Genomic DNA, 125,002 nt, shown 5'->3' with positions numbered 1-125,002 from the left:
AACCCAAGCAACCGGAAGTTCACTGTCAGGACTTAAGTGTCAAATGATTCGAAAACCCTTTGCATACTCCCAGCTATATAACTAGAGAGGTTATGTATCATTTGATACGGCCAAAAGGTGTCTCATCGAAATAATGGTCTTAGACACTAGATCTCTTTGGACCAAATCATTTTAAAGACATTTGGAGTCGATCTAGTGATGTCCGTCCGTCCGCCTGTCTGTCTATCTGTCTGACGGGGGCACACGATAACTCTCGAAGGAAGTATCCGATTTGGTCAAAACTTCTTACATCATAATATTATTATGAAATTTAGATCGAGTTCGCAGAAGGGCAATATCGGTCCCATTCATCCCCAACAAAATATCATCATTAAAAAAAAAAACAAGTTAAAAAGTATCAGTCGGTATTGCCGCCAGAGATATACCCTCAGCCTATGTTCGATTATCTAAATATATGTTGACTAGTGTTAAGGTTATTGAAACGTTTGACCCTCTATGGAGCAGATCCCGAAGGAATGGGCCAATATTGCCCATTTCCTATCGGACCCAAAATATGATATAAATATTTCGACAAATGTGCCTAGTCTAAATGGAATCGGATGTTAATTTGGCGATTTATGAGCTTCATGGGTACTCAAAATTTCAATATTTTGTGGGGGAGGTACTTGATGGAGTGAACCGATATTGTCCATTTTCACACCTGAACTAGCACTGACGCAAATATTAGGATTTACAAAGTTGGATCAAATTCGGATTATCCTTTCTCTTCCTGTGCAAAAAATATATTTTTTGAAAATTTCGACCTTTTGAGGGGGAGGTACCAGAAGGAGTGGACCGATATTGCCCATATCCGAACTCGATCTAAGTTTGACAAAAAATATTACGTTGTAGCTAATTTGGACCAAATCGGATACTCCCTTCGAGAGTTATCGTGCGCACCAGCCAGCCAGACAGACAGACAGACGTACGGACGGACATCGCTAGATCGTCTCCAAATGTTCTGAAACGAATTTGGTCCAAAGAGACCTAGGGTCTAAAACCGTTATTTCGACTAGGCACGTTTTGGCCCTATCAAATGATATATACCCTCTGTAGCCATATGGCTGAGGGTATAAAAAATACTGCACAAAAAACGAAATGATATTCCGATTTTACTCCAACTTTATAAATCCTAATATTTGCATCAGTGCTAGGTCAGCTGCGAAAATTGACAATATCGGCCCTCTCCATCACGGAACCTCCCCTCACCCAAATGGTTAAAATTTTGAATAAATGTAACTATTCTAATATGTGATATAAGTGACTGATTGTCTTCAAATGTCACACATCACAATATTTTAATTAAACCAAGGTCTGATGTGAAGATGGAATGTACCGGTCTACTCCTTCTGGTACCTCCCTCACAAAGGGTCAAAAATTTTAATATTCACAAAGCTCATAAAACGCGAAATTAACATCCGATTTCATTCAGACTAGGTACATCTCAATATTTCTATCAACACAAGATTTGTTATAATGATGGTATAGATCGGACTATTTCTTCTGGTACCTCCCCACAAAGGGTCAAAGATTTAAATAACTAAAACGATTATAAAATCCGAAATGAGCACCCAATTCTCTTCATATTTCGCACATCCCATTAGTTTAGCTTACACAACAGCTGCTGTAATGATGGGATATAACGGCACACTGCTTCTGGTACCTCTCCCACAAAGTGTCAACATTTTGAAAATCCATGAAGCTCAAAAACGCGACACAAGATCGGACCATTCCTTCTGGTACCTCCCACACAAAGGGTCAAAATTTTGAATAACCAAAACGATTATAAAATCCGTAACAATTTTGAATATCTATCAAAGTCATAAAAAGCGAAACCATCATCCGATTTCATTCAGATTTGGTACATCTCAATGTTTGCATCAACACAAGATCTGTTATAAAGATGGTAGAGATCTGGCCAATTTTTTCTGATACCTCCCCCACATAGGGTTCAAGATTTTGAAAAACAAAACGCTCAAAGAAGGCGAAATAAGCATCCAACTCTCTTCAGATTTCACACATACAAACATATTTACTCACACAAGATCTGTTGTGAAGATGACATATATCTGCGAACCCCTTTCAGGAACCTCACACACAAAGGGTTACCATTTTCAATACTTTTATTTGTCATAACTTGCGAAACAAATAAGCAATTCTTTACAACTTGCTGTACCTAAATATTTCCCTCAACCAGAAACCTGAGATGAATATGGAATATATGATTTCGCATAAAATTGGATATATATGTTCGAATATTTTATTCTGTATTAGACGAAGTATGAAAATGAAACACTTCGGTCGACTAATTTCAAAAATTTTCAAGAGTTAAGTATTTAGGTAGGTTGGAACATAATCGATCCTTTTGGGTTCAAATATCCATATCTCTGGATCCAGCATTTTGAAAAGGTCATAGCGTCAAATATAATTTGACATAAAATGGGAGTCCCCAACCAAAATGGGGCGTTTTTCAACTTTTGGGGAATTTAAAAAAAAAAAAATCCAGGAAGTTTTCATAAAACTTCCGAACCTCATAATGTGACCACTTTTTGGATAGGTATTATCATTAGCTTTCAAATGATAAATATATTGTCTATACCGGTTGAGTTGGTCCATTTCTTTCGAGTCAAATGTGTAGGCATACGGGTCCGTCTCCCAAGAAAAAAAATATACTTTCTCGGAATCATCTGCTTCTGGAAAATTTTGTAAAAAAAAAGCTGTAAGCTCGGCCGGGCCGAACTTTGAATACCCTCCACCATTTAGTACAAATTTGGCAATTTTCAAAAAAATAAAATCCGTTAAAAATTCTGTTAAAATCTTAAAAATACTGAATGTAGCCGTATACGACGACGTCTATACGACGACGTGGACCTGCAAGCTATTACAATATTCAAATGCGAAATTTGAAAAAAAAATCTGTTTAATGTAGCTAAAATCATCAAAATACCGAATATAGGGAGGTAAAATGGGGGTTATAAGACGTGGACCTGCACAAACAATTTTCTGGTATAGGCTGTAGTATTCATCACGAACTTAAAATGCGAAATTTGAAAAAATACCGGTGAATAAATTCGCTAAAATCATCAAAATACCGAATATCTGGAGGTACCATTTGTATGGGGGCTATACGAAGACATGGACCTGCACAGACAATTTTCTGTTTCAGGCTGTAGTATCTATTACGAACTTTAAATACCCATTTTGAAACAATTCCGGTAAATAATGTCGCTAAAATCATCAAAATACCGCATATCGGCAGGTACCATTATATGGAGCCTATACGAAGACGTGGACTTACATGGTCCATTTTCAATATCAAAATTCCTGCAGACATAGTACACATTTGAGTAAAATTTTATCAACCTACTTCATTTCGTTCGGAAGCTAGTGTGATTTCCACAGAGGGACAGAGGGACGGACATTGCTAAATCGACGGAATGACAAACTTAATATACCCTCCATACTATGGTGGAGGGTATACATATTCTAGAGCTTTTACTACACTAGAGTTAAGTAGCTGATTTTTCTGACTAGAATTGGCATCCAGCTTTCCAACACCAGGACCTACATCGTGCTTCTGCAAGAAGATGCGAACACATTGAAACAAACAAAAATTACCGGTAAAGCTGTATGGGGTTCATATCAAATCGTGGACCTATTTCCTTCATATGGTAATCATCCGTACGACCAGAACTCAAAGTGCAAAATTCATTGAGACTGCAATCAGTAAAATATCGAATATAAAAGGGGAACTGCAACGTGCGAACTAAACAAAATAGTAGAGCAAATTGGAAGAGGATTTATATCCTCTCCTCAAGATACTCGAAATCGAAAGTACCGGTATATGGCGAACTATTCGCAGTAGAGAGTGATTACAATGTGCAACAGTGAGAAATTCTAGGTGGAAAGTATTCGATTAGTAGATCGAAATCCCAAATGGATTTTAGGTTCCCAAGACAACGTTTTTTACGGCCCATAATATAGCGAAGGGGCTCAAATATTTTGCTTTGTGCTTCGCAATATTTAAGATAGAGCTATTAAAACTGATAAATTCCTATGGGTTAGAAGAGGCCCACGTTTTGAGGGTCACATTCCCCTGATTTCAGTTATTTCCGGGGTCTTGGCCAATTTTTTTAATTGGTTTACCCATCACTGGCATCTTAGTTTCTGAGGAAGTAGGAAACTTCTTCTTCGAAAATGTTCAACGTAGGTCAATATTTTCGAGTACCGCTCATATATAGGTACCTCCTGAGTTTACCTATTTCGAGGGTCTTGAACATATTTATACCCTACACCACAAGGTGGTCAGGGTATTATGTCTTTGTGCATTTGTTTGTAACAGGCAAAAGGAAACGAGATAGACCCATAGTTTATTTTGATGATCTGCATAGAATCACATTCTGAGTCGATTTTTGCATGTCCGTCCATCCGTCTGTCTGTCCATGTATTCTTGTGAACAAAATGCAGGTCGCATTTATTATCCGATTGAGATGAAATTTTGCAAACAACATTTGTTTGGCCCAAGGACGAACCCTATTAAAATTGGAGACAATCGGTCAATATTTAGATATAGCTCCCATATATATCTTCGTCCGATTTGCTTTTTATTGTGCACCAAACGTGTAATATCAGCCCGACTAGTATGGAATTTTGCACATACAACCAAATTAGGCCTGAAAATAAGTATGCCAAATTTGATTGAAATCGGTACAGATATAGCTATAGCTCCCATATATATTGCTCATCCGATTTGTTATTTTTGTCCTCCGCAGCCGTAATATGCATCTGTTACAACAATATTTGGGAAATATATAGCAATTACGGCTCAGAAATATCTTTGCCAAATTTTATCGAGATCGGTTCGGATTTGGACATAGCTCTCATATATAATTTCGCCCGATTTACCTTGGATTCTGCACCAAACGTCTAATATTTGTCCAAATGGGATGGAATTTGGCACTTACGACCGAATTTAGTCTAGAAGATAGTATGTCAAATTTGGTGATGATTGGTTCAGATATAGCTATAGCTCCCATATATATTGTTCATCCGATTTATTGTATTTGTTACCCACAGCCGTAATATGCAGTCCGTAACAACGATATTCAGGGAAATATTTCAAATACAGCTCAGAAATATCTTTGCCAAATTTTATAGAGATCGGTTCAGATTTGGATATAGCTCCCATATATATCTTTATCCGAGTTCAAATTAATTGTGCACCAAATGGGCAATACAATTCCGAATTTAAAAGATACAAATGCTTCGACATATTTATTCCTTTGAACTTTAAATTATTATTATAATCATAGCGTGTACGATTGAATTCTCCCATAAAAACTTTTAATTGTTATGTGGAGCTCTACTAAATATGCAAAGTGGTGTAGGGTATCATAAAGTCGGCCCCCGCCCGACTTTAAGACTTTCTTTACTGGTTTCAAATCAATTTGGCTGAAAAGAACCATTTTTAAGAAAAATTTTAACATAGGTTTATTTATTGGTATAGCCCAGGTCCACTAATATTAGGCCAGATCTGTGAATCATTGTATTCTAAAAAATATGCTAACTACGGGTCGATAAAACGGACCGGGCCAGCTAGTTTTGAATATTTTCAATTTAATCAAAAATTTGCCCTTACTCTCTCAAAATGTTGTATCCTTGTGGAGAAGTTACCGACAAGGATGGGCCAATAACACATTTAACTTTCAGATCGACATTGGTTGGATTATTTTAAAATTCGAAATGGAACTAAATTCGGTGATGATTCCATAATTTTATCAACTAATTAAAATTTTTATTACCATCCGAATAGTTATGTTCTGGCACATATTTAATATGCCAATATAGTTTTCAGAATAATTAATTAAACAAAAAAACAACAAAAAATAATAATTTCAATAAATATTCAAAACAAAAGACACTATCTCGCATATGATGTACAGAATTTTTCATTAGTGCTGCAGCTCCAATTCCATTGTCCGAATGGCGCCCAAGATAATCATCCAACTATAAATAGTTTCCGACGCATTATGACCGCAATGTATTCTGTTCACAAGTTTCGTTCAGTACACAAAGCAAGCACAAACATGTTCAAAATTGTTAGTGATCACTTTGTTATTGTTTTTTGTATTTTGATACATAATTAATAAAAATTATCTTGCTTTTAGTTCTTCTTATTGTTCGCTGCCTTGATGGCTTTAGTCGCTGCCGTTCCAACACCAGTTGCTAGTCCTGAACCACTGCCAGCACCTCAGGTTTATTATGGCGGCTATCCTGCTGCCTATACTTATGGATATCCTGGTGTATACTATGGTTGAGTTTATTTGGCATTTGGGAAATAACAGCTATCTATGTGTCGTTGAGTGAATAATTAATGAAATAATAAAAAAAAAAAAACAGAAATAAAAAAACATAAAATATAAAATTTTGTTATTTCAAATATTGGTATCCCCTACGCCACACTGCGGTATAGGCTATTGTATCCTTATACAATTTATTTTTGTAAAATATAAAATGAAATAAACTAGACCCATTGTTCTTTTTGGGGATTGGCCGTCTTATATTCATTCTACATATAATTTAATACCATTTGATCTCTATTCCAAAACTACGCTCATATCTCAACACCAGATACCAAGAGAGACCTCGGTAATAAATTTCGAGATACCAGCTCTATCCATTCACTCAATACCAAATTTAGTAACATTTAGTACTTTTCGTATAATTATAGTACACATGCCCAAAACTACCTTCATATGTGTATGCTACACATGAACAGCGACCCTAATATTAAATTTCAGATATCAAGCACTATCTATTCACCCTATACAAAATTTTACCGAATATCGTACTATTTAGTACTTTTCGTGGACTTGTGGCACCCATTTCGAAAACGATCTCTATATCTCAATCCCTTTCAACCACAGATACTAACAGTGACATCCCCTTCAAACTTCATGATTTCAGCCCTTTGACTTCCCCCATTACCAAATTTAGTTCAATTTAGTACTATTCCAACGACTATAGTACACATCCACCTCCGAATCTGAAACACAGACCCCAATATGACAAATATATCAAATTCCATAATTTTAGCCCTTTTCCTTTACACATTGCAGCAAATTAAGTAGAATTTAGTACTTTTCGTACAAATATAGTACATATTTCCACAGCCTCCTTATCTCAATCTCAAATACCAACAGAGAGCTCAATATTAAATTCCGGGATTTCAGCTCTATCCCTTTCACCCAATACCCAATCTTGTACCAGTTAGTACTTTTCGTACAATTATGTTACACGTTTCCAAAACCAACTCGATATTTTAATCCCAGATACCAACAAAGACCTCAATATCAAATTTCGAGATTTTAGCCGTATCCCTTCACCTAATGCCAAATTTAGTACTTTTCAAACAATTACAGTACGCATTTTCAAAATGTCTCAACACCCCTAATACCTCAATATCAAATTTCGGGACTCCAGCTCTATAGATTTACTGAATACCAAATATAGTACCTTTTTCATACAATTAAAGTACACATTTCCGCAATCACTTCCATATGTCTATGCTACACATGAACAGCGATCCTAATGCCAAATTTCAGATTTCAAGCACTATATGTTCACCCAAAGTCAAATTGTACCAACCATAGTACTATTTAGTACTTTTCGTTCACTTGTAGTACACATTTCCAAAACCACCACTTTATTACGAAACTACTACCAACACGGTCCTCAATACAAAATTTCTGCTTCATCCGTTCACACCAAACCTTATTTACTTTCCAAATTTATTATCGTTTACAGTACATACACAGTACAGTTCTTTCAACTTAGTACGCATTTCCAAAACTACCTCCACATATCAAACTTACTTTACAACAAAATTTCGAGTTTTAAGCTTTATCCGTTCACATAATACCAAATGGTACCATTTTAGACGTTTGTAACATTTTACAATATTTCCTAATTTTAAAGTTCGAATTTCCAATAACTCTTTGGTGCATTTATAGTGCACTCCATGAGTGACTCTCATTCCGAGTTTCAGATTTCCAGCTCCATCGGTTCATCACAGTTCTAATTCGTACCAAATTTAGTACACATAAATACGAATTTCCAAAGCTTCCTGCACATCCCAATCCTACACTCTCACAGTAATCTCAATTCCAAATTTTAGGATACCACCCCTGTTGGTTCGGCCAAATACAAAATGTACTTTATTTAATACATTTTAGTACATATAAGTACACATTTCCAAAACAATCTACATTATCCAATTGTACACTCAGACAGTAATCTTATTTCCAATTTTCGGGATACCAGCTCGATTGCTTGGCCCTAATAAAAATTTTACCAAATTTAATACCTTTTAAAACACAACAAATTTTCATAATTTCCCACATCATACAGTCCAATAGAAATTTGAATTGGGATGGTTCCATTTAGTACATATAAGTACGGATTTCCAAAATATTCTATATGCCTTCTTCCTACACTCCTACAGTAATCACATATCCACAGTTTAGGATTCCAGTTTGCCGAGAAACATAAATTGTATTGCAAAACTAACCTCAGTCCTACAACGCAATAGCAATCTTATTTCCAAATTTCAGGATTCCAACCCTCTTGGTTCTCCCAAAATTTAAATTGTACCAAATTTAGTATCATTTCGTACACATAAGTACAAATTTCCCAAACTATCAACATTTCTCAGTTGTAAAATGCAATAGTAATTTTATTTCTAAATTCCAGCTCTATCCGATTACCCAAATCGAAGTTGTACCAAATTTTGTACCATTTAGTTCTTTTCGAGCACATAAGTACACATTTCGAAAACTTCCTCTATATCCCAAGCCTACACTTCGCCAGTAATGTAATTTCAAATTTCTGGATTCCAGCTCCATTCTGTCCTCCAAATTCAAATTGTACTAAATTTAGTACCGTTTAGTACTTTTCGAATACATGACTACACACTTCCAAAAGTACCTTCTTACATCGACTCTACTCCTCAACCTTGATTCCCATTCTAAATTTCAAGTTTTTAGCTGCAATCGTTTTCATGATACGAAATGGTACTAAGTGTAGTACTTTTAAGTACTTTTCCTACACTTATGGTGCGAATTCCCAAAAACCCTTTAGTACATCTATCATGCACTCCATCAGTGACCCTCATTCCAAATTTAAGAGTTCTAGCTCTACTGCTTCCTCAAATGCAAAGGATATCATATAAAGTACCTTTTAATACTTTTCGTACCATTCTAGTATGAATTTCCAAAAACATAGCCTTGCCGGATCTCATCGGACCAAGATTCTAGATTCAAAATTTTACGATTTTAGCTTCAGCCGTTTCGTCTGGGTATTGATGAATCGTTAAGTAAGTCAGTCCTTCAGTCAACCGTGAGGCAGTCAGTTTATTACTTTACTCTTTTGTTTATAAAGATAGATTTGTCTTCTCTGAGAAGGCCTATTGGTCCCCTATGAGAAGACCATAAATTGTCTTCTGTGAAGGAGACCTATTGGTCTTCCATTGTGAAGATCTAGTGCTAAACTTTGAGAAGAACAATTGGCCTTCTATGGAAAATCTTATTGGTATGTTATGAGAAGACCCGTTGGTCTTCCATGGTAAAACCTATTGGTCTTTCTATGACCAAGCAGATTAAATTTCTTAAATCTGACTGACCAAAAAAGAAAAGGCTTGAAGTTTTTTTACAAGCAAACATTATTTTATTTAACTAAATTTAAACGAATTTCTGAAGAGAGAGAGAGCGAGAGAGAGTTTTAGGATTATCCGGTCAGTTTCAATTATCCTTTTCATTCCAAATCCCCTTTAACCATAGTAAGCAGCGGGATAGCCATAGCTGTAGGCAGCTGGATAGCCACCATAATAGAATTGTGGTGCTGGAGCTGGTTCAGGACGAGCCACAGGGGCAGGAGCTGGAACAGCGGTGGCCAAGGCAACCAAGGCGGCAAACAACAAAAAGAACTGCAATAAATTTGTATTCTTCATTAGTTCAAAAATCAAAATCGGATTTATTAAAAATCTCTAATTAACTTACGATTTTGAACATTTTGCGAAGTTTTGAAATGCACTTGTCACTTGCTAAAAGTGGAAATGTGTCTTATCGGTCAAGGTGTGCTAGAATGCTTTATATAGAAATTTCTCACGAAAAGTGAAGTATACGTTCTGATTAATATTGATATTCTACTCATGTGCGATACATTTTTATTTTATAATTGAGAATAATCTAGCTTCACAGTTCTTCAATGAAATATTGATGGGGATTTCTCGAAAGCGGATGAAGAAATAATTTTTGTCTAGTTTGACTACAGTATGGCGTATGCATCGTTTTCATTACGCCTTCACAAGAGAGATATACTATATGTCAAACATCCGTCTTGTCGGTTAATTGAATTAAATGACAAAACCGCAAAAATGTTTGCGGTTACTTAAGGACTTTGTTATCAATATAGGAATATTTTAGAAGGTAATGGAATTACAAAAAACGTGTTATTAAAATCCAAATCATTTTAAGTTTTGTAGACATGGTAACCTTGAGCCTTGAAATGTTAAGGCCGAAAAACCCGAAACACTTTAGGAGTTTTTATTAACAAATCGAGTATCAAATCTACTTAGAATTTTCCACAAGCCAGGTTGGCTATTGAACTGTGAAATAATAAGGAATTTGACAAACATATTTGGACAATATTATCATTTCATGAAAAGGTTTTTATGGAGCAAAATATGTGATACTTTTTCATAGAACATATTAAGCATACAAATTTCTTTTTTTCAGAGACTAATTATGAAATTTGAACTTGAATATTTCTTCCCTCACACTTTGCCCAACAAAATGAAAAATTAAGGGGAATTTTGACCTAAAATGGCAACGAGTAAAATTCTCAGCGAAAATTAACAATTCTATGTTAGGTCACTATTTTCATGCATCAACTCAAAATAAAACCGAATGAACAAGAACATTTTTTTTGACAATATTTTCGATTTTTTATACCCTTCACCCTACATAGTGTGGAGGGTATATTAAGTTCTTCATTCCGTTGGCAATTCATCGAAATAATAATTTTAAACCTAACAAAGTACATATATTCTTTACCTAAGACGATTTAACACTGTCCGTCCGTCAACAGTCACGCTAAAGTCAAAACAAGCAAGTAAAAAAACATTAAGTTCGGCCGGGCCAAACTTTGAATACCCTCCACCTTAGGGCAATGTAAACATTAGAACCAATTATGACCCACAAATACCAATTTTTAGACAAATTCGTGGAAAAATGTAGCAAAAATCATCAAAATACTGAATATTGGGAGGTACCGCTATATAGGGCTATACCAAAGCGTGGACCTATACATGCAATGTTTCGCCAATGGGGCTAGGACCCATTATGACCTAAAATACCAATTTTCAGACAAATCCGTGAAAAAGTGTGGCAAAACTCATCAAAATACCGAATATCGGGAGGTACCGCTACATAGGGCTATACAAAAACGTGGACCTATATATAAAATATTTCGCCAATGGAGCTAGGACTCATTATGACCTACAAATACCAATTTTCGGACCAATCCGTGAAAAAGTGTGGTAACAATCATCAAAATACCGAATATTGAGAGATACCTTTATATGGAAGCTATACCAAAGCTTGGACCTATACATACAATGTTTCGCCACATGAACTGAGACTCATTATGACCTACAACTACCAATTTTCAGACAAATCCGAGAAAAAGTGTGGCAAAAATCATCAAAATACCGAATATCGGGAGGTACGGTTATATGGGGACTATACCTAAACGTGGACCGATATATCTCATTTTCAATACCAACCATCCTAGACACAATACAAATTATTCTGCTAAATTTTGACGCTCTATGTCAAATAATGTGGCCTGTATCGTGATTTCAACAGACAGACGGACAGACAAACGGACATCGTTAAATCGACTTAGAATTTTAAGCTGCGTCGCAGTGGCCGAAAAATGGCACCTGAGCTAAACAAATCGCAATATACCATTCGGCAAATATTGAAAAATGAGCTCGGGGTAAAGCCATTGAACTTCCAAAAAGTGCAAGAACTTACACCCCCACAGAAAGAAATGGACCTAAAAGAACTAAAGAGTTGCTTCGCTTAGCGGAAAGTGGTGAACTACCGAATTTGGTTTTCTCCGATGAGAAAACATTTGTTGTCTAGCAGAGCAGTTTGTAAACAGACCAAATGATCGTGTTTACTTGCCAAAGAGGTCAGTTGAAAATGACCACCTTCGGTTGGCCACCAGAACTCAAGCGCCGGCCGGGCGATGATCGCTCTCCGCTCGTATTAATCGACCGTGGCATCAGAATAAATGCCGAATATTATCGCGAAAATATTCTGTAGGGTGTACTAAAGCCTTGGGCCCGCAAAAATTTTGGCCGCAGACCTTGGACATTCCCACCTAAGAATGGTTACAAAATGAGGTCCCTCGCTTCATTTTCAGCGCACAATGGTCACCAAAATCTCCGGATACCAATCCGCTGGACTATTGTGCCTGGAGTATTTTAGAAAGCAAAAAATACCAAAGTGTCGATCACCTCAAGCAAGCGCTGCGCCGGTAATGAGCCAAAATACCGCAGAGTATTGAGGTTCTACCTTCTCCTCATTGTCTGGTCATTGGTGAAGTAATCGCTATAAAGAATACATAATAATTGCAAATACTTAAACATATTTTACTCTTTGAATAGCGTCACACATGCACTTCAAAATTCTATTCTTTGAATTTATTTTCTTTTAAATGTAGCAAACGCGAGAAGAATGATAATTAATTTTTAATGATTTGGTTAACTTCTGAAGTTTTGCTTAGATCATTACTGACTTCTATATAAAGCCATCATCCAGCACTGAGTCGCCAAAAAACATTTTCACTTTCAATCAGTGACAAGTGCATTTCAAAACTTCGCAAAAATGTTCAAAATCGTAAGTCGAAGATAAATTTCTAAGGGAATCCTATATTAGATACCAACTAATTAAACATTCGAATTCATTGCAGTTCTTCTTGTTGTTCGCCGCCTTGGTTGCCTTGGCCACCGCTGTTCCAGCTCCTGCTCCCGTGGCTCGTCCTGAACCAGCACCCGTACCACAATTCTATTACGGTGGCTACCCTGCTGCCTATGGTGGTTATCCCGCTGCCTACTATGGTTAAAGAAAATTAAAGGTTGGAAACGGACTCCATTGGAAGGATTATCTTGAAAACTCTTTTCTTTCAGAAATTCGTTTAAAATTTAATCAAATAAAAATTTGAATTGCAACGAAATGGTTTTTGTGAATGATAAGAACATTTTAGGGGGAGGTATTAGGAATTGTGCATATTTTATCAAATGGGGGTTGAAAAATTATATTTGCGGTTGATAGGCAACGTTGAGGGAGTTAAACGATCAGAAGGAATATTTCACCATAGATCAAATGAAGTTTCCGACTATCAGAGTAAAGTGTAATTTTTAAGACAATAGAAAAATATTAATAATAATAATAATAATAATAATAATAATAATAATAATAATAATAATAATAATAATAATAATAATAATAATAATAATAATAATAATAATAATAATAATAATAATAAAAATAATAATAATAATAAATTAAAAAACAAGCTAACCAAGTAAAAAAGCTGTATGTTCTGCCGGGAAATTTTCAAGAAAATAAAATCCGTTAAAAATTCTGTTAAAATCTTAAAAATACCGAATGTAGCCGTATATTAGGGACTATACGACGACGTGGGCCTGCATAGGCAACTTTTGTCATAAGCTATTACAATATTCAAACGCGAAACTTGAAAGAAATCTGTTTATAATGTAGTAAAAATCATCAAAATACTGAATATAGGGAGGTACCATGGGGGTTATAAAAAGTGGACCTGCACATACAATTTTCTGTCATAGGCTGTATTATTCATTAAATTTGAAACAAATTCGGTAAATAATGTCGCTTAAGTCATCAAAATATCCAATATCGGGATCTACCGTTATTTGCCTCCTGTCATAGGGTCTATTTCGATTCGCTCTTAATATCGTGTAATTACAACAGACAGACAGACTGACGGACATCGCTAAATCGTTGGGTCTTACATGAGTATTTCGAGGAGTTACAAATGGAATGACCAAGTTAATATACCCTCCATAGTATGGTGGAGGGTAGAAAAAGGCTTACCAAACATTTATTGTGATTAGTTAATAATCATTCGGTTCGGGTTCGGTTTTCCATGATGGCCTCAAAAACTTCTAAACCGCCTAATTTCCAGCCATTGTTGTTATAAGAGGCATTGATTTTATATTCGGCCTGTCCGTTCGGCCGAAATTAAAGTAATTTTCATATTTTTTATCATTATTATATTTATTGTGTGTTGCCATCTCTTGAGGTTTCCTCACTTCGACTTATTGCCACCTAGAAGCCAATTAAAGAAATAGAATTGTTGGCGCCATCTACTGTGCGCTAATGGGATTTTGGTGTGTGACTACACTAAATAAAAACAGTATGACATCTAGTTGTAAATTTGTTATATGTGGGAATATTATAATAAATTTATTGCTATTTAGTACTTTTCGTACAGTTAAAGTACGAAATTTCAAAATAATCTTCATATCGCAACCCCAGATACCTACTGTGACATTAATATCAAATTTTAGGATTTAAGCTCTACTCCTTCACCCAAAACCAAATTTAGTACTATTTAGTACGTTTCATAGAAATATGAGACGCATTTCGCAACCACCGCTAAATCTCCAACACAGATACCATTATTAATCTAAATATATATATCAAAATTTTGTCTCCATTCCTTTACCTAATACCAAATTTAGTACCATTTAGTACTTTTCGTACAATTATAGTACACATTTTCGAGGCCACCTTCATATCTCAAACCCAAATACCAACAGAGACTTCAATATAAAATTTTGGGATTCCGGCTCTATCCCTTCACCCAATACCGTTTTGAGTAACATTTAGTACTTTTCGTACACATATAGGACATATTTCCAAATTACCGTCAAATCTCAAACACAGATACCATCAGTAATCTAAACATCAAATTTCAGGATATTAGCTCTATTCCTTTCCCCAACTCCAAATATAGTACCATTCAGTAGTTTTCATACAATTATGGTACGCATTTCAAGAGCCATCTACATATGTCCAGACTATGCATGAACAGTGACCCTAATGCCATTTTTCTATTTTTAGTACACATTTCAAAACCTCACAAAAGGTGATCCTAATGTAAAGTTTTAGACTTCTAATTCAATTCCTTAGCCAAATACCAAATTTAGTGTCATTTAGAACTTTTTAGTACGTATTTCCAAAACCAACTAAAAATCTCAACCCTACACACTAAGAGTGATACTAATGCTAAATTTAAGATTTGAAAAAGCACCCCTTCACGCAATACCGAATTTGGTATCATTTGGTACCTATCGTACCCTTGCTGAACGTATTTTCAAACCCATTTCTTTATCTTAACCCTACCCACCAGCAGAGACCCCAATACAAAGTTTCAAAATTCCACCTGCATCTGTTTATCATAAACCAAATTTAGTACAGTTGGCACCTTTATATATCAAATTTACTTTCCAACCTTGATTCGAATACCAACTTAAAGTTCGAATTTCTAATAACCTTTTGGTGCAAATATCCTGCGCGGCATCAGTGAGTCTCATTCCAAATTTTAAAATTCTAGCTACAACGGTTCATCACAACTTCAATTTGTAATACATTTAGTATCATTAAGTACACATCAGAACGAATTTCAAAAAATATCCTACATTCCCAAATCCTACACTCCAACAATAATCCCAATTCCAAGTTTTAAGATTCCAGCTCTACCGGTTCACCCAAATCGAAATTGTACCAAATTTAGTACAATTTATAACTTCCCCCATATCCCAATGCTAAACTCCGCCAGTAATGTTGATTTCAAATTTCTGGATTCCAGATTCATCCGTTCTTCCAAATTCAAATGGTTCTAAATTTAGTACCGTTTAGTACTTTTCGTATAAGTGAGTAAACACTTCCTAAACTATCTCCTTACATCGAGTTTGTTTCCCATTTCAAATTTCAAGTTTTTAGCTCTAACCGTTCACATGATACGAAATGGTATCAAATGTAGTACATTTTAGTACTTTTCGTACACTTATAGTACCCTTTGGTATATCTACCAAATACTCAATCAGTGACCCTCATTCCAAATTTAAGAACTCTAGCTCTTTTACTTCCTGAAATACAAAGGTTACCATATTTAGTACTTTTTAATACTTTTCGTACCGTTCTAGTACGAATTTCAAAAAATCCCAGAGTGACCCTCACCCAAATTTTCGACATTCTAGCTTCATCCGTTTATTCCATAAATATTAATTTTAATGAAAACATGTAATAAAGCAGTAAGTTCAGCCCGGCCGAACTTTGAATACCCTCCACCATTTCGAACAAATTTGGAAGTTTTTTTAAACAAAAAAAAAAAAAAAAAACATTTAAAAAAGCTGTAAGTTCAGCCAGGCCGATCTTTGAATGCCCTCCACCATTTGGTAAAATTTTCAAAAAAAAATAAATAAAATAAAATAAAATAAATAAATAAAATCCGTTAAACTTATGTTAAAATCTTAAAACTACCGAATTTAGGCATATATTAGGGTCTATGCGACGACGTGGACCTGAATAGGCAAATTTTTTCATAAGCTATTACAATATTCAAATGTGAAACTTGAAAAAAAATCGGTTTATAATGTAGCTAAAATCATCAAAATACCGAATATAGAGAGGTACCATGGGGATTATAAAACGTGGACCTGCACAGACAATTTTTTGGTATAGGTTGTAGTATCCATTACGAACTTCAAATACAAAACATGAAACAATACCGGTAAATAGTGTCGTTAAAATCATCAAAATACCGAATATCGGGGGTGCCGTTATATTGGGGCTTACGAAGACGTGGACCTTCACAGAAAAGTTTCAGTCATAGGCTGTGTAGTATTCATTACAAATTTCAAATACCAAATTTGAAATAGTTCCGGTAAATAATGTCTCTAACATTATCAGAATACCCAATATCGGGAGGTACCGTTATATGGGGGCTATACGAAGACGTGGACCTTTTCTGTCTTAAGCTGAAGTATCCATTACGAACTTCAACTACCAAATTTTAAACAATTCCGATAAATAATGTCGCTAAAATCATCAAAATACCGAATATCGGGGGGTACAGTTATATGGGGGATATACGAAGACTTGGACCTATATGACCCATTTTCTGTCTTAGGATGTAGTATCTACTCCAAACTTCAAATACGAATTTTGAAAAATTTCTGGTGAATAATGTCGCTTAAATCACCAATATACCGAAAATAGGGAGGTACGATTATATGGGGGCTATACCAAAACGTAAACCTACATGACCTATTTTTAATACCAAAAGTCCTGCATACATAACATACATTTGAATATTTGAGATTGAGATTTTATCAACCTACTGCATTTCTTTCGGAAACTAGAGTGATTTCCAAAGACGGACCGATGGACGGACATCGCTAAACTGACATAGAATTTTATGCTGATCAAGAATGTATATACTTTGTTGGGTCTAAAATGAGGTGTTAGAAACGGAGTGAGAAACTTAATATAACCTCCATACTATGGTGGAGGGTATAAAAAAATAGAAATCTCAGCCAAAAACTTGCAAATCGCCACATTGAGACTGACATGTATGTCCCTTGTAGAGAATCTACACCCACATAATATTAACAATGCCATGTTACCCTTAATCCTTATTAATTTATATTTTCTCAATGTTTGTGCTTGCTTATTTTTCCCTATCGATTTTTCTGTTTATTCCGCAAAATAATCTCCAACCCCCACCCCCCCTCACTCAAATGTATCTTTAAGCTCTTTATGTTTTTCTCTATAATTCACTTACCTCTTATCATTTTATTGTTGCCACTACATTATGTGAAACGGCAAAAATAAAATAAAAGGGAAACTATCGCTTACCTCGAAGATAAGCGTACTCAATGTATATTTTCTATAGACGGGACGAAAGTTTGTAAACTTTTTCTCTCTCAACTTAATAGCGTTTAATCAGGCGTTCAATTACTTTGTGAAATTCCTGCCAAAGTTTTCTTTTCTCTAAACAATTATGGGTAAAATTCTTTGCCATGCCGGCTATAATCAATGGAAGGACAGGCGTTAATAGTTTTCGATAGCAGGAACAAAATAGTTATTGTTTTGCAATTAAAATCGGCCACTTCGTAATTCAGGTGCGTTGCAACAATGGAAGATAAAAGATAATGACGATGAGAGGTATAATGTTGGAAAAAATAAGTAATTGGCAGAATGGAGAGTTTGGCTCTTTGATGGGTTAAGTATTATTATGCGACGTGAAGAAAATTAATGGAAAAGTAGGAAAATATAATATTATAATAATATTTGCGTCAGTGCTACGTCAAGTGCGAAAATGGACAATATCGGTCCACTCCATCAAGTACCTACCCCACAAAGGGTCAATATTTTGAATAATTACAACTTTTATAAAATGTAATGTCAGAGTCCGATTGTCTTTAAATTTCACCCATCCCAATATTTTTATCAACTCAAGGTCTGGTGATAAGATGGAATATATCGGTCCACTGCTTCTGGTACCTCCTCCACAAAAGGTCGACATTTTCAAAAAATATATTTTCTGCACAGAAGTTCGATTTTGCTCGAACTTTCCAAGTCCTTATATTTGCGTCAGTGCTAGGTCAGGCGCGATAAAGAACAATATCGGTACACTACATCAAGTGCCTCCCCCACAAAGGGTCAAAATTTTGAATAATTACAACTCTTATAAAATGTGATATAACAGTCCAATTGTCTTCAAATTTCAAACACCCCAATATTTTTATAACCCAAAGGTCTGGTGTTAAGATGGAATATATCGGTCTACTTTTTCTAGTACCTCCCCCATAAAAGACCGATTATATCCAATTTTATGCGAAATCATTTCCGTATTCACCCCAGATCTTCAGATCTTGCGTTAGCTTAAACGTTTGTATGTTTGGAATTTGTGGAGAGTTGGATGCGTATTTCGCCTTCATTGAGCATTTTTTTCTCCAAAATCTTGAAGCCTTTGTGAGGAAGGTGCCAAAAAGAATGGTCCGATCTATACCATGTTTATAAAAAATCTTGTGTTGATAGAAATATTGAGATGTTCCAAGTCTGAATGGAATCAGATGTTAATTTCGCGTTTTATGAGCTTCATTTATTTTCAAAATGTTGACCCTTTGTGGGGGAGGTATTTAATGCACTGGGCTGATATTGTCAATTTTCGCGGGATCATCTAAAGATTAGGATTTTCAATGTTGGTGCAGTACAAAAATTTTGTTTTGGAAATTTCGATCTTTTATGGGTGTGGTATCAGAAGGAGTGAAGTGCCCATCCCCGAAGTCGATCAAAGTTAGATGAAAATATTACGAGGTACCAAGTTTGGACAAAATCAGACTCTCATAGAGAGTTATCGTGTGCACCAGTCAGACAGACGGATGGGCGGACGGACATCGCTAGATCGACTCCAAATATCCTGAAACGAATTTTATTCAAAGAGACAGAGGGTCTGAAACCGTTATTTCGACTAGATATGTTTTCACCGTATCAAATTATATATACCCTCTCTAGCCACATGGCTGAGGGTATAAAAATGGGATGTGTGAAATATGAAGAGAACCGGATGTTTATTTTGGATTTTATAATCGTTTTGGTTATTTAAAACATTGACTCTTTGTTGGGGAGGTATCAGAAGGAATGGTTTGATCTCTAGCATCTTTGTAACAGATCTTGTGCTGAAAATTATTATAATGAGATGTGCTAAGTCAGAATGTTAATTTCACGTTTTATGAGCTTCATGAATACTCAAAATTTTTACCCTTTGTGGGGAAGGTATCAGAAAGGGTGGACCGGTGTATTCCATCTTCACACCAGACCTTGGGTTAATAAAAATATTTTGGTGTGTGTAAATTTAAGACAATCGGACTCTCATTTTAGAAGAGTTATAATTATTAAAAATGTTGACATTTTGTAGGGGAGGTACTTGATGTATTGGACCGATACTGTCCATGAAGTGAACCGATACTGATCTAGCACTGATGCAAATATTTGGATGTGCAAAGCTGGAGCAAAATAGGATGATCCTTTCTCTTTCTATGGGGTAAGTTATTTTCTATGAAAATGTTGACCTTTTGTGGGGGAGGTACCAAAAGAAGTAGACCGATATTGCCCATCTCCGATGAGGCAAACGCCATAATTTTTACATTTTTTTTTAATTTTATTGAATGAAAGCAAAAAATGTCGGAAATAGCATCAAATATTAGCATCACGCTGCCCAAACGTTGCTCTGCTGTATTTTGGCCCATTCCCGGTGAAGCGCTTGCTTGAGTATTTTTTAGTGCCAACCATGCTTTCCAAAATACTCCAGACACAATAGTTCAACGGATTGATATCCGGAGATTTGTAACCATTCTCGGGTGTCGGGTGCTGAGTGCGATGGTGCTGAGTCCTGTTGTTATGTCCAAGGTCTGAGGCGAAAATGTTTGCGTGGCTTTAATACACCCTTCAGAATATTTTCGCGATAATATTCGGTATTTATTTTGATGCCATGGTCGATTAATACGAGCGGAGAGCGACCATGGGCTGTTATGGCGGCCCACACCATCACCATGGCCGGCGCTTGAGTTCTGGTGGCCAACCGAAGGTACACATTTTCAGCTGACCTCTTTGGCAAGTAAACACGATCGGGGTGTTATGTGTAGGTACTTGATGTAGTGGACCGTTATTGTTCATTTTTTGCACTAGATCTCTTGTTAGTAAAAATATTGAGGTGCGAAAACTTAATGACCAACGGACCCTTATTTCAGATTTTATGAGAGTTATAAAGTTAACCCTTTGGGGGAGAGTTACGTGATGTGTGTTAGAATTTGCAAAATTCACATATTATTGGATGATCCTTCCTTCTTTTGCTAGGAAAATTATTGGATATGAAAATTTTCAAGTTTTGTGGGGGAGGTACCAAAAGGAGTGGACCGATATAGCCCATCTCCGAACTCGATCTAAATTTGAAAAAAAATATAACGATGTACCAAGTTTGGACCAAATCAAATACTCCCTTCGAAAGTTATCTTGCGCCAGCCAGCCAGAAAGACAGATGGACACCCCTAGATCGACTCCAAATGTCCTGAAATGGATTTGGTCCAAAGAGACCTAAGGTCTAAAACCTATATTCCGATTAGGCACATTTTGGCCGTATTAAATATTATACAACCTCTAGAGCTATATTACTGAGGTGATAAAAAATTGTATTCGGGTGATTTCTATGTCCTACTTTGGAAATTATTCCCGCCCTGCCGAACTTAAATGTGACCTTACTATATTGGTTCGCATTGCATTTCAGATGAGTTGTATCCAACAACCAATTTTGATTTTTTATAACTGCAAAGTATGCTACGTTTAAATATTTCAAGGGTATATAATTATGGCTATTTCTGCCGCAGGCTCTTCCTTGCATGGGGATATTTTGAGACATTCATATGATGTTTACATTTGAGGATATTATATCCTTCCTATAATAATCCTTGATAATTATGTCACTAGATGTCACTACATCTTCAGTTATGGCAATTTTTATCTGCTGTGTATAACAGTTAGGCAAAAATCACCAATGAGGTAAAGGAAACAATATGAGGTCCTTTAAACTTCCGTCTGCAACATGTTGTCTGTTATGTTGCAACAGATGTCTCTCAACCTTATGAGAGCAATTATGATGTCTTTTATGCTTAATGTGTCATCGTGGGGTCTCCTATGTTGCCAAACATGAGTCTGTCTCTCTTCCTCTAACTGTGTTTCTTCTCTTTTAAAGAAAAAAAGTGCCATGTTCAAGGAGTTATGTTGCCTATCCTGTTTGTGTTCGTTGTTGTGTCGTCTATTATTATTATCATTTTTGTTGTAAAGCCATAGGACTTGAATGCCAACATTTTCCTTAAGGCATGACTTCATACGCACCACCACGACCGCCAATGTTTTTGGGAAAAAAAGGATATCTGTTTTGTTTGTTTTTGTTTTCCTTCCTACTTTGTTTGTTTTTGTTGTGCTGGCAAGCATTTCATGTTGCCAACATTTCATTCATTCATGTATTGTGCGTGTGATTTCATTCTGCTTTGCAGGCCGCCTCAACTCCACGGGAACATTTTCGGCAACAGCAGCAGCAGCAACAACATTTAAGCTTTAAACGAATTTGTAAAATTGCTCAGTCGAAATTTCACCATCGCAGAGATTCGTACGCAATGTCAAGTATCCTTCGGAAGAACTGCTACGCCTGTTAGCTAGAAGACAGTGGAAGGACACGCATCGGCTATTAGCGAAATAATAATAATTGAGTAGTTACAGAGATTCAATACGATTCGAGTCCCTTTTTCGAATGCTTTTGCTGCATCGTGTCGGAAATATAACTTCGTATAATTTTTAGAGGCTGCAAAATTGGCATCTCTCCTCTAAGAAAAAAAAAACGCAATAAACAAATACAACGAAGAACTGAGACGAGTTGAGTCCTCGTCGAAAAGGACAAGTACCATTTGCCGGTGGTGTTGATAGATTCAGTTGCAATCTAACAACGGAACGGTTTAATACAAAATACGGATTTTGAGACAAACGGAAGAATGCCAAAAATGTTTGGGAATTTTGAAAAAAATGCGTTGAAAATTTAAAAATATTGAAAAAAAATTGAAAAAAATATTGAAAAAATATTTAAAAAAAAATAGAAATTTTGTAAAAAAAAGTAAAAATTTTGGTGATTGAAACCCAAATCCTTACAAAGGAATCATGTTGTGTCCCACTGCCATAAATGTGTGATGACAGCACTCAACTCTAGGCGAGTTGCGAATGGATGTCTGTGCTAGCATGTGTGTGTTTTCCAAATACAATTTTTTTGTTTGGCATGAATATCCTGTGTCTATTCGAAAATAAAATGCCAAACGGGGTATAGGAAGCGGAGGGTGTAATTTTGGCAATTGTGAAATAGTGTATAGTGATGTCATGGTCATAAAAGTTATGTGTGAGTGTTCGGAACAACAACAACAACAAACACAAATCCAAACGAATCCTTCAAAAGCCAATTAAGAAGCAAATAAAAATAAAATTTCCCATAGCAAAAATAATAAAATAAAATAATAAAAATATTTGACATCAACAAACTGATAGCTTAAATCCAACGAGAAAAAAATTCTGAGAATCATTTTCAAAAAAATTAAAAAAAAAAAAAATATTGAAAAAATAATCCCCGAAAAAGCCCCACTGAAAAGATTGTGAAGAGTGTCGGTCATCATATCCCATTTGTTAGGCTTACAAATTTTTGTTACTCGTTTCCATTTTTTTTGCCTTTCACACAATTTCAATATTCATTTGGAAAAAAAAATTGAAAAAAAATTGGAAAAAAAAATAACGAAACAACAACAAATTTACTACATGGTGGCCATATTTGAATGGACCCATTCCGCCTGCTGGTCCATAGTCATCGTCACAGTTTATTAACGTTAAAACATAAAGCCAACAACAAACAGTAATAAAAATTCTGGCCCAGCAACTGTCAATAAACCAAACAACAACAAAAACCAAAATAACAATAACAGAAGTGCCAGCAGCAGCCTCAGCATCAGTCACATCAAGGATTATTGGCAAAGTGTAAAACAAAAAAATCACAAAAACCCCCCTTTAAAAAAGGCTTAACGGCCCACAGCGAACCCATCAACCGAAAAAACTAACAACCACTGCAAAGAAATCACCAACATTCAAGCCAAATAATATTTGTCACCATTATTCGAATTTTTTTCTTTGGCAAAAAAACCAAAGACTTTTTTTGGTTTTGTTACAACATTGTCCATAACAACCAACAGCAGGAGTAGCGGGCCGTAGCAGCAGCATCAACTCATTCAGCGGAATCAGCGTTGCAGACTCTAACCATGGATTTATTAACGTTTTTATTGTATTTCCTCTTTACACAGAATGGTAGGAGAAAAATCCCTCTTCTTTTTTGGAAAAACTTGATACGCATAAAATTATTTTTTAAGTTTTAAATTCAAGAATAACGGTTATAATGCACATGCAAAGGGAAGTTTTTATGGTTAACAGAATAGCAAAAAAAAAAAAAAACAAAAAAAAAAAAAATCAACCAGTAAAAAACTGTAAGTTCGACCGGGCCGAACTTTGAATACCATCCACCAGTTGGTACAAATTTGGCAATTTTCAAAAAATTAAAATCCATTAAAAATTCTGTTAAAATCTTAAAAATACCAAATGTAGCCGTATATTAGGGTCTATACAATGACGTGGACCTGCATACGTAACTTTTGTCATAAGCCTGCAAAGACAATTTTCTGGCATAGGCTGTAATATCCATTACGAACTTCAAATGCGAAATTTGAAACAATTCCGGTAAATAATGTCGCTAAAATCATCAAAATACCGAATATCGGGAGGTACCGTTATATGGGGGCTATAGGAAGACGTGGGCCTGGATACAAAAATGTTTGTCATAGGCTGTAGTACCCGTTACAAACTACAAATACGAAATTTGAAAAGATTCCGGTAAATAATGTCGTTTCAATCGCTAAAAAAATACCGAATATCGGGGGGTACCGTTATATGGGGGCTATACGAAGACGTGGTCCTGCACAGACGTTTTTTCTGTCATAGGCTGTAGTATTCATTTTGAACTTCAAATACTAATTCTACCCTACACCACAAGGTGGTCAGGGTATTATGTATTTGTGCATTTGTTTGTAACAGGCAAAAGGAAAGGAGATAGACCCATAGTTCCGTTTGATGATCTGGATAGAATCGCATTCTGAGTCGATTTATGCATGTCCGTCAGTCCGTCTGTCTGTCCGTCCGTCTGTCCATGTATTTTTGTAAACAAAGTACAGTTCGCATTTATTGCCCGATCCAGATGAAATTTTGCACAAATCATTTGTTTGGCCCAAGGATGATCCCTATTGACATTGGAGATAATTGGTAAAAATTTAGATATAGCTCCCCTATATATCTTCGTCCGATTTGCTTTTTATTGTGCACCAAACGTGTAATATCAGCCCGAATAGTATGGAATTTTGCACATACAACCAAATTAGGCCTGAAAATAAGTACGCCAAATTTGATCGAAATCGGTTCAGATATAGCTATAGCTCCCATATATATTGTTCATCCGATTTGTTATTTTTGTACTCCGCAGCCGTAATATGCACTCTGTAACAACAATATTTGGGGAAATATATCAAATACAGCTCAGAAATTCATTTGCTAAATTTTATCGAGATTGGTTCAGATTTGGATATAGCTCCCATATATAACTTCGTCCGATTTACCTCCTATTGTGCACCAAACGTCTAATATTTGCCCAAATGGGATGGAATTTGGCACATGCGACCGAATTGAGTCTAGAAGCTAGTATGTCAAATTTGGTGAAGATCGGTTCAGATATAGCTATAGCTCCCATATATACTGTTCATCCGATTTGTTATATTTGTTACCCACAGCCGTAATATGCACTCCGTAACAACGATAATCAGGGAAATATATCAAATACAGCTCAGAAATATATTTGCCAAATTTTTTCGAGATCGGTTCAGATTTGGATATAGCTTCCATATATATCTTTATCTGATTTCAAATTAATTTTGCACCAATTGGGCAATACAATTCCGAATTTAAAAGATACAAATGCATCGGCATATTTAGTCCTTTTTTTAATTGTTATGTGAAGCTCTACTAAATTAGCAAAGTGGTGTAGGGTATCATAAAGTTGGCCCCGCCCGACTTTAGGACTTTCTTTACTGGTTTTAAAATAGTTCCGGTAAATAATGTGGGGCTATACGAAGATGTGGACCTACATGGCCCATTTTCAATACCAAAAGTCCTGCAAACATAGTATACATTTGAGAAAATTTTTATCAACTAACTTCATTTCGTTCGGAAGCTAGAGTGATTTCCACAGACGGATAGACGGACGGACATTGTTAAATCGAAAAAGAATTTTATGCTGATCAAGAATATATATACTTTGTGGGGTCTAAAATGCATATTTCGAGGTGTTACGAATGGAATGACAAACTTAATATACCCTCCATACAATGGTGGAGGGTATAGAAATGTGCGACAAAGATAGGGTTATATAGCCCAAGTCATGGTCAAATCTGTAACTTAATTTGAAATTCCAAATTAGATTTTGCCTTCAGCTAGATATACCTCAATTCAAATAATAATATCCAGCTCTGCATTTTCTGTAATTTACATTGGCAAGTATAACTTCATTTAAAAAAAGGTTCCCATCTCTAATTTATATACCCTTAGTCATATGGATATTGAAGGTTTTTATTATTTCATACGGCCAAAACGTGTCTCATCGAAGTAATAGTTTTAGACCCTAGGTCTCTTTGGACCAAATGCGTTTTAGGACATTTGGAATCCATCTAGAGGTGTCCGTCCGTCTGTTTGTCGGGATGGCTGGTGCACACTGTAAGTCTCGAAGAAAGTATCCAATTTGATTCAAACTTGGTACATCATAATATTCTTATCAAACTTAGATCGAGTTCGGAGATGGAGTTGATCGAAGATATCAGCCCATTCCTATTGGAACCTCTCCCACATAATGTCAAAATTTTCATAGAAACTAATTTACTGTATGGAACAAGGAAGGATCATCCATTTTAGTGTAAATTTAGCAAATCCTGATATTTGCATCAGTGCTAGGTCAGGTGCAAAAATGGACGATATCGCCCCAGTACATCAAGTATTCCCCACAAAGGGTTAACATTTGTATTAATTATAACCTTATAAAAAGAGAAATAGTACGATTATTTCAAATAATCCAATATTTTTATTAACCCGAGGTCTGGTGTGAAGATGGGATATATCGGATAACTCTTTCTGGTATCTCCCCCACAAAGGGTCAAAAATCGGAATAACATTGAAACTCATAAAACGCGAAATTAAAATCCGATTGCATTTAGACTTGGCACGTTCCAATATTTCCATCAATGCAAGATCTGTTGTGAAGATGAATCATGTTGGAGCACTCCTTCTAGTACCCACAAAGGGTCAACATTTTAAGTGTCCACGAAGCTCATTAAATGCGCAATAAGCATTCGATTCTATTCGAATTTCCCACATCCCCATATTTTTGATAATACAAGATCTTATGCGAAGATGGAATTTATCGGCTCACTTATTCTGGTACCTCCCCAAAAATGGATTAACATTTTGAATACTTATATCTCTCATAAAACGCGAAACAGACATCCACTTCTTTTCAAATTTCAAATAACTCATGTTCAGGTGCAAAAATTATAGATATTGGCCTAGCCTTCCAGGTACCTTCCCACAGTTATAACTATATATTTTATAAATTGCGAAAGAAGTCAGACATTTTCTTAAATATATTCTAAAAAAATATATTCTAAATATTTCTGTCAGCAAGAGCTCCCGTAACAAAATAATTTATTTGATGTAGATCATACCATCTATCAACATTTGGCTTTAGAGCAGTTAAAATTTGGTTTCAGGGGGAACTGATATATGGGAAGCATATCCAATTCTGAATCGAAGTTCACTAAATTTGACGTAGTCATTTTATTCTGGTATTGGCCATTATTTGCACAATAAACCTGAAATCGGATTAAGGATATATATGGGAGCTATGTCCAAATTTTAGCTGTTCTCAATAAATTTTGGCAAATGTATTTCCGAGATCTATAAGATATGTGGTATCAAAGACCGTTGTTGTGGAGTGCATATCACGAAAGTGAGGGATTTAAACATCAAATCGGAGGAAAAAAATATATATTCAAGCAAAAGCTATATCTGAACTTATTTCCACCAAATTTGATGCACTTGCTTTTACGCTTAATTCGGTTGGGAATGCCACAATAAACCTGAAATCGGATTTAGTATATATATTTCTGGGCTGTATTTGATATCAGGTACCAAAAACCATTGTAGTAGAGTGCATATTACGCAGGGACTTAAACACCAAATAGGATGAAACATATATATGGGAGCTATAGCCATAACTGAACCGATTTTCATTAAATCAGACGTACTTGCTTTTATACTCCATTCCATTTGCCGAAATTCAGTTCATTTGGACTGATATTGGTTATTTGATGCACAATTAACCCGAAATCGGTTAAATATATATGTGGGAGTTATATCTAAATTTGAATCGATTTTCAAAATTTTAGTAGAGTTCGTCTTTGGGCCAAAAAATATTGTTTGGAAAATTTCATCTTAATCGGATAACAAATGCGACCTGTATTTTGTTCACAAAAATACATCGACAGACGGACGGACGGAATGACATGCATAAATCGAATCAAAACGTGATTCTATGAAGATCCTCAAAAGAAACTATGGCTCTATCTCGCTTCCTTCTCCATGTTACAAACAAATGCATAAGGACATAATGCCCTTACCGCTGTGTGGTGTAGGGTATAAATAGAAATTGTGATTTTTTTACAATGCCATACTGAAGAAAAAATTCAAATTGCCTTTTTTATGTCCTCCACCAAAGCATGGAGGACATATTAGGTTTGTCTTTCCGTTTATAATACCTCGAAATATATATTTTAGACCCCCCCCCATATGTTATTGATCAGCATGAAATTCTATGTCGATTTAGTGATGTCCGCCCGTCTATCCTTCTGTTCGTCTGTGGAAATCACTCTAGCTTCCGAACGAAATGAAGTAGGTTGATAAAATTGTACTCATATGTATATTAAGTCTGCAGGACTTTTGGTATTTCAAATGGGCCATGTAGGTCCACGTCTACGTATAGTCCCCATATAACGGTACCTCCCGATATTCAGAATTTTGATGATTTTAGCGACATTATTTACCGGAATTTTTTCAAATTTGGTATTTGAAGTTCATAATAGATACTACAGAACAAAACAGAAAAGGCCCCCACATAACGGTACCTCCCGATATTCGGTATTTTGATGATTTTAGCGACATTATTCACCGGAATTGTTTAAAATTTGGTATTTGAAGTTCGTAATTGATACTACAGCCTAAGACAGAATATTGTCTGTGCCGGTCGACGTCTTCGTATAGACCCCATATAACGGTACCTCCCTATATTCGGTATTTTGATGATTTAAGCTACATTATTCACCGGAATTTTTTACATTACGCATTTAGACTTCGTAATGGAAACTACAGTCTGTGACAGAAAATTGTCTATGCAGGTCCAGGTTTTCGTATAGGCCCCGTATACCAGTACTTCCCTGTATTCGGTATTTTAACGAGTTTAGGTACAATACTCACCAAAATTGTTTGAAATGTCGTATTTGAAGTTCGTAATGGACGCTACAGCCTATGACAGAAAATTGTCTATTCTGGTCCAGGTCTTCGCACAGCTCCAATATAACGGTACCTCCCTATATACGATATTTTGATGATTGTAGCTACATTATTCACCTTTTAATTCAAGTCCCGAATTTGAATTTGGTAATGACTTATGACAAACAATTCCAGTGTGAGTCCACGTCGTATAGACACCAATATAACGGCTATATTCGGTATAGTTTTTAAAATTTTAACAGAATTTTTTAATTTAAAATTCGTTCCAAATGGTGGAGAGTATTTAAAGTTCGGCCCGGCCGAACTTACTGCTTTTTAACTTGTTAATAATGTCATACATACTCCAATTTATTGCCCCTTAATATTCATTAAAATTAATTTGATTTGTTAATTATTAGTTCAAAATGATGAACTCATACGAATTCTGCTATCTTTGCAAAAGGGATATGATTTTTGAGGAAAATGGCTTATCATATTCTCAATACTTTTTAATGTGTTTTCTCTAATCATGGTATTCAAAAAATGCATAAAAAGAAATATTTTCATAAAATTAATACAAATTTTCTTTAATACAACAACGAAACTGCATGCAGACCATAGTTTGTCTGTCAACTACAGACCTTTTTTTCTGATTGCCTTACTTTATGGAGTTCCATAAAACAAAATGCTGTCCCATATAAATTTCATTAATTTGTTTCATTGCCTCTACGAAAAAAATAATAAAATGAAACTTCAATGATTGTCTCTACTCTACTCGACCTATTTTGTTCGATAGATGGATGCTCTCCTATTTTATTGGCATATCATTGACATCGACATCATCATCATCATTAAAATGTCTGAGCTTTTATGTGCCCCATGTTATGACATCATGGTGATTTAATTCCAAAATCAATTAGATGATGGAGAGGGGAGGAGGAAGAGAGGACAGTGGATGTAAAGGAAATACTATTCAGTTTTAAAACAAAGGACAACAGTTTATCATCATTGCGTTGACATGGCATTAAACGCTTTAGCGATTTACGATGATTTTATGCATTGCCTTTTGTTGCGCCTTTCGTTGCGGGCTGGCATTTTTTAAATAGTCTTCGCCGATTGCCCTTTTTCCATGTAGCTCTGTGACAATTAATTTGACTTAGGGCAAATCTATGTGTCTGAGAGGAAAATTTATTCAAATGACCCTATAGTGGGTAATATGATACCAAGAGTTGGCATCGTAGCTAAATTTTGAATTTGTTAAGAAGGATTTCTACGAATGGAGCAGCTCCTTTTAAGGGATTTTCATAGGGGAAGAACCCTAATATATCTTCCGTGAAAAAAAAAAACTTTTTTTTCTGATCTTTTAAATGTTGAAGGTTTCATTCGACCTGGTCTCATCCAACCGAAAATTAGGAAGGAATGTGTGCAACTTTCAACATTACTCCTCAGCAAAACCTAGAAAGTTGTATGAGCCAAAAAACCCATTAAAATGGGTTCAATACCAACAAATAACAAAATAAACAACTAAACCAGTAAAGAAAGTCTTAAAGTCGGTCGAGGCTGACTCTATGATACCCTACACCACTTTGCTAATTTAGTAGAGCTGCGCATAACAATTAAAAGTTTTTATGGGAGAATTCAATCATACACGCTATGATTATAATTATAATTTAAAGTTCAAAGGACTAAATATGCCGAAGCATTTGTATCTTTTAATTGCGGACTTGTATTGCCCATTTGGCGCAAAATTAATTTGAAATCATATAAAGATATATATGGGAGCTATTTCCAAATCTGAACCGATCTCGATAAAATTTGGCAAAGATATTTCTGAGCTGTATTTGATACATTTTCCTGAATATCGTTGTTACGGAGTGCGTATTACGACTGTGGGTAACAAATATAACAAATCGGATGAACAGTATATATGGGAGCTATAGTTATATCTGAACCAATCTTCACCAAATTTGACATACTAGCTTCTAGACTTAATTCCGTCGTAAGTGCCAAATTTCATCCAATTTGGGCAAATATTAGAAGTTTGGTGTACAATAAAAGGTAAATCGGACGAAGTTATATATGGGAGCTATATCCAAATCTGAACCGATCTCGATAAAATTTAGCAAATGTATTTCTGAGATGTATTTGATATATTTCCCCAAATATTGTTGTTACAGAGTGCATATTACGGCTGCGAAGGACTAAAATAACAAATCGGATGAACAATATATATGGGAGCTATAGCTATATCTGAACCGATTTCGATCAAATTTGGCATACTTATTTTCAGGTCCAATCTGATCGTACGTGCAAAATTCCATACTATTCGGGCTGATATTACACGTGTGGTGCACAATAAACCGCAAATCGGACGAAGATATATATGGGAGCTATATCTAAATTTTGACCGATTATCTCCAATTTCAATAGGGTTCGTCCTTGGACCAAAGAAATGATTTGTGCAAAATTTCATCTGGATCGGGCAATAAATGCGACCTGTACTTTGTTAACAAAAATACACGGACAGACGGACGGACAGACAGACGGACATTCATAAATCGACTCAGAATGTGATTCTATGCAGATCATCAATAGAAACTATGAGTCTATCTCGTTTCCTTTTGCCTGTTACCAACAAATGCACAAAGACATAATACCCTGACCACCGTGTGGTGTAGGGTATAACACTGACATTTTATGTGACTCCGTTTTAAATCCTCTTCATTTTTCCCTAATTCTTTACGTCTACTGCCTACATATCTCTACGTCCCTTAGCTTGACTAGTCTCAATGCTCTGTCTTTTACGACACCATAAAACCATTGGCCTTTGCAACACCCTCTCCTTAAGTCTTCACATTTTACGGTTTAGTACAATTTGTAACTTCGCTTTCATATTATGTCTGCCTCCTTTGGCCAGTCCTTTGGTCTGTCACTTTTTCTTTCCATTTGACCGTCTGACCGTCTGTTGGTCTCCACTTCCATTGACATCGTTTGCAGTTGATTATTACTTCCGCCATGTTACTTAAAAAGTGTTCAGTGTTCATTATCATCCGTTTCCGTCACCGTCACTCACAAAAAGCTTATCTCCTATCCGCTTTGTTTTTGGTGTAGATCATGCTCTTAACGTGTTGTTGTTGTTGTTGTTGTAGTTGTCTGCTGCACATTTAACATGCGTTTTGTCATTTAGTTAAAAGTTTTGAATTTGTTGCAGTTGAGGTTGAATGAATGTTGTCGTTGTTGTTGTTGGAGTTAGGAAACATCCATCCGAATGACATTTGAATTAGTAACGACGACTTAAATGGAATAATTGCAACAACTAAAAACTAAAAGAAGAAGTAGAAGCAGAAGCAGAGATGCAGCAGATTGTCAGTCTCGGCCATAAAATGTTTGAAATGGTCTACTGGGTTGCTAACTGTTATCATGAAACAACAAATTCACCCAGTTGCTATATTTGTTGTTTTTGTAATTTCATTAAATGTTGAAGAGTTGTGCTTGCTTTTTGGGGAACTTTCGGAAACACTGGTTAAAAAGTTATAGGGAAAATGGATAAAAAATATTCAGAAACTCATAGAAATTTGAAATTAGAAAACTAAATATTGGAAGTAGTTTTATTAGGAACTTAAAAATAAAATTATACAAGTTAAAAGGCAGTAAGTTCGGCCGGGCCGAACTTTGAATTCCCTCCACCATTTGGAAGGAGCTTGTAAATTTTCAAAAAATAAAATCCTTCAAAAATTCTGTTAAAACTTGAAATAAACAGTGAATAATGTAGCTAAAATCATCAAAATATCGTATAGAGGGGGGTACCGCTATATCGGAGCTGTGCGAATATAACGTAATACGTAATTTGAAACAATTACGTTGAATAATGGCGCTAAAATCATCAAATTACCGAATATCGGGAGGTACCGTTATATGGGGGCCCTACGAAGACGTGGACCTGCACAGACAATTTTCTGTCTTAGGCTGTAGTATCCATTACGAACTTCAAATAACAAATTTGAAACAATCCTGGTGAATAGTCTCGCTAAAATCATAAAAATACCAAATGTCGGGAGGTACCGTTATATGGGGGCTATACCAAAACGTGGACCTACATGGTCCATTTTCAATACCAAAAGTCCGGTAGACATAACATACATTTGAGTAAAATTTTATCAATCTACTTCAATTCGTTCGAAAGCTAGAGTGATTTCCACAGACGGACAGACGGATAGACGGACGGACATCGCTAAGTCGACATAGAATTTTATGCTGATCAAAAATATATATATATATATAGTTTGTGGGGTCTGAAATGTGTATTTCGAGGTGTTACAAATGGAATGACAAACTTAATATACCCTCCATACTATGGTGGAGGGTATAAAAATGGATAGAAAAATATTCTCAAACTCATAGAAAACTCAAATTAGGAGAAATGTTATATTAGAACTTAGCAAGTCAAAAAGCAGATAAGTTCGGCCGGTCCGAACTTTTAATACCCTTCACCATTTTGAAGGATCTTGAATAATTCAAAAAAAAAAAACCTTGAAAAATATGAATTTGACCAGGAAAGCCCGTTATATGGGGGATATGCGAAGGCGTGGACCTACATAAGTTTATAGGCTATAGTATCGATTTCGATCTTCAAATACCCTTGAATAATGTTGCTAATATCATGAAATTTGAAACAATTCCGTTAAATAGACAATTGATTTAGTACTCTTTACGAGCTTCAAACTTTAAATACGAAATTTGAAACAATTCCGGTCAAAAATGTCGCTAAAATCATCAAAATACCAAATATTGGGTGGTACCGTTATTCAGGAATATACGATATCGTGGACCTATACAGACAATTCTCTAACAGGGGATGAAGTACTCAGAAGAAACTTCAAGTTTGGATTCTCAGACAATTACATTGAAAAATTTGGCTACAATAATCAAAATGCCGAATAAAGGGGGATACGGTTGTAATTGGTACGATATCGTGGACCCATATAGACAACTCTCTTCCAGGGAGTAAAGCATTCAAAAGGAACTCCTTGCGAGGATTTTTAGACAATTCCATTAAAAATGTGGCTACAATCACCAAAATACCGAATATCGGGAAGTACCGTTACGCATATACGATATCGTATACCGATATAGCCCATATTCGAACCCATCTTGACCTATACAGACAATTCTCTTACAGGGAGTAAATTGCTCACAAGGAACTCCTTGTGTAGAATTCCAGACAAGTCCATTGAAAAGTGTGCCGAAAATCATCAAAATACCGAATATCGTGGGATACCGTTATATGGGGGCCATACGATATCGTGGACCGATATAGCCCATCTTCGAATTAGACCTGTGCTCAAAAGACTGAGCTGTGCAAAATTTTAGCTTCCTATCCTAATTCGTTTTGACACTAGCGTGTCTTTGTTAGTTCTAAAATTATAATTTCGATGAGTTACAAACGGAATGACGAACTTAATGTACACCACATCGATGACCCTAATGTCAAATTTCATAAATTCAATGGTGGTAGCATACATTTGCTAATTCACATCTTTTTATGCTATACATTTGATACGGCAAAAACGTGCCCCATCGAAATAGCGGTTATAGGCTCTAGGTCTCTTTTGACCAAATCCGTCTAATCGATCTAAGGGTGTTCGTCCGTCTGTCTGTCTAGCTGGTGCACACGATAACTCTCGAAGGATTATTCGCTTTAGTCCAAACTTGGTACATCGTAATATCATTGCCAAACTCGGTGATGGGCATTGCCGGTCCACTCCCTCTATTACTTCCCCCACAAAAAGTCGAAATTTTCAAAAGAAATATTTCACTGCACTGAAAGAGAAAGGATAATCCGATTTTGCTTCAACTTTGCAAATCCTAATATTTCCATTAGAGCTAGGTCAGGGTCGAAAATGGACAATATCGATCCACTCCATCAAGTACCTCCCCCACAAAGGGTAAACATTTTGAATAATTATAACTCCTATAAAATGTGATGTGAGAGTCCGATTGTCTTCAAATTACACATCATCACATGGCATCACAATATTTTTATTAACCCAAGGTCTGGTGTGATGATGCGATATATCAGTTTACTCCTTCTGGTGCCTCCCCCACAAAAGCGTAAACATTTTCAATATCCATGAAGCTCATAAAATTCGAAATTAACATCTGATTCCATTCAGACTTTGCACATCTCAATATTTCTATCAGCATAAGATCTGTTATAAAGATGGTAGAGATCGGACTATTCCTTCTGGTACTTCCCCTACAAAGGGTCAAAGTTTTGAATAACCAAAACGATTATAAAATCCGAAGTGAGCATCTGGTTCTCTTATATTTCACGCATCCCATTATTTCTAGTAACACAAGATCTGCTATGAAGGTGGTGGTAATATATCGATCCACTCCTTCCGTTTGTAACACCTCGAAATACACATTTTAGACCCCACAAAGTATATATATTCTTGATCTGCATAAAATTCTATGTCGATTTATCAATGTCCGTCCGTCTGTCCGTCTATCCGTCTGTCCATCTGTCCGTCTGTGGAAATCACTCTAGCTTCCGAACGAAATGAAGTAGGTTGATAATATTTTACTCAAATGTGTACTATGTCTGCAGGATTTTTGGTATTGAAAATGGGCCATGTAGGTCGACGTCTTCGTATAGCCCCCATATAACGGTGCCTCCCAATATGCGGTATTTTGATGATTCTAGCGGCATTTTTTACCGAAATTGTATCAAAATTAATATTTGAAGTTCGTAATAGATGCTACGTCTAAGACAGAAAATGGGCCATATAGGTCCACGTCTTCGTATAGCCTCCCATATAACGGTACCCCCGATATTCGGTATTTTAATGATTTTAGCGACATTATTTACCGGAATTGTTTCAATTTTGGTATTTGAAGTTCGTAATGGATACTACATCCTAAGGCAGAAAATGAGCCATGTAGGTCCACGTCTTCGTATAGCCCCCATATAACGGTACCCCCCGATATTCGGTATTTTGATGATTTTAGCGACATTAATTAACGGAATTGTTTCAAATTTCGCATTTGAAGTTTGTAATGAATACTACAGCCTATGACAGAAAATTGTCTGTGCAGATTCACGTTTTATAAGCTCCATGGTACCTCCCTATGTTCGTAATTTGATGATTTTAGCCACATTTTCTAATAGAATAGTCTCAAATCCACACAAGGATTTCTTTGTGGGTACTTTACCCCTGTAAGAGAATTGCTTATGTAGGTCCACGATATCGTATATCCCCCATATGACGGTACCCCCCGATATTCGGTATTTCGATGATCTTAGTCGCATTTTTCGACGGAATTGTCTGAAATTCTATACAAGGTGTTCTTTGTGAACACTTTACCCCCTGACAGGGAGTTCTCTATATAGGTCGATGATGTCGTATATCCCCCGATATTCGGTATTTTGATTATTTTAGCCACATTTTTAAACGGAATTGTCTTATATTCTATACAAGGAGTTATTTGTGAGTACTTTATCCGTAGACATAGATTTGTCTATATAGGTCCACAATATCATTTATCCCCCCATATATCGGCACCTTGCGAGATTTTACCAGAATTTTAAATGGATTTTTTTTTACTTTTTGAAAATGTCCTAATTCGTTCCAAGTGGTGGAGGGTGTTCAAAGTTCGGACCGGCCGAACTTACTACTTTTTTACTTGTTAAGATTCTAACAGAAGTTTTAACATTTTTTAATTGTTTTTGAGAATTGCAAAATTCGTTCCAAATGGTGAAGGATATTCAAAGTTCGGGCCGGCTGAACTTACAGCTTTTTTACTTGTTTATTTTAAAACTTTGTATAGTTCTTCCATATGGTGGAGGGTATTCAAAGTTCGATAGATGACTCCTGTAAAATTATTGCCAGATATTATGTTATTATAGCATAGATATTCAGGTGAAGCGATATACAGCACCATTCAGGGCATGATGAGTATACTTTTGGCAAACGTTTCAAAAACCACCTTCCACCCACAAAATTTCAAGTTCTTACCTATACCCTTTGACATTCTACCAAATGGTACCATTTTAGAAGGTGAGTACCAATTTACCTACCTTTTCGTAACCTCAAAATTTCGATTTCTAAAAGCCTTTTGGTACATCTATTCTGCGCTTGATCCGTTACTCATTCCAAATTTTAAAATTCTAGCACATTCCGTTTGTTTAAGACAAGGTATTCAATTTTTAGTACATATTTGCGATTTTCGTAGCCTTTTAGTACGGCTTTCCAAAAGCCCAGTCAGTCACTTATTTCACTTAACTTTTATATACATAGAGATAGATAAAAACATGTAAGGAAAGCTCTAAAGTCGGGCAGGGTCGACTATATGATACCTTACACCACTATGCATATTTAGTACAGCATTTCTGAGCTCTATGCGATATCTGGTACAAAATATGATTATGGTAGAGCGCATATTCCGAAAGTTGGAGATTTTAACACCAAATCGAATGAAACATATATATGTGAGCAAATTTGAAATTCTTGCTCCTATGCTAAATTCGGTTGAAGTGCGAAAATCTATTTGGACTAATATTAGCCATTTGATGCACAAAAAACCTAAAATCGGACAAAGATATATAGGGAAGCTATATCCGATCTTGATAAAATTTGAATCATGTATTGCTAGGCTGAATCTAATTTCTGGTACCAAATATCATTTTTATGGGTTGTATATTGCGAATGTGAGGGACTTAAACACCAAAATCGGATGAAACATATATATGGGAGCTATAGCTATATCTGAAGTGACTTTCACCAATTTTTAAGTATTAACTTCTTGAATGAATTCGATTGGAAGTGCAATATTTCACTCTGTTTGGGCTGAAATTAGCCATTTGGTGCACAAGAAACCCAAAATCGGATGAGGATATATAAGGGAGCTATATCCAAATCTGAACCGATCTTGATAAAATTTGATCTATGAATTGCTAGGCTGTATCTGATATCTGGTGCTAAATATCAGTCTTGTGGAGTGCATATAACGAATGTAAGGGACTTAAACACCAAAATCGGATGAAACATATATATGTGGGAGCTATATCTATATCTGAACCGATTCTCACCAAATTTGAAGCACATGCTTGTAGGCTGAATTCGGTCGTGTGGGTGTGTGTGTGTGCGTTCGAAAGAACATTGCAGTTATTAAACTCAATCTACTAATGCTCAAACTGTTTTTATGACCGTAAAGGAGTTCGAAACGTATGTCCCTTTTTAAAAATGTCTCACAGGATATAGTTTCTTGTATGAGATAAAGTGTGTGTGTGTGCGTGTGTGTATTTGTGTGATTGGATGGTATTTTCAGTTTACTAACCCCAGACTCTTGAAATACTGACAACACCAACAATTTGAGCAGCATGTTTAATCTTTGAATTGTTGCCTTGGCATTAGGTCACCATCACCGAGTGTATCTTGGGAGTTGTTTTTTTCTCTTTCTTCTGCTTTGTCCTCCCAGTCATAATGTATTCATATTAAAATTGAGTTTGAAATTAACTAATACTGTTGCAATACTTGCATAATTCTCTCTAGAGGATATTATGTGCGTGTGTGTGGGTGTGTTTTTCTTGTTTTAGTTTTTCAAAGATTAATGAAGTCTTAACAAAATGAGCTAATAAACTTGAAGTAGGTATAACAAAACGGGGTGATTGACATCATAAGTCATTATAAGAGGATATCTAAAGGATGACAAGTGGATGGGATAACACTTGTGCTAAGAATGGTATTAAAATTGTTGTACGGGAGATACTGGAGAAATGCAATTTAATAATTAAATTAAACAATTTTTATTTAATGAAATATTTAGTTTCAGCATTGGGGAAAAATTGGCGATAAAAGTTCTTGTGTGATATATATGTTCAAAATAGATATTAGGACTATAAATTTTCTCCAATTTTAATGGCTATATAGACAGATGTATACCCTCAGCCAATGTTCGATTATTTAAAAATATTTTGACTTCTATTATGATTATTCAAATGTTAGATTCTCTGCGGAGTAGGTTCCGAGGGAAAGGGCCACTATTTTCCATTTCGTATAAATAAATATGATATAAATATTCCGACGTGGCAGGTTTGGACAATATAGATTACTCCTTCATTTAATATGAGATGTGAGATAAGTTTAAGAAAATTTTAAAATGAGCGTCATCTAATAGAGATAAAACCAGTAAAGAAAGTCTTAAAGTCAGACTGGCCGACTTTATTATACCCTACACCACTTTGCTAATTTAGTACAGCTCCACATAACAATTAAAAGTTTTTATGGGAGAATTCAATCATACACGCTTTGATTATAATTATAATTTAAAGTTCAAAAGACTAAATATGCCGAAGCATTTGTATCTTTTAAATTCGGACTTGTATTGGCCATTTGACATATATGGGAGCTATATCCAAATCTGAACCGATCTTGATAAAATTTGCCAAAGATATATCTAAGCTGTATTTCGTATATTTCCCTGAATATCGTTGTTACGGAGTGCATATTACGGTTGTGGGTAAAAAATATAACAAATCGGATGAACAATATATTTGGGAGCTATGGCTATATCTGAACCGATCTTCACCAACATACTAGCTTCTAGACTCAATTCGGTCGTAAGTGCCAAATTTCATACCATTTGTGAAAATATTAGACGTTTGGTGCACAATAAAAATAAATCGGACGAAGTTATATAAGGGAGATAAATCCAAAATCCGAACCGATCTCGATAAAATTTAGCAAAGGTATTTCTGAGCTGCATTTGATATATTTCACCAAATATTGTTGTTACAAAGTGCATATTACGGCTGCGGAGGACTAAACTAACAAATCGGATGAACAATATATATGGGAGCTGTAGCTATATCTGAACCGATTTCGATCAAATTTGGCATACTTATTTTCAGGCCTAATTTGGTTGTATGTGCAAAATTCCATACTATTCGGGCTGATATTATACGTTTGGTGCACAATAAAAGGCATATCGGACGAAGATATATGTGGGAGCTATAACTAAATTTTTACCGATTATCTCCAATTTCAATAGGGTTCGTCCTTGGGCCAAACAAATGATTTGTGCAAAATTTAATCTGGACGGGTAATAAATGCGAACTGTACTTTGTTCACAAAAATACATGGACAGACGGGCGGACATGCAGAAATCGACTCAGAATGTGATTCTATGCAGATCATCAAAAGGAACTATGGGTCTATCTCGTTTCCTTTTGCCTGTTACAAAAAAATGCACAAAGACATAATACCCTGACCACCTTGTGGTGTAGGGTATAAATATTGGTATGGGCAAAATTACAAGAAAATCGAAAATGTATCTCCAATTTTATGCGTAATCATAAATTCCACATTCATTTCAGGTTTCTGGTTGAGAGAAATATTTAGATGTTGCAACTGGTAAAGAATCGCTGACTTGTTTCGCAAGTTATGACAGATAAAAGTATTGAAATTAGTGACCCTTTTGGATGAGGGACCAAATAGGGGTTCGCAGATGTATCATCTTCCCAACAGATCTTGTGTTAGCAAAATGTTTGTGTGTGTGTGAAATTTGAAGAGAATTGGATGTTCTTGGAGCGTTTTGGTTATTCAAAACTTAGACCTGTTGTGGGGGAGGTAGCACAAGAAATAGTCTGATATCTACCATCATCTGTTGGTGGAAATATTGAGATATACCAAGTTTGAATGGAATCGGATGTTAGTGTCATGGAAATTCTAAATTTTCACCCTTTGTGGGTTAGATACCAGAAGGAGTGGACAGTTCTTGTGTAAGTAGAAATAACGGGATGTGTAAAATATGAAGAGCACCGGATGCTTATTTCGGATTATATAATCGTTTTGGTTATTTAAAACTCTGACGCTTTGTGGGTGAGGTACCAGAAGGAATATTCCGATCTCTATCATGTTTATAACAGATCTTGTTTTGATCGAAATATTGAGATGTTCCAAGTCTGAATGAAATCGGATGTAAATTTCGCATTTTATAAGGTTCATGGATATTCAAAATTTTGTGCTTTTGTGGGGGAAGTACCATTATGAGTGGACCGAAATATTCCATCTTCACGCCAGATCTTGGATTAATGAAAAAATTGTGATGTGTGAAATTTGTAGACATTCGAACTCTTATATGACATTTTATAAGAGTTATAATTATTAACCAGTAAAGAAAGTCCTAAAGTCGGGCGGGCCGATTTTATGATACCCTACACCACTTTATAATTTAGTTGAGCTCCACATACAAATTAAAAGTTTTTATGGGAGAATTCAATCATACACCCTGTGATTATAATTATAATTTAAAATTCAAAGGAATAAATACGCCGAAGCATTTGTATCTTTTAAATTCGGACTTGTATTGCCCATTTGGTGCAAAATTAATTTGAAATCAGATAAAGATATATATAGGAGCTATAACCAAATCTGAACCGATTTCGATAAAATTTAAAACAGCTATTCCTGTGCTTCATCTAATACCTGGTACCAAATATCACGGTTGTGGAGTGAATATTACGAATGTAAGGGACAAAAACACTAAATCGGATGAAACATATATATGGTTGCTATATCTATATCTGAACCGATTTGATATACTAAATTTGATATACTTGCTTCTAGGCTGAATTTGATCCGATGTACTAAAATTCAGTCCATTTGGTGCACAATTAAACCGAAACCGGATGAAGATATATATGGGAGCTATATCCAAATCTGAACCGATTTCGATAAAATTTAAAACAGCTATTCCTGTGCTTCATCTAATACCTGGTACCAAATATCACGGTTGTGGAGTGAATATTACGAATGTAAGGGACTAAAACACTAAATCGGATGAAACATATATATGGTTGCTATATCTATATCTGAACCGATTTGATATACTAAATTTGATATACTTGCTTCTAGGCTGAATTTGATCCGATGTACTAAAATTCAGTCCATTTGGTGCACAATTAAACCGAAACCGGATGAAGATATATATGGGAGCTATATCCAAATCTGAACCGATTTCGATAAAATTACAAACAGCTATTTCTGGGCTGTATCTTATATCTGGTACCAAATATCATTCTTGTGGAGTGCATATTACGAATGTGAGAGGCTTAAACACCAAATCGGATAAAACATATATATGGGAGCTATAGCTGTTTCTGAACCGATTTTCTCCAAATTTGTTGTATTTGCTTTAAGACTAATCTCGGTCACATGTGCCAAAATTTGGGCCATTTGGGCTGATATTGACCATTTGGTGGTCAATTAACCCGAAATCGGATGAAGATATATATGTGAGCTATATCCAAATCTGAACCGATTTCGATAAAATTTAAAACAGCTATTTCTGTGCTCCATCTAATACCTGGTACCAAATATCACGGTTGTGGCGGGCATAGTAGGAATGTGAGGGACTTAAAGATCAAATCGGATGAAAGATATATATGGGAGCTATAGCTATATCTGAACCGATTTTCTCCAAATTTGATATACTTGCTTCTAGGCCGAACTCGGTTGGGTGTGCCAAAATTCTGGTAATTTGGACTGATAGTGGACATTTGGTGCACATTTAACCCGAAATCGGATGAAGATATATATGGGAGCTATATCTAAATTTGATCCGATTCTCACCAATTTCAATAGGGTTCGTCCTTGGGCCAAAAAAATATTGTTTGGAAAATTTCATCTCAATCGGATAATAAATGCGACCTGCATTTTGTTCACAAAAATACATGGACAGACGGACGGACGGACGGACTGACGGGCATAAATCGACTCAGAAAGTGATTTTATGAAGGTTCTCAAAAGTAACTATGGGTCTATCTCGTTTCCTTCTCCATGTTACAAACAAATGCACAAAGACATAATACCCTTACCACTATGTGGTGTAGGGTATAAAAATGTTAACCTACTTACTTACTTAATGGAGTGGACCAATATTGACAATTTTCACAGCTTACCCAGCACTGACAATACTGATATTTGCAGAGTTCGATTTTTTTGAAAATTTTGAAGTTTTTTGGGGCAGGTACCAGAAGGATTGCAACGATGTAGCTCATCTCCGAAATCGATCTAAATTGGACAATAATATTACGATCCACTCAATTTGGACCAACTCCGATACACCCTTTGAGAGCCAGCAAGACGGACGGACGGATACCCTTAGATCGGCTCCAAATGACCTGAAACGGATTTGGTCCAAAGAGACCTAGGGTATAAAACCGTTTTTTTGATGAGGTACATTTTGGCCTATCAAATGATATATACCCTCTCTAGACATATGGCTGAGGGTATAATAACTTGCATTCCGTTAGTAATTGATATTATGTGGAATGGGTAAGCCGGCTTTGTTTCTGCAAATTTGATATGAGAGGTGACGTCAATACCAAGGTTTATATTTATAAAAGGTATCGGCCTCTGTCTATTGATTCATGAGTTACAGCTATTTTAGTGAACTCTGCATTAATTTTGAAATGTGTATTTAGAAAATATTTCAGTGAGTGACTGACTGACTGATTCAACGACAACCAGGCGAAATGGCAGTAGCAAGAATCTGGAAATTTCGCATTTGGGTTAATGTTGGTCTGTAGGGGTGAGATAAGGCTGAATTTTTGGAAATTCGTACTAAAAAAGTACGATAAGCACTAAAATGTACTAAAAATTGAATACTTTGTATTGGACAAGAGGAATAAGCTCGAACTCTGAATTTTGGAATAAGAGTCACTGTTGGAGTACAGAATAGATGTACGGAAGGATTTTTGGAAAGTCGGACTATAAGGTTACGAAAAGCTTTAAAATAGTACTAAACTTCTAAAATGCTACCATTTGGTAATATGTCAATGGATAGAGCTAAAACATGGAAATTTGGTATGAGAATCAAGGTATGAAAGTAAGTTTAATATCTCAAGGTGGTTTTGAAAATGTGTACTAAAAGTGCGTACTGTACTAAATGGTACTAAATTTGAAACAGTTTGGTTTAGTGTGAACAGATGGAGCTGGAATTGTAAAATTTTGTACTGAGGTCCCTGTTAGTGGTAGGTTTGTTATAAAGTGATTATTTTGGAAATGTGTACTACAAGTGTACGAAATGGGTACAATAATTGGTACAATTTTGAATTGAGTGAATACATAGTGTTTGAAATCTGAAGTTTGGTATTGGGATCGCTGTTCATGTGTAGCCTGAATATATGAAGGTGGTTTCGGATATGTGTACTATAATTGTACGAAAGAAACGGAATGGTACTAAATTTGGATATTGGAAATGTGTACTACAAATGTACGAAATGGGTACAATAATTGGTACAATTTTGAATTGGGTGAATACATAGTGTTTGAAATCTGAAGTTTGGTATTGGGATCGCTGTTCATGTGTAGCCTGAATATATGAAGGTGGTTTCGGATATGTGTACTATAATTGTACGAAAGGAACGGAATGGTACTAAATTTGGTATTGGTTGAAGGGATAGTGCTAGAATCCTCAAATTTAATGTGAAAGTCTCTTTTGGTGTCTGTGTTTAAGATATGGAAATTTTTGGTATTGAGTCAAGGGATAGAGCTAAAATCCTGAAATTTGACGAAGATGTCATTGTTGGTATCTAACATTGAGATTTGGGATGCTTTGGAAATGTGTGCTATAATTGTTTAAAAATCACTAAGTGGTACTATATTAGGTATTAGGTGAAGAGATGGAGCTGGAATCCCAAAATTTAATATGGATGACACTGTTGGTATCTGAGTTTGATATATGATATAAATCCAAGAGAGCTTTGGACTATAGAGAGCTTTAGATTACTCCAAGAATCATTGGTTTAATAATATGGCCGTGTCTCTTCATTTTTTAGTATTGTCACTATAAAAGGGTTAACCCCGCCTCAATCATATTTTCTATTTAATTTCGCCAAATTTCGAATTTTGTGTTCTTATTATCTAGACGCGATACTAGAAAGGATTATTTCTTTAAGCGACTCTTATTGGCCCGAACGAACCTTTTTCCGATATCCTCTAAATAACTCTTAACGCAAATTATCAAAAGTTTGGTCCAGCAAATTAAACGCATTTTTCTCTTCTAAATTTTTTTAGCCACCCCGCCAGGCTATAATAATAATTCCGGGAATTTACTTTCAAATTAACAAAACGCTGAAATTAATGAAATTCTTTCATTCAATGCTCTCGCCATGTTTGCGCGAACCCATCTAAATTACATTGTTTTATTAAAATACCAATGAATTATCCCAATTATTTAAAAATCTCCGATGTTTATTTAACAAACGTCGAAAAAAGTCCGACATCGAAAAAGGAATTCCTTCACCAAAAAACGGAAAACAAAACAACAACAAAAGGGAACAATATTACGTTTTTAATTTTAATTTTGTTGTTCTTCCCAAAAAAAATTGGAGAGGAATTTGACTTAATTTGCCTAATTGATATTTTATGTTAAGCTCAGCAGCTTCGACCAAAAGCTATGGCCTAAAGGTTGTGACATTTGACCCATCGCGTTGCCCCTCAGGCGCTGTGTTGGCATTACGTCGCACTGAGCCAAATACAAATGGGAGAAGAGCAAGATAGTTAGAGAGGTCGGCTCAACATGATGAAATCATTATTGAAATAATACCAACAAACAACAGCAACAACAATTCAAATTAGCGAGCATTAAGAGGCTCCACACCTCCACTCGAGGGCATGTGAAATGCTGTAAAGCTCTTGGGTCTCCTGGCGTGTTGTCCCACCGGAAGCGAAATGTTCTTTGTTTTTATTTTTAAATTGGGAATTGAATTAAAATTAAAAAACAGGCAACCAACGACAATAAATGAGCAGAAAAATAAGTTCCGCCAGGAAGGACTGTTGATAACAATTTTTTTGCGTTTACGTGCTAATGTGGGACAAGGGGATTCAACATCCTTGGCCCCAGGAGTTTAGTGTACTGGCATTCAAATGACCAATGTTTGCAAGACATAAAGAGAAAATGCCAGTTTATTAGCCGAGGAATCGCAAGGTATGATGTCACTTGTAATTGTTGTAATGACATTATCATCATTACCAGGAACAGGAATACGCTCAAGGATTTCATTTTAGAAATGCTAAACTGACATAACGATGTTTATTATTCAAAAGAAATGACTTGGGAGGTCAAAAGGGAATTTTGCATTAAACATATTCGCAAGAGGATTACTATGGTTGTTTAATAGAAACATGGGGGGAGGGTAGGAGGAAGGCAGGAGAACCATATTCTTTATTTGATGAGGTAATTATTCACTCAGTCCTATGGCTGCAGAGGGTGTATATCATTTGATATGACCAAAACGTGCCGGTTTAGACCCCAGGTCTCATTGGACCAAATCCGTTTCAGGGCACTTGCAGTCTATCTAGAGATGGCTGACGTGCACGATAACTCTTGAATGGAATATCCGATTTCACAAATCGTAATATTATTATCAAACTTAGATAGAGCTCGGAGATGGACAATATCTGTACACTCCTTCTTGTACCACCTCCACAAAAGATCAAAATTTTCAAAGAAAATATTTTCCTTCTCAGAAAGAGAAATCATCATCCGATTTTGCTCCAGATTTGCAAATTCTAAAATTTTCAACAGTTGTAGATCTGATGCGAAATGGATGGATCGATTGTCTTCAAATTTCGCACATTTTAATATTTTTACCAGCAAAAAATTTGGCGTGCAGGCGCAATACATCGGTGCACTCTTTCTGGTGTCTCCCCCACAAAGGGTCAAAATTTTAGAATAAAAAGTTAAAAAATATTTGTCGGTTTTGCAGACAGGTGCATAGCCTCACATACTCTATGATTATAATTATAATATAAAGTTCAAAAGACTAAATATGCCGAAGCATTTGTATCTTTTAATTTCGGACTTGTATTGCTCATTTGGTGCACAATTAACTTGAAATCGGATAAAGATATATATGGGAGCTACATCCAAATCGGAATCGATTTCAATAAAATTTGGCAAAGATATTTCTGAGCCGTATTTGATATATTTCCCTGAAAATCGTCGTTACGGAGTGCATATTATAGCTGTAACAAATATAACAAATCGACATACTAGCTTCTAGCTTCGGACGTAAGTTCCAAATTCCATCCCATTTGGACAAATTTTAGAGGTTTGGTGCACAATCAAAGGTAAATCGGACGAAGTTATATATGGGAGCTATATCCAAATCTGAACCGAACTCGATAAAATTTAGCAAATGTATTTCTGAGCTGTATTTGATATATTTCCCCAAATGTTGTAGTTACAGAGTGCATATTACGGCTGCGGAGGACTAAATTAACAAATCGGATGAACAATATAAACGGGAGCTATAGCTATATCTGAACCGATTTCGATCAAATATGGAATACTTATTTTCAGGCCTAATTTGGTTGTATGTGCAAAAATTCCATACTATTCGGGCTGATTTTACACGGTGCACAACAAAAGGCAAATCGGACGAAGACATATATGTGAGCAATATCTTAATTTTAACCGATTATCTCCAATTTCAATAGTCAATCGTCCTTGGACCAAACAAATGATTTGTGCAAAATTTCATCTGGATCGGGAAATAAATGCGAACTGTACTTTGTTCACAAAAATACATGGACAGACGGACGGACGGACATGCATAAATCGACTCAGAATTTGGTTCTATGCAGATTATCAAAAAGAACAATGGGTCCATCTCGTTTTCTTTCGTCTGTTACAAACAAATGGACAAATACATAATACCGTGACAACCTTGTGGTGTAGGGTATAAATATTGATATGGGCAAAATTATAAAAAAATCTAACATTTACAGGGTGAGATTAAAAAACTGCAACAAAGTCAAACGCCATCATTTTTCAATTTTTTTTTAAATTTTTTTGAATAAAAGCAAAAAATGTCGGAAATAGCATCAAATTTTAGAATAAGTTTAGATTTGTTCGAATTGGTCACCTTTGGTACGAATTATGGCATTCAAACGGCCAATGAAACCGTCACACGCTGCCCGAATGTTGCTCTGCGGTATTTTGGCCCATTCCCGGCGAGCGCTTGCTTGAGGTGGTACAGGGTTGCCCATATTCGACGGACCCATTTGGCAACGCCATAACTTTTGACAGAGATGTCACATCGTTTAATGACATACCGCGTTTGAAGCGTCAGTCCAAGCAGCTTTTTAGCGTGAACCAATACACGCCACGCGAGCGCTCTGAAATTTACATTCAACAGAAGAAGTCAATTGTGAAAACTCAACGCCTTCTAAGAACACCATTAAGTGTTAATACGAGAAATTTTCGACTGGTAAGACTTTCTAATCCGAAGAGGCCATATAAAAGTCGACCATGGCGATCGGCCGAGAATATCGCTGCCGTACGAGCCAGTGTTGAGAGGTCCCCAAGAACATCCCAAAAACGCCGTTCTCAGCAGTTGGGCATGGCTCAGTCCACTTTACAACGGATTATTCGCATTGATTTGCCTTTGTTCCCGTACAAAATTCAATTGACGCAAAGAATCTTGCCCAAAGGTCCGTCGAATATGGGCAACCCTGTATTTAGTGCCAACCTTGCTTTCCAAAATACTCCAGACACAATAGTCCAACGGATTGGTATCCGGAGATTTTGGTAGCCATTGTGAGCTGGAAATGAAGCGAGGAACCTCAATTTGTAACCGTTCTTGGGTGGCTGTGGCGTGCTGAGTGCAATGGTGCCGAGTCCTATTGGAATGTCCAAGGTCTGCTTAATACACTCTCCGGAATATTTTCGCGATAATATTCGGCATTTATTCTGATGCCATGGTCGATTAATACGAGCGGAGAGCGATCATCGGCTCTTATGGCGGCCCACACCATCACCATGGCCGGCGCTTGAGTTCCTGTGGCCAACCAAAGGTGTACATTGTCGGTTGGCCTTTTTGGCAAGTAAACACGATCATTTTGTTTGTTTTCGAACTGCTCTGCTGGACAACGAATGTTTTCTCATCGGACAGAAATTCGTCAGTTCACCACTTTCGGCCAAGCGAAGCAACTCTTTAGCTCTCTTGAGTATATTTTCTTGCTGTTGCGGTGTAAGTTCTTGCACTTTTTTGAATTTCAATGGCTTTACCCCGAGCTTATTTTTAATATTTGCCATATGGAATATTGCGATATGTTCAATTCACGAGCCATTTTTCGTCCACTGCGACGCAGGTTTCGATCAAGTCGATTCTTTACTTTTCGAACCATTTCTGCTTATGTTGCTGTTTTCTTCCGTCCACTTCATTGACGTCGGGCTACGCTACCAATATCACGATAACGAGCGATGTTACGAGACACAAAAGATCTATTCACATTTAAATGCTGGAGTGCTCTAACTTGTGGTTTTCCAGCCAAATATTAAGAAATCACACAGTCACGCTTGCATTCCATCACAAATAATTTTTTCTGGAAAGTTCTCACCGAAATGCTTTTGTACGCCTGTAAACAATATAATGAGCTGTCACTGGAATAATTTTAACAGTGATCGGACGAGTGGATTAGAAATGACAGCAGTGTGAATTTGGTTTCAGTTATTTCATCTCTCCCTGTAGTTACAACTAAGTTTGTATAGTGTTAGTAATTGATGTTCTCTGAAATGCGTGAATCAATTTTTTTCTGCAAACGTCATATGAAAGGTGAGGTCAATCCGAAGGTTTATATGTGTAAACATATTCATTGATTCATGAGCTATCGCCTTTATAGTGCATTTATTTCGAAACATGAATTTTGAAAGTTATGAAGTTATTGACTGACTAACTGGTAATCCAAAATCGCGGCTAAATGGACATTTGAATATTTTCCCTCTGGTGGAGGGTATTAAAATTTCGATCCAGTCGATCTTAACTGCTTTTTTGCATTTTTGCTTTGCTACGAATCTCTCACAGACCCAGAGACAATTTCAGTTTTCTTCACATCACCAGTTGTCGTCGTTCCTTCTAAATATAAATGCAGCATACAGTTGGGTCACGGGGTTCAAATTCTTTGTGTCACTGCAACTGAGCAACAGCAGTAACAACAAAAATAACTCGCTTGGCATGTGGCACCGCATTTCTAACTGGAATTGGAACTGGAACTGCAATTGCCGAGCAGCAGCATAATTTATGTTACAAAATATTTGCCGAGATTTATGACAGGGATTTTCTTCATTCCTTTTGATGTTATGGCCCAGAAAGGGGGGAGGGTTGGGGATGGGATGGGTTGGTTGGTAGTTGGCTCTGTTGTTTGTTAGTTCTGCTCCTGTAGAGCAGTAGTACTTCACTTCATTTTCCATTTCTTAGAAAAATTGCAACAACGACAACAAACATCAACAAAAGTAGAAGAAGAATGCAAATGTTACTGTGAAGAGTTAGTTGTCCCACAAAGGAATGCTGAAAGTCGTAGAACAACTAAAAGAAGCAGGAGCAGTAGCAGAATATGCGAAACTCACCGACCGACAACTGGCACATAAATTCTTCTATTCCAAATCCCTGCAACGTACATTTTGCACTATGTCATTTTTTTTCTTTTCTTCCATCTTCTATTTATATTCTTGTCCCTTGCCCTATCTCGTCCTCGTCCTCGTCCTTATCGTCGTTGTTGGTGTTGTTTTTGTTTATTTTTATTGTCTTTCCAGTTTATTGTGAATTCAACTTTATTTCTACTCTGAATGTGGTTCAAATGGTTATGGTTTCCTCAAACAGTGGGTTAACAAATTTCTGTGGAAAGCTATGAAAATTGCTTGGGGACGAGGGAGGGTGGTAGGGTAGTGTGCTGAATAAATATATTTGTGCACTTACATGAAATATTTTCAATTTCATGGTTTATTTCAGAATATGTTGCAACATGCTCGGATAGATAAATCAACACATGGCAAGTGGAAGATGTGGCGGAGGAATATTGTAGCTGTCGAACCGGGATTTGTTGGTCATATAAATTCTATGGAAGCTTTTTGAACTTCAACGGATCTGTTTGAAACTGGAAATATTCGATGAGTTCGACTTTATAAAAGGTTGTCACAGCTGGTATTTAAAGATACTACTTTCAGACAGCATTTGAAAAGTCTCCCTTTCAGAAAAGGCTAAAAAAGGTCGACAGATCTTACGCTTGTCTAAAAATTTAAAATTAAATTAAAATTTACTTTAAACTTGTTTGTGTATGAAAGGTCTGCTTTGAAATTAATTGAAGAAAATACTGCTTTTAATCCCATCTCTCCTTCCTTTAAGCTCACCTATGTAAATCCTGTACTAAAGCTCGTCTAAAAAAGACAGCTTTTTAATTTTGTCCTACAAACTTCCTTTAACGTCTTTTATGAAGAACTCCTTTTGAAAATCGTCTATGGGAAAACCTCTCTTGAAGCTTTTTTATGAAAAAACTCATCTTTAGACACTTCTACCGAAAAACTACTCTTGAAGCTCTTATGTGGAAAAAAATGCCTCGAAGCTCTTCTTTGGGAAAACTTCCCTGGAAGCCCTTCTATGCAAAAACTTCCCAGGAAGGTCTTTTATGGAAAATTTTCCCAAGAAGCCATTCTATGGAAAAACTTCCCCCGGAAACTCTTCTAGGAATAAACTCCCCTTGAAAGTCTTTTTTGGAAAAAAAAAACTACCCTTGAAGCCGTTCCATGAAAATACTCTCCTTTAAGTTTTTTAGCTCGTCTAAGAAAAGGCAGCTTTTTTGTCTTTGCTCCTAAAAACTCCCTTTACAGTTCTGCTATGGAAAAAGTTCCCAGAAACCTCTTCTTTAGAAAAATTTCCAGGAAGCCCTTCCACGGAAAAACTTCCCTTGAAGTTCTTTTATGGAAAAATCCCTTTGAAGTACTCCCTATTGAAGATCTTTGGAAACAAATAGCTTTGAAGCTCTTCTAGAGAAAAAAGCTTCCTTTGAACCTCTTTTAGGAAAAAAGCTTCCCTTCAAGCTCTTCTACGGAAAAACTTTCCTTGAAGCTCTTTTAAGGAAAAACTTCCCATGAAACTCTCCTATTGGAAAACTCCCCCTGATGGTCTTCTTTAGAAAAACAAGTTTTAAAGTTCTTCTAGAGAAAAAGTTTCCTGGAATCTCTTATGGAAAAATTCCCTTGAAGCCCTTCCAATGCAAAACTTTCCAGGAAGCTCTTCTATGGAAAGGTGTCTCAGAAAGACCTCCTGTGAATAAACTTCCCTTGAAGCCAATCTATGGAAAAAATTCTTGAAGCCTTCTATGGAAATCTACCGTTGAAGCTCTTCAATGAAGCAACTCCCCCTTGAAGCCCTTCCAATGCAAAACTTTCCAGGAAGCTCTTCTATGGAAAGGTGTCTCAGAAAGACCTCCTGTGAATAAACTTCCCTTGAAGCCAATCTATGGAAAAAATTCTTGAAGCCTTCTATGGAAATCTACCGTTGAAGCTCTTCAATGAAGCAACTCCCCCTGAAGATCTACAACCTTGAAGCCCTTCTATAAAAAAAGCTCGATTTTGAAAAAAAAATCTCTCAAAGCTCTCCTATGGAAAGACAACTCCCTTTGACCTCGTCTCTAAGAAGACTCCCTTTGAGCTCGTCTCTAAGAAGACTCCCTTTGAAGGTCGTCTATGAGAAGACTCCCTTTGAAGCTCGTCTCTAAGAAGACTCCCTTTGAGCTCGTCTCTAAGAAGACTCCCTTTGAAGCTCGTCCATGAGAAGACTCCCTTTGAAGCTCGTCTATGAGAAGACTCCCTTTGAAGCACGTCTATGAGAAGACACCCTTTAAGCTCGTCTATGAAAAGACTCCCTTTAAGCTCGTCCAGGAGAAGAATCCCTTTAAGCTTGTCCAGGAGAAGACTCCCTTTAAGCTCGTACAGGAAAAGACTCCCTTTAAGCTCGTCTATGAGAAGAATTCCTTTAAGCTCGATTATGGGAAGACTCCCTTTAAGCTCGTTTTTGCGAAAACTCTCTCAAAGCTCTATTATTGAAGGACGATTTCCTTTAAGGTCGCGTATGGAAAGACAACTCCCTTTAAGGTCGTCTATTGAAAGACGACTCCGTTTAAGCTCGTCTTTGAGAAGACACAATTTAAGCTCATCTTTGAGAAGACACCATTTAAGTTCGTCTTTAAAAAGACTCCCTTTAAAGCTCGTCTATGAGAAGACTCCTTTTAAAGCTCGTCTATGAGAAGACTCCCTTTAAAGCTCGTCTATGAGAAGACTCCCTTTAAAGCTCGTCTATGAGAAGACTCCCTTTAAAGCTCGTCTATGAGAAGACTCCCTTTAAAGCTCGTCTATGAGAAGGCTCCCTTTAAAGCTCGTCTATGAGAAGACTCCCTTTAAAGCTCGTCTATGAGAAGACTCCCTTTAAAGCTCGTCTATGAGAAGACTCCCTTTAAAGCTCGTCTATGAGAAGACTCCCTTTAAAGCTCGTCTATGAGAAGACTCCCTTTGAAGCTCGTCTATGAGAAGACACCCTTTGAAGCTCATCTATGAGAAGACTCCCTTTGAAGTTCGTCTATGGGAAGACTCCCTTTGAAGCTCGTCTATGAGAAGACTCCCTTTTAACTCGTCTTTGAGAAGATTCCCTTTTAGAAGACTACCTTTAAGCTCGTCTATGAAAACACTACCTTTAAGCTCGTCTATGAGAAGACTCCCGTTAAGCTCCTCTATGAGAAGACTTCCTTTAAGCTATCCATGGGTTCAATCTAAACTCGTCCACCAAAATTCTCGGTGTAAGCTTGTCTATAAGAAAGCTCATTGAATGAAGCACTCTCTTCTCACCAGCCGCTATATGGAGAGCCTTCAATTGTATCTCTTTTATGAAAGGACTATCTTTATAGCACGTCTATTAAAGACACCCTACAGATCCTCTATGGATATTTTCCGATATAAAATGGTGGTACCTTTTCTCGGAAAAGACTCAATTTATTGCGAATCACATTTCTAAGATTTTTTTTCATCTATTCAAAACTGTTGTCAACGACAATTTCACACTCCCTCCCTCCAATTTAAATGCTGACTTTTCGTTTGAAATATCCTCAAATTTGTTTAATTCAAAATTCTCCCGAACATTTCAATTTAAATTTAACTTGAATTTGAAGGCAAAATTACTTGGCCGAATAATTAGGATAAGAGATATTTTGGTTTTGTTTTCATTTCAAATGTTTTTTGTTTCCTGTGGCGCATTGACGAATGGAGAGTAGATTTAGATTCCCCTTCCCCCCTGAACGTTGTCTTGGCAACGGGGTTATATGTTTATGGCTTCCATGGCTTCTTCTCTGGCAGAGATGGGAGTTGGAAATTTACAATTTCATTTGACTTAGCGCTTCTTCATTTTCTCAATTTTATTTAGTTTTCCCCTCCACATCATCCCCCTCGACATCTTCCCCTCCCTAGGCATTAGTCAATTGTTTCGTTCATTACAAATGGAGAAATGCAATTAAAGTTAACAAATGAGACAAAATGTTTTATAATTTTTGTTGTTGTTGTTGTTTTTGGTTTTGTATTATTGTTCGTATTTGGAGGCAAGCATTTAAGTTGTTTAATTGGAAGTGAATGAGGCAACCAACCGCATCGATAAATTAGGATCTCATTGTTAGTCGGTGAGTCAGCCTGTCAGTCAGATGGTTGGTTGTCATTCTGTATGAGTTGAAAGTTTAGTTGTGTGTGGTTGGATCCTGTTGGCTAGAAATTAACACTAATTAAGGTAAATTAGTTAAGTTCGTTGCTAAATTGTAATTGTCATCATGGCATGATTATTTGGTCATCAAATCGAGAAACAAAGAACCACTCATAACCTTTTAAGGGTTAGCAGGTTTGTAATTATATGTTAATACAGCGTGAGATGAAAAAACGGCAACTAACTTCAGACTGCTGTCATTTCTAAGCCACTAGTCGGACAGCTATTAAAATTATTTCCGCGACAGCTCATGATATTGTTTACAAGCCTACAAAAGCATTTTGGTGAGAATTTTCCAGAAAAAAGTTATTCGTGATGGAATTCAAGCGTGATACTGTGAGTTCTTTATATTTGGCTGGAAAACCACAAGTGGCTATCGTTAGAGCACTCCAGCATTTAAATGTGAATAAATCTTTTGTGTCTCGTACCATCGCTCGTTTCCGTGATACTGGTACCGTAGCCCGATGTCAAGGAAGTGGACGGAAGAAAATAGCAACATCAGCAGAAATGGTTCAAAAAGAAAAGAAGCGACTTGATCGAAACCCACGTCGCTTTTGGCCAAAAATGGCTTGTGAGGTGAACATATTGCAATATTCCATTCGGCAAATATTGAAACAAGTAAAAAAGCGGTAAGTTCGGCCGGGCCGAACTTTGAATACCCTCCACCATTTGGAACGAGTTTGGCAATTTTCCAAAACAATAAAATCCGTTAAAATTTCTGTTAAAATCTTAAAAATACTGAATGTAGCCGTATATTATGGTCTATACGACGACGTGGACCTGCATAGCCAACTTTTGTCATTAGCTATTACAATATTAAAAAGCGAAACTTGAGAAAAAATATCTGTTTATAATGTAGCTAAAATCAACAAAATACCGAATATAAGGAGGTACCATGGGAGTTATAAAACGTGGATCTGCACAGACAATTTTCTGTCTCAGGCTGTGGTATCCATTACGAACTTCAAATATCAAATTTGAAACAATTCCATTAAATGATGTCGCTAAAATCATCAAAAGACCGAATATCGGGAGGTAGCGTTATATGGGGGCTTTATGAAGAGGTGGACCTGCACAAACAATTTTCTCTCTTAGGATGTAGTATCTAGTACGGACTTCAGATACCCAATTTGAAACAATTCCGGTAAATAATGTCAACAAACTCATCAAAATACCGAATATCGGGAGGTACCGCTATATGGAGGCTATACGAAGACATGGACCTACATGACCCAATTCCTGTGTTAGGCTGTAGTATCTATTACGAACTTCAAGTACGAAATTTGAAAGAAGTCTGGTGAATAATGTCGCTAAAATCAACAAAATACAGAATATTGGGAGGTACCGTTATATAGGGGCTGTACGAAGTCGGGGACCTACATGGTCCAATTCCTGTGTTAGGCTGTAGAATCTTTTACGAACTTAAAGTGCCAAATTTGAAAGAAGTCCGGTAAATAATGTCGCTAAAATCAACAAAATACAGAATATCGGGAGGTACCGTTATATGGGGGCTTTACGAAGACGTGGACCTACATGGCCCATTTTAAATACCGAAAGTCCTCCGGACATAACATACATTTGGGTAAAGTTTTGTCAATCTACTTCAATTCGTTCGGAAGCTAGAGTGATATCCACAGACGTACAGATGGATAGACGGACAGAGGGGTAGACGGACAGACTGACGGACATCACTAAATCGACATAGAATTTTTTGCTGAACAAGAATATATATACTTTGTGGGGTCTAAAATGTATATTTCGAGTGGTTACAAACGGAATGACAAACTTAATATACCCTCCAAACAGTTGCTTCGCTTGGCCGAAATTGGTGAACTGCCGAATTTGGTTTTCTCCGATGAGAAAACATTCGACCATGGCATCAGAATAAATGCCGAATATTATCGCGAAAATTTTCTGGAAGGTGTATTATAGCCTTGTGCACACAAACATTTTTGCCTGAGACCTTGGTCAATCCAACAGGACTCAGCACCATCGCACTCAGCACGCCATAACCATCCAAGACTGGTTACAAAATGAGGTTCCTCACTTCATTTCCATTTCCAGCGCACAATGGCCACCAAAATCTCCGGATACCAATCCGTTGGACTATTGTGTCTGGAGTATTTTTGAAAGCAAAGTTGGCACTAAAAAATATCAAAGTGTCGATCACCTCAAGCCAGCGCTTCGCCGGGAATGGACAAAAATACCGCAGAGCAACATTCGAGCAGCGTGTGACGGTTTTATTGGCCGTTTGAAGTCCATAATTCGTGCCAAAGGTGACCAATTCGAACAAATCTAAACTTATTCTAAAATTTTATGCTATTTCCGACTTTTTTTGCTTTCAATTAATAAAGTTAAAAAAAAGAAAATGTAAAAATTATGGCCTTTGACTTGCAGTTTTTTTTATCACACCCTGTATGTATTGTGGTGAAGGGTATCATAAAGTCGTTTCCAGCCAACATTGACTTTTCTTTACTGGTTTCGAAATCTGCTGGATTTTTCATCCATAATTATTAAAAAATAAATAAATTTTGTCGCCCAGTTTAATTTAGCCTGGCATCTTTTAACCAAAAAACAACTGTTTTTCCATCAGAAAAATACATTTTGAAAATGTTACATGCATTTCCTAATAATGACCGAATGGGCCTTAATTAAATTCAATTATGCAAAGGTAACCTTAAACCCAATGCATTTCTGCCTTTTAAAGCTAACACACCTTAAGGGCACGCCATTTCCATTCTTGCCTGAAAATTGTGTGTGTGTATGTGTGTGTGCATTGCATATTCCATTAAAACCGATTTCAGGCATATCCAACTTTCAAATCATTATTACCATACAAAGAAAATAATACCTTTCTCTCTCTCTCTCTCTCTTTCTCTGTCTTCTCAAACTCTCACTACAGATGTGTGTTTGTGTGTGTGTGTGTAAAACACCAACAGACAGCTATATCATCAACACAATGATAACCCAACAACAACAACGACAACAAACTGACATCCATTGAAATGAAGATGTCTTAAGGATAAATGGATCTTTTAAGGATACGATTTACTTGCATCAGGTCTCGGCAATGGCCATCCGAGCCTCCCACCCGGTGCGTTTCGCAAACGTCCATGGAACATTTACGGGAATATATTGCGGCTTTTGTTGTATTCTGCACTGCAATTCATTTCATTTCGAGAAGTCAGTCATCATTCATGTCATTTTCCACATTTTCGTATTTCTCGTTTGGCCATTTCCTTTTTGGCTTCATCTTCGTCGGACGGTAGGGGCATCATCATCATTGCCATAGTTTATATGGGAACGAAGACACGGCTCCAATGTTGGCAGAAACCATTGAAATGAACCCCATAGAACATTGGTGGTCGGTCGGTTAGTGTTTCAGAACAAAAAGAGCAACAACAACAAAAACAACAGCAGCACCAATGAACCCCCCACAACAACAAAGAAGCGCAGATCAAGTTGCCTTTTAACTTCCGCTCCATGCAACGTATTGTTATTTATCGCTCGTTGGGCTCGTTGCCAAACCCTTCGTTTGGCCAAGCGTATGAAAAGCAAGCCACACAAACACCAAATGTTGAAAGGAGTTGGAAAGTTTGGTTTTTTTGCCCCCCACCATCACAATTTACTTCGTGTCGAACAATTTTGATTCCTGTTTAAGTGCCATTAAAATTTGTGTAATTTTATTGCCAGCAGATCTTGGTCGTCGTTTTTTTTTTCTCGAACGGAATGGAATGTTAGGAAACAGGAGAAATCCAAAAATTGGTTAGGAAAGTTAACAAAGTAATTCAATCCTTTTTTTTTTTTTTTTTTTTTTGATTGGGATTGTTCTTACCCATTGAAAAGGGGAAATAATTGGGCCATTGGAATTTGAAAAAGGAGGTGGACACTGAAGTGTTCAATTCAAATTTTGAGCAGTGGAAGATATACATGGTTTTGAAATTTGGTGATGGTGATTTTATATCCAAATTAATTTATAAGAAGTCTGCAATTCAAATCTCAACAGAGATCCAAATTAATTTTATATCCAAATTAATTTATAAGAAGTCTGCAATTCAGATACCAACAGAGACCTTAATGACAAATTTCGGGATTACAGATCTATGCCTTCACCCAATGCCAAATTTAGTAGCATTTAGAACTTTTCGAACAATTATAGAACAACATTTCCAATACAACCTCAGCATATCTTAACCGCAGCCACCATGAGAGATATCTATATCAAATTTCAGCCCTAACCTAAAACCAAATTTAGTACTACTTATAGGACATACAGGGTGATATAAAAAACTGCAACAAAGTCGAACTCCATAATTTTTACATTTTTTTAAATTCTTCTTGAATAAAAGCCAAAAAGGTCGGAAATATCATCAAATTTTAGAATAATTTAGATTTGTTAGAATTGGTCACCTTTGGTACGAATTATGGCCAATGAAAACGTCTCACGCTGCCCGAATGTTGTTTTGCGGTATTTTGGCCCATTCCCGGAGAAGCGCTTGCTTGAGGTGATCGACACTTTGGTATTTTTTAGTGCAAACCTTGCTTTACAAAGTACTCCAGACACAATGGTCCAATGGATTGGTATCTGGAGATTTTGGTGGGCTGGAAATGAAGCGAGGAACATCATTTTGTAACCATTTTTGGGTGGCGCGTGCTGAGTGCGATGGTGCTGATTCCTGTTGGAATGACCAAGGTCTGCGGACAAAATGTTTGCGTGCCAAGGCTTTAATACACCCTCCAGAATATTTTCGTGATAATATTCGGCATGTATTCTGATGCCACGATCGCCATAACGACCATCGGCTGTTATGGCGGCCCAGACCACACCATCACCATGGTTCGCGCTTGAGTTCTGGTGGCCAACCGAAGGTGCACATATTCAGCTGACCTCTTTGGCTAGTAAAGTATAAGTATCTTATCAAAACTCCCTACATACCTCAATCCTACATTCCAAATTACACAATCCCTAAAACCAAATCGAAATTGTACCAAATTTAGTACCATTTGGTACACATAAATACAAATTCCGATAACTACACATAAGTACGAATTTCCAAAACTATCTACATTCTTCAGTTCTACAAAGCAAAAGTAATATTATTTCTAAATTTCAGAATCCAAGCTTTATCGGTTCACCTAAGTCGAAATTGTACCAAATTTAGTACCATTTAGTACACTGTAAAAGTCATGCTTTCGTTTTTGGGGTACATTATTATTTTAAATACCATTTTTACGTCCCCTAGTAGAAAGAAGTATACTTAAAATACAACATTGGAACCCCTGGTGGCAAATGGCGGAACTACGCAAAACTGTCAGATTGGGATCAGCTGCTGTCATGAGAAAACAACAATCGTTGTCCAGCCAAAAAGGTATAAAAGGAGACGCATTTCACACAATCGAGATCAGTCTTCTGTTGATGGCTGGTAAGTCAAGTGTGATTGGGAGGAAGAAAAGGCGCGCAACCTCGGTTGAATTGAGTCTTAGTAAGCCAAACAATAAGCCTTGACTATTTGTGGTGACTGGACTGGACTGAACGCAGGGTCAAGTGAGGGTTGTAGCAATACTCCCTATTCTTCGGGCTGCGTTGACGGCGACTGAACGCAGGGTCAAGTGAGGGTTGTAGCAATACTCCCTATTCTTCGGGCTGCGTTGACGGCGACTGAACGCAGGGTCAAGTGAGGGTTGTAGCAATACTCCCTATTCTTCGGGCTGCGTTGACGGCGACTGAACGCAGGGTCAAGTGAGGGTTGTAGCAATACTCCCTATTCTTCGGGCTGCGTTGACGGCGACTGAACGCAGGGTCAAGTGAGGGTTGTAGCAATACTCCCTATTCTTCGGGCTGCGTTGACGGCGACTGAACGCAGGGTCAAGTGAGGGTTGTAGCAATACTCCCTATTCTTCGGGCTGCGTTGACGGCGACTGAACGCAGGGTCGAGTGAGGGCTGTAGCAATACTCCCTATTCTTCGGGCTGCGTTGACGGCGACTGACGTACTCATCGGGCTGCTGCTGTGCCAAAGCTGCCGCCACCCGATTCGTCGTGCGCGTATTCATCAGGCCGCCGCTGTGCCAAGCTGCCGCCACTACTACTCGCCGCTGACGTATTCATCGGGCCGCCGCTGTGCCAAAGCCGCCGCCACCCTATTCGCCGCTCGCCTATTCATCGGGCCGCCGCTGTGCCAAAGCCGCCGCCACCCTATTCGCCGCTCGCCTATTCATCGGGCCGCCGCTGTGCCAAGCTGCCGCCACTACTACTCGCCGCTGACGTATTCATCGGGCCGCCGCTGTGCCAAAGCCGCCGCCACCCTATTCGCCGCTCGCCTATTCATCGGGCCGCCGCTGTGCCAAAGCCGCCGCCACCCTATTCGCCGCTCGCCTATTCATCGGGCCGCCGCTGTGCCAAAGCCGCCGCCACCCTATTCGTCGCTCGCCTATTCATCGGGCCGCCGCTGTGCCAAGCTGCCGCCACTACTATTCGTCGCTCGCCTATTCATCGGGCCGCCGCTGTGCCAAAGCCGCCGCCACCCTATTCGTCGCTCGCCTATTCATCGGGCCGCCGCTGTGCCAAGCTGCCGCCACTCTATTCGTCGCTCGCCTATTCATCGGGCCGCCGCTGTGCCAAGCTGCCACCACTGCTACCCGTTTATTAACATTTCGACTGAACTTTGTGATTTAGTGTTCTTCGTAAAACGTTCTGAACGTGATTTTATTGTGTTTAGTGTAGTGTTTAGTGTTATTTAAGGAAATAAATTTATAACGTTTTAAGAAAATATTTTTGCTTCGCTCTCTCTCTCTCTCTTTATGTCCTAACAAATAAATTTTTGTGACGACTCTGGCCCCCGCTGAACCTACCCCAGCTTCAAAGTGAAAACACGTCGTCACAATGGCGCCCGAGCAGGGACTATAAAAGAGAGAAAGAATAAATAAATGAGTGAACAATAATTAGACAAGTACAGATGAAAACCCAGTGAAAAAAAAAACAGTTAAAAAAAAAAAAAACTGAAACAAGTAAAAATAATAAAAAAAAAAAAAAAAAAAAAAAAAAAAAAAAATGTCAAACGAAAAGACAATGTTGAAGGTCTCCTGGGCCTATATGCTAAAGCAAGAAGACTTGGTAACATATCTTACTGAATTCAATCTTGATCCAGTTGGAAAAGTGGACGATCTCCGAAAAAGATGGGCTAAATTTCTCCACAACGACCATGAAGCCGATGTATACAGACGGCTTATAGAGTTGCAGAACAAACATGAAAGTACCAGTCCGACCAAATCGCCGACATTGCGAGCCGTCACAAAACAACCCCTTATAACCGTAACACCGTGTGGAGCAGAAGCAATAGTATTATCCCCAATAAAAACAGAGTACGCCCTTCCCCACATTTCCGCGGAAAGGCCACCTGGAGAGTCAAGCACAGGGGTAACAAACGATCAAAAAGTACAGAAGATGTCGCCAACAAACCCCGAATATGGATTTCAAAAAGATTCTCCGCCCAAGCCATCCAATAATTCGTCGTTACTCGTAATTCTCGACCAAATCCGAAAATGGAATGTTACTTTTGAAAATGGAATGGACCCTATTGGATTCGTAGAACGTGTAGAAGAAATGGCGGAAATGTACATCGTGGAATTGAATCAAATAATTAAAGTAATGCCAGAGTTGTTACGAGGTAAAGCTTTAATCTGGCTAAGGAACAACAACCGACACTGGACTACCTGGAACGAATTTAAGAGTGATTTTCTGAAATTCTTTTTGCCACCGAGATACTTTGAGAAATTGGAGGATGAAATTAGGAGAAGGATACAGCGTAATAAGGAGCCGTTTAAGGAATATGTACTCTCTATACAGCATCTTATGCAGCACACCAATATGACCGAAGAACAAAAATTGGAACGAATTTTTAGAAACGCGCATTCGGATTATCAATGGTACATTCGCCGTAAAGACTTTACCACACTTTCGGAATTGATCTCCTTGGCAGACGAACTCGAAAGCATACCAAATAATTCTCGGTCAGAACAGCCTCGAAATCAACAAAACTATAATCGACGTGCGGACAACTCTAGAAATAACCTGTATTGCACCAATCAAGGTGACCAAGTGCTAAACGAAAGCTCATCCAATCCAGAAACGCAGCAGGATGAACCCCCGGCAAAGAAGAGTAACCAGAATATTACCTCATTGCAATGTGAAGAATATCGCCTTACTGCAACTGTCTTAATAGAGGGGAAAGCTATTAAAGCAACTGTCGACACGGGTGCCACTAGCTGTTTTATAAAAAGAGAATTTGCGAAAAAAATCAAGAAAAGGTTTACTTATTCACGGCATGAGGCAAATGTTATCCTCGCAGACGGCACCACGGTGAACATCACAAGATCAACAGTGTTACCTGTTACATTTGGAAACCAAAGCTCAGATGTTACATTTCTCATCATGCCGCAATTCAAGGAAAACATCATATTGGGATTGGAATTTCTAAAACAGTTCCACACGACCATTCACTGCGCCGGTATAAGTGTCAAATTAAGTAAGCCAACCACATCAACGGAGCATTGTACCGTGGCTATAGGAGAGGAAACCCCATCAAAAGAGGTAATAGATACAATGACAGCTACGAATAATGTATCCCCCAGACCTAAATTCTTAAACGATGAATTGAGTAAAACGCAATGTGAGATCGTTGAAAATTTTCTGGCACAGGAACTCCCTAAGTTCCAACAATTAAATGGCCTATCGTCAATAGCTGAACATAAGATTGTAATGACCGACGATCGACCCATTAAATTAAGATATGCTCCGCGAAATCCTGCAATGCAAGCCGTGATTAATGCCGAAGTGAGAAAGCTCGAAGAACGAGGATGTATAGAGCCGTCTACAAGCCCATACTGTTTCCCCATCACATTAGTCAGAAAGAAAAATGGGAATTGGAGAACTTGTATGGATTTTCGCCAATTGAATAAACGTTCTGTTCCAGATGCCTACCCTTTACCCCGCATCGACACAATACTGAATCGACTACGGGATGCCAAATACGTGAGTAGCCTGGACCTTAAAGACGGATATTGGCAAATACCTATGGCGAAGGAGAGCAGAAAATACACGGCCTTTGCGGTAGCTGGTAAAGGTCTATATCAGTGGAAAGTGATGCCTTTCGGTTTGCATTCAGCACCGGCAACCTTCCAACGGGCATTAGATAGTGTGATTGGGCCTGAAATGGACCCCCACGCTTTTGCATACCTTGACGATATCATCGTCATTGGAAAAACGTTTGAGGAACACTTGCGGAACTTGAGAGAAGTGTTCAGAAGATTGCGAGCAGCTAACCTGAGAATAAACATTGAGAAATGCGAATTTTTCAGAAAAGAAACGAAGTATTTAGGCCATGTTGTGAGTAGCGAGGGAATAAAGACGGATCCAGATAAAGTTGCCGCAATAGTGGAAATGAAACCTCCAACATCGGTAAAGGAGGTACGAAGATTTCTTGGAGTAGCATCTTGGTACCGAAGATTTGTCCCACAGTTTGCAACAATTTCACAACCATTGACTAGTCTTCTTAAAAAGGGAAAACATTGGAAATGGGGTCCCGAACAACAAGAAGCATTCTCAGACCTAAAAGCAAAGTTAACTGAAGCCCCCGTTCTGGCTTGTCCGGATTTCACAAAGACGTTCATATTGCAAACTGATGCCAGCAACTATGGCCTTGGAGCAGTTCTAACACAGGAGTTAGATAACGTGGAACGTGTCATAGCCTACGCCAGCAGACATTTAAAACAGGCTGAAAAGAACTACTCAGCGACTGAAAAGGAATGTCTAGCCATACTGTGGGGCATCAGACACATGAGACCCTATTTAGAGGGTTACCAGTTTATAGTTATTACCGATCATTTGGCCCTAAAATGGTTAAATTCTATTGAAAGCCCTACAGGTCGACTCGCACGTTGGGCTCTCGAGCTACAGCAATATAATTTTTTGATCAGATACCGTAGAGGAAAACAGAACGTTGTGGCGGATGCGCTTTCGAGAACACCTTTGGAAACGTTAGACCTAGCCACAGTAAAATATGACACCAGTCCGTGCCCATGGCTAGAAAAGTTGAAGGAAACCATAACCAAGAATCCGAAGAAGTATCCAGACTATACAATCATTGAGGGAAATGTTTATCGACATTTTCCCAAGCAAATAAACGATGAAGATTGCACACCATGGAAGCTGTGTGTGCCCACCGGATCAAGGATTCAGGTCCTTAGAGAAAATCATGACAGTGTCACCGGAGGTCATTTGGGAGTGCGAAAGACTAGCAACAAGGTGGCGAACCGATATTTTTGGCCTGGTATGTTCCAGGACATCAAACGTTATGTCCAGCAGTGCGAATGTTGCCAAAAATATAAAGTCAGCCAACAGAAACCAGCAGGGGAAATGTTGATAAGAATCCCGGAGGAACCATGGGCCACTATTTGTGCGGACTTCGTAGGACCCCTACCGCGATCTAAGCACGGTAACTCAATGCTACTCGTTATTATGGATAGATTCTCAAAATGGACGGAGTTGGTTCCATTGCGGAAGGCTACGACAGAGGGATTAATAAAGGCATGCAGAGAAAGAATTATTTCTAGATATGGGGTTCCAAAAATATTGATAACCGATAACGGAACCCAATTCACTAGCAACCAATTCGAAAAATTCCTAGCAGAAATGGGTATAAAGCATCAACTTACGGCTCCTTACACCCCGCAAGAGAACCCTACTGAAAGGACAAATCGGACAGTGAAAACAATGATAGCACAAGTTTCGAAACAACATAATACATGGGACGATATGCTGCCCGAAATAATGTTAGCCATAAACACTAGTGCATCAGAATCCACTGGATATTCGCCGGCATACCTGACACAAGGAAGAGAACCGCGACTGCCCCAGGCATTATATGATCAGCTCACAACAGGAACTGGTGCTAGAATAGTCTTACCAGAAGACCGTGCCCAGGAGTTGAAAGAAATATTTAAGATAGTGCGTCGAAACTTGGCAAAAGCATCTCAAAACCAGCGGAGACAGTACAACCTTAGACGACGAGTTTGGAAACCAAAGATTGGGGAACAAGTTCTAGTTCGTCTACATCCTCAGTCGAAGGCCGTCGAAAATTTCGCCGCCAAACTAGCGCCCAAATACGGAGGGCCGTTTGTCGTACAAAAATTCCAATCTCCAGTAATCGTTGTAGTCCAAGGAAAAGACAACATCACCCGTGTCGCGCACTTAAGTGAAATTAAGCCTTTTTATGAAGAACAAAATTAAATTGTAGACATAGAAGTAGAATGTTGATTGTAGTTCCACTTACGTTTATGTGATGCCATTTCATTATAATTTCTTATTTTATTTTTAGACATTAAATTGACAATACCCAAACTAATCAGTGTCCTAATATAAGCCCATACTTCAAAGACCATCGATATCTTCCCGATCGTCATCCTCATCCTCATCAGCCTCGTCGTCTTTATCGTCATCCTCATCCTCATCAGCCTCGTCGTCTTCATCATCATCCACAAGCCAAACGATGACACCTCATCAGCCAACATTGTGTAGCAGTCAACCTTCCATCGATGAAGTGTTTATACCCAGTAAGGAGAATAATAGTACACCAAGTACAATCAAATTGCCAGTCACTGTAATCCCAACTGAGTCAACGCCATCGTCCTCGACAGACAATCCCGTGAACGATAACACATTTCTCGAACTGCCAAATTATCCCGAAAACCTACAAATCCGTATCGAGAAGTTTAAAAACAATTGGAAAAAGGGACACAAACTGAAGCGAATTGTTAAACAAGATGGCAAGCAGTACCGCATAATAATATCAGCAGACGGGGTAGTGAAGGTATCTCTCCGAACTTCTGCAATTGGTCTCTAACATACCTTCCTATTCGACCGAGATATAGTCGAACCAAAGTGCCCATGTCGGAGAAATAAAAGGTTACATAACACCCTAGGGCTTCCTGGCTATTGAAACCCAATAGCAATAGAGAAAGCAAATCAAGGAATCAAAAATCAGAGGGAGGAAGAGATGCCATGTAACGCCCAAAAGTCATGCTTTCGTTTTTGGGGTACATTATTATTTTAAATACCATTTTTACGTCCCCTAGTAGAAAGAAGTATACTTAAAATACAACATTGGAACCCCTGGTGGCAAATGGCGGAACTACGCAAAACTGTCAGATTGGGATCAGCTGCTGTCATGAGAAAACAACAATCGTTGTCCAGCCAAAAAGGTATAAAAGGAGACGCATTTCACACAATCGAGATCAGTCTTCTGTTGATGGCTGGTAAGTCAAGTGTGATTGGGAGGAAGAAAAGGCGCGCAACCTCGGTTGAATTGAGTCTTAGTAAGCCAAACAATAAGCCTTGACTATTTGTGGTGACTGGACTGGACTGAACGCAGGGTCAAGTGAGGGTTGTAGCAATACTCCCTATTCTTCGGGCTGCGTTGACGGCGACTGAACGCAGGGTCAAGTGAGGGTTGTAGCAATACTCCCTATTCTTCGGGCTGCGTTGACGGCGACTGAACGCAGGGTCAAGTGAGGGTTGTAGCAATACTCCCTATTCTTCGGGCTGCGTTGACGGCGACTGAACGCAGGGTCAAGTGAGGGTTGTAGCAATACTCCCTATTCTTCGGGCTGCGTTGACGGCGACTGAACGCAGGGTCAAGTGAGGGTTGTAGCAATACTCCCTATTCTTCGGGCTGCGTTGACGGCGACTGAACGCAGGGTCAAGTGAGGGTTGTAGCAATACTCCCTATTCTTCGGGCTGCGTTGACGGCGACTGAACGCAGGGTCGAGTGAGGGCTGTAGCAATACTCCCTATTCTTCGGGCTGCGTTGACGGCGACTGACGTACTCATCGGGCTGCTGCTGTGCCAAAGCTGCCGCCACCCGATTCGTCGTGCGCGTATTCATCAGGCCGCCGCTGTGCCAAGCTGCCGCCACTACTACTCGCCGCTGACGTATTCATCGGGCCGCCGCTGTGCCAAAGCCGCCGCCACCCTATTCGCCGCTCGCCTATTCATCGGGCCGCCGCTGTGCCAAAGCCGCCGCCACCCTATTCGCCGCTCGCCTATTCATCGGGCCGCCGCTGTGCCAAGCTGCCGCCACTACTACTCGCCGCTGACGTATTCATCGGGCCGCCGCTGTGCCAAAGCCGCCGCCACCCTATTCGCCGCTCGCCTATTCATCGGGCCGCCGCTGTGCCAAAGCCGCCGCCACCCTATTCGCCGCTCGCCTATTCATCGGGCCGCCGCTGTGCCAAAGCCGCCGCCACCCTATTCGTCGCTCGCCTATTCATCGGGCCGCCGCTGTGCCAAGCTGCCGCCACTACTATTCGTCGCTCGCCTATTCATCGGGCCGCCGCTGTGCCAAAGCCGCCGCCACCCTATTCGTCGCTCGCCTATTCATCGGGCCGCCGCTGTGCCAAGCTGCCGCCACTCTATTCGTCGCTCGCCTATTCATCGGGCCGCCGCTGTGCCAAGCTGCCACCACTGCTACCCGTTTATTAACATTTCGACTGAACTTTGTGATTTAGTGTTCTTCGTAAAACGTTCTGAACGTGATTTTATTGTGTTTAGTGTAGTGTTTAGTGTTATTTAAGGAAATAAATTTATAACGTTTTAAGAAAATATTTTTGCTTCGCTCTCTCTCTCTCTTTATGTCCTAACAAATAAATTTTTGTGACGACTCTGGCCCCCGCTGAACCTACCCCAGCTTCAAAGTGAAAACACGTCGTCACAACACATAAGTACGAATTTCCATAGCTGCCTAAACCATACAATAGAAATTGTATTTCCAAATTTCACAATTCCAGCTCTATCTATCTGAAATTGTACAAAAATTTAGTATCATTTAGTACTTTTTGTGCACATAAGTACAATTTTCGAAAACTAGCTCCATATCCTAATTCTACACTTCGTTGGGTCGTAAAATACGAAGGGTACTATATTTAGTATCTTTTATTAATTTTCGTTCCCTTCTAGTACGAAATTCCAAAAAAAAAACTTTTCTGACCCTCATGCCAGATTTAAGAGTTGTAACTCTACTGGTTTGAAAAAAAAAAAAAACAAAGGGTACTGTATTGAGTATATTTTAGTATTTTTCATACCGTTCTAGTGCAGAGTGGAGCGATATTGTCCATTTTCGCACCTGACCTAGCACTGACGCAAATATTAGGATTTGCAAAGTTGGAGCAAAATCAGATTATCCTTTCACTTTATGTGCATTTTTTTTTTGAAAATGTCTACCTTTTGTGGGGGAGGTAGCAGAAGGAGTGGACCGATTTTTTCATCTCCGAACTCTAATTTTGATAATAATATTACGATGTGTCAAGTTTGGATCAAATCGGTTACTCCCTTTGAGACAGACAGACGGACGGACATCGCTAGATGGACTTCAAATGACCTGAAACGGATTTGGTCCAAAGTGACCTAGGGTCTAAAAGCGTTATTTCGACTAGGCACGTTTTGACCGTATCAAATGATATAGCCATATGGCTGAGGGTAAAAAAGCCCAGCCTTATCTGACACCAAGAGTTATCCTCATCCAAAGTTACAAGATTGTAGCTTCAGCCGTTTCATCAGGGCATTGCTGAATCTTTAAGTCAGTCAGTCATTCATTATACCTGACCAAGGTGGTCAGGGTATTATGTCTTTGCGCATTTGTTTGTAACAGGCAAAAGGAAACGAGATAGACCCATAGTTCCTTTTGATGATCTGCATAGAATCACATTCTAAGTCGTTTTATGCATGTCCGTCCGTCTGTCCATGTATTTTTGTAAACAAAGTACAGGTCGCATTTATTGCCCTATCCAGATGAAATTTTGCACAAATCATTTGTTTGGTCCAAGGACGAACCCTATTGAAATTGGAGATAATCGGTGAAAATTTAGATATAGCTAGCTATATTGTGCACCAAACGTGTAATATCAGCCCGAATAGTATGGAGTTTAGCACGTACGATCAGATTGGACCTGAAAATAAGTATGCCAAATTTGATCGAAATCGGTTCAGATATGGCTATAGCTCCCATATATATTGTTCATCCGATTTGTTATTTTTGTCCACGGCCGCCGTAATATGCACTCTGCAACAACAATATTTGGGGAAATATATCAAATACAGCACAGAAATACATTTGCTAAATTTTATCGAGATCGGTTCAGATTTGGATATAGCTCCCATATATAACTTCGTCCGATTTACATTTTATTGTGCACTAAACGTCTAATATTTGCCCAAATAGGATGGAATTTGGCACTTACGACCGAATTGAGTCTAGAAGCTAGTATGTCAAATTTGGTGAAGATCGGTTCAGATATAGCTATAGGTCCCATATACGCTGTTCATCCGATTTGTTATATTTGTTACCCACAGCCGTAATATGCACTCCGTAACAACGATATCCAGGGAAATATATCAAATAAAGCTCAGAAATATCTTTGCCAAATTTTATCGAGATCGGTTCCGATTCGGATATATATATATATATATATATATTTATCCGATTTCAAATTAATTGTTCACCAAATGGGCAATACAAGTCCGAATTTGAAAGATATAAATGCTTCGGCATATTTAGTCATTTGATCGTTAAATTAAAATTTTAATCATATCGTGTACGATTGCATTCTCCCATAAAAACTTTTAGTTGTTATGTGGAGCTCTACTAAATTAGCAAAGCGATGACTTAAGACTTTCTTTACTGGTTTTAGTATAGTTGGGGGTTCAAGCCTTAACACATCAATAGTGCAACAACTCATGCCATATTTCAAGATTCTAGGTTCGTCTGGTAGTAAGCACGTCAATCACTCCCTTATTCGACCAACATTAACCAAATTCCATTTTTTCCATTTCGAGGCTAATTTTCAGAAAACGTTAAATTATAAGGTTCTAGATTCGCCTGGGAGTTTCCATGTCAATCGCTCAGTCACTCATCTCTCCCTATCAGATTTCCATTTTCTAACATTATTTAATTTCGAGGTTACTAATTATCTAGTCATTCCATCAATAATAGTTCCAACAAAAGGTGTGACTGATATCAATATTTCGTGTGTTATCAAAAATTCAGGATCAAATAATTCCACAACACCCTTCCATCGCCTCCACCCATCAATCATAATAAAGTAACTCAATCCTTTTTTGGTTTCAATTACCCATTTAATGGGAACGACAACAATTGGCGACCCGTAATTTGGAATGACTCAAAATCCAACAATAGAACCCCACTATAAAAAAATATTGAAAAAAAAAACAACAACAACAAAGAGGGGGAAGTGTAAACATTTGTCACGGTAATTCGAGATAGGCAACTAATATTTACTTAAACGTTTCCTTCCTTCCTTCCTGCACACTCCCCACACACCAACACACCCTTTAATATTTATTTAGGATGGTTTTGTGTGCACATTTCGTAAACATTTGATTTCGCCACAGGCACCCCCGTCTCCCTTCCTCTTCCATCCTTTACTAATTGTTGACATGACACTCCCCAAAATTAGTTTCATTGCATTCCAATTGAATGCCGAGGCAAAGTATTTTGTAACATGTCAACATATTCATTTCATTGTCACATGCAATGGGAGCGAAAGGACTACAGAGATGGGGAAGGGTGGGATGGGGTCATGAAAGGACCTCAAGCCAATTGGCTAGCTTAAATGTGGCCCTCCAAACGCAAACGGAAGGAAATAATATCCTGGTGTGTTTTTTCTGCTCCATTTGAATTATCAATATTAACTTGAACGAATTTCTATCAAGATTGTAATTTAGATAAGGCGAATTGAATGTTGAGCAGGGCAAACAGTGAGTTCACGCTGAGAAAAGGGGGAGGAGAATAGATCGCTTCATATAATGGACGAGGGTGAAGTGTGAACATGGTGTCATGTTCATTAAATGTTTGTGTTGTGCGATATTTGAGATAATAGTCATTGGAATTAGTTTTGAAAGGACATTGAAAGTGCGGAAAACAATTTAAACAAGTTAAAAAGCAGTAAGTTCGACCAGGCCGAACTTTGAATACCCTCAACCATTTGGAACGAATTTGGAAATTTTCAAAAAATATAATCCTTTAAAAATTCTGTTAAAATTTTAAAAATACCAAATATAGCCGTTATATTGGTGTCTATGCGACGTGGACCTACATAGGCATTGTGTCATAAGTCACACCATATTGAAATTCGAAACTTGAAATAAACGGTGAATAATGTAGCTAAAATCATCAAAATATCGTTTATGGGGAGGTAACGTTATATCGGAGATGTGTGAAGAGCTGGACCAGCATAGACAATTTTCTGTCACAGGCTGTAGCATCCATTACGAACTTCCAATACGACATCTCAAACAATTTCGGTGGGTTTGAATCCAAACTCGTCAAAATACCGAATATAGGCATGTATATATGATATATGGGACCTATACGAAGACCTGGACCTTCAAGTTTCTGTCACAGACAGTAGTTTCCATTACGAACTCTAAATACGTAATTTGAAACAATTCCGGTGAATAATGACGCTAAAATCATAAAAATACCGAAGACATGGACCTGCACAGACAATTTTCTGTCATAAGCTGTAGTACCCATTACGAACTTAAAATACCAAAGTTAAATAATTCCGGTAAATAATGTCGCTAACATCATCAAAATACCGAATATCGGGAGGTACCGTTATATGGGGACTGTAACATATATATATATATATAACATTGGTTGAGGCTATTTATATAACATTGATTGAGGGTATACATCTCTCAGCAATACGGACTGATATTATGGAGGGTATATTAACTTCGTCATTCCGTTTGTAACTTCTCGAAATACTCATGTCAGACCCAACAATGTATATATATTCTTGATCAGCGTAAAATTCTAAGTCGATATAGCGATGTTCGTCCGTCTGTCTGCCTGTATGTCTGTTGTAATCACGCTATCTTTCGAACGAATTGAGATAGAAGCCTACAATTTTTCACACATGTTTATTTTTTCCAGTAGGCAGGTTAAGTTCGTAAATGGGTCATGTAGGTCCCTCAACCAATGTTATATATATATACATGGCCCATTTACGAACTTAACCTGCCTACTGGAAAAAATAAACATGTGTGCAAAATTGTAGGCTTCTATCTCAATTCGTTCGAAAGATAGCGTGATTACAACAGACATACAGACAGACAGACGGATAGATGAACAGACAGACGGACGAACATCGCTATATCGACTAAGAATTTTACGCTGATCAAGAATATATATACATTGTTGGGTCTGACATGAGTATTTCGAGAAGTTACAAACGGAATGACGAAGTTAATATACCCTCCATAGTATGGTGGAGGGTATACAAATATCAGTCCGTATTGCTGAGAGATGTACAAAATGGCCAATATAAGCCAAATGGACGACTGATTCCATCCTATAAAACACTACTTCAAATTTGGTATAAATCGGTTCAGAAATATAGCTATGGCTCCCATATACACTGGTGGCCAAAACTAAAGCAACTGATATAACAAGGAGAATGAATGCCCTGTAACTTTTTCAAAAATTAAGAAAATGAGAAAGTTTTTCTAGTTTTAAATAAGGCAATTTATTCACTTTTTAAAAACTTAAAACAAAAAACCAAAATTTATCTTTATATAAAAAATAATGTATGATAAAGTCGATTACCCCGATTTTGGCTTGGACAAAACAAAAGCAACTCTGTTGTACACTAATATGATCGCTGCAATTTTATTGTTATTTAATTACTATTTTATTTATCTCTTTTTGTTCCTTCAACAATTTCGCTTGTCATAAATCATTTTTGAGAAGTTTTTTTACAACAGCACGTGTTTGGCTTTGTTTTTAAGTACTGCCCAAAAAAGTTAAAAATGGCTAGAAGCAAATACAGTACATGAATAAAACAGCAAATTATCAGTGACTATGAAAACAAGCTATCACAGAAAATGATCTTCGAGAAATATTTCGTGAATATTTCTGTGATTTCTCCTATACTAAGTCGGTTTTATGAAACTGGATGAGTAGTAACAGTCTATAACGGATGAAGACCGTGAACAACTTCAGCCCGAACAAATTGTGAGAGAATTAAAAAAACAACCATTTAAGAGTTCAACGGAATTGGTGAGAGAGCTATCATTGGATATAAGCTCGAGATTAGTGCGTAGACGAGTAGTGGCAGCTGGTCTGCATGTCCGTAAGCCATCAAAAAAGCCATTTATCTTATATTATATATATATATATATATATATATATATATATATATATATATATGTATATATATATATATATATATATATATATATATATATATATATATATATATATATATATATATATATATATATATATATATATATATATATATATATATATTATATATATATATATATATTATATATATATACACTGGTGGCCAAAACTAAAGCAACTGAAATTACAAGGAGAATGAATGCCCTGTAACTTTTTCAAAAATTAAGAAAATGAGAAAGTTTTTCTTGTTTTAAATTAGGTACCTTATTCACTTTTTAAAAACCTAAAACATAAAACCAAAATTCATTTTTATATAAAAAATTATGTTTGGTAAAGTCAATTAACCCGATTTTGGCTTGGACAAAACAAAAGCAACTCTGTTGTACATTGTACATTCATATAACCGCTGCAATTTCAGTGGTTTTTACTATGATATTTATCGCTTTTTGCTTTCTTCGACAATTTCGCTTGTCATAAATCCTTTTTGAAAAGTTTTTTACAACAGTATGTGTTTTTCTTTTCGTTTTTTTAAGTACTGCCAAAAAAAAAATTAAAAATGGCTAGAAGCAAATACAGTACCTGAATAAAACAGCAAATTATCAGTGATTATCAACACAACATATCACAGAAAATGATTTCCGAGAAATATTTCATAAATATTTATGTGATTTCATAATTATGTACGTGCACTAAGTCGGTTTTTTGAAACTGGATCAGTAGTAACAGTCCATAACGGATGAATGCCGTGAAGAACTTCAGCCCATACTGATCCACAAATTGTGAGAGAAATAAAAAACAACTATTTAAGAGTTCAACAGGATTGGTGAGAGAGCAATCATTGGATATAAGCTCGAGATCAGTGCGTAGACGAGTAGTGGAAGCTGGTCTGCGTGCCCGTAAGACATCAAAAAACCATTTATATCTGAAAAAATCAAAAAGGCTTTCGGAAACGATAATATTAAGTGGAATTAAGCTCAATGGAAAAAAACATTATTTCTGGGATGAGTCTACGTCTAATATTAAAGGCTCAGACGTGAAAAATTTTACGGTGAGAAGACCAAAAAATGAAGGACTCAAGCCGCAGTGTTGCAAAGGTACAGTGAAGCATGGGGGAGGGTCAAAAATGGCGTGGCGCTATTTTTCTTTCTATGGACTTGGGTCTATCCATAAAATAAAGGAAGTTGTGGATCCGTTTGTTTACAAAGATGTGTTGGACATCACGTTGTTCCCTTACGCTGAGTAAAATATTCGGCTGATTTGGGTTTTTCAGCCTGACAATGATCCCAAACATGTATCAAAACTTGTCAAATATTGGTTGCGGGAGTCAAAAATTCATGTTTTGTTATGGCCGGCACAATCACCTGACCTAAACTCCTTAGAAAAACTTTGGAGTATCGTAGATAGGAAGATCAAGAGAGATTCGGAAATAAATAGGCACAACATTTTCTAAAGAATTCGGGGTGCCTGGGAAAGCACACCCAAGGATCAAATTGAGCGTGTTATAGATTCAATGCCTCGTAGGTGTGCAGCTGCTATCAAAAATAATGGTTATGCTATCGACTACTAGCCAAAATTTAATTATTTTAAAATAAAAAATCAAAAGTTGCTTTAGTTTTGACCAAGCAAAAATTGGGTCACTTTAGTTTTCCACATATTATTTTTCGTTCACACTTATTTTTGTATTTTTATTTTTAGTTTCTTGAAAGTGAATTAAACCCCTCATTTAAAACTGGAAAAATAATTACGATTTGTTTATTTTTGTAAAAGTTACAGGACATTTATTGTCTTTGCGATTTAAGTTGCTTTAGTTTTGGCCACCAGTGTATATATATGTATTATATATCTACATATATAAATGTAAGTTGTGTTAGTTACTACGCTTATAACCGCTGGATTAATTTTAACGATTCACACAAATTCGGAGTTGTCTACTCTCCGAAAAGGATAATATCCAAAAAAATCGCGTAAAAATGTGATATATTAACATTTTCATTTTGACTTTTCAAATGTACAATAGTAATGTTTTATTTTGCATGATTTTGTTCCATTTTGACTTACTTTTTTCTAATGTACATTTGTAGTGTTTTTTTATATTTTTTTTTTTTTTGAATTAGAATATTTATACCAATTTATTTAATTGACTTGATTTCTTGAGAACTGAAATTGATGGCGGGTTACATGGAAGTGTAGTAGCGAATTATGTGGTGGCGAAACGGAATAGATGATATCGAAATAATTTAACGCGGTCACACCAAAGTTAAAAGATAATTACTTTTTCTAAATCGCTGAAAAATCATGAAAAAGAGATCTCATTGCAAAAATCAAAAAAACATTTTCAATGGAATCGAATTTTAAAGTAATAGTACATTCTATTGACAAACTTTGTAAGGAAGGATCTTAAATCATTTGCTGTAAAAAATCAGCGAAAAAGTTGAAGACTTTTTCAATTTGTTATTATACCCTACAACACTATGTGTTGGAGGTATTATAAGTTTGATTGGGCCACAATTTATGTAACACCTCGAAATATTGGTTTCCCATATAGGAAAGTATATATGGATCTTCCTAGCTCGCCGAGCTGAGTCGATCTAGTCATGTATGTCCGTCCGTCCGTCTGTCCGTCTGTCCGTCTGTCCGTCTGTCCATGTTAATTTGTAATCACGCTACAGGTCGCAATTATGGTCCGATCTTCACGAAATTTTGCACGAAGGTGGGGTTAGGGTCAGAATAGAAGCCTATTTCATTTGGAGATGATCGCTAAGTGTTTAGGGGTTGAAATGGACCAAATACTGAAAAAATTTCGGATTTTGCAGTAGCTATACAGGTCGCAATTATAGACCAATCGACGCGGAATTTCGCATGTAGCTAGAGTTTAGGGCGGGGAAGAAGCCTACCAATCGGATAATATTTAGCGGGTAAAATATACCATATCTTTTGTGTTAAAAAAATTCAAAATTTTTCATTAAACCGCGAATATTTTAAATCCCGGCGAAATCATAAAGCCATGACAAGGTTACTTCTGATCTTTACATTGATGTTAACATCCAACAAAACGGATATATAGCAAAATATGTGCGATATATATGTTTATCAAAGAAGATATGCTTGAAAAATCTCTTATATGTCGAGAACGGCTGAACTGATTTGGACAGTTCTCATTAATTCAGAATGGCCTCTTGGCAGGAAAGTAAAAACGTCTAAAAAAATCGCATAAAAATATCTCTCTAAAGATGAAAATATTGATTTTGTAAAATTTTCTCATATTTTTTCAATTTTGTCATATTTTTGGCATATTTTCATTTTGAATTAAACATTTGGTAATATTTCTACAGCTAACAAAACTAAGTAGTTAGGAAATTAGGATATCACATACAGATCGCATTTATGGCACGATCCTTACGAAATTTTGCATGGGGATAAGATGAGGGTCAGAATAGAAGCCTACTCTTTTTGGAGATGATCGCCATATATTTAGGGGTTGAAATGGACCAAAAAACTGCAAAATTATCAGCAGGTCGTAATTATCGCCCGATCCTCACGCACATTTGAATGGGGATTACCGGACATTGCAAAAGTCAAGCAGTTTTGGATGGCCATCCAAAAATATTTGCCAACTTTTTAGACAGAATACGAAAATGTCCACTCTAGTGACTTTTTGGAGAATTCACAAATACGGGAAAGACGCACTTCTGACTATTCCGTTAACGCTGATTTCGTTGAAGAATATAGTCAAATGTCTGTATCACATATAGATGCGTTTCAGTCAAAAACCAATAATATATGTAAATCTTTTGCCACTTCTGAGAGATTATAGGTCTTTGGGAAATATTGGTTCCAGATCTAGGAAGACCATTTACGTGCAACATCTACCAATAAATTGGAATTAAGCAAATTAGTTTAAGTTGCTATTATTTGAAGATTCGAGAACGAAACCTGACGGTTTTCTTATATTATTTGTCACAATATCTTGTGGAATTCTTTCGAGTATCTCGCCTATATAAACTGTATCGTTTATTATAGTGTTGTAGGGTATTCAACAGTCGGCCCCGCTCGACTGTAGCCTTTGCTTACTTGTTATTTTTTTTGTCAATTTTTTTTTTTTTTGTGAACAAAATAAAGAATAATTTTTCACTAAAAAAATTGAATAAGTGCGAAATAGGATGTTAACTGACATCTACCTTTCAACTCCAGGGCCTACATCGTGGGTTAGCTGGAAGATGCGAACACGTTTAAACAAACAAAAATGACCGAAAAAGCTTAATGGGGCTCATTTCAAAGCGTGACAATGATCCGTCCAATGAGAGCTCAAAATGCAAAATTCTTTGGGAGAATAATAAGTAATATACCAATATTGAAATAAAAGGTGCAAAATAGTAGAGCGAATGGGACTTTTAGTAAGAAAAGGTTTTATATCCTTCCAGAAATTCTTCCCAAACATTCAAAATACCTAAAATCACTTTTGCAGGTCTTTATATCGATCATAACTCATGGATATGGGAACAACCCGATTTCATATTTATATAACCATCTATGATTTAAGTTATTTTTGGGGTCTTGGCCGGCCACTTTTTTCATTTTTTGGCCCTTATTTGACATTTTTGTTTCTAAGGGGGTAGATAACCTCTTCGCATAAAATTTGAAATTTTCAGAGTAGGGCCCATATTGGTATTGACCACATTCATCAATTGATTTGGCTAAAAAAATTTAATTTATGCCACCCTGGGGTAGGGAACCATCATACAGATAATTGCCACATAGGAATTTATTTAAGTAAAGTCCCCACATTGGAGTATCCCCAAGTCCACTTTCACATCTAATTGGTGGTCAGAAAAGAAAATTTTGTTTTCTATTGAATTGTTAACCCCCAAGAGAATATTGGTTGGGAACGTAGATTTGGGATGTGCATCCATATGAAATAAATTGTGGAAACATGAACAAATTACAAATATAAGAAAGTAGCACGGGACCGAATATTTGTTTAATCATCATTGAATTATCCTATGATGAAAATATGGACCTTAAGGGGTCTCCAACTTACAATTTAAATGGCAAATAAAATTAATTCCCATCTTATCATTCATTCTGCCCTCAATTATGAGGTGGATAAAACTATTTTTACTTATTTAAATCACGCGAAATGCTATGACATGCTATATTGTTCTGCTATATTTTTGATTTGGCCTCTATTTGTCATCTTGGATTATAAGGGGTAGAAGAAAGTTTTCAATGTAGGTCGATGTTTCGGAGTAGTGCCCATATAAAGAAGGTACCTCCTAATTTAACCACATTTCAAAGAATTTGGCTAATAATGCGAATTAGGGGGGTGAAAATCTTACACTAAAATTTCAACATATCTACAAATTTTAGAATTTTTATCCATGTTATAATACCCTCTCAAGTCCACCTTTTGGCGGACAAACAGACTGACATGGTTAGGGGGACTTATGAGGACTCTAATGCACAATCTAAGTTGCTAATGGGTTTAAAAAAGTAATTAACTTTGGCTATTCTTAAATCATTCAGCCCTCAATTATGTAGTATACAAAATACAGCAAATTCCAAATTACTGCTCATTTGACTGGAAGATTTTGCTACGATTTTTACCATATTAAAAATTAATTTGATCCCTTATATGGCGATAAGATTGATATATACTTTTTAATAGATTTGTATAGCACATCCACACAGTTGAAGCCCACGGTTTAGATATTGAAGCCCACTGGTTAAAAATGGGTACAGGTATTTTAAAACACTTTAAATCGACCTGTACGTGAACACATATATCAGTCATATCTGTGAATAATTATGCTTGGGAATATATGCATAATAGACAAAAACTACGGGCCGGCAACGCGGACCGGGCCAGCTAGTATATGAATAAAATAGGAAAGCTAGGATGCCTTTCGGAAACGATAATATTAATTGGAGTCCAGTTCAATGGAAAAACATTTTATTCGGGGATGAGTCCACGTGTAACATTAAAGGCTCAAACAAGAAAAAATTTACGGTGAGAAAAGCAAAAAATGAAAGATTCAAGCCACAGTTTTGCAAGGGTACAGTGAAGCATGAGGTAGGGTCAAAAGTGGTGTGGCGTTTTTTTTTTTCTTTCTATCGACTTGGGCCTATCCATGAAATAAAGGAAGTTATGGATCGGTTTGTTTACAAAGATGAGTTGGACATTACGTTGTTTCCTTTGGCTGAAGAAAATATTCGGCTCATTTGGCTCTTTCAGCATGACAACGATCTCAAATGTGCATCAAAACTTGTCAAAGATTGGTTGCGGGAGTCAAAAATTGTGTGTTTTTTCTTGGCCGGCACAATCACCTTACCTAAACCCCATAGAAAACCTTAGGAGTATCGTTGACAGGAAGATCAAGCGAGATTCAGAAACAAAAAAATACAACATTTTCCAAAGAATTTAGGGTGTCTGGGAAAGCATACCCAAGGATCAAATTGAGCGTGTTATAGATTCAATGTCTCGTAGGTGTGCAGCTGCTATCAACAATAACGGTTATGTTATCGACTACTAGCCAAAATTTAATTATTTTTGACCAAACAAAAATTGGGTCATTTTAGTTTTCCATATATTATTTTTCATTCAAAATTATTTTTGTATTTTTATTTTTAGTTTTTTTAAAAGTGAATACAGTACCACATTTAAAACTGGAAAAAAATTACGATTTGTTTATTTTTGTAAAAGTTACAGGGCATTTATTGTCTTTGCGAGTTTAGTTGCTTTAGTTTTGGCCACCAGTGTACATTCGATTTGGGGTTTAAAGTCCCTCCCGAGAATGGTTACAAAATGAAGTTCCTCGCTTCATTTCCAGCGCACATTGCCACCAAAATCTCAGCCGTCATACGAGTGACTTAGTGACAGCAGTCTGAAGTTGGTTGCAGTTTTTTCAACTCACCCTACAGACCTTTCTAAATTAGATTAAAGGTAAAATCATTGACCACCATAACCTTTGTATTGTTATCAGTAATATTGGTAGCAGTACCAGGTACGAGAAAGAATGTACTGATTTAACTCATCTCTGAACCCGATCTAAGTTTGACTATAATATTATGGTGTACCAAGTGTAGACCAAATCGAATGCTTCCTTCGAAAGTTATCGTGGGCACCAGAGAAACGGGCGGGCGGACGTCTCTAGATCGACCCCAAATGTCCTGACACGGATTCCATGAGACTCGTTTTGGCCGTATCAATTGATATAAACCCTCTGTAACACAAATGGCTGAGGGTATAAAAAGGATCAAAAAGACCCCTTTGCTAATTCGCTTTAGGGTTAAAATTAAGGACCACCACAATCTTTGTATTATTATCAGTAATATTGTAGAGAAGACTCTAAAGCTGAAATGTAAGGAGTCCAGGGAATCGTAATCCGAAAATTTCAGAGAATTTGGTATTTGGGATATTTAACGGAGTAAACTTTCAAAACGCCGATTCGGGGGTCTTCTATATTTAGCTCCACATTTATAATATATTTTTCTTATACTCTCCACTATTCTATGGAGGCTATATTGGCTTTGTCATTCCGTTTTTAACTTCTTGAAATATTCATAATAGATCCTACAAAGTATATATATTCTGGATCAGCGTACAATTCTCAGACGATCTAGCGATGCCCGTCTCTCTGTTGTTAACACGCTGTCTTTCGAACGAATTGAGATAGAAGGCTAAACTTTTGAAAACATGCATAGTTTACCAGTAGGCAGGTGAAGTTCGTAAATGTGCCTTGTCGGTCCACGTTTTCGTATAGGCCCCATATAACGATACCTCTCGATATTCGGTATTTTAATTAATTTGGAGACATTATTTCCCGCAGTTTTTTCGAATTTCATATTTGAAGCTCGTAATGGGTACTACAGCCTATGACAAGAATTTTTGTATGCATGTCCATGTCTTCGTATAGCCCCCATATAACGGTACCTCTGGATAGTCAGTATTTTGATGATTTCAGCAACATTATTCACCGGAATCGTTCCAAATTTCGTATAGCAAGATCTTAATGGGTACTACATCCTATGGCCAAAAATTTCGTATGCAGGGCCACGTCTTCATATAGTCCACATACAACGGTTTCCATTTATGTGGTAGGTTTCGGATTTTTTTTAAATTTTCAAGTTCCTTCCACATTGTGGAGGGTATTAAAAGTTCGGCCCGGCTGGAACTTAGCTGCTTTTATACTTGTTTTTTTTTCTTGATATTATTTTATGTGTTGCACAGTGTAATTGATAACTTTCGCTTTCTCAAGCTAATTTGCTGGTATAAACATATATAAAATTGAAAGTTAGTATCGGCTCTATAAGATTTTGCCTTATTGAATTTCTCCTGGAATCCCTTTTCCTTGTAAAATTTCGAAAGGTCTTTCCTGTCAAGAACCTCATTTACCTCATTACCCACTAACATACTTCATTTGAGCCGCAATTTCAAAACATCCTATTAGTTCCGGCCCACTTTGCGCCCGACCTTAATTCCCGCCATCCATCCACTACAAAGTTTTTCCGAAAATAACGAGAAGATCTCTTTAACCCTCAGAAAAAGAACATTGTAATCATGGCGCCTCTTTGGACGGCATTGAATTCTTTGACGAGGACTGTTTCATTTCACAGCTCGAGTAGCTCGTAAAAGTGAAAGATGTTTTCTGTGGATTTTTCACTTCCGCTTGTCCATCACTTATTTCATTCACTAGTTGTGATGTTGTTGGTGTTGTCGGTGGTATGACCCATGTCTACTATCCTTCACAACGCCAGCATTGTGTCAAACTCAATGTTTTCAGCGTGTTTTCCGTTATTTTTTTCTTCGAAAAATATGAAAGCAGAGGAAAACGAGGTACAGATTCGTCAAACAGCGGCCAAAGGCAAAATTCCTGTCTTTGGTTTGCAGTTCCTTCAAAACAGAGAATTGGATGGCAAGAACTGAGTATCTTGTTGGCGGTTATCATTTTTTTTTTCGTTTCGTTTCATTCGAAAACGAGTGGTCTTATCTGCATTCATGCATCACAGAATCTACTTCGAAGGCTTTGCATTCAAGAAGGTTTGTTTGGTTTCATCGGGTTGTGTGTTTTGTTTCGTTTTTCCGTTGAATGAATGGGTTAAGGGCAGTGCAAGTTGGGCGCCACTTGCCAAGGAGTCCTGAGCAAGGGAAATTGATTTGCATGTTTTCCGCCCTCCCCGCCTCATTTCATGCTCCTTAACTGGGAGCGGTGTAAAAAGTGAATTTTAAGTGAATTTATTTGCATTTAAATGTTTGTGTTTGTTTTTGTTGTTGTTAGTTGTGGCCTTTTCTTTCTGTTTTCGAAATTGGGTCGCTGATTTGGTTTGTTTGGCATTTAAATAATTTTTCATATTTCCCTATTCTATTGTTACAGCTGGGAAATACAATTTTTCATTTGGGAAAATTGGGTTAAGATTATTTGTGCCATCGCATCCAATCCAATATGGTACACATTTTTTTGCCAGAGCCCTACCGAGAGCATCTAGTTTCCAGCCTCAAGTGGTTCGTCGTTGTAAATTATGCTTCTCAATTTACGGTCACTGAACCACTTGAAGCGTTTTATTCCCGGGCGATGCTGTCAATAGCAAATTCAACGAGAGGGTGTTAAATCAAGTGGAAATTATACGAAACTATGAGCAATTGACGAAGGAATAGGATTGGTATTGAAATTGTTGATTTAATGTGAAGAGAGCATATGAAGAAGAGAGAGAGTAAAGGGAGAGTAATTTATTTTAACAATACAGAATGCATTTTTAAAGAAAAAAACATTAAAAGATTAATATTTTGAGGCCCTTAAAGATATCCTAAAAATCCACGTTTTTGGAACTGATAGTCCTTGAAATAATATTTTTAAAACAATCCACATTTCTGAAGGTCCTTGAAAAAATATCTTTTAAAAAACCCCGCATTTCTGAAGGTCCTTGGAAAAATATTCTTAAAAAAACCCACATTTCTGAAGGTTCTTGAAAAAATATTTTTTAAAAAACCCCGCATTTCTGAAGGTCCTTGGAAAAATATTCTTAAAAAAACCCACATTTCTGAAGGTCCTTGAAAAAATATTTTTTAAAAAACCCCGCATTTCTGAAGGTCCTTGGAAAAATATTCTTAAAAAAACCCACATTTCTGAAGGTCCTTGAAAAAATATTCTTTAAAAAATCCACGTTTCTGTTGATCCTTGAAAAAATATTCTTTAAAAAATCCACGTTTCTGTTGATCCTTGAAAAAATATTCTTTAAAAAATCCACGTTTCTGTTGATCCTTGAAAAAATATTCTTTAAAAAATCCACGTTTCTGTTGATCCTTGAAAAAATATTCTTTAAAAATCCACGTTTCTGTTGATCCTTGAAAAAATATTCTTTAAAAAATCCACGTTTCTGTTGATCCTTGAAAAAATATTCTTTAAAAAATCCACGTTTCTGTTGATCCTTGAAAAAATATTCTTTAAAAAATCCACGTTTCTGTTGATCCTTGAAAAAATATTCTTTAAAAAATCCACGTTTCTGTTGATCCTTGAAAAAATATTCTTTAAAAAATCCACGTTTCTGTTGATCCTTGAAAAAATATTCTTTAAAAAATCCACGTTTCTGTTGATCCTTGAAAAAATATTCTTTAAAAAATCCACGTTTCTGTTGATCCTTGAAAAATATTCTTTAAAAAATCCACGTTTCTGTTGATCCTTGAAAAAATATTCTTTAAAAAATCCACGTTTCTGTTGATCCTTGGAAAATATTCTTCACGAAATCCACGTTTCTATTGCTCTTTGAAAAAATATTCTTTAAAAAATCCACGTTGCAGTTGATCCTTGAAAAAATATTCTTTAAAAAATCCACGTTTCTGTTGATCCTTGAAAAAATATTCTTTAAAAAATCCACGTTTCTGTTGATCCTTGAAAAAATATTCTTTAAAAAAATCCACGTTTCTGTTGATCCTTGAAAAAATATTCTTTAAAAAATCCACGTTTCTGTTGATCCTTGAAAAAATATTCTTTAAAAAATCCACGTTTCTGTTGTTGAAAAAATATTCTTTAAAAAATCCACGTTTCTGTTGATCCTTGAAAAAATATTCTTTAAAAAATCCACGTTTCTGTTGATCCTTGAAAAAATATTCTTTAAAAAATCCACGTTTCTGTTGATCCTTGAAAAAATATTCTTTAAAAAATCCACGTTTCTGTTGATCCTTGAAAAAATATTCTTTAAAAAATCCACGTTTCTGTTGATCCTTGAAAAAATATTCTTTAAAAAATCCACGTTTCTGTTGATCCTTGAAAAAATATTCTTTAAAAAATCCACGTTTCTGTTGATCCTTGAAAAAATATTCTTTAAAAAATCCACGTTTCTGTTGATCCTTGAAAAAATATTCTTTAAAAAATCCACGTTTCTGTTGATCCTTGAAAAAATATTCTTTAAAAAATCCACGTTTCTGTTGATCCTTGAAAAAATATTCTTTAAAAAATCCACGTTTCTGTTGATCCTTGAAAAAATATTCTTTAAAAAATCCACGTTTCTGTTGATCCTTGAAAAAATATTCTTTAAAAAATCCACGTTTCTGCTGATCCTTGAAAAAATATTCTTTAAAAAATCCACGTTTCTGTTGATCCTTGAAAAAATATTCTTTAAAAAATCCACGTTTCTGTTGATCCTTGAAAAAATATTCTTTAAAAAATCCACGTTTCTGTTGATCCTTGAAAAAATATTCTTTAAAAAATCCACGTTTCTGTAGATGCTTGAAAATATATTCTTTAAAAAATCCACGTTTCTGTTGATCCTTGAAAAAATATTCTTAAAAAAATCCACGTTTCTGTTGATTCTTGAAAAAATATTCTTTAAAAAATCCACGTTTCTGTTGATTCTTGAAAAAATATTCTTTAAAAAATCCACGTTTCTGTTGATTCTTGAAAAAATATTCTTTAAAAAATCCACGTTTCTGTTGATTCTTGAAAAAATATTCTTTAAAAAATCCACGTTTCTGTTGATCCTTGAAAAAATATTCTTTAAAAAATCCACGTTTCTGTTGATCCTTGAAAAAATATTCTTTAAAAAATCCGCATTTCTGTTGATCCTTGAAAAATATTCTTTAAAAAATCCACGTTTCTGTTGATCCTTGAAAAATATTCTTTAAAAAATTCACGTTTCTGTTGATCCTTGAAAAAATATTCTTTGAAAACCCACGTTTCTGTTGATTCTTGAAAAAATATTCTTTAAAAAATCCACGTTTCTGATGATCCTTGAAAAAATATTCTTTAAAAAATACACGTTTCTGTTGATCCTTGAAAAAATATTCTTTAAAAAATCCACGTTTCTGTTGATCCTTGAAAAAATATTCTTTAAAAAATCCACGTTTATGTTGATCCTTGAAAAAATATTCTTTAAAAAATCCACGTTTCTGTTGATCCTTGTAAAAATATTCTTTAAAAAATCCACGTTTCTGTTGATCCTTGAAAAAATATTCTTTAAAAAATCCACGTTTCTGTTGATCCTTGTAAAAATATTCTTTAAAAAATCCACGTTTCTGTTGATCCTTGTAAAAATATTCTTTAAAAAATCCACGTTTCTGTAGATGCTTGAAAAAATATTCTTTAAAAAATCCACGTTTCTGTTGATCCTTGAAAAATATTCTTTAAAAAATCCACGTTTCTGTTGATCCTTGAAAAAATATTCTTTAAAAAATCCACGTTTCTGTTGATCCTTGAATAAATATTCTTTAAAAAATCCACGTTTCTGTTGATCCTTGAAAAAATTTTCTTTAAAAAATCCATGTTTCTGTTGATCCTTGAAAAAATATTCTTTAAAAAATCCACGTTTCTGTTGATTCTTGAAAAAATATTCTTTAAAAAATCCACGTTTCTGTTGATTCTTGAAAAAAAATCCTTTAAAAATCCATGTTTCTGTTGATCCTTGAAAAAATATTCTTTAAAAAATCCACGTTTCTGTTGATCCTTGAAAAAATATTCTTTAAAAAATCCACGTTTTTGTTGATCCTTGATTAAATATTCTTTAAAAAATCCACGTTTCTGTTGATCCTTGAAAAAATATTCTTTAAAAAATCCACGTTTCTGTTGATTCTTGAAAAAATATTCTTTAAAAAATCCACGTTTCTGTTGATCCTTGAAAAAATATTCTTTAAAAAATCCGCATTTCTGTTGATCCTTGAAAAATATTCTTTAAAAAATCCACGTTTCTGTTGATCCTTGAAAAATATTCTTTAAAAAATTCACGTTTCTGTTGATCCTTGAAAAAATATTCTTTGAAAACCCACGTTTCTGTTGATTCTTGAAAAAATATTCTTTAAAAAATCCACGTTTCTGTTGATCCTTGAAAAAATATTCTTTAAAAAATACACGTTTCTGTTGATCCTTGAAAAAATATTCTTTAAAAAATCCACGTTTCTGTTGATCCTTGAAAAAATATTCTTTAAAAAATCCACGTTTCTGTTGATCCTTGAAAAAATATTCTTTAAAAAATCCACGTTTCTGTTGATCCTTGTAAAAATATTCTTTAAAAAATCCACGTTTCTGTTGATCCTTGAAAAAATATTCTTTAAAAAATCCACGTTTCTGTTGATCCTTGTAAAAATATTCTTTAAAAAATCCACGTTTCTGTTGATCCTTGTAAAAATATTCTTTAAAAAATCCACGTTTCTGTAGATGCTTGAAAAAATATTCTTTAAAAAATCCACGTTTCTGTTGATCCTTGAAAAAATATTCTTTAAAAAATCCACGTTTCTGTTGATCCTTGAAAAAATATTCTTTAAAAAATCCACGTTTCTGTTGATCCTTGAATAAATATTCTTTAAAAAATCCACGTTTCTGTTGATCCTTGAAAAAATTTTCTTTAAAAAATCCATGTTTCTGTTGATCCTTGAAAAAATATTCTTTAAAAAATCCACGTTTCTGTTGATTCTTGAAAAAATATTCTTTAAAAAATCCACGTTTCTGTTGATTCTTGAAAAAAAATCCTTTAAAAATCCATGTTTCTGTTGATCCTTGAAAAAATATTCTTTAAAAAATCCACGTTTCTGTTGATCCTTGAAAAAATATTCTTTAAAAAATCCACGTTTTTGTTGATCCTTGATTAAATATTCTTTAAAAAATCCACGTTTCTGTTGATCCTTGAAAAAATATTCTTTAAAAAATCCACGTTTCTGTTGATCCTTGAATAAATATTCTTTAAAAAATCCACGTTTCTGTTGATTCTTGAAAAAATTTTCTTTAAAAAATCCATGTTTCTGTTGATCCTTGAAAAAATATTCTTTAAAAAATCCACGTTTCTGTTGATCCTTGAAAAAATATTCTTTAAAAAATCCACGTTTCTGTTGATCCTTGAAAAAATATTCTTTAAAAAATCCACGTTTTTGTTGATCCTTGTATAAATATTCTTTAAAAAATCCACGTTTCTCTTGATCCTTGAAAAAATATTTTTTAAAAAATCCACGTTTTTGTTGATCCTTGAATAAATATTCTTTAAAAAATCCACGTTTCTGTTGATCCTTGAAAAAATATTCGTCAAAAAATCCACGTTTCTGTTGATCCTTGAAAAAATATTCTTTAAAAAATCCACGTTTTTGTTGATCCTTGAATAAATATTCTTTAAAAAATCCACGTTTCTGTTGATCCTTGAAAAAATATTCTTTAAAAAATCCACGTTTCTGTTGATCCTTGAAAAAATATTCTTTAAAAAATCCACGTTTTTGTTGATCCTTGAATAAATATTCTTTAAAAAATCCACGTTTCTGTTGATCCTTGAAAAAATATTCTTTAAAAAATCCACGTTTCTGTTGATCCTTGAAAAATATTCTTTAAAAAATCCACGTTTCTCCTGATCCTTGAAAAATATTCTTTAAAAAATCCACGTTTCTGTTGATCCTTGAAAAAATATTCTTTAAAAAATCCACGTTTTTGTTGATCCTTGAATAAATATTCTTTAAAAAATCCACGTTTTTGTTGATCCTTGAATAAATATTCTTTAAAAAATCCACGTTTCTGTTGATCCTTGAAAAAATATTCTTTAAAAAATCCACGTTTCTCCTGATCCTTGAAAAAATATTCTTTAAAAAATCCACGTTTCTGTTGATCCTTGAAAAAATATTCTTTAAAAAATCCACGTTTCTGTTGATCCTTGAAAAAATATTCTTTAAAAAATCCACGTTTTTGTTGATCCTTGAATAAATATTCTTTAAAAAATCCACGTTTCTGTTGATCCTCGAAAAAATCTTCTTTGAATAATCCACGTTTCTGTTGATCCTTGAAAAAATTTTCTTTAAAAAATTCGCGTTTCTGAGAGTCCTTGAAAAATCTACGTTTCTGTAGTCCTTGAAAGAATATCATTTAAAAAATCCAAGTTTCTGGCCTTGATTATCGCTCTTGGCCCTAAAAAAGATTTATTCTGATGAAATTAAATGCCAATCAATTTTATTGAAATACTTGATTGGCATGATTGTTACAAGTGCCGTAACAAAATTGACAATCAATAAAAATCATTGAATCGTTTTCCACCACAATGTGTCATAAAACACCGGAGAGTGATTGGAGCTTTTATTGGAACAGGGAAAACCAAAAAATATTCCAATAAAAAAAAATAATTGAATAAAGGAGTTACACCAACGAATGAATAAATAGTTGAATCAGTAAATAAATGAAATAAATTTTTTATTATTTAAAGAAATTGTAAAAGATAGGCAAGCCATTTGTAATCCCGAAATGTTTTTCGTTTCATATTTTACAGTTGCAACCTGGGAACAAATGACAAATGACCTCACAACAACCACATACCGAAGCACAAGTACCAGTAGCAGTACCACCACCACCACCACCCTCAGTACTTCGACCCGCCCCAGCACGCCCAGCAAAAGTAAAAGTAGTCTAAGTTCCAACCCACTATCATTAACCAGAAATGGACGAAGCATAGAGACAAATATTTACAGTTCGTCGGCGGGGTCGACGGATGCCGAGAATCATCTTATCCAGCTCACACCTTTGGCACCGCCCACATCGCACTTTGTCAATGATTCTTTTATAGTTTTTTGTCGCACACTACCGCCACCCACACCGACAACGCCCACCATCACCACGACGGAGGGCAACACAACGTCAGCTGCATCAGCGACGTCAACAACTGTAACAACGGCGACGGCGGCGGCGCCTGCCAACCAAGTACAAAGAAAAATCGAGATTAAATGGATTGATCCCAAAGGCAAAGTACGAAAGAACACCAAAGGACGTGTCCACATCGAGAAACGTGGAGGTAAGTCTGTGGAAATCTTCTGCTTAAATCTATAAATTCTTAATATGCGAAAAATGGAGTTGAAGGCGAAGTGAAGCGTTTTATGGAAAATACATTATGAAATGATTTTATATGAGATTTATAGTATCCTTTGGAAGTACTTTGGAAGAAGAAGGCGAAGAAAGGGATGGAGTGGGATTTTGGGATATTGCATTAGGGAACAATAAAAAACGGCTCAATAAGAAAAATATTTTCAATGTTGAATTTTATAAATGGAATGGATTTTTCTAAGGGACTTTCTTGAAGATTAAATCATTTCGTTTAAAATGGGGTGGAATCGAAAAGAATCACAATGGTCCCAAAACATGGTAATTTTTTTATGTTGGGAGTATTTGACCCAATTTGTAAAAAATATCAACTATTTTACGATACTTTGGGGACTATTGGAAAACTTGGACGGATATATCTCATTTTCAATACAAAATATCCCAGCAAACAAATTATGCCAAATTTCAAATTTCATCATCAACTAATATGAGCATCATTAAACCGACTTGGAAGTTTATACTAATCACGAATATATACCTTAAAGCTCCTACGAACAATATTTGGAGGTTTTACACACGGAATAACAGTTTTACAGGCGGAACTTTTAATACCCTTCATCATTTGGAAGGAACGTGAAAATTTGAAATTACCACTTAAATGAAAACTATTATATGGAGACTATAGGAAGACGTGGACCTGCATGCAAACATTTTTGTCATAGGCTGTAGCACCTATTACGAACTTCAAATACGAAACATAAAACAATTCCACTGAATAATGTCGCTGAAATCATCAAAATACCGAATACAGGGAGGTTCCGTTATATGGGCGCTATACGAAGACCTGGGCCAGCATAGACAAATTTTTGTCATTACCAATAGGAACTACAAATACGAAAATTGAAACAATTCCGGTCGTTAAAATGTCATCATAATACCGAATATCGGTGGTACCGATGTTTGGGGGCTGTACGATATCGTGGACCTATATGGACAATTCAGTTCCAGGGGGCAAAGTACTCAAAAGGAGCTCCTTGTGTGGATTTTAAGACAATTCCATTGAACAATTTAGATACATCCATTATCAGTCCAAATGATCTGAATTTTGGCACATCCGACTGAATTTATCATAGAAACAAGTACGTTAAATTTGGTGAAAATCGGTTCAGATATATCTATAGCTCCCATATATGTTTCATCCGATTTTGGTTTTTAAGTCCCTCACATGCGTAAAATGCACTAGATAAGAATTATATTTGGTACCAGATATCAGATACAACCCAGAAATACCTTGCCAAATTTTATAAAGATCGTTTCAGATTTGGATATGGGTCCCATATGTATCTTCAACCGATTTCGGGTTAATTGTATACCTAATTATCATTATTTGTCAGAGCTTTGGTACATCCGTCAGTCTAGAAGCAAATACATCAAATTTGGAGAAAATCGTTAGATTAACTATATAGCTCACATACATATGTTTCATCCGAGTTGGTATTTAAGTTCCTAACATTCGTAATATGCATTCGATAACAATGATATTTGGTACCAGAAATACCTTTGCCAAATTGTATCGAGATCGGCTAAGATTTGGATATAGCTCCCACACTTATTTTTAATCAGATTTCAGGTTTATTGTGGAAATATTGGAAATATATGTATATATATATATATATATATATATATATATATATATATATATATATATATATATATATATATATATATATATATATAAATATATATATATATATATATATATATATATATATATATATATATATATATATATATTTATATATATACCGTGCAGGTATACGTCTTTGTATAGCACCAATATAACGGTACCTCCCGATATTCGGTACTTTGTTGATTTTAGAAACATTATTTACTGGAATTGTTTTAAATTTCGTAACGGATGCAGCCTACAACAGGAGATTGTCTGTGGAAGGTTCACGTCTTCGTATAGCCTTCATGAAACGGTACCTCCCGATATTCCATATTTTGATGATTTCAGCGACATTATTCACTGCAAATGTTTCAAATTTGGCATTTGAAGTTCGGAATGGATACTTCAGCTCAATACAGAAAATTGTCTGTGCTGGTCCACGTCTTCGTATAGCCTCCATATAAACGGTACCTCCCGATATTTTGATGATTTTAGCGACATTATTCACTGGAATTGTTTCAAATTTGGTATTTGAAGTTCGTAATGAATACTACAGCCTATGACAGAAAATTGTTTGTGCAGGTCTACGTCTTCGTATAGCCCCCATATAACGGTACCTCCCGATATTCGATATTTTGATGATTTTAACGACATTATTCGTCGGAATTGTTTCAAATTTGGTAAATGAAGTTCGTAATGGATACTACAGCCTAAGATAGAAAATAGTCTGTGCTGGTCCACGTTTTGGCATAGCCCCCCATATAATTTTAATGATTTTAGGTACATTATTCACCGATTTTTTTCAAGTTTCGCATTTGAATATTGTAATGGCTTATGATAAATGTTGCCTATGTAGGTCCTCGTCGAGGTATAGTCCCTAATATAACGGCTACATTCGGTATTTTTAAAATTTTAACGGAATTTTTAAAGGATTTTATTTATTTATTTATTTTCAAATTTCCGTCCGGCCGAACTTATAGCTTTTTTACTTTTTTAATATAATCCTCCTCGAAGTGATATCATGTACTCTATAGCAATGTTATTTGGTATAAAAGATAAAAATGTCTTCATTCAGATTCAGATTTGGATATGCCTTTCATATATTAATTACCTCTGAAACCAAATTATAACTACTCTAAAGCCAAATGTTTATAGGTGGTATGATCTATTTCAAAAATAATATATATATATTTGTTAAGGGAGCTCTACTAAATACGCGTAGTGCTGTAGGGTATAATATAGTTGGCCCGGCCGACTTTTGACCTTTCCTTATTGATTTCATGTACAGAATTGACTGTCCCAAGAAAATGTATAATCTAGCCCATTAGGCTTGAAACCGTAATATGATCAGGAGCCAAATTATAGTGCATTTTTTGCATTCTAATCAATAATCCTTCAATTCCATTTCTTCTTATTCCTATGCCATCTATTCATAGGAATTTTCTCATTTCCCTTTGCTAACTATTCCATTTCTTCCATTTCTTACAGAATCAACAGCTTTAGTCTTCGAACATATGTCATTGGAAGATTCTGGCAATTGGACATGTGAGGGTAGCAGCAAAGAACAAAAGGAGAGAAAAACATTCGAGTTATCTGTGGTTGGTAGGTACCGCAATTGGACAAATAAATTTGTTTTCTCAACTCTGGGGTTTACCGGGGGTCTCCTCCCGTTCCCCGTCTCCGCATTCATTCATTCATTGTTTGTTTTGTTTTCGAATCTTTCTTTATAACACAATGGCAGTCATTCATTTTCTGGTTAGAACCAAGGAAACGTCCCCCTCCTAAATGAATGACTGACCACCCATCATTTCAGAATTTCTGGTTGTCATTTTAAGTTTCATTTCATGGTTTTGTTTTGTTTTTCTCAAAAAAACGAAATTTCATTTCAACTGGAATGCTCAACTGTTTTAATTTCTTTTGTTTGGTTTGTTTTTTTATCTTCTATTTTCCTCTCTTTTTTTTCAGTTCATCCATTATTTTTCTTTTGTTGGTCAACTCCATGTTTTACAAAAATCTCGTAAGAGGTACTTCAATACCAATGACTTAACACCCAGAAGCTTAGGGTTTCCTGTTATGATTTACGTGAAGTATTTTGGATTTTTTTGTTTTGTTTTTTGGTTCGACACATGCCTTTGTTTGTTGTAGTTATCTGACTCCCATTGTTTTTAATTCATGTTTTTCTCGTTCTCGTTGTTGTTTTCATTTTTTTGTTGTCATGGCATAGAAAAAATCTCCTTTGACAAAGTGGAAATGGTGCAATCGGCCCGAGATGGCCGGGATGCCACGGTGTATTGTAAAGTGCGAGCTGAGCCTGCACCCTCGATTACATGGCAGTTCAATGGTGATCCTATACCGGGTAAGTATTGGAGAGAGGAAATATTTGCATGTCATAGATCAATACAGCTAAAATAAAGGGTTATCGGAACACTATTAATTTTTTAATTTTTAATACCCTTAGCTTAAGGACTAAAGATGATTTATTCCACTTAAAAGAAACCATGTCTGAACGAAATCAATTTCAGGACATTTATGGTCGAACTAACTATGTCCGCCTCTGTTGTTGGCCAAACAACAAACAACATCTCTACAAATCGTAATGTTTTTGTGAAACTTTAATGTAGGACCATATTGGTCTAATTCCACTACCTCTTGGGCAAATGTTTAAAACTTTTAAAACCACGTATAACTTATATAGAAATATATTACGTAGAGTTTAAAAAAAATCACGATTTGGTGTATTCCTTGTGATACCTCCCCCACAAAGATCCAATATTCTGAAAAAAAGCTTCACAACATTGTTTTTTCTAATAACTAGAAGAAAAAGTCGGTGGACTAAAAAACGAGTAACAAGTAAAAAAGCTGTAAGTTGGGCCGGGCCGAACTTTGAATACCCACCACTATTTGGTATAAAATTGGAAATTTTCGAAAAAATAAAATCCGTTAAAAATTCTGTTAAAATCTTAAAAATACCGAATGTAGCCATATATTAGGGTCTATACGACGACTTGGACCAGCATAGGCAACTTTTGTGATAAGCTATTACAATATTCAAATGCGAAACTTTTAAAAAATAATGTAGATAAACCATCCAAATACCGAACATAGGCAGGTACTACGGGGGTCTTAAAACGTGGACCTGCCTAGAAAATTTTCTGGCATAGGCTGTAGTATACATTACGAACTTATAATACAAAATTTGAAATAATTCCGGTAAATAGTGTCGCTCAAAGCATCAAAATACCGAATATCGGGGGTACCGTTATATGGGGGCTATACGAACACGTGGACCCGCACACACAATTTTCTGTCATAGGCTGTAGTATTCATTACGAACTTCAAATACCAAAATTGAAAATCATCAAAATACAGTATATCGAGGGGTAGCGTTATATGGGGGCTATACGAAGACGTGGACCTTCACTGACAATTTTACGTCATAGGCTCTAGTATCCATTAGGAACATCAAATACCAAATTTGAAATAATTCCGGTGAATAATGTCGCTAAAACCATCAACATACCGAATATCAGGAGGTACCGTTATATGGGGGCTATACGAAGACGTGGATCTTCACAGACAATTTTCTGTCATAGGCTCTAGTATTCATTAGGAACATCAAATACTAAATTTGAAATAATTCCGGTGAATAATGTCGCCAAAACCATCAAAATACCGAGTATCTGGAGGTACCGTTATATGGGAGCTATACGAAAACGTGGACCTGCACAGACAATTTTCTGTTATAGGCTGTAGTATCCATTTTGAACTTCAAATACCAAATTTAAAACATTTCCGGAGAATAATGTCGCTTAAATCACCCAAATACCGAAAAAAGGGAGGTGCCATTATAGGGGGGCTATACTATAACGTGCACCTACATGACCCATTTTCAATACCAAAAGTCCTGCAGACATAAAGTACATTAGAGTAACATTTTATCAACTTACTTCATTTCGTTCGGAAGCTAGAATGATTTCTACAGACGGATAGACGGACGGATATCGCTAAATCGACATAGAATTTTATGCTGGGGACAGCCAAGATATCGGGTATATAGCAATATATGTACAATCTATGTATAGTGATTGACTGACGGACCAATTTAGTGTTTCCTCAACGGCCAGACGAAATGGCTGAAACTAGAATCTTGAAATTTTGGGTGAGGGTCACAATTGGCCCGAAGGTGTAAGATCATCGGTTAAAGCTAAAAACTTGAAATTTGGAATGTGAATCCAGGTTGAGGAGCAGGGTCGATGCAAGAAGGTAGTGTTCTAAGTGTGTATACCAAAAGTACTAAGCGGTACTAAATTTGGTACAGTATGAATTTGAAGGAACATATGGAGCTGGAATCCTGAAATTTTAAGTTAACATTACCGGAAGTTGTGTAGGATATGAATATGAAGGAAGTTTTTGAAATTTATATACACGAAAACTTAGCACAATTCGTTTTAGGTAAAACGATAGAGCTGGAATTCTAAAATCTTTAAATATGATTACTTTTTGCATTGTAGATCTGAGGTATGTAGTTAGTTTTGGAAATTTGTACTTATGTGTACTAAATGGTACTAAATTTGGTCCAAGTTAAATTTTGGGAGAACCGGTAGATTTGAAATCCTGAAATTTGTAAATAAGATTACTATCGGAGTGTAGGATTGGGATTTTTTACTTATACAGGGTGAGATGCAAAAACTGGAACCAACTTCAGACTGCTGTCATTTCTAAGTCACTCGTCCGACAGCTGTTAAAATTATTCCAGTGACAGCTCATTATATTGTTTACAAGCGTACAAAAGCATTTTGGGGGAATTTTCCAGAAAAAGAGTTATTCGTGATGGAATCTAAGCGTGATAGTGTGATTTCTTTACCTTTGGCTGGAAAACCACAAGTGGCTATCGTTAGAGCACTCCAGCATTTAAATGTGAATAAATCTTATGTGTCTCGTACCATCGCTCGTAGCCCGACGTCAAGGAAGTGGACGGAAGAAAACAGCAACATCAGCAGAAATGGCTTGAAAAGTAAAGCAGCGGCTTGATCGAAACCCGCGTCGCAGTGGCCGAAAAATGGCTCGTGATCTGAATATATCGCAATATTCCATTCGGAAAATATTGAAAAATTATCTCGAGGTAAAGCCATTGAAATTTCAAAAAAATGTGCAAGAACTTACACCGCAACAGAAAGGAAATAGACTCAAAAGAGCTAAAGAGTTGCTTCGCCTGGCCGAAAGTGGTGAACTGCCGAATTTGGTTTTCTCCGATGAGAAAACATTCGTTGTCCAGCAGAGCATTTTGTAAACAAACAAAATGATCGTGTTTGCTTGCCAAAGAGGTCAGCTGAAAATGTGCACCTTTGGTTGGCCACCAAAACTCAAGCGCCGGCCATGGTGATGGTGTGGGCCGCCATAACAGCCAATGGTCGCTCTCCGCTCGTATTAATCGACCGTGGCATCAAAATAAATGCCGAATATTATAGCGAAAATATTCTGGAGGGTATATTAAAGCCTTGGGCACGCAAACATTTTGGCCGCAGACCTTGGATATTCCAACAGGACTTAACACTATCGAACTCAGCACCCGCCACCCAAGAATGTTTACAAAATGAGGTTCTTCGCTTCATTTCCAGCGCATATTGGCCACCAAAATCTCCAGATACCAATCCGTTGGACTATTGTGTCTGGAGTATTTTGGAAAGCAAGGTTGACACTAAAAAATACCAAAGTGTCGATCACCTCAAGCAAGCGCTTCGCCGGGAATGGGCCAAAATACCGCATAGCAACATTCGGGCAGCGTGTGACGATTTCATTGGTGACGGTTTGAAGGCCATAATTCGTGCCAAAGGTGACCAATTCGAACCATTCTAAACTTATTCTAAAATTTGATGCTATTTCCGACAATTTTTGCTTTCATTCAATGAAATTTAAAAGAAAAATTAAAAATTATGGTGTTTGACTTTTTTGCAGTTTTTTTATCTCACCCTGTATATGGGAGCTTATCTAAATCTGAACCGATCTTCATAAAATTTGGCAGAGGTATTTTTAGGATGTATCTGACATTTGATAACAAATATCATTATTGTGGAGTGCATATTACGCATGTGAGGGATTTAAAACCCCAAATCGGATGAAACTATATATATATGGGAGTTTTTTTTTCAAATTTGATGCACTGGCTTATGTACTGAATTTGGTCAATTGGCCATTTGGTGCACAATTAACCCGAAATCGGTTGAAAATGTATGGGAGCTATATCTAAATCTGATCCGATTATCACCAATTTCAATAGAGTTCGTATTATTGTGTAAAATTTGATGTATGAAGTTGGGTGTGGTCCATGTCTTCGTTTAGCCCCAATATATCGGTACCTCCCCATATTCTGTATTTCGATGATTTTGGCTACATTATTCACGATAATGGTTTTAAATTTCATATTTGTACCTTTTTTTTGAAAATTTCCAAATTTTTTCCATTTGTTGAAGGGTATTCAAAATTCGGCCTGGCCGAACGTACAGCTTTTTTATATTCCTTTTTACTCTTAGAATTACTCTAGAATTCGGCCGGGCCATACTTTTAATACCCTCCACCTTAGGGTAAAAGAAACATTAGAAGAAATGTGGCAAAAACCATTAAAATGCTGATTATGGGGAGGTACTGTTATATGGGGGCTATACCAAAACGTGGACCTATAAATACAATGTTTCGCCACCGGAGCTGGAACCCATTATGACCCACAAATACCAATTTTTAGACAAATCAGTGAAAAAATGTGGCAAAAACCATCAAAATATCGAATATCGGGAGGTACCGTTATATGGGGGCTATATCAAATCATGGACCCATGCATGCAATGTTCCGCCACCGGAGCTGGAAACCATTATGACCAACAAATACCAATTTTAAGACAAATCCGTGAAAAAATGTGGCATTAATCATCAAAATACCGAATATCGGGAGGTACCGTTATATGGGGACTATACCAGAACGTGGACCGATATATCTCATTTTCAATACCAACCATCTTAGACACAATGCAAATAGCTCTGCTAAATTTTGGAGCTCTACGTCAAATAATGTGAGCTGTATCGTGATTTCAACAGACAGACAGACAGACAGACGGACATCGTTAAATCGACTTAGAATTTTATGCTGATTATGAATATATATACTTTATGGGGTCTAAAACGAATATTTAGGGATGTTACAAACGGAATGACAAAGTTAATATACCCTCCTTTCCAAGGTGGAGGGTATAAAAATTAAATAAAAAAAGTCTGTGTATGTATTCATATATAATCGGACATATGAATTATACCTTCCAAATTATGAAGCCAAAATTCCCAAATATGGATCATTTAGACCCATGTCATTATTTGTTTTTCTGAAGTCGTTTCTTCCTCGTTCTAATGGAAATCTCTTTCCAGTGTTCAAAATAAAAAGAAACAACGCAATTACTAATTAAGCCATGAACAGTTGCAGACACATCACAACAACAGTAACAAAAACAATATTCTCTAGCAGATAAACAGTAACTAAATACTTGTAACTTATTTTGTTCTCCCTTTCTTTTTCTATCCCTTTAATTTTCTTCCTTTTTTCATGTGTTCTCTTGAAATGCTTGCCCCCCGTTTTTTTGTTCGGTAATGCTGTTAATTTGATTTACTGCAGCGTACAATGGAACCAATCTAACAGCTAAATATGTACCCTTTTCCGATGGCCTGGTGATAAAGGATGTGACCCAAGCAGATGCTGGCGAGTATACGTGCCGGGCGATGCGTGTAACGACGGACTTTGTCGATGCTGCTCAGATAACGATACTATTGAGGATACAACGTAAGTATTTTATTGTAACAAAAAAAAAAAAAAAAAAAAAAAGCAGAAATAACAACAATAAGAAGATGAGGCAATGGTAACAGTCGACTCTGTATAAATATAACGTATAATAAATGTATTTAAGATATTTTAAATATTTATATTTTAGAAAAGTAAATATGGTTCCCTAAATGTTTTCCACTAAGTCGTGATTGGAATTTGAGAGACACCAAATCTGGCTTCCAGGAAAATTGGCTACAAATTCTGAATAAATTGCAGTTATCAGGATTTTACTGTATATTTTTTAGATATGCTAGATAATGGCAACAACAAAAAGTGCATCATTTGTGCTGAACCACTGCAACAGCAACAAACAAACAAACAAATGTGGCTTGCCAACCATTTTAGTTGGCATCGACCAGCAGAGACTCAAAGCCAAGTTTATATTGTTAACGTCTTTTACAAATGTCCCAGGTGGAGTTGATGTTAACATATGGTCACAATGTTGCAATATATAGGTTCCGACCCATTACAAGGCAGTGCTGCAGCAATTCAGGTGCAGGAATGTAATTATATTTAAACGCTTAGGAAGACAAAAGTGCTCAGTGGTCCTAAACCATGATAAAAATCAAAAACCCGAATACCACACATTTTAAATTTAGCGTTGCAGATATTCTCTAAACATATTAAATTTTAATATTCCAATAATATTCATTTTTTACCTTTAAAAACGCATTTATCGTCTCAAAGCAGAGAACTTCGAACATTTTTGGCAATTTTTTGCAGACTACAATTATATAAAAATATTTTGAAAATTCCCCAAACCAGGGGCAGGGTTTTATGGAAGTTATAAAAAAACCAGTTCAATTTTTAACATTTTTGACACATCAATTCGTTACCCTATCCGTAACAGAAATATTAAATTACGACAAAATCGATTGAAAAAATGTGGCAAAAACCCTCCAAAGAAGTAAACATAGGGGTATGGTTCTATGGGAGGTATATCAAATTGTAGACCAATATTAACACTTTTTGCAAGGAAGTCAGGTACCTATTAAGAACACCAGATGTCAAATCTAAGTCAATGTCCATTAAAAATCTACTTCAAATCTTCAAATTTGTCTAAATCGGAGAGTACCATTAAATGGTTTTGAATGAAAGCAAAAAATGTCGGAAATAGCATCAAATTTTAGAATAAGTTTAGATTTGTTCGAATTGTTCACCTTTGGACGAATTGTGGCTTTCAAACGGATAATGTAACCGTCATGTTGCTCTGCTGTATTTTGGCCCATTCCTAGCGAAGCGCTTGCCAGAGTCAACTTTGCTTTCCAAAATACTCCAGACACAATAGTTCAACGGACTGGTATCCGGAGATTTTGCTGGCCATTGAGCGCTGGAAATGAAGCGAGGAACCTCATTTTGTAACAATTCTTGGGTGGCGCGTACTGATGGTGCTGAGTCCTGTAGGAATGTCCATGATCTGAGCATGAAATGTTTGCATGCCCAAGGCCAACCGAAGGTGCACATTTTCAGCTGACCTCTTTGGCAAGTAACCACGATCATTTTGTTTGTTTACAAACTGCTGGACAACGAATGTTTTCTTATCGGAGAAAACCAAATTCGGCAGTTTTCCACTTTCGGCCAAGCGAAGCAACTCTTTAGCTCTTTTGAGTCTGTTTTCTTTCCGTTGCGGTGTAAGTTCTTGCACTTTTTGGAATTTCAATGGCTTTAGCTCGAGCTCATTTTTCAGTATTTGCCGAATGGAATATTGCGATATGTTCAGCTCAAGTCGCCTGTTTACTTTTCGAAACATTTCTGCTGATGTTGTTGTTTTCTTCCGTCCACTTCCTTGACGTCGGGCTACGCCATCAGTATCACGATAACGAGCGATGGTACGAGACACAAAAGATTTATTTACATTTGAATGCTGGAGTGCTCTAACGATAGCCACTTGTGGTTTTCCAACCAAATATAAAGAAATTACACTATCACGCTTGAATTCCATCCCGAAAAACTTTTTTTCTGGAAAATTCTAACCAAAATGCTTTTGTACGCTTGTAAACAATATAATGAGCTGTCACTGGAATAATTTTAACAGCTGTCGGACGAGTGGCTTAGAAATGACAGCAGTCTGAATTTGGTTGCAATTTTTTTATCTCACCCTGTATTTGCATCAGTGCCAAATCAGATGCAAAATTGGACAATATCGACAAAAGGTCGAAATTTTGAATAATTATAACTCTTATAAAATTAGAAGTAGGTATTCGATTCTCTTCAAATATCACACATCCCAATATTAACACAAGGCCCGGAATGAAGTTTACAGTAATTGGCCCATCTTTCTGGTATCTCCCCCACAAGTGGTCACATTTTTCAATATTTATATATCTTATAAATGGTTGTGATTTGTACTTTTCCCTTAAACTTCAAGAAGAAGAATAGGAAATTTTTATTGGAGGTGATGGGACTTTCTCGATTATTTTATGATCTTAATCAATGAGGCCCATTTCGTTGATTTTTCCCCTAAGAAAAAAACGTACGTTATGGAGTATTGCTATTCAACAAAATTTAGTGAATTTTGATATATAAAATATTGATCATCGTGTATTCTGTTAAAATCTTAAAAACCGAATATTAGGGTCTATGCATAGGCAACTTTTGTCATAAGCCATTACAATATTCAAATGCGAAACTTGAAAAAAATCGGTAAATAATGTAGCTAAAATCATCAAAATACCGAATATCGGGAGGTAGCGTTATATTGGGGCTATACGAAAACGTGGACCTGCACAGACATTTTTTTGTCGTAGGCTGTAGTAACCATTACGAACTTCAAATACCAAATTTGAATCATTTCCGGTGAATAATTTCGTTTAAATCAGCAAAATACCGAAAATAGGGAGGTACCATTACATAGGGGCTATACCAAAACATGGCCCATTTTCAATACCAAAAGCCTGCAGACATAATACATGTGTAAATATATTATTATTATTATTATTATTATTATTATTATTGCAAAGCATCGAGAAATGCATTACAGCTCTTATGGAATGTATAAACCCTTTTGATTGATCTTCGTCTTAATTTTGGATATTTGGGATTCTCGGTACATAAAATTCTTAAATACAAATTTACAATAACTTTTACCTATTTGAAAGACCTTAACCGTAATTTTAAGCAATTTCGCTAAGACTTTGCTTTTCTCCACAATGCGTATGAGGATTTTTGTGTTCTAATTTCGTTACTCATACGCACTTGTAAACAGCTGAGCCATTGTTATTGTGATGTCGGTAGAGTTATGGGTTTGGAATCTGTATGAATGCTCCGACTTAAGTACTAAGAGGTACAGACTTAAGTACTAAGAGGTACAAAGTAGTATGGCCTTGATATTAAACGATTATTTAGGTCTACATAAGAGTCCCTGTTGGTGTCTAGTAGTAAAATAAGGAGTTGACTTAAAATTGTTCAATATGATATTTGTATGATATTTCAGAATACTAATAGACCTTCTCAAACAGGACTACCAATATTTTTCTTAAAGAAGACATCAAATTCTCATATATTACCAATAATAGTAATTTTGGAGAAAAAACACGGATACATAAACCAGTAAAGAAAGTCCTAAAGTCGGGCGGGGCCGACTTTATGATACCCTACACCACTTCGCTAATTTAGTAGAGCTCCACATAACAATTAAACATTTTTATGGGAGAATTTAATCATACACGCTATGATTATAATTGTAATTTAAAGTTGAAAGGACTAAATATGCCGAAGCATTTGTGTCTTTTAAATTCGGACTTGTATTGCCCATTTGGTGCAAAATTAATTTGAACTCAGATAAAGATATATGGGATGGGAGCTATATCCAAATCGGAACCGATCTCGATAAAATATGGCAGAGATATTTCTGAGCTGTATTTGATATATTTCCCTGAATATCGTTGTTACTGAGTGCATATTACGGCTGCGGAGGACAAAAATAACAAATCGGATGAACAATATATATGGAAGCTATAGCTATATCTGAACCGATTTCGATCAAATTTGGCATACTTATTTTCAGGCCTAATTTGACATATTTCCCTGAATATCGTTGTTACGGAGTGCATATTACGGCTGTGTGTAACAAATACAACAAATCTGATGAACAATATATATGCGAGCAATAGCTATATCTGATCCGATCTGAACCAAATTTGGCATACTAGGTTCTAGACTCAATTCGGTAGCATGTGCCAAATTCCATCCCATTAGACGTTTGGTGCACAATAAAAAGTAAATCGGGCGAAGTTATATATGGGAGCTATATCCAAATCTGAACCGATCTCGACAAAATTTAGCAAGGATATTTCTGAGCTGCATTTGATATATTTCTCAAATATTGTTGTTACAGAGTGCATATTACAGCTGCGGAGGACAAAAATAACGAATCGGATGAACTATACTATGGGAGCTATAGCTATATCTGAACCGATTTCGATTAAATTTGGCATACTTATTTTCAGGCATAATTTGGTTGTATGTGCAAAATCCCATACTATTCGGGCTGATATTACACGTTTGGTGCACAATGAAAGGCAAATCGGACGAAGATATGTATGGGAGCTATATCAAAATTTTTACCGATTACCCCAATTTCAATGGGGTTCGTCCTTGAGCCAAACAAATGTTGTTTGGAAAATTTTATCTCAATCGAATTCACAAGAATAAATGACAGACGGACTGACATGCATAAATCAACTCAGAAGGTAATTCTATGGAGATCCTCAAGGGGACTATGGGTCTATCTCGCTTCCTTCCCTATGTTACAAACAAATGCACAAAGACATAATACCCGAACCACTATGTGGTGTAGGGTATAAAAAAACAAAAAATCATAAAAAAATCATTCCAGAAATAAAAAAATATCTGTTCATCTAATACAGGACCAACTTAACTTCTATGTAGACAACCAAAAAAAAGTCAGTCCCTTCAACTACTATACTTTTAAATAATACCTCGTAGTCCAGTAAGGTTTTCAAATTTTAGGTTACAAAGGACTAAACAACCGTATCTGACTTCAGTTTTACACTCATTAACCCCAAGGCCAGCCTTTCTTATGGAAGTAGTTATGCAAGTGCCATGGCAAAAATAACTTACTTACAGGGCAATCTGGAGATGAATTTCCAGTTACTGGGAATTGTCTGCTGAAGCATTTATGTTACATTTATGTTTCTAAGAACAACCCGCATTCATTTTTGCAAGTTGCAGAAACCTTTTGCTGGCGCACTTGAAGACTCGATGTTAAACGTGTTTCTAATGACGCCGACAGGGTTAACTAAAAAGCAAAAGGTATTAACTAACATAAAATAGATTAAGATTATTAAAGAAGTACATCTAAGAAAAAATCTCAAAAACACTTCAGTAGCAAATCTCCACGAAAATGATAATATGAAGTTAACTCCTTTTGCATTTCACCACACGATACCCCGACGAACATTGATTTGTATTGACATTCTATAGTTGTAGTTGTTACGCTTGCACATGAATGTGCACGCACATTCGCACTGTCTGTTTCTCCATCTATCTGTCTGTTCGGGTTACTACTCCGTCTATCTCTTTGGTTTTCCAATGGATTTCCTTTGTGGCAGCGGTGTATCACGTAAACTCTGGATTATTCCATCAATTTCTCCATCAGTTGCCAACGAAGCATGCGCTTCACTTTTCCCTGCTTTAAGCCTGGCTGTGCTCTAGAAGTCCTTTGATGAGATTTATTTCGACTTTATCTTGAATAACTGAATCACACTCCGAATCTCCGCCCTACAGAATATTGACATATTTATGTTTGCAATCAGTTTTTCGCTTCGATATTTATTTAAAAGGATGTAATAAACAATTTCCGCTTGCATCACTACAATAACTGCAGGGAGATGAGGTTGGACTGTTTTTTAATTGGATATCAACAAAAAATATGAATTATTGTTGCTAAGGAATTGGAAATTGTTTTCATAACAAATGTGCAAAGAAATTTTTCAAAAATTTTGTATTTGAAATTATTTTTTAAAAAAAATTCAGGAAGGACCCCTTAGGGCCCAACATTCAAAAAAATTCCATAATGATATATCTAACGTACCTTGAGAGTATCACCTTATAGCCATAAAAAATTGTATTAAATAGATAATTTAGGATATTTTATATGAACTATTAGGCTAGACTAGGGGCCTAGATCTTTAGTGATAACCTTACGAAATTATCAGCCTGTCTTTATCTTTATTTTTAAGAATAATTTTAATCCACTATTAGGTCAGCAAACATAGGTTTTTGAGTACATTTTTCCAATAATTTTCAGTCTGAATTTTTTGAAGATACATTTTCTGATACTAGTCCTGAAATCCAACATTAACATATCTGAAAGTTCTTGAAAATTAAAAAAAAAAAAATCAAATTGTGCTTAGAAATATTTAAGAAGTTACGTTGGGAGACTTAAAAACCCCTTGTAATATTATTTAAAAACAAGTAAAAAAGCTGTAAATTCGGCTGGGCCGAACTTTGAATAGCCTCCTACATTTGGTACAAATTTGACAATTAAAAAAAAAAATCCGTTAAAAATTCTGTTAAAATCTTAAAAATACTGAATGTATGACGTGGACCTGCAATATTCAAATCGGTGAACAATGTAGCTAAAGTCATCAAAATACCGAATATCGGGAGGTACCGTTATATGGGGCTATACGGAGACGTGGACCTGCACAGACAATCTCCTGTCATAGACTGTAGTGTCCATTGCGAACATCAAATTCCGGTGAAGAATGTCGCTAAAATCATCAAAATACCGAATATCGGGGGTTCCGTTATATGGGGGCTATACGAAGACGTGGACCTGAACAGACAATTTTCTGTCATAGGCTGTAGTATCCAGTACGAACTTCAAATACTAAATTTGAAACAATTCTGGTGAATAATGTCGCTAAAATCATCAAAATACCGAATATCGGAAGATACCGTTATATGGGGGCTATACGAAGACGTGGACCTGCACAGACAATCTTCTGTCTTAGGCTGTAGTTTCCATTACGAATTCCAAATACCAAATTTGAAACAATTCTGGTTAATAATGTCGCTGAAATTATCAAAATACCGAATATCGGGGGTTCTGTTATATAGGGGGCTATACGATGACGTCTACCTGTAGTATCCATTACGAATTTCAAATACCAAATTTGAAACAATTCTGGTGAATAATGTCGCTAAAATCATCAAAATACCGAATATCGGGAGATACCGTTATATGGGGGCTATATCAAAACGTGGACCTACATGACCCATTTACGACAGACGGACGGACATGGCTAATCGTCTTAGAATTTTACGTTGATCAAGAATATATATATTTTATTGGGTCTGACATGAGTATTTCGGGGTGTTACAAACTGAATGACAAAGTTAATATACCCTCCATAGTATGGTGGAGGGTATAAAATATATCAGTCTGTATTTCCGACAAATGTATACCCTCAGCTTGTTTAATATATTTTGACTTCTGTTATGATTATATAAATTGTTGACCCTCTTTGGAGCAGGTTCCGAAGGAATGGACCAATATTGTCCATCCGTATCAGACCTAAATAAATATGAAATAATTGTTATGACGTGCCATGTTTGGACAATGCTGGTTACTTCCTACACTTTATATGAGATATGTGATAATTTTTAGAAAAAAATAAATTAAATTAAAATGTGTGTGAGATAAATTATGACCCTTTGTTGGTGAGGTACTCGAAGGACTGGACCGATATATTATCTTCACATAGATTTTGGGTTAGCAAAAATTTTTGTCTGTGCAAAATTTGAAAAGAGTTCAAGATTTAAAGATTCTTAAGCTCTTTGTTTAGATGGTACCAGAAGAAATGGTCCGATCCCTACCATCTTTACAAAAGATCTCTGTTGATGAAATATTTCCTTAAAAAAACCACGCCTATGGCCTGGGATGTGGGTTTTAAAAATTCTTTAAAAAATCCACGCCTAAGGCCTGGTAAGTGGAGCTTAAAAATTCTTTAAAAAATTCACGCCTATGGCCTGGGATGTGGGTTTTAAAAATTCTTTAAAAAATCCACGCCTAAGGCCTGGTAAGTGGAGCTTAAAAATTCTTTAAAAAATTCACGCCTATGGCCTGGGATGTGGGTTTTAAAAATTCTTTAAAAAATCCACGCCTAAGGCCTGGTAAGTGGAGCTTAAAAATTCTTTAAAAAATTCACGCCTATGGCCTGGGATGTGGGTTTTAAAAATTCTTTAAAAAATCCACGCCTAAGGCCTGGTAAGTGGAGCTTAAAAATTCTTTAAAAAATTCACGCCTATGGCCTGGGATGTGGGTTTTAAAAATGTATGTGCTTCATGGATATTCAAAATATTTACCCGTTGCGGGGGAGGTACCATAGGGAATAAACCGATACCTCCCATCTTTACAGCAGATCTTGTGTCAGTAAAAAATAATAACCGATACCTCTCATCTTTACAGCAGATCTTATGTCAATAAAAAAAATGGGATGTTTAAAATATGAAGAGAACCGGATGCTTATTTCGGTTTTTATACATTTTTGATTATTCAAAATGTTAACCCTTTGTGGGGGAGGTACCAGAAGGAATGGTCTGATATCTACCATCTTTATAACAGATGTTGTGTTGATATAAATATTGACATAGAAATCTATATGGAATCGGATGTTAATTTCGCGTATTATAAGCTTCATGGATATTCAAAATTTTGACCCTTTTTGGGGGAGGAATCAGAAGTAGTGCACCGATATAGCTTATCATAACACAAATATCGTGGTGTGTGTAATATGAGGAGAACCGAATGCTTATTTCGGACTTTATGATCGTTTTGGTTGTTCAAAATTTTGAACCTTTGTGGGAGAGGTACAAGAGGGAATGGTCCGATCTATACCATCTTTATAAAAGATCTTGTGTTGATAAAAATATGGAATCGGAGTTTAATTTCGTGTTTTATGAACTTCATGAAAATTCAACATCTTGACCCTTTGTGGGGGAGGTACCAAAAAAAGTGGTCCGACCAGACCTTGGGTTAATAAAAATATTGTGTTTTGTTTAATTTGAAGACAATCGGACACTTACAACATATTTTAAAAGAGTTATAATTATTCAAAATTTTGAACCTTTGTGGGGCTGGTACTGAATAGAGTGGACCGATTTTCACACCTGATGTAGCACTATCGCAAATATTAGCATTTGGAAAGTTGGAGAAAAATCGGATTATACTTCATAGTTCTGTGCAAAAAAAATTTTTTTTTTTTTTTTGTGAGAGAGGTACCAGAAGGAGTGGACAGATATTGTCCATCTCCGAACTCAATCTAAGTTTGATAATAATATTACGATGTACCAAGTTTCGATCAAATACGGACAGACAGACAGACGGACGGACTGACATCGCCAGATCGACTCCAAATGTCCTGAAACGGATTTGGTCCAAAGAGACCTAGGGTCTAAAACAGTTATAGGCCTAGAAAAAAATATTTTTAAAAAACCCACGTCGACGGCCTGAAAAAAATATTTTAAAACAAGTAAAAAAGCTGTAAGTTTGGCCGGGTCGAACTTTGAACATCCTCCACCACTTTGAAACGTAACCGGCAATTCTCAAAAAAAAAAAAAAAAATACGTTAAAAATTCTGAATAGAATAGAAGAATATCAACTTTAAAAGACCTGTTGGTACATGGAAAAATATTTTCATGAATGGTTTCTTAAAGGTCATAAAATAGAGGTCCATTAAAAAATATTTTTAAAAAAATCTTTGATAGGGCCGATGGTCGCTGAAAAATATTATTAAAAATCCACTTCTTTTAAAGAACATACGTCGGCATTCCTGACAACAACTATTTAAATTTTTTTCGTTTAAAAAAAAGGAATGCATCTAAGAACCAAATTTGAATTAGACTCTTAAATTTGAACTTAGACTAGAAATTGGATAGTCTTTAAAAAAAAAAAAACAATTTGAATACCAGATGTTCCTTGAAAAAATCTCTGGATCCTCTGATGGCAGTGAAAAACTATTTTGAAATAATTCCAAGTTTTGACTTGATAAACCAGAAAAACCCCAAAAAATATATTTTTAAAATATCATGACCTGGCGATCCCGAAAATTTTTTTTAAAAAATAAAACTTTAACAAATATTCTTAGAAATATCATTTTTTGAAAATGCATTAGAGAAAGATTCCAAAAAATCTATATTCGCAACATATTGCCGATAGGTCTTCGGTTTCAAAATTTAAATTTGCAAAACCAAAGCCACCTGTCTTTCTTGAAGTTTTAAGTTTCATTGAAAATTGACATAAACTAATGCCAGCCACTGCCTTTGGCCATATTTTCAATCTCTTTCCAAAACTTTTGAAATATTCTCTGGTTTCGCAGGACAGCATCTAAAAAATCAAATTTGAATTAGTCTGTTTTATTGCAATTAAGGTAGGAAAAGAAAAAAACAATCCAGGGAAGTGGAAATGCTCAAAAAAAAAACTCAACTAAACAAAATGCAAACTATTTCAAGATTAGTAAGCAAGCAACCACCACCACAAGGCTCTGACAACACTCTTTGGCACTTGGGAGTTGTAATGAATTTCGTTTCCCATTCAAGATGCCGATTAAAGGAGTGGAAGACGGAACTGAAGTCTCCAAGTCTTTGGCAGAGAAACCAAACAAAATTCATTTTAAAATACATGTCCGCAAGGAGAAAACTTCATTAAGATGCACTTTGAAAATTAAACAAAACATTTGCACTCGAAGCCACAGCAGGACGATGACGACGACGGCGACGATCATCGACCAAACACACCATTGCCAGGCCAGCAATCCGGGTTAAGACAAAGAAACCCAAAGCAACACAACCAGGAACTTGCCAACAACATCACAACCAGCAGACACTTTGGGCCTGAGAATTGCAGAGCGAGAATTGGTACAAAACGGAAATATAATCTAAGGAGAACAAATGAATAACCGACCGACAGACATACCAAACAAACGAACAAAGGATAAATACTAAAGAAAAAAACCCACTGACACAGAGAGGGTAACCCATGTACACACACACACACATACACAGATGCACCACAACACCCCATATAAATGGAACTCCATTCAAATAAACCACTTCATATTAAATGCCCAAAGGATAATATTTGGTTAAAGTACCAGAAGCCACAATAGAAACAATGATGCCGACACAACACACACACACACACAATGAGAGAGAGGGAGGGGGGGGGGGGGGGGGGCTGGGGGATAGAATGACAAATTTAAGGATACTGGACCGAACTACATGGACTTGATATGAATGGTTGTGACATCAAGTGAAACATGCAACGAACGGCAGCGGAAGTGGAGCCTGCACTTTAAATAGTCGGTGATTGGTGGCGGTGGTGACACATTCGATATTGTTGTTGTCGTTTTTTTATGAAAAAAACTTTGTTTTTCCATTTCTGCAAATTGAAGTCATGGAAGTATTATCCGTATGTCATGATAATCTTTTCAGTTTTGGAGAGGTGACAAATTAAGGGGTTCGAAGCTTGTTAAAGAAGTTTAAAGTACCACAAGCAGATATCATCATGAATTTTTAAGATTATTTTTTTTTTTCAAGGACAGTAATGACAACAAAACGAAGATATTTTAAGGACTGTCAGAGTCACAAATTGTGAAGTTTTATAAAATATATTTCTGAAACCTATTTTTCACCGGCCATTAGGTATATAAAGGTGCATTTTTTATGATTTTTTTTAAGGATCGTTAGAGCCAAAAAATCTATAGTTTAAGGAATATTTTTAAAACAAACATTAAAATGGGTGTTTTTGATATTTACTCAAATTTTTTAGAAATACAGCCAAGAATATTTAACAATAATTCCGAAAAACCTGATTAAATTGCTAATATTCAAGAATTTTTTTCTTTAAATACCGACATAGCAACAACTTGAGATTTTTTTTTTTAATTTCTTTTGGGCCTAAGCAGAGAGATTAAGAAAAAAATGTTGAAGCTCCGCATAGTCGAAGTGCCTGGATTTAAAAAAAATTAGGAATATTTTTGATGAATTGCAAGATTAAACAAGTTAAAAAGTATCAGTCGGTATCGCCGACAGATATATGCCCTCAGCCTGTGTTCGATTATTTAAATACAATTTGACTAGTGTTACAATTTTTCAAACGTTTGACCCTCTATGGAACAGGTTCCGAAGGAATGGGCCAATATTGTAATTTCGTATCGGACCCAAAAATAGGATATAAATATTCCGACGTTCCGATATAATCCATTATCGACTCACATATATTCCCTTTATTTCAGTGTTTTGTTTTTCAAAATCTTGAACCCTATGTATGGGGGAGAAGAAATGGTTCAATCTATACCACCTTTATAACAGATCTTGTGTTGATAGAAATATTGAGATGTGCCAAGTCTAAATGGAATCGGATGTTAATTTGATGTTTTATGAGCTTCATGGGTATTCAATATTCCGACACTTTGTGGGGGAGGTACCAGAAGAAGTGGTCCGATACATCCCATGTTAATACCAGATCTTGGGTTTCTAAAAATATTGAAATGTGTGAAATTTGAAGACGTTCGGATCCTTGCATCACATTATTTAAGAGTTATAATTATTCAAAATGTTGACTCTTTGTGGGGGAGGTACTTCATGGAGTGGACCGATACTGTCCATTTTCGCACCCGACCTAGCACTGACGCAAATATTAGGATTTGCAAAGTTAGAGCAAAATCGGCTAATCGTTTCTCTTTCTGTGCAAAAAATATATTATATATATTTTTTTGAAAATTTTGACCTTTTGTGGGGGAGTTACTAAAAGAAGTGGACCGATGTATTGCCTCTTAACGCCAGACCTTGTGTTAATAAAAATATTGGGATATGTGAAATTTGAAGACAATCGGACTCTTACATCACATTTTATAAGAGTTGTAATTATTCCAAACTTTGACCCTTTGTGGGGGAGGTACTTGATGGAGTGGACCGATATTTTCCATTTTCGCACATGACCTAACACTGATGAATATATGAGGATTTGCAAAGTTCGAGCAAAATCGGATTTTTTTTTGTGCAAAAAATATTTTTTTTTAATTTCGACCTTTTGTGGGGGAGGTACCAGAAGGAGTGGACCGATACATTCCGTTTTTGCACCAGACCTTGGACTAATAAAATTATTGGGATGTGTGGAATTTGAAGGCTATCGGAGTCTTACATCACATTTTATAAGAGCTTTAATTATTCAAAATTATGACCCTTTGTGGGGGAGGTCCCTGATGGGGTGGACCGATATTGTCCATATTCGCACATGACCTAGCAGTGATAAAAATGTGAGGATTCACAAGGTTCGAGCAAAATCGGATTATCCTTTCTCTTTCTGTGCATCTCCGAACTCGATCTAAGTTTGACAAAAATATTACGATGTACCAAGTTTGAATCAAATCGGATACTGCGCACCAGCCAGCCAGACAGACGGACGGACATCGGTAGATCGACTCCAAATGTTCTGAAACGGATTTGGTCCAAAGAGACCTAGGGTCTAAAACCATTATTTCGACTGGGCACGTTTTGACCGTATCAAATGATATATACCGGCCAATATCTCTGTAGCCATATGGCTGAGGGTATAAAAACAAGACTTTTAAAGAATAATTTTTGAAGAACACCAGAGACTCGAACAGCGTATTTTTAAAAATATATTTTTAAAGAGCCATTATAGCCATGAAATTTTGATTTTAAGATAAAGAATCATCAGTACTACTTTTATGAATAATTGTATGGAAGACCATCAGGGCCACAAAAGGCTTAGTTTTAAGAATATTTGTGAAATGACTTTGATCTTGATTTCTTAAAAATATTTTTCCAACGTGGATTTTTTTATACCCTCAGCCTGGCTGGTGCGCACCATAACTCTCGAAGGGAGTATCCGATTTGATCCAAACTTGGTACAACGTAATATATTTGTCAAACTTAGATCGAGTTCAGAGATGGGCAATATCGGTCCACTCCTTCTGGTACCTCCCCCACAAAAGATCGAATTTTTAAAAAAATATATTTCTTGCGCAGATAGAGAAACGATAATCCGATTTTGCTCCAACTTTTCAAATGCTAATATTTCCATCGGTGCTAGGTCAGGTGTGGACAATATTGGTCCACTCCTTCTGGTACACCCCCCCCCCCTACAAAGGGTCAAAATTTCAAATAATTACAACTCTTATAAAATGTGTTGTAAACGTCTGATTATCTTCAAAATTCACACAACCTAATATTTATGTTAACCCAAGGTCTGGTGTAAAGATGGAATATATCGGTGCACTCCTTTTGATACCTCCCCCACAAATGGTCGAAATATTCAAAAAATATATATTTTTGTACAGGTAGAGAAACGATAACCGATTTTGCTTCAATCCTAATATTTGCGCCAGTGCAAAGTTAGGTGTGAAAATGGACAATATTTGTCCACTCCTTCTGGTACCTCGTCCACAAAGGGTCAACATTTTAAACAATTACATCTCTCATAAAATGTGATGTAAGAGTCCGATTGTCTTCAAAATTCATTCATCCTAATATTTATATTAACCCAAGGTCTGGTGTTAAGATGGAATATATCGATCCACTCCTTCTGGTACCTCCCCCACAAATGGTCAAAATTTTCAAAAAATATTTTTTGCACAGATAGAGAAACGATAATCCGATTTTGCTCCAACTGCAAATCCTAATATTTGCGTTAGTGCTAAGTTAGGTGTGATAATGGACAATATCGGTCCACTCCTTCTGGTACCTCCCCCACAAAGGGTCAAAATTTTGATTAATTACAACTCTCACAAAATGTGATGTAAGATTGCGATTTTCTTCAAATTTCACACATCCTAATATTTATAATAACCCAAAGTCTTGTGTTAAGATAAAATATATCGGTACACTCCTTCTGGTACCTCCCCCACAAATGGTCGAAATTTTCAAAAAAATATATTTTTTGCAAAGAAAAAAAAAACGATAATCTGATTTTGCTCCAACTTTGCATATCCTAATATTTGCGTCAGTGCTAGGTCTGGTGCGAAAATTGACAATATCAGTCCGCTCCTTCTGGTACCTCCTTCACAAACGCTCAAAATTTTGAATATCCATGAAGTTCATAAAAAGCCGATTCCATTCCAGACATGGTTCATCTAAAATATTTCCATCAACACAAATCTGTTATAAAGATGGTGCAGATCGGACCATTTCGGTTGCTACCTGCCTCACATAGGGTTCAGGATTTTCAAAAACAAATCGCTCAAAGAAAGCGAAATAGGCATTCGACAAATTTCACACATACAAATATTTTTGCTAACACAAGATCTGTTGTGAAGATGCTATAGATCTGCGAACCTCTTCTGGTACCTCTCCCACAAAGGGACACAATTTTCAATACTTTTATCTATCATAAAATGTGAAACAACTCAGCGATTCTTTACAACTTACTATATCTAAATATATGTCTCTCAACCGGAATCCTGAGATGAATATGGAATTTAAGATTTCTCATAAATTGGATATAAATGTTCGATTAAATATTCATAATAATATTTATTTAGTTCCAATATGAAATGGACAATATTGACCAATTCTTTCAAACCCCACTCCGTAGAGGGTCAAGAGTTTGAAAATTCATAACAGATGTCAAAATATATTTAAATAATCGAACATTGGCTGAAAGTATACATCTGTCGGCTAAACCGACTGATATTTTTAACTTGTTATAAGCCTAGGCTATAATGTAGAATTTAGATCTTAATACCCCATATTTGGTCCATTCTCGACCCTTTAGACATTTTTAAAAAGTTTCGGCTTAAAAATTCCCATTTTCTTGTATTGCACCGGATTCGGCTCAAACAACCTCATGAGCTTTCAAATGATACCCATTTTGTAAATATCAGTTTTGTAGAACCGGACAAAACCCGGATTTTGTATCCGAATTTTCGGGTCGAATATCCGGATTTTTCTCCCAAGGAAAAAATTACTTGTCTTAATCACATATCAGTTTTGTAGAACCGGATATAACCCGGATTTTGTATCCGAATTTTCGTAAATATTACTTTGCCGTAATCACATATCAATTTTGTAGAACCAAATATATCCCGGGTTTCGTATCCGAACTTTCCGGTCGAACAACCGGTTATATCCACCACAAAAAATTACTTTGACGTGAAAATACTAAACTGTGCAAAAAAATCTGGTTAATCCGAGCGTAGCCCTTGAACTCAAAATAAGCAGGGATTATGTCTGGAGCGGATATAATCCCCGTTTTATTATGGCGGTTTATGTCAAAAAAAAACTTGACATTAACCCCATAATTACAATGGAGATTATTTAAGAATATATTTTTTCAGTACTCCCAAATACCCCGAAAAAACATTAAAGTCACCGGACAAAACCCGGATTTTGTATCTGAACTTTCGGGTCGAATAACCGGATATTTCTCCCAAGGCAAAAATTACTTGTCTTAATCACATATCAGTTTTGTAGAACCGGATATAACCCGGATTTTGTATCCGAATTTTCGAAAATATTACTTTGCCGTAATCACATATAAATTTTGTAGAACCGAATATAACCCGGGTTTCGTATCCGAACTTTCCACTCGAACAACCGGTAATTTCCACCACAAAAAAATTACTTTGACGTGAAAATACTAATCTGTGCAGGTTAATCCGAGCGTAGCCCTTGAACTCCGTTCTGGACCGAATACAAAACTTGGCATTAACCCCATAATTACAATGGAAATTATGTCCGTGGGATTATTTCCGGGCACCTCTATAAATGTAGATTACTTAAGAATATATTTTTTCAAACTCCCAAATGTCCCGAAAAAAACATTAAAGTCATCTCAAACTATTTAACATCACCCTAGCTTTTATACGCTCTCTTCCCCTCCCCCACTACATCATCGATATTGGCTATAAAAATAGAAACACCAATTGTTATTAATGGTCCCTCACATTTTGCTTTTATTACTCAATTTGTTACAACCAATATACCCCCTACCCCCTTCCCCAAAACCACCTATTGTTTTTCATTCCTCTGACTCTTCTCATTCCTCTTCTCCTTCTTGTCGAATTATTTCAGATAAGCCATATTGGTTCGATAACAGTACATCATTGCTGCAATATGCCTACATTGGCGGCGTAAAGAATATATCATGCGAAGCTATGGGCGAACCGCCACCATCATTTGCCTGGCTGCATAATGGCCAGTCGATACGTGGCAGCAACTATCGCATCTTCTATGGCGACTACAGTTCAACGCTGCAGATACACGTGCTGAACGAGACACATTTGGGCGATTACAAGTGTAAGGTGGCCAATCCGCTGGGCACCCTGGAACGTGTCATCAAACTGAGCAAGGGCCAAAAGCCGGCTGGGCCGTCACGTTTTCAATTGAAACGAATATTTACGGATGGCTTTGAGCTGGACATACGTTCGGTGAAGTACAGCAATGTCGAGGATAATATGAACACGCTGGGCTATCGGGTGGAGTATATGAGTGAAAGTGAGCTGAAGTTTAGTGCGGGCAACTGGAGTTATGCCAAGCGAAAAGATTTTCTCTTTCATCGAGGTAGGTAAACAAGGGTGGCGCCCAAACTGAAGGGGTTCCTCTTCCTGTTTTTGGCATTACTCAGCATGTAATTTGTGTTTATCTCTCTCTCTCTCTCTCCCTCTCTCTTTTTTCCTTTTTATTTCTCTTTCTCCCCCCTCTAGATGGCCGTCGCTTTGTCATTTCCGGCTTAAAGTCCAACACCACATATCTGATGCGCGCCGCCTCACGCAATCTGGCCGGTCTCAGCGATTGGAGTGCGGTGAAAATTTTCGCCACATTGGAAAATCTTGCCAGTCACACCGTCACATTTGTCACCCACCATGTCATCATCATTTTCGCCCTTGGTTACTGGGCGAACTCGCTGCTGAGACATTTTTAATTTCCGTTTCCGTTAACTTGTCAATTTATCATTTTACGCTTAGGTTGATTACGCGCTGCTGCCTTTTATTTCTGTCTTCTGTCGTTAATTCGATGTAATAACCGAAGAAGCTTAGCTTTTTTTAAACCAAACTAACAAACAACAAAAAACAAGTATAGGAAAAATATAAAAAAAAAGTAAATGGAAATTGTATGAAATGAAATGTAAAACCAAAAAATGATAAATGAATCCCTGACAAAAAAAGAGGAAGAAAAAAATACATCCACACACCCAAAGAGATCCTGTTAATAGGTAAAATTTTTATAGAACAAAAAAAAACATTTTTTATCGATGTCATGTTGTATTTTTTGTATGTGTTGTAGGTTAAATTTTATTCTAGCTTTAAAATGAAGGTGTTGAGAATTTGTGAAGAAATTAAGTTCAGATTGGAGGGGGGAAAAACATTTTACTGAAACATAATAAAATAATTTTATTATTTCAAATTCAGACAAAAATAAATTTCAGACAAAAATCGAATGAAGCTCTGATGGCAAAAAGAAATCCAAGAGAGAAGGCCAGTTCTATATCAAAAGAATCACCGACGCAGTATGAGAGATTTCATAATCTTCATGTTTTTACCCCAAAAATAGACGACATAGAAATGTGTTTGACATTTGTTTACCGTGACTTTCATACCTTTAGAGTATTCAAAATTTAAAATAGATTTATAAACATTGAATTATAAAATCCAATTTTACCAATCTGTGTACTCCTTTGTATACCCTCCACCATAGTATGGAGGGTATATTAAGTTTGCCAATCCGTCTGTAACACCTCGAAATATACATTTTAGACCCCACAGAGTACATACATTCATAATCAGCATAAAATTCTATGTCGATTGGACATTGTTAAATCGACATAGAATTTTATGCTGATTGTGAATGTATGTCCGTCTGTCCGTCTATGGAGATAACTCTAGCTTCCGAAAAAATGAAGTAAGTTAATAAAAATTTACTCAAATGTGTATTATGTCGGCAGGAATTTTGGTATTGAAAATGGGTCATGTAGGTCCACGTTTTCATATAGTCCCCATATAATGGTACCTCTCGATATGCGGTATTTTGATAATTTAAGCGACATTATTCACCGGAATTATTTTAAATTTGGCATTTGAGCTTCGTAATGGATATTACAGCCTGAAACAGAAAATTGTCTGTGCAGGTCCACGTCTTCGTATAGCCCCCATATAACGGTACCTCCCAATATTCGGTATTTTTTCATGATTTCGCAAAATTATTTATCGGAATTATTTTACATTTCGAATTTAAAGTTCGTTATTGGTACTACAGCCTATGAAAAAAATTGTGTGCAGGTCCACGTCTTCATATAGCCCCCATATAAGGGTACCTCCCGATATTCGGTATTCTGATGACTTTAGCGACATTATTCACCGGCATCGTTTCAAATTTCGTACTGGAAAATACCAATGGGTACTACGGCCTTTGGCAAAAATCTTTGTATGCAGGTACCCCATATAACGATACCTCCCGTCATCCGGTATTTTCATGATTTTAGCGACATTATTTACCGGAATTATTTCAAATTTCGCATTTGAAGTTCGTAATGGGTGCTACAGCCTATGAAAAAAATTGTCTGTGCAGGTCCACGTCTTCGTATAGTCTCCAGGTAGCGGTTTTCAATTAAGTGAAAGATTTTGGATTTTTTTTTTTTTTTGAAATTTTTAAGTTCCTTTCAAATGGTGGAGGGCATTAAAAGTTCGGCCGTTATTGATGAAAGCAAAGAATGTCCGAAATAGCATCAAATTTTAGCATAAGTTTAGATTTGTTCGAATTGGTCACCTTTGGCACGAATAATGACCTTCAAACGGCCAATGAAACCATCACACGCTACTCGAATGTTGCTCTGCGGTATTTTGGCTCATTCCCGGCGAAGCGCTTGCTTGAGGTGATCGACACTTTGGTATTTTTTAGTGCCAACCTTGCTTTTCAAAATACTCCAGACACAAAAGTCCATCTGGAGATTTTGGTCTCATTGTGCGCTGGAAATGAAGCGAGGAACCTCATTTTGTAACCATTCTTGGGTGGTGCGTGCTGAGTGCGATGGTGCTGAGTTCTGTTGGAATGTTTAAGGATTGCGGCCAAAATGTTTACGTGTCCAAGGCTTTCATACACCCTCTAGAGTATTTTCTCGATAATATTCGGCATTTATTCTGATGCCACGGTCAATTAATGAATACGAGCGGAGAGCGACCATCGACTGTTATGGCGGCTCACACCAGCACCATGGCCGGCGCTTGAGTTCTGCTGGCCAACCGAAGGTGCACATTTTCAGCTGTCCTCTCGGGCAAGTAAACACACAACAAACATTTTGTTTGTTTGCAAACTGCTCTGCTGGACAACGAATATTTTGTCATCGGAGAAAACCAAATTTGGCAGTTCAGCAAGCGAAGTACCTCTTTAGCTCTTTTAGTTAGTTTTCTTTTTTTTGCGGTGTAAGTTCTTGCACTTTATGAAATTTCATGGCTTTACCCCCAGCTCATTTTTCAATATTTGCCGAATGTAATATTACGATATGTTCAGATCACGGGCAATTTTTTCGGTCACTGCGACGCGGGTTTCGATCAAGTCGTTTTTTGACTTTTCGAACCATTTCTGCTGATGTTGCTGTTTTCTTCCGCCCACTTCCTTGACGTCGGGCTACGCTACCAGTATCACGGTAACGAGTGATGGTACAAAAGATTTATTCACATTTGAATGCTGGAGTGCTCTAACGATAGCCACTTGTGGTTTTCCAGCGTAATATAAAGAAATCGCACTAACATTCTTGAATTCTATTACGAATAACTTTTTTTCTGGAAATTTATCATCAAAATGCTTTTGTACGCTTGCAAGCAATATAACGAGCTGTCACTGGAATAATTTTAAAAGCTGTCGGCCGATTGGGCTTTCGCTCTATAGGTCACAATTTGAAACCAATCAACATGGAATTTGGCATGAGGAGAGAGTTAAAGAGAGGGCAGAAGGTCAGCATATTGGATAACCATTGGATGAATGGCATTATTTCCAAAAAAAAAAAAAAAAAACTGACAAAATGGATTTAGACCTAAGGGCACTTTTAACATATTATAGTGTTGTAGGGTGGTCGGCTCCGCACGACTATAGCATTTGCTAACTTGTTTACATATATGAGTTTATAATAGGGAGCTTCATAGCATATTTCTATTAAATATTTTCTGTCGGAGAAACCCAAATAAAAATATTCAGCCAAGTCTATTGGAAAATAATGCCAAGCCCCTCGAAATAACTATAATCAGGAGTTATCTTGTAAAAGCTTCCGACGTAGCCAGGAAACCTAATGGGGCCGGCTCCCTCCAAATCGTAATTATTTTTTACGATTTTAGGGAATTTTGCTTTAAAATCTCAGTTTATATAGATTTGGAGCCCCTCCACAGAAAGCGATACCACCATGACTTCGATGATGTCTTTCTGCCTTATCATTTTTATACCCTACAACACTATGTGTTGGGGGTATTATAAGTTTGATTGGGCCAGAATTTATGTAACACCTCGAAATATTGGTTTCACACATAGGAAAGTATATATGGATCTTCCTAGCTCGCCGAGCTGAGTCGATCTAGCTATGTATGTCCGTCCGTCCGTCTGTCCGTCTGTCCATGTTAATTTGTAATCACGCTACAGGTCGCAATTATGGCCCGATCTTCACGAAATTTAGAATGTAGGTGGGGCTAGGGTCAGAATAGAACCCTATTTCTTTTGAAGATGATCGCATAATATTTAGGGGTTGAAATGGACCAAAAAACTGCAAAATTGTCAGCAGATCGTAATTATCAACCGATCCTCACGCACATTTGAATGGGGGTTACCGGACATTGCAAAAGCCAAACAGTTTTGGATGACCATCCAAAATTATTCAATGTGGGAAATAGTTTGCCAACTTTTGTAGACAAAATACAAAAATGTCCATTCCAGTGACTTTTTGGAGAATTCACAAATAAAGGAAAGACGCACTTCTTTCGTTAACGCTGATTTCGTTAAGGAATATAGTCAAATGTCTGTATCTCATATAGATGCGTTTCAGTCAAAAACCAATAAAAAATGTTAATCTTTTGCCACTTCTGAGAGATTATAGATCTTTGGTTAATATTGGTTCCAGATCTAGGAAGACCGTTTACGTGCAACATCTACCAATAAATTGGAAATGAGCAAATTAGTTCTCTAATTTTCTAATAATAGCAACTATTCGAAAATTAGAGAACGAAACCTGATGGTTTTCTTTTATTATTTGTTACAATATCTTGTGCAATTCTTTCGAGTATCTCGCCTATATGAACTGTATCGTTTATTATAGTGTTGTAGGGTATTCAACGGTCGGCCCCGCTCGACTGTAGCCTGTGCTTACTTGTTTTTTTTTTTTGAGCCTGGAAATGATAGAATATGGATAATCTAGTGTTTATATCTAAAATAAAAAATTGTCTTCATAAATTCTTTCCCAATCCCTCACCCGATTATTTCCAGCCATCTCCTTCCATGCCGACAATTGTTTTTCAAACTCTCTCTCTCAGAAACACACATTATCAATGTATGGGGAAAAGGGTGTTTATTGTGAATGAAATGAAAATACGTATATGTTTTTATATGTACATTTTTACATACCCATCGGAGATCATTGTTTATTTATAAATGTATTTCGCATACATATTGACATTACACTCACACACACACTCGTACCATCATCGTCGGCGCATACACAACGCCTCTTAATATCTATGAATGAATAATTTATTTGTTATGTTTTGTTGAAATGAAAACAAAAAAAAAAACAATTGACTTTTTTATTTTTGGTAAATTGTGAACATTATGGCGAATGAAATCGAAAATGCTTCGATAGACGAAAAACAATGGACAGACCAAACGTAGGAGTGAAAGGACCAAATTAAAAGGAAAATTGTGAAAAGTAATAAAATTAAATGTAAAACAAATAAATAAAAATGAATATTTTATTTCGAATGTAAATCACGTCCATTCAATTTGGGTCATTGCCATAAATGTTATTTGGTCGGAGAGTAGTCTATTTAATGGTTATTTCGAGCAAATAACATTTGGGAACAATTTTTATACCCTACAACACTATGTGTTGGGGGTATTATAAGTTTGATTGGGCCAAAAATTATGTAACACCTCGAAATATTGGTTTCCCACATAGGAAAGTATATATGGATCTTCCTAGCTCGCCGAGCTGAGTCGATCTAGCTATGTATGTCCGTCCGTCCGTCTGTCCGTCTGTCCATGTTAATTTGTAATCACTCTACAGGTCGCAATTATGGCCCGATCTTCACGAAATTTAGAATGTAGGTGGGGTTGAGGTCAGAATAGAACCCTATTTCTTTTGGAGATGATCGCCAAATGTTTAGGGGTTGAAATGGACCAAATACTGAAAAAATGTCGAATTTTGCAGTAGCTGTACAGGTCGCAATGAAAGACCCATCGACGCGGAATTTCGCATGTAGCTAGAGTTTAGGGCAGGGAAGAAGCCTACCAATTTGGGTGGTCATCGGATAATATTTAGAGGGTAAAATAGACCATATCTTTTGTGTTGAAAAAATTCAAAATTTTTCGTTAAACCGCGAATATTTTAAATCCCGGCTAAATCACAAGGCCATAACAAGGTTACTTCTGATCTTTACATTGATGTTAACATCCAACAAATCGGATATATAGCAAAATATGTTCGATATATATGTTTATCAAAGAAGATATGCTTGAAAATCTCTTATATGTCGAGAACGGCTGAACTGATTTGGACAGTTCTCATTAATTCAGAATGGCCTCTTGGCAGGAAAGAAAAAACGTCTAAAAAAATCGCATAAAAATATCTCTCTAAAGATGAAAATATTGATTTTGTAAAATTTTCTCATATTTTTTCAATTTTGTCATATTTTTGGCATATTTTCATTTTGAATTAAACATTTGATAATATTTCTACAGCTAATAAAACTAAGTAGTTAGGATTTCAGGATATCATATACAGATCGCATTTATGGCCCGATCCTTACGAAATTTCGCATGGGGATAAGATGAGGGTCAGAATAGAAGCCTACTCTTTTTGGAGATGATCGCCATATATTTAGGGGTTGAAATGAACCAAAAAACTGCAAAATTGTCTGCAGGTCGTAATTATCGCCCGATCCTCACGCACATTTGAATGGGGGTTAACGCACATTGCAAAAGCCAAGCAGTTTTGGATGGCCATCCAAAAATATTCAATGTGTGAAATAGTTTGCCAACTTTTGTAGACAAAATACGAAAATGTCCATTTCAGTGACTTTTTGGAGAATTCACAAATACAGGAAAGACGCACTTCTGACTATTTCGTTAACGCTGATTTCGTTGAAGAATATAGTCAAGTGTCTGTATCTCATATATATGCGATTCAGTCAGAAACAAATAATAAATGTTAATCTTTTGCCACTTCTGAGAGATTATAGGTCTTTGGGAAATATTGGTTCCAGATCTAGGAAGACCATTTACGTGCAACATCTACCAATAAATTGGAAATGAGCAAATTAGCTTAAGTTGCTATTATTCATAAATTAGAGAACGAAACCTGATGGTTTTCTTTTATTATTTGTCACAATATCTTGTGGAATTCATTCGAGTATCTCAGAAGTAACCTTGTCATGGCTTTGTGATTTCGTCGGTATTTAAAATATTCGCGGTTTAATGAAAATTTTTGAATTTTTTCAACACAAAAGATATGGTCTATTTTACCCGCTAAATATTATCCGATGACCACCCAAATTGGTAGGCTTCTTCCCCGCCCTAAACTCTAGGTACATGCGAAATTCCGCGTCGATTGGTCTATAATTGCGACCTGTATAGCTACTGCAAAATCCGACATTTTTTCAGTATTTGGGCCATTTCAACCCCTAAACATTTGGCGATCATCTCCAAAAGAAATAGGGTTCTATTCTGACCCCAGTCCCAC

General features: G+C 36.4%; 2 protein-coding genes and 1 non-coding gene across 3 annotated transcripts; 2 read left to right on the top strand and 1 right to left on the bottom strand.

Annotated features, from left to right (window-relative positions):
• Nucleotides 1–9,739: 9,739 nt before the first annotated feature.
• LOC101898546 (uncharacterized) lies at nucleotides 9,740–10,162 on the bottom strand. The gene is made up of 2 exons (XR_009342573.1): nucleotides 10,095–10,162; nucleotides 9,740–10,021 (listed from the first exon to the last, which is right to left on the bottom strand). It is a non-coding gene; the product is annotated as an uncharacterized LOC101898546 (transcript).
• A 2,715-nt stretch (nucleotides 10,163–12,877) lies between these two features.
• Nucleotides 12,878–13,341, top strand: LOC101898370 (neuropeptide-like 4). The gene is made up of 2 exons (XM_005184625.3): nucleotides 12,878–13,004; nucleotides 13,078–13,341. Exons 1-2 carry the CDS (start codon nucleotides 12,993–12,995, stop codon nucleotides 13,228–13,230), a joined length of 165 nt encoding a protein of 54 aa, XP_005184682.1. The 5' UTR covers nucleotides 12,878–12,992; the 3' UTR covers nucleotides 13,231–13,341.
• A 10,176-nt stretch (nucleotides 13,342–23,517) lies between these two features.
• On the top strand, nucleotides 23,518–118,278 carry LOC101889152 (fasciclin-2). Its single transcript, XM_059124744.1, has 7 exons — nucleotides 23,518–24,107; nucleotides 90,004–90,522; nucleotides 93,706–93,819; nucleotides 94,442–94,573; nucleotides 99,874–100,038; nucleotides 117,145–117,633; nucleotides 117,777–118,278. Exons 1-7 carry the CDS (start codon nucleotides 24,062–24,064, stop codon nucleotides 117,992–117,994), a joined length of 1,683 nt encoding a protein of 560 aa, XP_058980727.1. The 5' UTR covers nucleotides 23,518–24,061; the 3' UTR covers nucleotides 117,995–118,278.
• Nucleotides 118,279–125,002: the final 6,724 nt, after the last annotated feature.

Source organism: Musca domestica, unplaced genomic scaffold (genome assembly GCF_030504385.1).
Source record: "Musca domestica strain aabys unplaced genomic scaffold, Musca_domestica.polishedcontigs.V.1.1 3, whole genome shotgun sequence".
Lineage (NCBI taxonomy): Eukaryota > Metazoa > Arthropoda > Insecta > Diptera > Muscidae > Musca > Musca domestica.
This window is presented reverse-complemented; position numbering and strand designations above follow the sequence as displayed.

Excerpts from the sequence above, each read along its gene's own strand:
- LOC101889152 (XM_059124744.1), top strand. The coding sequence starts at position 24,062 with ATGGATTTATTAACGTTTTTATTGTATTTCCTCTTTACACAGAATG. Across the intron at positions 90,523-93,705 it reads CCACATCGAGAAACGTGGAG|AATCAACAGCTTTAGTCTTC; the intron begins GTAAGTCTGTGG and ends CATTTCTTACAG. Across the intron at positions 117,634-117,776 it reads AGATTTTCTCTTTCATCGAG|ATGGCCGTCGCTTTGTCATT; the intron begins GTAGGTAAACAA and ends TCCCCCCTCTAG.